The following is a 144,179-nucleotide window of genomic DNA, read 5'->3' on the forward strand; positions in this document are numbered from 1 at the left end:
TTTTGGCTGGACTTTTTCTTGGTAGCAACAGACTGAACCGATCTTCTCCTCCAAGAGAGACTGTATTTTAGGACGATGCCAGTGAGCCAAAGAGACCATGTTTCAGCTGGGAAAAAGACAGAAGTGGAGCGAACAGAGAAAAGTTAGGGAGGTTTGTGGTGGTGCCCCCTGCCTTCAGAGAAGAAGAGAAGAAGATCTCTGTTCTTGGACCCTCAGCCCCAGGGGAAAATGGGGGGGACTGTGGTCCCAAAAATGAAAAACTTTACTGTTGTTTTTTCCCCTCTTGGCAGGGCATCTTTGAAAGGAAAAATCCTAAAAGCAGTCTGTCCATACATGCATTGGTGGTGAGAGCACTGTGCATGGAAAGGAGAGGGTCACCATTGGCAAACTTTTTTCTCCGGGCGGTGCCATGTGTGACATGGAAGCACAGGATGTGGCGGGTCTGTGGCACAGGAGTGGCTCCTCTGTCCCTCAATGGACTGAGTATCAATTGTCTGGAGGGTGGAAACCTGATTGGGGTCCAGGTTGTGTCTCATTGTGGTTTGTTGGAGTTGGGTGGTGGGAGGAGGAATGCTTTGGAAGGTTTTCATTTTATTTAGTTTGGGCCTGCTTTGCTCTGTTCTTGATTGCATTTCACAGCATCCAATAGAGAGATTGCATTTTCATGGGGGCACTGGCATTGTGCCAGTGTCAAACCATGACAATAGCTTATGAGCCTATCAGGGAAAACAGGGGAGGGGAATAATACAAAGTAATGAATGGGGTGTCAAGGGCAACAAGACAGACACAGAACTCTGGAGAAAGGGGTAGGGATAGGAAGGATTGACAGCTTGGAAGGGAGGAGGTTAGGGAAGCGCTTGGGAAGATTGGCAACTGGGGAAGGGAGGGGATTCAGGAGAACAGGGATCAAACATGGATTCAAAGCAAAACACACAACAACCTGAGAAGCTGCATTTTGCAATCAAAAACTGTTTCAGAGTGAAATTTGCAATACTTGTCAGCAGCACGGAGCTAGATCCAGTCTGGGGTCAGTCCGCCATTTTTCAATGCTCAAGAGTCCATTTTCTTACTTCCTCCATCAGAACAGGCACCCAAGACAGCAGCACCAGCAGAATCCAGCAGGTGGCAGGAGGAAGCAGAGAGCAGCAACACTGACCTCACACATGTCAGCAATTCCCATCATCCACTAGAACTGCTTCATAAGCTCCTCCCTTCCCAGTTTTCTGGTTCAGGGGGAAGTTTGAATTGAGGAGGATTTGTATACCATCTCCCTTCTGTCTCCCAGCCTGTGCATTCGTCTCCAGAGGGTGCCATCTTGGGTAGGAGTTACTTTGGTATTTTTAGTTTCTCTTTCTTCCTGGGGACTTGTTGGAGGTTAGGATTTTTCCCTTTTTTTTTTTTTTTTTTTTTTTTTTTTTTTTTCCTTTTCTTTTCTTTCTCTCAGGGAATTTTGTCCCATTGGTTGCCTAAGAGATTATAATGACCGGTACTTAAGAGAGCAAAATATGTGGCTGGAGGAGGAGGAAGGGGAAGGATGAAGCTGGCTACTCTGTTAACTGCAGGGTTTTCTCTTGGGAAGGGCAGAGATATCTCAAGATAAAAGAGCCAGCAGCACCGGCGGACTTTAGGACCCTGTGATGCTGGGTGAGGTGGAGGACCCAGTCCAGGGGGCCGGGCCAAGTGTCCCAGACCCGGCCGGAGGGGTAGGGAGCCCAGGCTCTCTGCCGAGCCAAGATCCACTTGGCTTGGCCCCTCCCCTGAGCTTCTCATTGGTATCACTTGGGGCCCCTGGATCTGGGGTCCCTGGGACATCCCATGGCCACCCGCAGATAGGCGACCCATTCCAACCTTATTTTTCAGCGCCCACCCCCCCACCCCCCCCCCCCAGGCTGCCAGAGTCTCGGCAATTCCTCCGGCTTTTAGCCCTCCCCCCGCCCCACCCGGCCATGGATCCTCGAGATCCCACTCCTCCCGTTCTACGAACAGGAGCAGGACTCGCAGGGCGCGGGCAGGGGAGGTTTTCCCAGGAATATAAAATTCCACCCTGGATTTGGGGCTCTTGCCACCACTCATGCCTGCCCAGTACAAGGGGCTGCTCCTCGCTCCCAGTGTGTCTGCAGCCCCACCCCCATCCCCAGCCACGGGACCAGCAGCAGTGGCGCTGCTGCGGACCAAGCCGGTGCTCCCTCCCGGTGCCTCTGCCTCAGAGGGACAGCTCGGGGCAGTCTGGGGGAAGCGGAGGGGGTGGTGGGCTGGGTGCAGGCTCTGAAACAAGCGGAATGGATTTGTTATCCAGCACAGGGCAGTCGGTCGCTGCCGGCAGCAGATCGCAGAGCGGAGTTGGCTTCAGGCGGCGGAGCCAGAGGCACGGCGAGCGGAGCGGGGTACGCAGTCTCCTCCGCGGTGTGGCCTGTGAAAAACTGTATTGACTTGTTTGTTCATCAAAAGTATGAAATTAGGATAAAAGGGTGGGGAGGGGGTCAGGGCATGGAATTTGCAAGCTTGGGCAAGGCTGGTAACCGCAAACAAAGATTGTGAAAGATCTTGCAGGACTGGCTGGAACTGATAACCGCAGCAGAAGGAGATCCATCACCTCCACTTGTCAAACTACTGCTGGGACTGATAACCACAGTGGAAGGAAACCCATCACCCCCACTGGTGCTGGATAAAAAGGGACTGAAGAGAAGAATGGTTGTCAGCTTTTGGCAGAGCCAGGCTCCCAGCTGAACCCAGCGCTGTTTTGCTTGCTATCGCTTGCTGTAATTAATAAAATTATTAATTGATCTTAAAAGGCTGAATCAAATTATTCGCCTCAATTTATAACATGGCCCACCGCCAGTCCGAGCGACGCGGGTGTCGGCAGCAGCGCGGTGGCTTCTCTTGGCGCTGGTGGCCACGGCGGCGCTGTCGGTCTCGGGGTGGGTGGTGGCGGCAGTGGCGGCAGCGGCCAGCTCGCTCCGTCCAGAGTGGTGGGTGGAGCGAGAGGCAGTTGCGCCTGTCCCGTCGGCAAAGCCAGAGCCCCCTTGGGTGGCTAGGGGCGTGCCAGGGGATGGATCAAAGGATCCATTAGCGAAGGAGCCGGGAGGCAGCAGCCCCCACTGCGTTACGTGCCGCGGGCGGCGCCGCCCCCCCCTCCAACCTGCATTCCGGTGAGCGGTAGTGACTCCCACCAGGCTGGGGTCTCTCCGTGCAGTCCCTGCAATGTTGGGTGTGCCGAAACTAATAGTTGAGACAAAGGCACCCTGGCTGACACCTGAAAAGCGGATGATGTCACTGGCACCTCACTCAAGGCGGGGTGAGTCTGCCCGGCCGATCGTGTCGCGAGCTGCTGTGCGGCCAGTGGCCGATCAGTCGGCAAAGGGCATTTTGGCTGAACCTAGTCACGCGGATGGGGATACCTGGGCTTAACATAATTTCCTGGAAACATATAAAGTCCGCGGGGCATCCCGGTGTCTCTCACTGCCCCGTGCTGCGCCAGGGTGGGGCTGGGCACCGCCCTGCCCCCCTGTTGCCCGCTGAATCCCGAAATGTCCCAGTCTGAATGGCTGCCTCTCGGGGTCTTTCCCCGTAGGGCTGTGTAGATGCGCCCCCAGACTGTGAACAATGCGGACGCGGTTGCGTCCCCCTTATTCAACCGCTTCATGAGGTACCCACCCAAATCGCGCCAAACTCTACGATCAAAGGCGCATCTGAGATCCGCAGAAAATCCATGGTCCTGAGCCCAACCCAGGAGTCCGACGAGCTCGGCCTCAGACACTGGGACCCCCAGCTGAGGGATATAACCCTGCCAGGAAGGCAGAACCAGCTGTTCAGCTGTAGAAAGTTGGTTCCCCATTTTCAAGGAAACTCTCCCTCAGCAAACGTCCACGTCAAGAGACAGACAGTCTGCTATTTCAGGAAATAACCGTCCCACTCAGTCCTCGGCTTCTAAGAGCCGACCCACGGTCCAAACAGGACCAAGTCTCCTCCAGAAGACATGTAGTTTCAGCTTTACCTCACTCAAGAGGGCAAAGGTATCCGGCGCAGAAAGCCCCCGGGCCGCACCCTTAAAGACGTATCCCGGCTGCGCTGTGATTCCATGATGGGTCAACAGTTGTCACTGTTGAGGCAGGATGGGAATGGAAAAGACTCTACGATCAGAAGGCAAAAGAACTTTTTTAACAAGTAGCGTTCCTCTTTTATAACCAGGATCGCTAAGGTGAAATATGATTGGTCTCAAAGTGAAAACCTTTCACACGATTGCTACACTTGGACTTAGGTCAGTGTAGCAGAACATATCTATAAACAATATGAACAGAGTGAGAGATAATAATTGTTTACATTCCTTTAGGACTTTTTCCCAGGCTTAGCTTGGCAGAAGTCTCTCTCCTTTTCTCTCTGACTGAACTGAGAATATCTATATGGATATTATTGATTTCAATGCTTTTATTATAATTTTTCACTGATTTTAAAGTGTCATGCAAATACGCAAGGAGGGTCTAATTACTTAAAACTACTCTATTTTCTCTCCAGCAGTGAAGAAGAAAGCATTTTATTTTCATGAAAAACTGTGGTTTTCATAACAAATTTCAGGATAAATTTATTCTGTTGCATATAGGTGAAACCTTATAAAATAAGGGCCTTGTTACCCTTGTAAAATCATGCCTCAGGCCTGCTACTTTGGCTAAGCAGAGAAGGACTATGGGAAAGTGACTCAACTAAATTGGAGGTAGAAAACCAAGTTATATAACCATTACGTGTTCACATCATGGTTTATAGTGGTTGGTCGGATTATGTTTGTTATGTTTTAAAACTGTGTAACTGATAATGGGCTAACCGCTTAAAAAAAGGGCCTGATTTTTGCAATAAAGCAACTCTCCTTTGCACCTGCCTGAGGTCTCTGCATAGCTTTGCTTGGTACATCTGGTGCCCAAATGATGGAAGATAAAATTACAGTGAGGATGACCAGCCGACAATAAAACCCCGCAGACCCAGAACACTGGGATACCAGACTGCAATGAAGAGGACTGCAACTCAGCAAGGCAGACCCTTATGACCCTCATGACCCTCAGACTGTAAGCAGAGAGCAGAGCTTGGACCCTGCTACAACAACAGGGGACTTTCTTTACGAACCACAATCTAATGGAAAGCAAGATGCCGGCACAGCTGATAAGGTTAGGTCAATGGTGTTTGTTGGACGAAGAACCACAGGACTATCCTGGGACTAGAGAGGTGTCCCGGGAGTGTCAGTGCAGCTTAAAGATATTGCAGCACTTTCTCCACATAGTAGCAACTTTTATGTACAACACTCAAAAATTCTTCCCTTTACTTTGTGACTACTTCTACTATAATATCTAAACTTTTGTGACTTCTTGTTCTTCCTGCAAGGTTGGTAAACCATTCCATGGTTCAAATCCAAAATCACAGCTGTTTCCAGCTGCCTGCCAGGTTCTCAAATGCTTCTGACCTGGACCAGGAACATCCAAAAATGTCTGAGGGACATTTTGAGTTCTGACAAAAATAGATTAACAACACAAAAACAAGTTGTTCCTAACTAGATAGACTCATGATGCCTCAAGTCATCAGGACAAAGATACCACCTATAAGTAGACACAAAAACGAGGAGTGGATCTAACCATGAACAGTATTTCTCAATTTATTCATGACTGCAAAACATGTACTATAATAAAACAAACCAAGCGGCTAAAACTCCTCCAATATGGTAGGCAGTAGTCCAAATATAAGTATAGAAAAACCTGACAGATTAATTACATCACACTACCCCAAACACACCAAAGTAAACACTATGTACTCACAATAATAAAGACCACCACTAGATAATTAGAAACCTACCCTATACCTCATACTACAACCCATAATGCCATCCTAGGCTTTAAAAACAAACCCTTTGGAAGTGTGGTACCCCTGAAAAAAATTGAATCAAACAACAGACCTCATTTCAAAAACAACCTTATCAACACCTAGGCTAAAGAACATGGCATTGAGTGGGTGTACCATATCCCCTACCATACACCAGCTACAAACAAAGTAAAAAAAAAAATAGACTATTAAAAGCCACCTTAAAAACATTGAGTGAGAGACCTTTCAAAAATTAAGAGCAGCATCTAACAAAAACCACCTAGTTAATTAACACCCAAAGCTCTACCAACCAAGTGAACCCTACCCAATCTGAACTCCTGCATACAGTAAACAAAAACAAAATCCCAGTAGTACATATCAAAGATTTATTAGAAAAAACGATTTAAATAAATTCTACCTCGAGTACAGACAAACCCATTCATAGGGTTGTCTTTACTCAAGGATCAGGTTATACATAGTAAATAATACAAGAAGATAAAACAACACAATGTGTACCTCAGCGAAGTCTGATTATTAAGTGAAAACTATGTATAAATATCACTGTTTACTGAATTTTACTACCATTATCTATATAGCTGTATATTGTATGTATAATGTATGTATTTATAGAGTTAAAATATATATTAGTTTTAGTAGTAAACTAACAATATAAAGATAAAAAGTAAAATATCCTGAGTTAACTATATGATGCTTGTATCCCAAATTAGCTATTCTGTTTATGCTGCATAATAAGTTTTGCACCTTTAAAACTTATTCCAAAAACGAAGGGAAGAGAGAAGAAGCATGGAATTTGTTATCAGAAACTGCACTTACTGCCCTGCATCCTGTTCCTAGACTGTGTTGTCTGCAAACAGACAGCAGGACAGAACTCTCCTTTGCTTTTAGTTAGTTTTTAAATAGCTGAAGCAGAGAAGCTCCCTGGACTGTAATTTTTCTTTTTCTTTAAACCTATTTAAACCTACTCTAGACTAAACACCCAGAAAAACACCAAGAGCTCACACCTGTAGCCCACCGGGCCAGGCCTGGGCCGTGGCATTTCCAGCACCGAAGGAACTAATAAGAGACTAAGTAAACTGAGCTACAACCCACGAAGGAGACTTTTCTGAGTTTATAATCTCCTTTGGAGCAGCAAGAAGTTTTATTGTTTAATATTATTCTTTTTTTGTACTGATGAATACTTTGCCTGTTAAATAAACAGTTATTTTTTCACTTTTCTACAAAGAAATCTTTTTCCCAAACCAATTATAAAAAAAACACTTAAATTTATTTTTCTAAAAGAAATCCCTTTAAAAGCTTTTCTCCCAAAATTATCCTAAACCAGAACAACATGCAATTATGTAAACATGGTATGTTTGTCTTCAATTTCCTAGAAATACTACCTTACAAATATTTTAATTACCTGTAATTTATTATGAGAAATTAATCACTTTCCTATACCTACTGACAATAGTTTGAAACTATAAGCTACCCTGTGCTCCTCTAACAGTGAGGGGAAAGTCTGAAATAACAAGCTTTACTCTTTCCTTTGAATTCTTTTTCCTCTTTTCATGCTCTTGAGGCTTGCAAACCCTTCTAACTCCCTCTCTCTACAGTGATGTAACATTTCTATCACTCTTACCTGCCTAGGTCAATGTTACATCCTCTGAACATGTAATTTTATCAACATCTAATAGACACAAAGTCTGATCTAAAGTTTAGACATGCAAAAATATATAAATACTTAATTATGAGGTTCAGTGACCCAAAAATTAGTAAATCTGAATGCAGGTCAAGGTTTGGATTTCAAGTTTACCTTATGTTTACGGGTGATCACAACCAATAAAGTCTGTGAGAAAAACAACAAACCTTCAGGCAGACCACATAACAAAGATTTTATCCCATATACAACAAATGACTTCCTGTCTCAACTGACTGGAAAATATGTTTTAATATTATATCTTTGTATACTATGGAGATCCCTTTACTTTCAGTAAATACTGTTTATAAACATTCAAAATTTTAGAATTTTAAATCAGTAAAACTCACAAGAAATAGAAATTCTTTATACTGTAATCTCACCCAGAAAATCCACCACCAAGCACATAATTATTCCATTTCTTTTAAAACCGAGTTATCACTGCAGACAATTAATTACCAGATAACCTATTAAAAATAAAAGTAGTCAACTAGTGCCTAATACTTGTTTAGGTAAAAAAGTATAGGTAGCCAATAGCCAATGAATCCAAAAGATAGATAAGACAGGAGTTCAAGGTTAAAAAAAACTAAAGGCTGCTTGTGATGCCTACACCTGCTATGAGTGAGTGAACAGTTCTTTGGTTCAGGCATCATCAACAACTAGGCCTGACTGAAATCATCCTTGATGTGCAGACTTTGAAAATTGTGCTAGGCCATATCTTCTCAGGAACTAAGGAGTCTGTCAGGAGCTAACAACACTAGCCTGAGCTGGAACTAGACAAAACTAAAACTGCTACAACTGCACTCCTGCACATACACCAAAGGGGGGTTTGACTACAAGTCAATCACTTTATGTTATAAATATCTGTAGCCCCCTTAAATCCATTGAGCTCTCTTGTGTGGCAGCAGGCTACACAGCAGTGATCTCCTCCTTGAGCAGAGGGATGCCTCTTAAGATTATTCCTTGCAGGTGAGACCCTTTATCCAGCATCTGATATCTATAACAAAGTAAGCAACATTTTGCATTAGGCCTAAAAGTATATTGTATGCTAGCAACAGTTATATATCTAGCTAGAGCTTACTTATTAAAAGTGTAGTAAGCAGTGTTTGACTGCTATCAAAATCACTGTCTAAATTGTTAAATCATTTAAATATTTTTCAAATCACTCTCAAATTGCCATTCAATCATTGCTTAATCATAATTTGTCATTTATTTTTCATTCAGCCATCAAGAACTATAATTTAATCACCGTTTAATGATTACTAGAACCCCTTTAGTTAACCCCACAACGATGACTTCTTTTAATAATTCACTTGTGACACCACTGCACGTGCAAGTTTAAATGGAAATGTTAACTAGGAGCGGAGGCGTCTGTTATTAAGGCAAGTGGATGGGGAGAGGCTTTGTTTCCTCTTTGCGCGCAGCTCCATCCTCTTTCTGTGGACAGGGTGATGCTGCTCGAACCAGTTGTCGCTGCTCTGGACACCGCTCCTTCCGTTTCCCCATTCCCCTGGAGAACAGACGACATTCTCTGATAACGCGTGGAGTCTCTGTCCATTCCTGTATAGTCTCTAGTCTCGGGGAGGGGGAGGTTGGTGACTCCGCAGGCAAAGGCGACGGTACTGTGAGCCGCCTCACGTGTGTTTCGTGCTCTCTTTCCCCTCGTGTAGAACCGCGATGGCGTGTAGGCCTTAGCAACAGCCAGAAGGAGGCGGAGCTGACGCGAGCGGACCAGCTGGTTCAGATCTCTCCTTCATCCACCCTTCTTCCTCAATTCTTTCTCTTTCTTGCGTCTTCTTTTCGTCTTTCTCCTGTGCGCTGCGCGTCTCATTCCGTGCTGCTGCCGCAGAAGGAAAGTGGTGGTGGCACCGCCAGCTTCGTGCCCCTACACCATCTTGCCCTTCGCTCTCCCAGAAACAGTCTGAAGCTATCTGCAGCACCTCCGACATCGGCTGTGGGGTTTCTGCTCCGCCCCCTTCCAGGAGCAGGTACGCGGGCGCTGAAGGGTGGCTGCTGGAGGATTCGGACTTGATTTCTGAGAGCTGTTAGCGCGGTGGCGTTGTGCTCAGAGGAGTGCAGCGCGGGGTGCTTCGGCCTCCCCGGGGCGTTTTTGCTGCCTTCCGCGAGGCGAGGGCTGGCAGGGCGTCTATCGTTTTCCCAGGCGGACTCTTTCACTCTGATGCGGCAGGATGTCGGGGGCTAGGATGGCACAAACACTACTACTCCCTCCTTAGTTGGGGCAGACAGGGAGCGAGACAATGAGGCTTCCTCAGTCCTCGCTGGGAGAGGAGCTGGGTTTGTTTTTTTTCCTTAGACCGGTAGCCTTCACGTCTTTTGTGTTTTGGTGTCGGGGAGGGGGTGGGGCGAGGCGGGTATGTGAAGGCGATGGAGACTAAAACATACCACGCTTTGAGCACTTAGCGGTGCCGCCCTTTTTGTCTGGATTATCGAGCTGAGTTTAATTGTCATTGAGAAATGCCTGGGTTTGATTCACGTTCTTCGCATATACTTCGTCTTTTTGCTTCACCTAGATTACTGTCAGAGAGGTGTATACCTGAAATATCCTTGCTGGGGTTTTTTGTTTTGAGTTTGGTTTTTTAATGGTCCATTTTCTAGCTGAGGATATTCAGGTAAATAAGTATTTATTTAACCACCCAGTTTAGGTTTTATTATTGATTTAACATTAGTTAGTATTTGTATTCTCTTTATTATATTAAGTAATTAAGTTAATCTAGTACCTAAAGGGGGCCTACAATAAAGTAGGAGAGGGATTTTTTACAAGGGTGTGTAGTGATAAGAAAAGGGGGAATGGCTTTTAACTAAAAGAGGGTAGGATTAGATATTAGGAAGAAATTATTTGCTATAAGGGTTGTGTAACACTGGAATGGGTTGCCCAGAGAAGTTGTGGATTCCCAATCCCTGGAAGTGTTCAAATCCAGGCTGGATGGGGCCCTGAGCAACCTGATCTAATGAAAGATTGTCTGAGGCAGGGGGTTGGAACTAGATGATTTTAAGGTCCTTTCCAACCCAAACCATTCTAGGAGTCTGTGAAGTATTAGGGTAACTTGAAATGCTTCTATTATGTATTTCACATAGTTCATAAGTTGTAGTTTCTTGGAAGCGCACTTGGTGTGCACAAAAGCTTAATTATGTTTGCTACTCAAATAATCTAAATATCTGCTGTTATTAGAGTTGACTTATGCCTCAGTTTAGTTGTAATTTGTAATTAAAAGATGTCTTAGTTATGAGACTGTTAACTTTAATAATGACAAATTATTTATGTTCCCCTTTTAGTTTGTCTGGGTAAACTGTGAAGGTCAGTGGTGTAAATTACTGTTTGAGTTAACACACTGAATTAAAAAGTTCCTTTTTATTGGGAGGTCAGGGTTAAACAGGGACATCTCTTAAGTGTTAAGACTCTTTTTGGAGGTAAGAGAGATAATTATATTTTTTTGTAAAGGTTTGGTTGCAACCAGTCAACCAAACGATTGGGGAATGTAAGGTCGTGAGAGTGTAATATGTTAGGTCTCTGATCATAGCCAGTTTTTTGTTCTTGCTGTGAAATAGAGATGAAAATGTCTGAGATGACAGCCTCATGATGCATTTTCTTGATTGAAGTATCTGCACTCCCTTTTCCTCTAAAAAGAAGCTGTAGTTGTCTTAATTGAATTTCATGTTTTCCTCTTATAGTGGGTGTATGCTTGGTTGCTTCAGTTCTGTGGGGTTGTAGGAGTTGGCAGCTTTCAGAGATATAAATAGAAGCTGATTTCAGAGGCCCCTGTTGACAAGGTTTTATGTCTGAGCCTTTAGATTAGTCTGTCACACTGCAGCCTTGTGACAGGCAGAAGCTAATGTGCTCAACCATGTTGTTAAAAACGGGACCACACTCCCGGTACTAAAAAGTGATTTCAACATTTATTATAATAAAAAGAAAGGCCTAAAGCAAGGGGGCTCACAGGCCGAGCAGTAGCGTTCCCATCGAAGATGCTGCAGGCAGCCAGCACTGGCTCTTCCTGAGCAGCGATGTCCCCGATGTTCCAGGTGGAACGGCATGTTTTATCCTGTTTTTTGTCCCTTTAGATTGATTTCTTTTTGGATCCTTCATTTGCACGAAAGTTTAAGGTGCTTGATTGGCCCATTACAGTTCTGTCCAGGGTGGCTCGTTTCGCTGGGGGGGGGGGGGACGGGGACGGGGGTGGGGTGGTGCACTTTACTTAGGTGTATTATGGTACGTAGAGTACCGTATTTCTTATAACTACCCTTTTACCATAACCAAACTAACAGTACATGCTTAACAACTATCAACTATTTTACAACCATTTCTAACCTATTTTTAACAATTCCCCCCTCTAACTATTTGGTCAGGCTTCTAGCCTGCATCAACCTTTTAGTGTTCAACTTCTACTTTTCTCAGTTTCTCATACTGTTCAAGCATATCTCTGGCATTCTGATCATTCTGTTCTTTTATTAACATTACTTTTTCGCCATTTTTTCCTTCTACGTTACCTTGCAGCATGATGCTGCTTCGGACCATGCTGGTTACTATCTGGACTAGGCATGGAATTGCACATGGTAGACATATTACACTTGCTAGTGCACAGACTACAAAGAAGACAAATTTATTCCACCATTTACTGTTCCAAGTGAACAAGTTGTCCCACCAATCAGTCTCCAAGCAAGGAGGTCCATTTTTGTGCTCCAACATAGGTTAGTTTCCTATATTTTGAGTAATGTTTTTAATTACATTACTATGTCATCAATCTCTAGGCAGCATTCTGAAGTATTAAATTTCTCACGGATCCCTCCTTCCTCTGCGAGAAGGTATTCCACTGCCAATCGGATCTGGTAAATTACTGATCATGTTTGTTGTTGTTGCTGGTTTAAGAGATCAATGGTCAGAGTTGTTTGATTTGACATTATTTCAAGTAGTGCTTGTAAACGGATGATTCAATTGAGCAAATATACTGGGGTTCTGTACCCCCAGGATCCATCTTAGGCCCAGGTAGCCAGCCCATAAGTATCGATAATCTTTTTTGGGGTCCAAATTTCATTGTTCCAATTTTGGGTTCTGCCAAACAAATTCCTTTTCTTTCTGGCCAGATCACCATATACTGGGACTCCCAAGTTTGAATTCGCATCCTTAGGCAGTAAGAAAAAGGATGGTTTTATACCTCCAATTGTGCAACTCCTGATCCAACCTCCCAGTAATTTCACATATGCCGTGTTACCACAGATCCAAAATAAATTTGTAGGTGCATCCCAGAAATTAGAATCTTTATTTGTTATATGTTTACAATATTTGTATAGGGTTTCTATTTCCCAGAATGGGTTAATATAATCTCTGAAGCATTCAAACATTTTTTTATTTTTCACTGTATGCACATCTACTTTCAGTTTTTTCTATTGATAAATATGAATGGGCAGTTCTGGGATCTACCTGGCGTGTCATTTGCTGCTAGATATCCTTTACATGGAGTTTCTCCTACTTCTATAGTATATATTTTCCCTTTTCTTGATAAACAGTCTTCCCCTATTGTTGTTGATTTTAGCTTCCACTCTCCTTCCCTTATTTTGGGTACTATAATGCTTTTTTTTTTATGTAATCCATTTTAAAATGTCTAGGGGACCCAAACTGATACTGTCCCATGGCCAAATCTCACTTAAGTGTGTCTCCCTGCACACCCAACAATCAGTCAAATTAAATTATTTTGTGATCTTTTCCACCATATCGATAAAAATATTCTTGCTATATATTTGTCCCTCTCTATCCCTTTGTCTTTCCAATTGCACTTCTTTCTAATAGAATGTATCCTCTAAGTTGGTTTCACTTTCTTGTTCAAAACATACCCATCTTTCTTTCATAGGGCACTCTCCTGACATCCTATGGCTTGGGTTTGCAATATTTTTAGCTAGACAATTTATTTTATTATCTTCTTTACAGGTTGTTAACTGGGAGTGATTGATACATTTGGGATTCATGTTTGTGTGTACTCTGATTAATACACTTACTGTATCTCCTCTATACAAGGGATAGTAACACTTCTTGCAAGTGTTTCCTCCACTTCTTCCAAAGTGGATGAGTAGTAGCATTGTTACAAGTGGGAGTCTGGTACAGGCTGGCCTCCTCCTGAAGCGATACGCGGAATAAATAAATTGACTCCACAACTTAATGTAGTTATGAAGTGGGTATGTATGCCAGCGCCCGGCACAAGTGAGATAGCTCTCCAAAGTCTTGTGCCCCGAGCTGGAGTTTGTCCCACAATTTTATTCACAAAGTTGTTCCATATGCAATACATTATACAACTTTTCTATGCATATTCAACTCCTGGCCCCGCCTGTCTTCGCCTCTCATGCTAAATAGGTCCACGCCCTTCTGGGCATGCGTGGTTTTTTGTGGTGGTCTTTACAGGGGTCGCTGGTGTTCTTCTGAACCTGAAACCATAGTCTTCTGCATTGAACTTTTGAACTCTTCTCCTCTGCGCATGCGCTTTTGGCTTTCTGCTCTGTTATCTGAGTAGGTTTATCATCCTCGACAGGAGAGCCTCCTTGTCTGAATTCTTTGCATTCCTGGTCTTCTTTGGTATTTGTCTTTTTGCAAGAAGCTTTAAAGAATTTTTTTTTTTCTTTATGTCTTTTGCGCTATGGCAGAGGTTTCTTAAAATTCAACACATGATTGTACAAACATGATACATTCATTTTGATACATTCATTTTTGATACATTAATTTTGTTAGCTCAATTGATCTTTGGAAAATCTCTTATTTCACTCCCCTCTTGATCCACAAGGATTTTCTCAGTGCCCTGAGAATATTTCCTGGAGGTAGTTCCCAATCCAGTCTTGTCTCCCACCTCTGGCTTTCCCTTCTTCTGGAGACATTCTGTCATGACCCTTATTGTACCAACTCCCTTCCCTCAAATTGGTCCCAATTAGGGTTGTAAGGAGAGTGCTCTATGGAACAGTACTGGAAACTGAGATTTTATTCTGATTGTCAATTCTTAGCTAAACAAAACTTATACTATAACAAACATTATCAAACTTTAAGGATATAAGGATAACAATGTACAGCTTTCCTGTGGGGGGGTTGTGTTCAGGATTGCGCTTCTTTCAGTGTTTTCCTCAGGACCAGTTTCAAGTCTTTATCATCTCTGCTGGCTATAGTCCATTTGCTTGCCTCAGCTGAGGGTTGTACTGGACCCTTCACTCAACTTGCATGAGTCCAGCCCCATTCCTTTGTTCCTACTGCGGTGTTTGTTGTAAGCAGCACCTGGAAGGGGCCTTCAAAGTGAGAAGGTAGTGGAGGGTTTTTCCATGATTTAATCAATACCCAGTCTCTTGGGTTAATACTATGTATTTTACAGTTCAGCGGGGAAGTTTGGGGAAGGTAGCCCTTTCTCCTTAGTTCTTCTAGAGTTGTTGTTATTTGCATGATCATCCCCTCTCTAGATGTTCCCCAGTACTGTATAGGGTAAGTAAGAAAGGCAGCCCAAACAACATTTTGTAAGGAGACACCCCTAGATCTGTTCTGGGTCTCATTCTTATTCATAATAGGGCTAGTGGTAAACATTTTACACAATTCCATTTGGTTTCTAAGACCAATTTTGTTAAAATATTCTTTAAGGTTTGATTTACCCTCTCGACCCTCCCAGAACTCTGCGGGTGCCAAAGGATGTGTAACTCCCACTTTACTCCCAGGGCCCCAATGACTTGTTGCAGAGAACTGGATGTAAAGTGGGGGCCACAGTCTGAATCAATAATATTTACTAGCCTGTATCTCAGAATAATTTCTTCCAAGAGAACTTTTGTCACAATTTGAGCTGTCTCCCTTCTCGTGGGGAATGCTTCAAACCAGTGGGTTAGATGGTCAACTATGACCAATAGGTGTTTATACCCTTGGGCTGGAGTTTATTTAGTAAAATCAACCTGAATACTCTGGAAAGGTCTTATGGCTAATTTCCTCCCTCCCAGAGTGTTTTTTTGCATCACCTTTTTGTTGACTTTTTGACAGGTTAAACATTCTCCTGTGATGGATCTGGCTATTTCATATATTCCCATTCCCATGTAATATTTCAGGAAATGATCACATATTCCTTGTGTTCCCCAATGAGTTAATCGGTGTATTTCTTCCATCACTTTCCTGGTTATTATTTGGTTGAATATTTGTCACCTGTCTGGGGTCCACCACTTTCCAGGCTTTGTTTTTGCCCCATCCATTTTGTCTATTTCTTTTAGCTCCTTGTCATTGAACATGGGTACCCCCTCTTCCCTTATTTTTCCCTGGTCTTCTTTTACCCTTAGGACTATGACTGGGTTCCCCATTTCTAAGGCTGCTTCTTTGGCTGCCAGGTCTGCTAATTTGTTTCCTTGGATTTTAGGGGTGTCCCCTTTTTGGTGGCCTTTAAGATGGACTATGGCAATTTCTTTTGGTCCTCTGAGGCATCCGAGTACTTCCCTGCTGTCATGGTTTGACGCTGGTGCAATCCCAGTGCCCCCATGAAAATGCACCTTCTCAAATAAATGCTGTGAGATGCGATCTGGAACAGAGCAGAGCAAGCCCAAGCTTAATAACAAAGGGAAAAATCTTTATTAAACTACTACTACTATAAGAGACACACACACCAAATCCAGAATGAAAACCTTCCAAAACATTCCTCTTCCCCCCACCCAAACCCCAACAAACCACAGTGAGACACAACTCAGACCCTCAATCAGGTTATCACCCTTCAATATAATCAATGCTCAGTCCATCAAGGGAGAGAGGAGTCTCCCTTGCACCATAGCCCCCCCAAGAAAACACAATTGCCACTTCTTGTGTTTCCATGTCACACATGGCACCGCCCGGAGAGAATCTGCCAGTGTGGCACTCTCCTTTCCATGTCACAGTGCTCTCACCACCGAGCATGGGCAGACTGCTCATAGGGCTCCTTTAAGGATGCTTTGCCAAGGATCAAAAGGAACAACAGTCCAGTGTTTAATTTTGGGACCACAGTCTCCCCCCAATTTTCCTCCTCCCCTGGGGCCGAGGGTGAAAACAGAGATCTTCATCTTCCTGAAGACAGAGGGCATCATCACACCCTCCTCAGCTTTTCTCTGTTCACACAATTCCTGTACTGGTAGTTGCTAAAGCAGGTCTCTTGGCTCACTGTTGCATCCCCCTAAAAATGCAGTCCCTCTTGCAGGAGAAACTGGTTCAGTCTATGGCTAACAAGAAAAGTCCAGCCAAAAGCCACTCCATCATCTCTCCCCAACCTTCTTTTCTAACATCTCAGGTCCCAGACTGTCTCTCTTTTCTTTCAAATTGAGGAGTAATATTTCACAAAGCCTTCATTTCCCAGGAAAGGGTTAAAAGTCCCGGACTCCCCAGATGGCTGAAATCTCCAACTCCCATGCTGGGTACCTTCCCCCCCCCCTTCTCCTTCTCCTCTGCTGGCAAATTTCCAAGTGTCTTCAGGCTCTCTATCTCTTTCCCTCTGATGGGGGGGGGCGGGGCCAAAGACATCTCAGACTTCCTCAGGAGCTGGCTTGGTTCCAGACCCTTCACCCCCTGGCCAACCTCTCCAGGCTGCATGGCTTTCCCCCCCCCCCCCAGCCCGTGGCTGGTCTGATGACGCAACCAAAGAGAGCGAGTTCTCCTGGGAATTCTGCTTTTAACCCCTCTGTGTTCTCAGAGGCGTGTCCAGCCTCCGGTGGTCACTCCAGGTGCCAATATCCAAACGTGACCACTGATTGGTTTGACCCTCTTCTTCCTGAGAAAATTCTTTTTCCGTGTCAAAACACGACACCTGATCAGACTTTCATGTGCCAGATTTTTCCCTTTTGAGTTAAGGTATTCCCTCTCTTGCCAGATTTTCCCAAACGTATGAGCTATCCCAAAGGTGTATCAAGAATCCGTGTAGATTGTCCCTATATAGTTTACTAATAAATCTAAACCTCTCTTTAGGGCATATATCTCGCAACTTTGTGCATACCAATTCGAGGGTGATTTCCCTTTTTCTTTGATTTCCCCTGCTGCAGTAATGGCATGTCCTGATGCCCTTTTTCCCATTACAATTTGAGAGGATCCATCTATATACAGGACCCTTCCATATGTTAAAGGGTCTTCTAGGTCTTCTCTTACTTTTGTTTGTATCTTAATTAGCTCTATACAATTATGCTCTAAATTTTCCATTGGTTCCCCAGTTAAGAACTGAGCAGGATTTAAACATTTTGAGGTGACAATCTCTAGATTCTCGATATTCATCAGGGTTATTTCATACCTCAGGATTCGGCTGTCTGTTAGCCACTGAGGAGCTTTTTGTGTTAACACTGTCCTCAAGTCGTGGGGTGTGTGTACTCGAATCCTCCCATTGAATGTAAGCTTTAGAGTGTCTTCTAATAAGGTAGCTGTGGCTGCCACAGCTTGAATACAGGCAGGCCACCCTCTTGCAACTGCATCAAATAATTTTGACAGATAAGCCACTGGCTTCCTGCTTCCCCTCCAATCTTGGGTTATTACTCCATATGCTATCCCTTCATTAACATTAACAAATATATCAAATTGTTTTCTTAAATTAGGCAGACTCAAAACTGGGGCTTTCATTAATCAAGCCTTTAAGTCTTGGAACTGTTCGGTATCTGCTGAAGTCCAGGCTACAGGTTCTCTACTTATTAATTTTTCATACAAAAATTTTACAGTTTGAGTATACTGATCAATCCATAATTTACAATAGCCCATTAGACCTAATAGCTTTCTTACATCTCTTTTAGTCTTGGGTGGTGGAATTGAGAGGATCCCCACAACTCTTTCAGGACTGAGCTTTTTGTACCCTTTTCCAATTAGATGCCCCAGGTACTTTACCTCTTCTTCTACAAATTGGAGTTTTTTCTTTGATACTTTTAATCCTTTTACTCCCAGGAAATTTAGTAAGCTTATACTGGCCTGTTGGACTTGTTCTTGATCTTTGCCTAATATTAGTAGGTCATCCACATATTGTAGAATTTGTATTCCTTCCCCGGGTACAAAGGACTTTAAAAGATCCTCTAAGGCTCGCCCAAATAGGTTAGGGGACTCTGTGAATCCCTGTGGGAGGTGGGTCCACCTAAGTTGTTGTTTACGTTTGCAGTCTGGGTCTTCCCATTTGAAGGCAAACCAATTCCTGCTCCCTACCTCTAACGGACAGGCCCAGAAAGCATCTTGCAAATCTATTACTGAGAAGTATGAATGCTCTTGTGGAATTTGACTGAGAAGAGTATATGGATTTGATACTATTGGATATCTGGAAATAGTTTGTTTGTTAATTTCCCTTAAATCCTGCACCAATCAATAGGTTCCATCAGATTTTTTGACAGCTAGAATTGGTGTATTATGTGGTGACATGCATGGTTCTAGAATGCCTTCTTCCATGAGTCCCTGTATCACATGTGTTAGTCCTCTCTGGCCCTCGGGGGAGATGGGATTTTGTTTTACCTGAACAGGGGGAATTTCTGACTGCATTTCTATCTTAATTGGTGGGATATTTAACAATCCTCGCCCTCCTCCTTCTGCCCAGACTATTGGGTTGATTTCTCCCATATCCCGTTCAGTTAATAACATTATTTGGGGTACCATCCTCCCCTCCTTTGGCACTACTCCAATTCCCATCTTTACTTGGAGGTCCCACCCCAATAAGTTACAACCTAGTTTCGGGATATAAAGGAAATCAGCCCTGCATTCCTTTGAGTTGCCTTTTATAATTATGTTTTCTATAACCTGAGCTCCGAACAGTTCCCCTTTTGCTCCCCACACTTGGCAGATCTTTTTGCTTAGCTGAGCCCCTCTGGGGAGCTTCATCATGCAGGATGGATCAAAACCTGTGTCCACTAAAAACTCATATTCTTCACTCTGAGGGCCAGTTTCTAAGTTTACCAGGGGATCTATCTTGTGTCCGATCTTATCCCCCAGAGTGTAGAGCCCCTGACACCCCTAATCATAACTTCCTCTCAGAATCTCCTCCATGGTGTTCTGTTCTTTCTCAATTCCTTCATCCATTTTAATTTTTTACAGAACCACTTAACGTGCCCTTTTCTGCTGCAGTAATTGCAATACCCATCACCTGATGGTGGTTTTTTCCATTTAGCCAGCTTCCCTTTATTTTCTACCCCCCCTCTTGGCTCCCCTCTTCCCACTCCTACACTTTCTCTTGCTACTGCTACCATAATTTTTGCTTTGGTTCTGTTCTTCTCCTCATGTCTCCTTAAATAAACTTTTAGATCTTCCATTAACAGATTCTTAATTCTCCTTTCTTGCCAATCTTCTAATTTTTCTAATTTCCGTCTAATGTCAGACCAAGCTTTGGTAACAAACTGTACTCTTAGTAATACTTGGCCCTCTGGTCCATCAGGATCAATGTTGGACTGTAACTAAAAATGTCATTTTCATCAATTTAGCCATGCCCCCGGGGATTCATCCTTTTCCTGACTCCCATCAAATGCCAATTTTGTATTGCTGCTTTTGGGTACAGATTATTTTATGTCTCTTATAATTAGGGTCCTGTAGTCTTGCATATTTCTCCAGCCCTCTTCCTGGTTGGGATTCCAATTTGGATCCACTACAGGGAGGTTTTGTTCACCTGGGGGTCCCGTATGATTTTCCTTTTCCCAGATCTTTATCCCTGCTGACCTTATGAGGTGTATCTCCTCTGGGGAGAAGAGGATGTTCATAATAGAATGCAGCTCCCCCAAGGTATATATATTGGGACCTAGGAACTGATTTATTTGCTGTGCAGTGCCAAGTGGATCTTCTATTAAACCAACTAGCTCTTTCTTAAATATTCTTACTTCAGAAGCTATTAGGGGTGCATTTACAAAACCTATTCCTCCTACGCCCCCTCCTTGTGGAACTTCCCTCAGGGGAAACAGCCTGTCAGGATTTACCTCTGGCCTTACAACACTTTTTGATCTGGTATTACAGTAAGGGCCAGCATCTGAAGAGTTATTTGACTGGCTCACTAAGTCTTTTTTATCATTTTGGGAGGGTTCAGTTGTTAGTGTGAAAAACACCAATCACTTGGTTTTTAAAATTTTAAAAGTTTAATAATAATAACATGGTTATAAAAATAGTAATACAATTAGTGTAATAAAAATTTTGAGTTAGGACAATTACAAGACAATAAAAAGCAAATAATTATGGACGTCCGGATGTCCTCAGACACTAAGTCACAAAAAGCATGCCTTGTGAGCAAAGGAATCGCCCTTAAAACAATACACTGTTGCATATTCATATATACTTCATGGTTATGCATACATTCTATTTAAAACAAGAAACTCTGTCTGTTATATGTCAACTGCTTCCTTTAATCCCCACGGTGTCTTCAACTCTGAGCAAGGCCTGAAGAAATTAGCTTCTTCTGATTAAAAAAACATAAATTCCTCATCTCTGGAAGATTTAGGTGTTCTGTGATGGTTACCTCGAAGCGAGTATCTCATTCCTTAAAAAAAACCCTGCCACTACAGGACACGAGAAAACACGACACACGCCTCTGCTCTTGTGATGGTAAAAGAGAGGAAGTTTATTTCTGACTCCAACATTTATAGCATTTATAGTTTTCCAAAGGTGACAGTGGATTGGAGGGTGAAAGTGCCACCTCTCCAATGACACTGGACAAACTACCAGTCCATCAAATTTCTCCTCCTCTATGAAGGAATGCAAAACAATGAGTTATTTACAGAAAGTTGTGTGAGAAAGTTTGCTACAAAAATGTAAACTCAGAAGGCTTTAGAAAATCTTGAAAAATCAGGGCAACATCTCAACCTTCTCAGTTAAAAAAAAAAAAAAAGGAAAAGAAAAAATTAACAAGATTCAGTGTCCATTCATGGAGGAATCATCAGAGTGATCATTCACATCGTCTGCATCCGAGTCATCAGTCAACGATTCACTTGATGCCTTTCAGGTTGGTCACGGTTTCTATGTTGCCCGTTGGCTGGATTCTGTCTCTGTGGTTTAGGGCGAACACACTTTGAAGGTACCCAGTGTGCCCCAGTATCTGTGGATACACACGCATACCCATGCCCCGAAGTGATAAGGTCATAGGGACCTTCCCACTGTTTGGTGACTAAATTCCGCACCCGAACCTTTGCTCGAGGCTGATGTGCCTCATCCAGAGCCTGCAATGAGAGATCATGATTTAAAATGACAGGGTTATTTGAATTCTGCTGCACCGTAAGATGATTGATGGTGTACAATGCTTTTTCCAACGGACTGTGTGGGGTTTCACCCCACATTCCACACTTGTTTTTTTAAGAACCCGCTTCAGAGTACCATGAGCGCATTCTACAATAGCTTGGCCAGTCGGAGAATGAGGGATACCAAACTTGTGTGACACACCCCACAACTGCAGGAACTGTCGCACCTTCTGCGATGCATAAGCAGGACCATTGTTGGTTTTCACAGCAGAAGGTATGCCCAGAACGGCAAAGGCCTGCCTCCAGTGGGCAATGACATCGCGGGCCTTTTCTCCAGTGTGAGCAGAAGCCCACATTGCAGAGAAGAACATGTCCACCGTGACATGCACATACTTGAACCGGCCAAACTCGGCAATCTGGGTGACATCGGTCTGCCGAAGCTCCAAGGCCCTAAGGCCTCTGGGGTTTACCCCTGCCAGTAAAGGCAGAGCAAGCGCATGGCAGTCGTCACAGGACTCGACAATGTCATGAGCCTCAGTTGGCGTCAGCTGAAACTGCTTCTGCAAGGTATGTACATTCTGATGGAAAAAACCATGCGATGCCTTGGCCTGCATGAGTGTATCAGGCTGAGGTGCTACCCACACTGGGTTAGCCAACTTGTCAGCCCTCGCGTTACCTTCCACTTTAAAGCCTGGCACATTGGTGTGACTCCTCACATGCAGAACATAAAACGGATGAACCCGGGCCTGAATGGCACACCACAAGGTCTTCAGTAAATGAAACAAGGCAGGATTACTGACCTCCTTCAAAAGCAAATAACCCAACTGCTCTGTAATGTCGGCCACATAGGCAGAATCCATGCCCAAACTGAAAGGTTCCTGGGAAAATTTCTCAAATGCCATAACAGCAGCCCTCAATTCAACCAATTGGGCTGACCCATCCTGACAACCTTCCGGAACCTGCCACTCAGATCCATCCCTCCAAGTAACAACGGCCTTTCCTGTTTTTCCTGAACTGCCAGTGAAGACGGTGGGTCCTTGCACGGGTTCCTGACTATTTTTGGGCCGCAAAGATATTAGTGTGAATTTCGCCACCTGCAGTAGCTTGTGGCTGGGCAAATGATAAGTGTTCTGCCCTGAAAATTCTTCCAGAGCACTTTGCAGGGACACACAGTGTGCAAAGTTCCAGTCAAAGTTCTCCTGGGATACCGGGAGTGTGATCTTTGCAGGATCTGCACCCATCAATTGCAAACACCGTTGCCGGCATTTGATTATCAACCGAGCAATCAACTCAGCCAATGTCGTTGCCGTCTTCTGCAGCTGATGGGGCAGGAAAACCCATTCCAAGATGTGCAAGGGATCAGACCATTTGTCACTCCATTGGCCAATGATGCCTGTAGGATGTGAATCTGGAGTGGTAACGAACACAGTGACATCAATGGAAAGATCAATGCGATAAACCTGGCAAGCAGAAACAGCTTGCTGAACTTCCTCCAGCACCTGACATGCCTCAGGGGTCAACATGCGAGGTGATTTTAGATCAGAGTCTCAACAGATCACACAAAGGAGACAGTTGTGCGTCGGTTAGTCCCAGGTATGGACGTAACCAAGTGATGACACTTATCAGTTTTTGAGCATCATTCAGTGTCTTCACTGAATGCACAAATTGCACCTCCTGGTGACGGACTGTCCATTCCAGAATTTTGACCCCCAAATACTTCCAAGGAGGTTGTTGTTGAACCTTTTCTGGAGCCACCTGCAGCCCATGAGCATGCAAAGCATCGAGCAACCGAGGCTGAATCCTCAGCAGCTCATCCTGGGTGGATGCAGCCAACAAAATGTCGTCCATATAATGATACAGACGTGCATCAGGAAACTGCTTGCAAACTCCAGACAAGGCACGAGCCACATACCATTGGCATATGGCCAGGGAATTGCGCATCCCCTGGGGCAAAACTTTCCATTGATATCACTGTGCGGGCTTAGCATTGTTGATTGCTGGCACCGAGAAGGCAAATTTTGGTCTGTCATCGGCATGCAAAGGAATTGTAAAGAAACAATCCTTCAAATCCACAATGAAGATCAGCCAACCTGCGGGAAGCATGGTGGGTGATGGCATGCCCACCTGCAATGTTCCCATGCTTTCCATCACGGCATTGACTTTTCGGAGGTCTTGTAACAACCTCTATTTCCCAGACTTTTTCTTAATGCAGAAGACAGGAGTGTTCCAGGGACTGGTAGAAGGCTCCAGATGGCGCTGGTCCAACTGCTCCTGCACCAGATTTCAAAGGGTAATCAATTTATCTTGCGGGAGGGACCACTGGTTCTCCCAGACAGGTTTGTCCACCAGCCACCGTATAGGAGGTGTGGGACACTCTGCGCCCTTCATCGCAGTGGCCCACATCAAAAACCTGTCCCAATGCGCACCTCCCATGCAGACAGAACATTCCTCCCCCAGAGGTTAGCAGAAGTAACATGAGGCCTAATCCAGGCCGTCTGTCCCTCTTGGGTTTGTGACCAGCACAGACTGCTTGCTCACGTAACATTGCACCTTTCCCCCCAGTCCTGCGACAGGTGTCTCCACTGGATTCAGGGGCCAGTCCAGAGGCCAGGTGGCAAGGGAGAGAACTGTGACGTCAGCGCTGCTGTTGAGAAGCCCACGGAGGCAGATCTCTGACAGCGTCGCACCAGGGATGGACAGGGCACACAGCATCTCAGGATGGTCTTTGGTCAGGACAGCGGTCCAGTGAACTTGAGGTGGCCCAGTCAATCCAAAGCCGTGAGCCCCAGGCAACCGGTCAACTGTCCTGCGAACAGAAGACTTAAAAGGCACAAGTTGAGCAAGTCACATCCCCTTTGGGATCGTAACGGGGGGGTGGGTGTGGAGACCATTGCACAAATCTGCCCTGTGAAGTCTGCATCAATGAGCCCCAGGTGCACAATGATGCCCTGAAAGGTGGTACTAGGCCTCCCTATAAGGAGAGCACTCATGCCCTCACCCAAGGGACCAAAGGCATCCAGGGGAACCTTGTGTATTTGACAAGATTTGAAAACAACTGTTGCTGCTGTACAGACATCCACACCTGCTGAGCCGTGGGTGCTGGCTGCAAGCTGGCTGAACAAACCTCCATGGGCTCCGGGGTCTGAAGAGGAACTTGTGTCTGGGCGTGCCTCCCCTTCACGCGCCGCTTCCCATTTCCCAGACCTGGCAATGCTTGGCCATTAACATGAACAGTTGCCTTGCAGACATTTGTCATATGGTTTGGCTTTCTACACCAGCCACAAAAGAACATGGGAAGTTTGCCCTTCTGTGCTTTTTTCCCCTGTTTTTTGCTGGCCTGAGCATTCCCCTGCTGGTGCTGCTAGCCCTGCATCACCACCCAGACTGGCTGCGCAGCAGTAACCCAGGCAGCCATCTTTTGACCCAAGGGGCCTAGGTTTGCAGAGGCCTCTGCCATCTGCAAGACAGTAGGCTCACCAGGAAGAGCCTGTATGACTCTCTTACAGTCTGCATTACAGTTGCTCCTTGCAATGTTCGAAATCACAACCCTCCTTGTCTCAGGATCTGCCAACTGCCTCTCCACAGAGGCAGTCAGCCTCCCTGCAAATTTCATGAAAGGCTCATCAACCCCCTGCACAATGGTTGCAAACGGCTGCTTTGGAGCAGTCATTTGCAGGGTCTGAACTATTGCTGCCATGCCTAGTGTATGGCACTGGTAAAGCATGAGGGGATCGTATCCAGCTTTTCCCTGAGGATCAACATAATTGCCTGTGCCCATCAACATGTCAGTGCTAACCACATGCCTGGGATCCTACGGCCCCAGCATAGCATTCTACTGCACTGCGCTGGCCACCAAGCAAGCCCACTTGGTCTCAAAAACGTCAAACTCCACAGGGTCAAAAAGAGCATGTGCCAAAGAAAGGAAGTCAAAAGGTGTCAGCACCTCAGCAACAAGCATTCGGAGCATCTGCATAACTTCAGCAGACCCGACACCATGCCGAGCAACCGTATCACGGACTTCCTTCGCTATCTTAAATGATAAAGGCTGGTGGGTGTTGTGAGTAACACCCTTGAGAACAGGGAAAGTCTGGGGACCCCCTGGAAAGGTTGCAGCACCTACCGTGTCCCGTCCCGTGGGCTCCACGGGGACAGAGGCAGCCTCTTGACTGCGAGGTGGTGCGACATCACTTGATACCACGCCCCCCACAGCATCAGCAGAGCCAGAGGAGCCTCCCCCGCGATCCTGCAGACGCTGCGAGAAGGCAGAGTCGTACATCTCCTCGGCCTTATCTCGGACCTCCTGCCAAAACCGCCCGTGGTCCTTCGGACGCATGGTCACCTGGCAGGCGGGGAGAGTCCACAAAGCCGACGGGGAGGGTCCGCGGCCACGGGAACCCACAGGTCTCCCGCCGGCCGCGTCAGCAGTCGCGCTAAAGGTAAACACCCCAGCGCCCCGCCGCGCCGCAGACGCGACACCCGCGGGAGGCGCGGCGCAGACCGCAAACCCGGCGCGGTGCCCCCCTCCCCTGTCGCGGGGGAGGGACGGGGGCGCAGAGATAGACGTCACCGCGGGGCGACACGAGGGAGTCCGGCACGCCCCCAAGGAGCGTCGCACACGTGCTGCGCAGCCGCACAGCGGGCACCGCCCCCGCCGAGCGGGCCGGGGCGGGATTCCGGAACGGGGGAAACCGCTCCCGCCGCCCCCAGGGGGTATGTCGTAGCAACACCGCAATTCGGACACAGTGTTGTCACCGAGTCAGACTCAGTCAGAGGCGGAGGTTGATCCAAGGGCCCCCCGCCGCCCCCGAGCGGGGCGGCCGAGCTGGCTCCACTGAGCCTCCAGAAGCCTGCGGGGCTCCGTCCACCAGCTGGTCGCTCAGGGCCAGCTGGCTGGGAGCCCGATCCACACCGGAGGCGGAGCCGTCATCCGGCTCACCGTCCCGGGGAGAAGGGGAAGCAAACTCAAATTTCCTTTTGTCCACGTTCGAGACGGAAGGGTCCCCCAGGGAACTCCGAGAGCTACACAATTCAGACCCCTGCCAAACCGCGTCTAACATTTTCCACTGCATCAGCAGTGGTCCCACGTCTACAGAGCAATCATCAAACTGGGCATCCATGAGACTGCCTCCCACGAGAGACCACGTCTCCCGGGAGAGCGCCTCCGCAGGGTTGGAAAAGAACCCTTTCTGCCTGGCCCACAGGAACAACCTCTCAAAATCACTCCAGGAAACGGAAACACGTTTCCGCTCCAGAAGGTCCCTCCAAAGGTACAAAACCAGAGACTCTATCATGAAACCCATAGAGGTTTCCATCACCGGAACAGCAGGGAAAGTGCCAAACAAAGAGGGGGGAGGGGAAACAATCTCACCCGGCCTAAGCTGCAATGCGCTTCGGCGGTCACCAGATGTCACTATAGGACACGAGAAAACACGACGCACGCCTCTGCTCTTGTGATGGTAAAAGAGAGGAAGTTTATTTCTGACTCCAACATTTATAGTTTTCCAAAGGTGACAGTGGATTGGAGGGTGAAAGTGCCACCTCTCCAATGACACTGGACAAACTACCAGTCCATCAAATTTCTCCTCCTCTATGAAGGAATGCAAAACAATGAGTTATTTACAGAAAGTTGTGTGAGAAAGTTTGCTACAAGAATGTAAACTCAGAAGTCTTTAGAAAATCTTAAAAAATCAGGGCGACAAACTCCCACATACATAGTTTCTATTTTAACTACAAAAGCTCCATTGTAACTACAAAACTACATTTACCATACTATTAAAATGTTAATACACCACAACTAACCAATATAACATAATACATATAGTAACTATTTGTGTAGAGCCATATAATACGCATTTTTCACAATTCTGCCTCTTTCTTTTTTAAGTAATTTGGCTTGAGCAATTTTCATTGTTTTCTAGCCTCTATTCTCCACTTGTTTTCTTCACAAATCAATCTCACTTCTTGAAAGGGGTCTTCTATATTATTTTCTTTCTTTAATACCATAATCCTTTGCACCATTTTTGTTGTAGCCAACTTTTGACCCATGGTCACTAATTGCATGCCTTGGACTACACTGGTGATGAGACGAATGAAACAGGGGATCAAACAAGGAAGAAATATTAGACCAGCAGTGGCACATAAAAGGAAGAAGCCTAACTTTTTCCACCATTCTATTCCCAACAAGTTATCCCACCAGCTAGTATTTAGCATTGATTCCCACTTTTGAACTGGTACATGGGCTATTTTTCTAATATCATTGACTACATGCAAGACAGCATCCCCATTGTCATCTATTTTTAAACAACAATCTGATGTTTTGAATTTTCCACAAACACCCCCTTCTTCAGCTAATATAGTCCAAAGCCAACCTATTCTGATACACAGCTACTCTTGTTTGGGTTTGTTGCTTTGATATTAATTCCATTGCCCAACCAGTTTTGTTTGTTATTATCTCTACAGCAGTTTGGAGTCTTATAATATAATTTAGTATATAAATTGGGGTTTGATATCCCCAACTCCCATCTTGTGCCCAGGTGGCTGGCCCCTACGTCTCCAATATACGTTCAGGGGGCCATTCCTCATCTCCCCATTTTTTAAATCCTCCAGTCAAGTCTCTTTTGTTTCTCTTTAGATCCTCATAAACTGGTATCCCTAAGTGATCCCGTTCAGGTCCTGGTAAAAAAAAAAAAAAAAAAATCCTGGCTGCATGATTCCCAGAGTACAACTCCCTTTCCACTGAGAGGGAAGTTTTGGTTATGCTCTTTTTCCACATATCCAAAATAAGCCATCTGGAGCTTTCCAATAGTCAGATTTTTGCTGTTCTGTATTCTCCCAAAATTTGGAAATTTCTGGGATGCCAACGTAAGGATTTTTGCTTGTATCATTACATTGAAAAAGTCTGATTTTATTATTATACTTACAATTTTCTTTTTTTTTTACTTTTTCCTGGGTCCAGTACATAATAGGTTCTTCTGGGACCCACCATACAGAAGTTCCTTTACTAACCTTTTTTCTTATACAGGGAGTTTTTCCTACTTCATGAAGGAACTTCTTCCCATTGTGCCAGAGGCATTCTTCCCCTATGACCATTGAACTCAAAATCCACCCCTCTGGTTGGTTTTCTCCACTTATACTTGTTTGGTTCCACTTAAGGAGCTCAATTGGGCTTAAGATGCTGCCTTTCCATGGCCATTCTTCTGACATCAAAGCCCCTCCACAGACCCAACAACTGGTTAAGTTCCCTACTTATTCTTTCCCCCAACTCCACAAACTGATTTTTACCCATTCTTGAAATAATTATTTCTTTCTCTAATTGCTGTTCAAGTTTTGTATACAGGTCATCAAGTGAGATTGGCACAGGTTTAGGTGGTGGTGGTGCTGGCTTGACCTTTTTGTTTATCAATTGCTCTTTTACCAAATCTGGTGCTTTATTTACAATTGTGTATGTAAAACAAATCCATCTCTCCCCTTTTGGGCATTCACTTCCCATCCTGTTACCACTTATTTGTAAATTCTCCACAATCCAGTACTTTTGCCCATTGTGCATGCACTTGTCTAATTTGGATGGATTATAACAGTGACTGTTGACATGAGTGTGAGAAATAAAAAAAGAACCTCGGTGTCTTTCCATATACAGCTTTCAGTAACACTTGTGGCATGGCTTTGTCAATATCCCAAAAGAGAAAAGACAAAAAATGAGTGACAGAAACAAGAATGACAGAGGTCCAGTATGGCTTATACTCTCACCTCCCATGCCTATGGGGTTGCAACCCACAGCAGGTGCATTTGATCTTCTTGGTGGTGAACACAGAGGCCAATCTGGTCTTGCCCTCTATCCCCTTGTCACTTTCTCTTAGCTAATTTCCAGGCAAATAATTTTTGACACTCCTTAACCGTGGTTTCCCACCGTTCCTCAGGTATTTCCCATTCAACAGGCACTAATAATTCCCATCCACAAAACAAAGTTATTATTTCAGTTGCTTCGAGTTCTACCTGGATAGGAGATCTATTTGGCATTCAACACTTCCTGCAACAAGGGCGTCGATTGTGTGAACTACAATACCAATTTTTTCCACAATTCAAACATTTACATTTAACCCAAATAGCATGTCCAGTATTTGGGTGAATCAAACAGGGTATATTATGTGGCACTGATTGAGGTTGCAACTCACCCTCCTCTTTCTATAAATCACAGGCTATGGCCAAAATACAAGAGTTTTCTATCCGAAACAGTCCTGATCCTCCTGTTTAAAGCAGCAGTATTCCTCCCCAAGGAGGGTACCAAAGTCATCTTAAAGCTTGTCCAGGTGGTATTTGAAACCACTGATAAAAGCTCAGACTTATTTCCCAGTTAGGTGTGATCCTGTGTAAGTTTCTTGGATCATTTGGGTCTTCCCAGTTCATTACCACCCATTCCCCGTTTAAGAGTCAATTTTGTATCACCTGGTTCAGATGTTATTGTCCACTCCTTAGGTTCTTCCACAGGTCCTTTGATTCTGCTGGCGTGGAGCCACCCTCGTTCCCTGGTCCGGATCGCAGCCTCGGTCGTCAGCAGTACCTGAAAAGGACCTTCCCATTATGGAGTTAAAGATTGTTCTTTCCAGGTTTTTACCAACACCCATTCCCCTGGATGAATATTATGGATTTTAAAGTCTAAAGATGTGGTTTGAGAGATTATTCCTTTTAACTGCAAGTTCTCAAGAGTTTTTGCAATGGTGTTAACATATCCTTTAAGACTCCTTTCCCCTACCTCATATGTAGCATTTTCATGTCGGGTGGTCAAAAAAGGTAATGCATACATCATTTCATAAGGTACTCCAGTGGGTTTTCAGATTAATATCTTCTAATATTCTCCTAGTAAGCATTTTATTAAGTAATTGTCTTCCATCAGGAAGTTCCCATTTCCCTCATTCATCTTACTCACCTCCTATCTTGCTTAATTCTCTCTTCTCTGCTTCACTAAGCTTTGGAATCTCCAATTTTTCCTCGTTTGGCATTAATATTAACATGACTCTTTTAGCCCCATTTTCTGCTGCATGCTTAGCTTCCTGATCTGCCAGATTATTTCCTCTTATTTCTGGGGTCACTCCCTTTTGGTGACGCTTAATATGTATTACAGCTATCTCTTCAGGCAATTTTAGTGCCCCTAAAACCTCTAAAATGAGCCCCTTATGTATTAATCCTTTTCCTCTTGAATTAAGTAATCTTCTTTCTTCCCAAGTTTTTCCAAAGGTATGTACTACTTCAAAGGCATACCTTGAATCAGTATATATAGTTCCTTTCTTGTGGGCTAAATATTCCAGTGCCCTTTTTGGAGCATGTAATTCACTGGTTTGCACTGACCAGTTTGAGGGTAATTTTCCTTTTTCAATAGTTTGCATGTTTTTTCCATCAACTATTGCATACCCTGACATTCTTTTTCCTTGTAGACATCTGGAGGAACCATCCACATAGATTATTTCCCCTTCTGAAAGGGCTTGTTCTTCAAGATCTTCTCTCGAATTTTTGTTTAGTATTGAATAGTTTCTAGACAATCATGTATTAGGTTATCTGCTTGTTATCCCTATAAGAATTGAGCTGGATTTAAACTTCTGTTTACCTCTAGTGTCAGGTCACCACTGTCTATCAAGTTTGCTTCATATTTTAACATTCTATAGTCTGTCAACCATTTTTCACCTTTTTGATTTAACACATTCTGTACTGCATGAGGTGTGCACACAATTAGTTTACCTCCAAAAGTCAGCTTACGACTTTCTTCTACCAGGATTGCAGTAGCTGCTATAGCTTGAATACATACTGGCCAGCTGTGACTTACTGCATCCAATATCTTTGATAAATAAGCCACTGGTCTCTTTACTCCTTCCCACTCCTGAACCAGAACTCCATGAGCTACCCCCTTTTCTACATTCACGTACAGATGAAAGGGTTTTGCTAGTGAAGGTAAACTTAAAGCTGGTATTTGTTATAAATTGTGACACGGCAATTTGAAGTGTCTTAATTCAATAAAGTAATTTTATTTAAAATTAGCAAGCGAGTAAGGCAGGCAAAAATTCAGCGCTGGGCGGCTGGGGAGTCTCTTGCTCCACCAACGGCGCGCAAAAATGTTCTGTCCCAACCTTCCTTTTATCCCCCCTTTTCTCCTTGCAGACGTGACTCTCCAAATGTAGTCTGAGTCTGGTCGTTGTGATAGCTTCTAAGTCTCTTCTTTTGAGATACAGCAAGCAGACCAGATACACACACGCCCAGGACTTTAATCTCAACCTCCTTATCACCTTGTAAGCAAATAAGCATTTCAAAGACACACCAGTACATTCTTAGCCACTATCTTATGCAAAACAAATTAGGTTAACATACCACAGTACATTCTTATGCAAACTAAGACAAGCAAGCATATTACAGTGAACAAATTATCTTCTACTTATCTCAATTTCCCCCTTTTCTTGTTCATCTTTATTTTGTTCACTGAATCTTTGTAACTCCTGGTGACTTAGTATTAGGGTCTCATCTACATTGTGTATGGGTTCATATTTTGCCCTAATGAGCATTAAATGTGCTGCCTCTAATCGTCCCTTTACTATTTTTATTGCCTTATTGAAGATGCATGGCCCAAAGGTCAGTCCCAATATTATCAGTATCAGAGGTTCTGCAAGGGTGGATAACAAGGTAGTTAACCAAGGAGATTGATTGAACCATGATTCATACCAACTTTGCTGTGCCTCTCTTTCCCTCTTTCTCTGCTCTAATCTTTTCTTTAATTCTGCCATGGTGTCTGTAACAATTCCAGTATGATTAGCGTAGGCACAGCATTCCTCTTTTAGGGCTACACATAATCCCCCTTGTTGTAATAATAGCAAGTCTAAACTCCTTCTGTTCTGCAACACCACCTCAGATAGGGACCTTAATGATTTTACCAATCCATCGATGGCCTGCTCAATTTTACTCAGATCTTCATCTACTGAAATTCTTAATGCTTTAAATTCTTTTTGTTGATTTACTAGGGATGCCACTCCAGTTCTAGCTCTTATTCCCCCGATGGTAAGGAGAGTTGCAATAGTTAAGGCAGTGAGGGGTTCTCTTTTCATTAGATGGTGTTCTGGCACAGTTTGTTGTTCATATATGTAGTCACTTGTATGGTAGGTAATTCTGGGCATAATTGTTACCTGGATGCAGTAGTCTTGGCTTGGATTAAATAGTTTCAGTGAGATGCACGGTGTGACACCCGGAGTGTTACATACTCACTTAGTGTTAGCTGCTGGCAATAGCCAGTCAGCCGGTTTCTTTCTACCTGTTTCTATTACTCCACAAAGGTATTCTCTTTGTGTTGGGATTTTTCTTATGCATTTCCCTTTTCCTGTTACCTGAGCCAAGGTAAGCCCCGGTGTTGTCTCTTTACCCTTTTTCCAAAAACACTGATTCGGATTAGTTCCATTTACTCTCTTGGGCTTTGCAGTGACCCCTATGGCTTCATAAAATGGGGGTCTTAAATTATAGCACAGCCAACAGTCTTCTGTCAGTTTTGGGTTGGTTCTATTTAGGACACCATAACTTGCTTTCATAACCTTCCAGAGTATATTACCCTCCTGGGTTTTTTCCTGTTCGTCTCCTGGAGTGTTTTCATTTTGAATTTTATTCTGGGTCTGATCCTTTTTTTTTGTTTGGTTGGCTAAAACAACCTTCTTTTTTAATAACACTGGGTTTGGCCCTACAGGTTCAGGATCAGGGGGCACAAGTTCCTTCTTTATAAATATTAAGCTACCAAAATTGCCAAAATCAGCCGAATATAAGCGAACGCCCCAAGTTTTTCCAATTAACTATATTCTATCCTCTGGCCTTAATGCAGTAATTTGTATATTCTTGCAAATATTTTCTGGGGGTTTATGACTTGTCCAGTAGCCGGGAGGAATACAACCATCTGGCTTCCAGACTACCTTAATGTATGGATTAGGAGTGGGGGGGTCCCATGTACCAGCTATTGTTTTACAACTCCAATATGCACAGTAATATTGTCTAGGACTATTGTAATACCCTTTACCAGGATTTGAAGCAGGACACATATAAAACGATGAAACTCAATGGGAACCCCAACCAGTACCTAAGGATGCCACAGGTAACTGGAAAGTGGGAGCTCTAGCTGTAGTATTGCTCCTTATAACTCGTGAATCCTCTCATCTTCCTAAAGTCTACTTAAAAGGTTCATGAGTAGTTACTTCCGCAGTATTACAATATATACAAAGGAAAATCACAAGCAGTAAGCAAATGGCATGTGGGGTCTGGTTTCTCACACTGCAAGAATTATACCTTTGAGCCCAAAAACTATTTCTGCCTTTGTTACTCCCAGTCCCGGGGTAGTTCTGCAAATATTGCTTGCGTATTCCATCCTGAGGGCTCCTTCCTCCACAGCTGTTTACTCCTCTGCCTCGCCTGTCGACTCGGGTGCTTCGAGCCACAGGGTGTACCATCTTTTCGGCAGCAAGAGTATTCTTTAGGAGGGGATTTATGCCCTCTAGTGCCTTGCCGCATGCAATAAGAACGCCAATTCTGATCTTTTACCTCTGATGCGGTACAACTGACTCCTTTTAGGTCTTTCTTACAAAGGCCTTTTATGATCTCTGCCACAAATGGGCTCGGCTCGTTTGTATGGTAGCAGTAATTTGAGAAAATTTCCCACCACTCTTTAGATTCCAATCGGATTTTCCCTCTAGTCACTTTATAAGTCAGTACCCAAGCTGTAATCTCTCTTTGTACGATCCAACAGGAATTGCAAGTTCCTCGTGGAGGATACCCTCTGTTGCAATGTGACCACCACCGTTCCCTACACACCTTATAGATATAGCATACAAAAGGATAGCAATTATAATTTTGATTTTTACACTTTACTCTAACACTTGAATTACTAATTAGCCCACTATCTAAGTAATATAAGTCTGATGTGTATTCAATCTGATAAGAGTCCATTAGTTTCTCTGTAACTTCAATTTCAGGTTCCCGGGAGGGCTGGTTACTTGCTACACAGTGTTGTTAACTGGTCCTTTTACTCGACTGGCATGTGTCCATCCTCTTTTTGCAGTCCGGATTGCAGTTTCTGTAGTGAGTAACACAAGATAAGGACCTTCCCATTGTGGGGTTAGTGTAGATTCTTTCCAGGATTTTATTAACACATAGTCTCCTGGGTGTATTTTATGTATTTTTAAATCTAAAGGGGGTCTTTGCGTAATGATTCCTTTTTTCCAAAGTTCATTGCGGCGTTTCATTAAGGCAATAATATATGAGGTTATTTTATAGTCTTTTAACCGGGGGTGGTCTCGGGGTTCCTCTAAATCATATGGCATCCTGTATAGCATTTCAAAAGAGGAAATCCCAACATCTGCTCTGGGTCTTGTTCTTATGTACAATAGGGCTAAAGGGAGACACTTGACCCATGTCAATTTTGTTTCTATTATTTATTTGGTTAATTGCTTTTTTAGTTCCCCATTCATTCTTTCCACTCTTCCCGAACTCTGGGGATGCCATGGGGTATGGTATTCCCACTTAATTCCCAGAGCTTGTGAGATATCTTCAGTTATTTTGGACACAAAGTGAGGTCCCCTATCAGAATCTATTGTTTCTACTATCCCATATCTAGGGATTATTTCTTCTAATAATATTCTGACCACTGTCTGAGCAGTAGTCCGAGTAGTGGGGTAAGCTTCTACAAAATGGGTGAGATGATCTACTATTACTAACAAATATTTATATTTACTCACTTTAGGCAATTCAGTGAAGTCTATTTGTATTTTGGCAAAAGGCCTGTGAGCTAATTCCCTTCCTCCCATGGGTCTTTCCCTAAGATGTTTTCTGTTTACTTTTTGACAGATCAGACAATCTCCTACTACTCTTTTAGCCAAATCATAGATTCCAATACTCATATATTTAGTGGCAAATTGATCTACTAATGCCTGAGTTCCCCAATGAGTCTGGTCATGCAATCTTTGCAAAATTTCTGAGGCCTTGCTTTTAGGTAAAACAGTTCTCCCATCTGGGAGCTTCCATTGCCCTTCAGACCCCTCCTCAATTCCCATCTTTTGTAATTTTTCCTTTTCTTGAGTGGTAAAACTATATATTTGCCATTTTTCTTTGGGGAAGTCTACAGATACAGTGTCGCTCTGCCCCATGTCCCCCCGAGTTCGTAGGGCTGCTTTCTTGGCTTCTTGGTCAGCTAAATTATTTCCCCTGTTTCTAAAGTCCAATCCTCTCTGGTGTCCCCTTAAGTGGACCACAGCAATTTGAGCCGGGCCCCTTAAGGCATTTAAAACTTGGACAATTAGCTCTTGATAAATTAGATCTTTTCCCTGTGAGTTTATAAGTCCCCTTTCTTCCCAAATTTTCCAAATGTGTGCACTATCCCATATGCATATTTAGAGTCTGTGTATATTGTTCCAATTTTTTCCTTTTAATAACCTTAAAGCCCTGAGTACTGCATATAATTCACAAGCTTGTGCAGACCAGGAGTTACTTAGTGGTCCGGATTCAATTACCTTTAAATCTTTTTATGGATTTGCAACTACTGGAAACCGGGCCAAAGTCCTCTTATTTATTTCTCTTAAATCGTGCACCAATCTGTAGGACCCATCTGACTTCTTTACAGGCAGGATGGGAGTATTGAAGGGAGACATACAGGGCTCTAAAAGCCCTTTTTCCAATAACCTATCTATTTCAGGTTTTAGTCTTAATTTTTCCCTCCCTAGGGATAGGGTATTGTTTTATTCTTACGGGTTTGCCAGGATCACTCATTTCCACTGAGAAAGGCTTAATCTGCAATTTCCCCACCGTTTCTGGGGTATACCACACCTCAGGATTAATTTTCTTTTCATCCTCCACCCTTAAAGGGCAGAGCTTTATCTGTAATTCTTTATTTACAACTTCTAAATTAATACCCAATTCTATTATCAGATCTCTCCCTAATAAATTGTAATCTGCTTCAGGTACCAGTAGTAAAGAACCTATACCACATTTGGAATCAGTTTCTACCATCACATCCTTGATAACAGATACCTCAAAGGGCTCTCCTTTTGCCCCAATTACATGTACAGTGTCAGATGACTTTTTACATCCAAGCGGCAAGGCTTACACCGTGGATCTTTCAGCCCCGGTATCCACTAAAAATTCCATCTCTTGTTGTTGGGGTCCCACTTTAAGCTTTACCAAGGGCTCCTTATGATGTTTCTTCCCCAACAAATAGAGTCCTTGACACCCCTAATCTTCCTTAAAGGCCTTCTCATCCGCTATCCGTTGTCTGCATCCCCTCTTCATATGTCCCTTCTTTCCACAGTAGAAGCAGACAATTTCACGACCTCTTCCTTTTCCTTCCCTAGAAATATAACTCTGCTCCCGATTCTCCCTTTGTTCTACATTCCTTGCATGGGAATTAGGGTTAGGCCCTTCCCGCACACTTCCATACAATAATGTATCATTTTAACTTTGTCTTTCCCTTTTCTAGATGGGAAAGCATCCCAATTAATTATCATCAAACCCAAGGGGCTTGGGAATCTGGGGAAGTTTAGCATGGGTCCCCTCTCCCATGGGACCAGAGGGCTTGCTTTTCCTCTGTCCCATCTTCCGGAGTGCACTCAGTTTCTCACACACGTGCTCCCCTGGTTCGTGGCCCAGCCCCTCGCGGGGAATGGAAAACGCACTAATACAGAGTCCGCACTCACTTGGTCTCCACGAGACCTCTCACACACAGCACTCCGGGAAAACCACCCCAAACCGAGCGGGAAACCGGCCTATACTCACGCGTCCTGCGTCTTCGCTGGTTCTTCGTGCACAAAGATTACAGGGGTAACCGGTTCTCCTTTGCCCGTTACTCAATTTAGGTTCGTCGGTGGAGAGTGATCAGAAAGCCTGGGGCAGCCGGGCCGCCATAAGGGCGGGGCGCCTCCCGATCGTCCCGTAGCGACTGATCTACTTCTCCATCCGATTCATGGCACCAAATTGTTATAAATTGTGACACGGCAATTTGAAGTGTCTTAATTCAATAAAGCAATTTTATTTAAAATTAGAAAGCGAGTAAGGCAGGCAAAATCCAGCGCTGGGCGGCCGGGGAGTCTCCTGCTCCACCAACGGCGCGCAAAAATGTTCTGTCCCAACCTTCCTTTTATCCCCCCCCTTCTCCTTGCAGGCGTGACTCTCCAGATGTAGTTTGAGTCTGGTCGTTGTGATAGCTTCTAAGTCTCTTCTTTTGAGATACAGCAAGCAGACCAGATATACACACCCAGGACTTTAATCTCAACCTCCTTATCACCTTGTAAGCAAATAAGCATTTCAAAGACACACTAGTACATTCTTATGCAAACCAAGGTAAGCGAGTATATCACAGTGAACAAATTATTTTCCACTTATCTTAGTGTTCACTGGGATCCATCTTCGGACTATCCGAAAAAGCTTTAAAAAAACTATCGCGTATCCAAAGTCTGGGAAATCTCGCACGCAGCGCTCCCTGACGAAGAAAAACAGATTTCCAAGCCTCTGGGTTCAGGGAAAAGGCCAAACTCCTGAAGAAAACACGAGTGTCTGCAAATTCAAGAAACCAACAAATCATTGTCGGACACAGTGATACACGGTAATAACTCAACAACCAAGGGTTGTAAAGTAGGTACGTATTTTATTCAGCGCCGGACACAGGGGGGAAAAATCTTCCCAAATCCTGTGTACCCCGGCTTCCCAAATCACCATATTTATTCACAAAAGTCATGCATATTCTATAGCGCCTATACATATTCAATAACTATCCCCACCCATTCTCCGCATTGTTATAAATTTACGCCACAACGGATCATAATCCAATTAGAATTTTATTAATTACAGCAAGTAGGATATGAGCAAACAGCGCTGGACGGCCGGGGAGTCTCTGCTCCCTCTCTGCCGTGCCGTTTCGTTCAAACAGCCCTCCTTTTTATTCCGTTTCTTCAATGAATTCCCGAGGGGTCTCTTTTGTTTAAGCTTGCAGTTTCCTTTTGTTTACGTAAGCAGTCTGTGAGTAATGGGGGTTATCTTTATCTTGTATCGTCAGTCCCCAGGTGTAAGTGTTTGGTTTTCTTATCTTGCAAATGTTGTGTCCGCAGGCTATTTGCGTATCCTCGTTTCCTAAACAATACCTTAGTCTGTAAGCAGTCTGTATTTTCTCACCCTCCGTTTCCTATTCTTAGTCTGTGATTTCTCACAAATCCGTTTCCTAGCTTTTAGATATATATCTTAATAAACAATACCTTAGTTTGTGGTTTTCCACAAATACCCCCATTTTCTTGTTTTATCCCATTATTGTTTATTAGACGCTGCTTTCACTCTCGGCATTGCAAATAAACCTTTTTTCACAATTCTAACATTTATCATAGCACTCACAAGGTAATACTTTACAATTACAATAGGCGTAGCCCCTACGTGGCACAACACATTCACAACAATCTTCATCCTCATTAATAGATGCATTTTTATATTTTGCCCCTGACCTCATAGTTAAAATAAGTAGTTTAGCTATGTCAAATTGTTTTTTTAACATTGTGTAAAATACAGCGTAATATACAAGGCCCAAATATAAGTCCTAGAATCAATATAATCAGTGGTCCTGCTAAGGCAGATAACAAAGTGGTTAACCAAGGTGAAACATTAAACCAATTTTCATACCATGACCTGCCTGCCTCCCGATCTTTTTTCCGTTGATTTAACCTTTTCTGGAGTTCAGACATAGTATCTTGGACTACTCCTATATGGTCAGCAAAAGAACAACATTCTTCATTGAGAGCTATACATAATCTTCCTTCTTTTAGGAATAACAGATCTAATCCCCTTCTATTTTGCAGTACTACTTCTGATAAAGACTTTATTGAAGTGGCTAAATTTTGGATCGATTGTTCTATTTTCGCTAAATTTTCATCTACAGCCATCTGTAAACTTTGTAGTTCCTGACTTCTTACTAGGGAGGCTATGCCTGTACCTGTTCCAACTCCACCCGCTATTAGCAGTGTAGCTAAGGTTACCACTGTAATTTGTTCTCGTTTTTGTATATTCAGGTCTCTTTGAAGTGGCGTAACACCTCCTCAGAGGTGTGATAGATCAGACGAGGAACTATAATCACCTGTACGCAAAACTGAGATTGATCAAACACTTTTAGGGATAGGCAAGGCGTTACTCCGGTGTCTGAACAAACCCATTTAACTCCTGGTGCCGGGATAGCCCATTTGTCATTTTTCTTCTTGGGTCTTTCTATAGTTTTTGTAGTGATTATTGTTGTTTGGTTGCACAGAGGCTGATAATCTTTGGGCACTGTACCGATATATTTTCCTTGACCTGTTACTAATTGAATAGTAATTTCTTGCGTATGGTTTTTTTTTTGGTCATTCTATGTACATTTTCGTGGGTTTGAACCACTAGACTATTGAATCTTATCTGGTTTTCCAATTGCCTCAAAATATGGTGGTCTAACATTATAACATAACCAGCACTCCTTAGTTATATTTGGTTTGCTTTCATTAAGGGCATGATAAGAGGCTTGCATTAAATCCCATAAAGGGTCTTTGGATTTTGACACTCTTGAATCCCTAACTGTCACTCTGTCATTAGTTATTCGATTTGTTATTGATAGGGAGCTTGGACGAGTGGTTATAACACTTGCGGGGACAATCTTTTTTGTAGGGGAAGTGGGTAAATTCAATACTTTATTCGGCTCAACAGGGAGTAAATCATGTGGTATTTTAACTTTTCTTATGAGAAAGTGCCCTCCCAAGTCTTTAGGAATTCCTCCATAGACTCGTATTCCCCATGTTCGTCCCACTAACTACTTGTCTTCTAGGGGATGTAATACTTGAAATTTGATGTAGGTATAGACTTCCTTGTCACGAGGAGCTACATAATCGTCACGCAGACCTGTAAGATCTACACCTGTTTGTTCAGGCACACATTCGTTAGGAGTCTAGGTTGCCTTTATATATTTATCAGGAGCCTTTATCGACCAGCTCTAGGCTATTGTTTTACATCCCCAATAACCACAATAATAATGTCTGGGATAATTACAGTAAGACGGTCCAGAGGCCGGGCATATATAAAATGGAGGTCCTTTTTCACAATGTATTGGTACTAAATCACAAAGTTTTACTATGAATTCAGGTGGACTTGTGTTGCTAAAAGTGGCTATTGTTCTCGTTCCTTCCCAAGATATTAGTTCTCATTTAAATGGTTCATGAGGATTTCCCCCTTCTGCCTGGGTTATTATCAATATCAAGACTAACGGTATACCAGGAAAAAGGGTGTCTGTCAATTTTGCCAATTTAAGTATATTTTTACCAATCCTGGGGAAGTTTGGCTGTTGCTGCCTTTGCGTCCTATTGTTCTGGTTCTTTTCTCCACAGTTTGTTCCTCTTCTGCCTCGCCCGTGGACTCGGTTGCGTCGAGTCACGGGGGGTATCATCTTCTCGGCAGCAAGGGAATTCTTCAGGAGAACAGCTGTTTCGGGATTTCTGCCTTTTTATATAGGCTTCCCACTTTGCAGCTTGAACTAATGGGGCAAAGCAAGACACAGTTAATACTTCCCCTCTACACTTTATAGCCAAGATTTCAACCACAAAGGGGGACTGGTTCGTTGGAATGGTAACAATGATACAGAAGGTATCCACCTTCATAGCGTGTCTACCATTTATCCTGGCATACCTTATACTTAAAACAAGCAAATGGATAACAATTACAGTTTATATCATTACCACAAATTCGTATATTTAGAGTACATATATATTATTTACTTCAGCATACCTTCTATATTCACTATGGTGTGGCTACATATGTCTAGCAATTTCCTTCAACACACTTTGTACGCTTCCATATCTTATAGATAAAAAAGAAGTAATTATAGCATATATAAACAGCAATACACACTTTATACCAAAAGGTAATGCAGCAAAAAAATCAAATAATGTCTTTATCATTATGTTATCTTTTCAGGGTTATCTTGGTGTCACCTGGGGTACTGATTACTTTCCAGTGAGGTCTCGTTACTGGGCCTTTAAGGCGGCTGGCATGAGTCTATCCACGCTCAGCAGTCCGGACAGCTGTTTCTGTTGTCAACAAAACAAGATAAGGTCCCTCCCAATTGGGCTTTAGGGTTTCTTCTTTCCACACTTTAATCAATATCCAATCCCCAGGTTTAATGTTGTGTATTTTTAAGTCCAATGGGGGTCGTTGCACAATCAGTCCACGTTCCCAAAGCTGGTTATGATGTTTTGCTAATTGTGAAACATATTCATTAATCACACGGTCTCTAATTAAAACATCTGTTTGTGGGCTTTCAATTCTGTAGGACATTCCATACACCATTTCAAATGCTGATATTCCTACATCTGCTCAGGGTCTGGTTCTGAGAATTAATAGTGCCATGGGTAGGCATTTAATCCATGATAATTTGGTTTCTATAATTAATTTAGTCAAAATAGTTTTAATTTCTCCATTCATCTTTTCAACTTTTCCTGAACTTTGTGGATGCCATGGTGTATGGTATTCCTAGTTTATATCTAAGTTTTCTGTCAATTTTTTTTTTGTTTGTTTTAAATTTTTCTTTTTCCTACTTAACGATGGCATATCTGGACAATTGTTTTTTTCTATTATTCATGATGACCTCTCTATGAATAATACTTCTCTATATTGTAGTTCTTCTTCTTTTAAGTCTGACCTAATGCGTGTTTGTTGTTCGATTGTTTGAAAACAATTGTGTAATGGTTCATTACTTTTTCCTGAGTATAAAAATTTAGCGGGGTTAACTGCTCCAGTAGTTTTTAAAGATAATTTAGGGGATTCTATAAGTATTCTCTCATACTTTAATAATCGGCTATCTGTAAGCCATTTTTCTGCTTTTTGTTGTAACACTCCCCTGATGTTATGAGGCGCATATAAGACAACTTCTCCATTAAAAGTAATGCGATTTGTTTCCTCAAGCAATAAGGCAGCAGCAACAATGATCTGTAAACAACTCGGCCAACCCCTGCTCACAGGATCTAACAGCTTTGATAAGTATGCCACCGGTTTCTTTTGTCCGGCCCATTCCTGAGTTAATACTCCGAATGCCGTTCTTTCATGTCTGTTAACAAATAAATGGAATGGCCGTTTTAAATCCGGGAGACTTAAAAACGGTGCTTGATTTAGCTCGCTTTTGAAATTAGCAAACTGCTCTTGATCTTGAAGAGTCCACTTGGGTATTTTGTCTTTAAGCAGTTGTTCATATAGGAATTTAACTTTAAAGCTGTAGTTTTCTATCCATTGCCTACAATACCCAAATAGCCCTAATGCCTGCCGAATTTGCCTCTTAGTGACAGGCATAGGTAATTCCAGAATTCCTTTAATATGCTCTGGATCTAGTATCTTCTGGCCATTAAACAGATAATGTCCCAGATATTTTACTTTTTCCTCTGCAAATTGTAACTTTTCTTGTGATACTCGTAGTCCTTTTTGTGCAAGAAAGTTTAGGAGTCGAATGGTTTCTTTTCTTACATTCTCCCTATTATTCCCCGCTATGAGCAGATCATCTACATATTGTAACAGCACATTTCCCGTTTGTACTTGATATTCAGTTAAGAGCTCTTCTAGGGCCTGTCCAAACAGATTAGGGGATTCCGTGAACCCTTGGGGGAGCACGGTCCATCTTAATTGCTGTCTCTGGCTTGTCTCTATGTCTTCCCATTCAAAGGCAAAATAATTACGGCATTCTTCTGCCAGTGGACAGACCCAAAAGGAATCCTTTAAACCAATCACACTATACCAGGAATTATGGGGTCCTAGTTTGCTTAGCAATGTGTATGGGTTTGCTACCACAGGGAACCGAGTAATAGTTCTTTTGTTTATTTCCCTTAGATTATGTACGAGCCGATATTTCCCATTAGGTTTCTTTACAGGCAAAATAGGGGTGTTAAAAGGTGACATACAGGGCTCTAAGATTCCTTGTGCCAATAATCGATCAATTTCTGGCTTTAATCCTCTTCATCCTTCTAAGGATATGGGATATTGCCTTACCTTCACAGGTATGTGAGGTTCGGAAATTTGGATTTTAATCGGTGGCATTTCCAGTCTAATAATTGTGTCCGGAGAGTACCAGACATTGGGGTTAATTTGTTTTTGATCATCTACGGTCAAAGGATAAGCAGACACTGACAATTCTTGATTTTTTTACTTTAATTTCTAATTGCAATTTAATAATTAAGTCTCGTCTTAACAGGTTAAATTCTGCTTCAGGGACGAGCAAGAGTTCACCCATTCCAAATTTATTTTCAGTTTCGAATACCACATTTTTGATTTTGCTTACTTTAAAGGGTTCCCCTTTTGCCCCAATTACTTGTACTTTTTCAGGGGAAACTTTACATCCCTCAGGTATCTCTTTAATAGTTGATTTCTCAGCCCCAGTGTCTACTAAAAGGTGAACTCTTGTTTATGGGGACCTATTTTTAATTTTATCAAGGGGTTATGATGACTCCGGTCCCCTAAGATATAGAGCCCCTGACTCCCCTATTCTATTTTCAATGTTCCCTCATCCCTGATTCTTTCTCTGCAATTCTTCTTTATATGTCCCTTCTTTTCACACTAAAAACAACACCTTTGTTCTCTCCTCCGGGTTAAGGAGTTTTTTATTATTTACCCAGAGGTTTAACTGCTGTCTCACCCAATCTTTTTCTGACCCATAGATTGGCCAAAATATATTTTTTGAAATCTTCTTCCGTCCCCATATCTTAGTACAATATTCTATCATATTTTTGCTTCTCTTTCCCTAGGGTTCCAGGGAAATATCTCCAATTATATAAGATATATGCCAGAGGGGTATTCTTAGGTACAGTGGGTACCCTTCCCATGGGAGTCGAAGGCTTGCTGCCCTTCGCCCCCATCTTCTGGAATATCTCTACACACACACACACTCACTCCTCTTGTTCCTGGCCCAGTCCCTCGCGGGAGATGGAAAACGCAGTACTTAAGAGTCCACACTTGCTTGGTTCAGTATATCGAACCTCTCATTCGTTATATTCCAGGAAACCTAATCCCGCCTGAACGGAAAACCCATGAACAATTTCGCCGCGAACAATTTCGCTCTGCGAATAATTTCACTACTTACGTGTCCTGTGTCTTCGTCCGGACTCCTATGCACAGAATTTTTATGGGATTTTACCGGTCTCTCCTTTGCTCATTATCCTAGACTTTAGGTTCATCGGTAAGGTGGGGTAAGCTGTTGGTCACGGGGCCGCGAAATGTCGCGGGGCGCCTCCCTGGAGGACCAAAGCCCACCGTTCCTTATCCGAGTCACGGCACCAGAAATTGTTATAAATTTACGCCACAACGGATCATAATCCAATTAGAATTTTATTAATTACAGCAAGTAGGATATGAGCAAACAGCGCTGGACGGCCAGAGAGTCTCTGCTCCCTCTCTGCCGTGCCGTTTCGTTCAAACAGCCCTCCTTTTTATTCCATTTCTTCAATGAATTCCCGAGGGGTCTCTTTTGTTTAAGCTTGCAGTTTCCTTTTGTTTACGTAAGCAGTCTGTGAGTAATGGGGGTTATCTTTATCTTGTATCGTCAGTCCCCAGGTGTAAGTGTTTGGTTTCCTTATCTTGCAAATGTTGTGTCCGCAGGCTATTTGCATATCCTCGTTTCCTAAACAATACCTTAGACTGTAAGCAGTCTGTATTTTCTCACCCTCCGTTTCCTATTCTTAGTCTGTGATTTCTCACAAATCCGTTTCCTAACTTTTATATATATCTTAATAAACAATACCTTAGTTTGTGGTTTCCCACAGCATGGTATGGAAATTAGCTGCGACTGCGTAGTTCGTTCTTTTATTGAGTCAGTGGTCCCAAAAATGAGGCTGGGGTCTGGTGAGACAAAGCTGCTATAATCTTCCTCACTATTGAACTTTCAAACTTAGATGTCTTCGCACGCGCAGTCGCCTTTTTGCTTCGCATTTTCAGCAAGCTCAGCAATTTCCATCAGAAGCCCTCATCTTCTTGTCAGCTCAGCACAATTTTGATAGGTAACAGATTTTCTTCACGGGGTCCATAATGTACACCATATGTTCCTGCATCTATTGCCTAAATCAGTCTAAATTCCCTATTAACATTTAAATCCCCTGTTTCGACAGTCTCTTCATAGATCTGAGTGAAATCTTCCCAGACAGTATATATATGGTGATCCACACAATAAAAATCAGTGTCCAGGTCAGCAGACATCTCTTCCCAAAGATAAAATCCACCCCAGGTCAGGGCAGTATTATAATCAGAAAATCAGTACCTTTTCAAAGGCAGGCAGAGGCGTCCAATTATGGCAAACTGCTCAGGGCTGCACCTGGTTCTATAGAGAGGTTTCCCACAGTGTCTTACATCCTCCGATCCCTCGCAGGGATTTCTGACAAGCCTTTTCAAGAGGGTTCACCTCCTTTCTCGTGTTAAATCATGGCTGTGGACCGATCCAGGTCCTGGTTCTTCATCCAACGTTTGGGGTCACCACTTATTGTAAATGCAGGCGAACCCAATGGGGAGAAATGACGATGTCTGACTCAATTCAGAAAGCTGAATGATTTCTTTATTATAACTATGCTAAAATATATTAATATACAAAAAGGAAGATACTAAAACTAGATACTACTTTAACTCTCACACAACTTGTGACCCTCTCTCTCGAGTCCACACACAGGTGGATTGGATTGGCCATCAGGCTCAAACTATCCTCACCAGAATCCAATCAAGCACTCACTCCAGGTAAACAATTCTCCAGACACATTCCACATAGGAAAAACAAAGAGAAGAAATAGAAATTGTTTTCTCTTTCATTTCTCTCTGTGCACCTCTATGAAAAACCCTGAGAGGGAGAGAAATGTGCTTGCCACAGAGGAGGAGTGGGGAAAGTTTGTAGTATTGTTTCTAAAGCTTGTCCAAATAGGTTTGGAGATTCAGTAAACCCCTGTGGTAATTTTGTCCATCTTAATTGCTGTTTTCTCCCAGTTTGTGGATCCTCCCATTCAAAGGCAAAGATATCTCAGGTCTCCTGGGCTAATGGGCAAGCCCAAAAGGCATCTTTAAGATCCACTACACTAAACCACTGATGCTGGGGAGGGACTTTACTTAAAAAAGTATAAGGATTTGGTACCACTGGGTAGCGAGTCCAAGTTCTTTTGTTAACCTCCCTTAAATCTTGTACTAGTCTATAGCTCCCATCAGGCTTCTTTACTGGGAGAATAGGGGTGTTATGGAGAGACATACAAGGTTCCAGTGTCCCATCCTTTATTAGCCCTTCTATTACTGGCTTTAAACCTCTCATCCTTCTAAGGATATAGGACACTGATGTACACGTATGGGACAATCTTCTCTTTCAGTTGTAACCCTTAGCGGTCAATATTTAAACCTCCCCTATTTCCTTCCCCAGCCCAAACTTCCTTGTTAATTTTTTCTTCATCCTCTTGGCCTAATTTTAAAACTCTAGCTGTCATTTTCCCATCTTCTGGGATAACCCCTATTCCTAATTTCACTTGTAAATCTCGTTCCAGTAAGTTGCTACGTGCCCCTGGGACCAATAAGACATTCCCCATTCAAAATCTAGTTTCTCCCTCAATTACCACATTTTTAATGACAGGAACTGTGAAACTCTCCCCTTTTGCTCCTCTTTCTTTTACAGTATCTTTGCTTACACTATAACCTTTTGGAATGGTTAACAGACAGGTTCTTTCTGCTCCTTTGTCTACCACAAATTTCAATTCTTCTTCTTGGGGACCCACTTTTAAAGTTATCACAGGCTCCAGATTGTATTTATCCCTTAAAAAATAGAGCCTCTGACATCCCTATTTTTCCTCTGTTCTCATCTCTTTAAAAATTTTCAGATCTTTTATCCTCTTAGGACAATCTCTCTTATAATATCCTTTGCCCTTAAAGTAAAAGCAGACATTCCTGGAATGCTCCTGAGACGTGGTTTGCATTGGGGGTTTTAGTCTTTCCTGTTCTCCTGTCTCTACGACCATCATATCTAGGAGTAGTGCTTGTGTGTTTTTGAATTTTCTTGTAATTGTTTTCTCACATGGTGACTGCCATAGCATTTGCTTTCAGTTTAGCTTTTTCTTCATCTCTAGGGACATAAACCTTCTGAGCTTCCTTTAATAAATCATCTAATGATTTATCATGCCAATCTTCATTTTTTTCTAATTTTTCCTAATATCTGGCCAGGCATTCGTAACAAAGTTAATCGTTAACAAAGCTTTTCCCGCATCAATTTCAGGATCTATTCCGGAATATTGTTTTATATTTCTCCTAAGTCTGTCTAACCATTCAGTTGGATTTTCTTCTTTCCCCTGCTGTGCCTCAAAAGCCTTTTTAGCATTTTGCCCTCAAGGTGCTGCCCCTTTTATTCCCTTGATTATTAAATTATGATACTCATTCATTTGTTTTCTCTCCTCATCATCATTTTGACCCCACTCAGGAGGTGCAGTTGGCATTTTGTTCTCTCTGGGGGGCCCCTGTGGATTTTCTTTATTCTAGGCTTTTATGCCTGCAATTCTGATAATTTCCCTTTCTTCCTGAGAAAACAGTATCTTTATTATAGACTGCATTTCTTCCCAAGTATAAATGTTTGGACCTAAAAATTGGTCTAATTGTTCAGCAGTGCTTATGGGATCCTCCAAAATCCCTTTGATTTCCTTTTTAAAATTCCTGAGCTCAGTAGAAGTCAAAGGAGCATTCAGAAACCCAGTTCCACCCCCTCCCATCGGGACCTCTCTTAGTGGAAATAGACCAGTTTCTTTATCCCAGTCTTTTTCTATAGCCTTTCTCCCGTGCTGTGGGGAAGAGTCCGGAGAATATTGCCTTCTAACTGAACTTCTTGTGTTCCTATAAGGGGCGTCCTCCAGAGAGAGTTTCTTGGAGCTGGGGCTGCGGTTACCGGGAGAACGGAGCTCCGGGCAGGAAGGGGGTGAGGGGCAGGGCACACCACCGATACCTGGTCCTCCAAAGGCGGAGCACGGGCAGGGTGTGCTGCCGGAACCGCCAAAGGAGGGGGCATTTCCGGGGGATACCAAATGGGAGCGCGGTCAGCCCGCACGAGGTTAATGGCGGCTGGGTCAGCAGTTCCCAGCAGAGGCAAAGCAGCAGCGGCGATGCCCAGCGCAACTGGAACGGGCAAAGTCGCTGGGGATGGGGCAGAGAAAACAGCCGCGGGAGAAGCGGTCAAGGATGGGACGGGAGGAACAGACGGGAGCCCGTTGGGCACGACCGACGGAGCGGTCACTGACCAGCCGGGCGGGATGGGAGCGTGGGCCGGTTGGGTACCTCGAACAGCGAAACGGGGACTGGTACAGAGGTTGCAGGCGGCGAAACAGGGACCGGAAGGGCTGCAGCAGGAGGCGGGGCGGGGACCGGCAGAGCTGCCGCTGTGAGCAGCGAGCTCACACCCGGGGCAGGAACCGGGGCAGAAACAGGCGGCGAGCCAGGACCCGGGACAAGCAGCTCGGCCGCGAGTGGTGTTTTTTCTCGGAGGTTTCTGATACTTTAAAGATTTTTATTCTCCTGAAATCTCCTGTCCAACATCTGGCATATTCTCGCATATTCTCTTCTGAATTAAAAGGTTCATTTTGTTATAAATGAGAATTTATTTAGCCAGATTAAAAATAAAAATCATTTTATTAGCGGTCAAACTCTATCTAGCCAGCCACACAGAAAGGACAGAGCCGAGCCCGGGAATCGACCCTGGGTGTGCAACAAGGAGTCAGCCTCAGCAGAGGTTTTCCCCTATGCCCACACACTTCCATCTTGGCACAGGCGGTTTTTATAGGGAAAATTCCGCCTGAGGCTAAGATTTTAGCAATCAGTCCTTTCTTCTATTCGGAGTCCATATGTTAATAAGGATTTCTTTTTGGTGATGAGGAGAAAAAATTTAATGTTGAGCGTTTACGGGAAGGCTTCATTCATATGGATCTGTCTGAATATTTCCATGATATCCATCTCGGATGATCAGCACAGACGATGGCCCATCTCCCGATGGCCCATCTGTTTTCTTGTAAATCAGTTTCCAATATAAACTCAGTCTCGCCTGCAAAAAGGGGGGAGGGGGGAACTAATACAACGGGCATGATTTAACAAGCATCCAATATTACATATTTCATACAAGGAATGGCGTGAATTATATTTACTATACATAACACTTTGAATTTACAAATACATTTAGAGCCTGACAAATCCAACTTTCAACAGAGCCATATCTAGGCCAATAAACATGGTCAGATCTTATTTCCCTCGTGAGCCATTCAAGCATAAAAAATTGTATCATCTTTACTTTGTCCTTTTTTCTGATACAAGGGTTTTTTTCCCAGTTGGCTAACATAACTCCTAGAGGGCTATCTTGGGGTATTTCCGTTGGTAACTTTTTACTCCTTATTTTCTTTCATGTATTCTCCTTACTGGATTTCTGTCCCCTTTTTTTTTTTTTTTCCGGATCTTATCTAATCGTCCTCTGCCCTTGTTTCCCACTTTCTCTAACAACCTGAATACCTCCTTCTTTCAAATGCACAAAAAGTCCTTTCCCTCACAATATTATTCAACACAATACACCTCCCTCCAAGGAAATAAAGTTCACAATAAACGATCTACATTACATATACTTCCATTCATCTACATTCACTCACCTTTATTTCTCACTCACTCTTACACATTTACACCCTCAAACCTATTAATTCATACTTCTCGACTTCACAATACTGTTACATATACTTTCATTCACCCACAACACTCACTTTTATTTTTCACTCACTCTCACATGCAACAACCAGGTACCTTTTAGTTTCAAACAATGTACATTACATATCTACATATCTACATTTATCCTGAGTGCTCTTGGAATGTTAATCTGTCAACCCAGCAGGTTTAAACCTGAATGTTCTCAGGCGTTTTTGTCCCTCAATCCATCAGAATTTTAACACACCTATTACACTTTTAGGTGTTACTGGCCAGTCCCGGTGTTCTTGGATATCCCTCATCCATCTGTGTTTTTCAACCCCAGATCCCCTTGAACATTTTTATCCCTCAGTCCAGCTCTGTTGTCCAACCCCGGATTCTCTTGGGGATATCCTCAATCCGGCAACACTGAATGCTCTTAGGATGTTAATCCCTCAACCCAGCAAATTTAATCTTGAATGCTCTTGGGCACTCTTATCCCTCAACCTAGCAGAATTTTTAGGGGCCCCTCCCACGCATTTTACCTTTTATTTTTTTCCCCAACGAATTATGCCAAGAAAACCCTCTTTTTACCTTTTATTTTTCCCCAGTGAATTAGGCCAAGAAAACCCTCCTTTAACTTTTCATTCCCCCCCCCGCCAAGGGGTCCCACTCCTTCCCTGAGACCCAGTCCCAGTTTTCTCGGGGGGGATTATCTCACTCTTTTTATCACTCGCGTATCTTTACTGGCCACTTTTCTCGCGAAAAAGACAGAAACAGAGCATGGGAGACCCTGCACTCACTTGGCAGGTCTGGGATAACCAGCCCGCCTCATTCACACACATTCATCCCCCCTTATCCGCCCCATCCAAACAAATACCCATCCTTTATCCTTGGGTCTTTGTTCTTCGTGTACAGTCTTAGGGGCTAATTACCATGGTTTTAGGGAATCCTTTAACTTTTCTTTGTTTTATTGTCTCCTTTTGTCCCTGGATCGAAACCTGCATCTGTCGGTAACACCAGGGGAGCACAGTGAGTCTGCCTAATCAGGGCAGGATGCGTCTTCCTCACCCTGAGTCTCCTAAGGCACCAGCAGAGAGGTGTTAGTAACCATCCTCTGCTACCATAATTGTGAAAAACACCAGTCACTTGGTTTTTAAAATTTTAAAAGTTTAATAATAATAAAATGGTTATAAAAATAGCAATACAAGTAGAGTAATAAAAATTTTGAGTTAGGACAATTACAAGACAATAAAAAGAAAATAATTATGGACGTCCAGATGCTCTCGGACACTAAGTCACAAAAAGCATGCCTTGTGAACAAAGGAATCACCCTTAAAACAATTGTCTTGGTTTGACAAGACAGGAGTCTGTGAAGGAGGGCAAAAGCCTCCTGTGCAATGCAGAAGGTAAACACCCTCCCTCCGAATTACCAGGATTTTTAAACTAAAAGGCTCTCAGGCAAAGATATGGGAATGGGAGTAACAATTCTTTACTAGGAGAAAACTAGATAACAATTTAAAAAGGCAAATGCAATCGGTACAAACAAAACTAGTGATAAAGTCCACAACCTGAGGATTCGGGGTGTTGGTAGCAGTCCGGTTGAAATGATAGCTGCTCCTCTTGCAGTGGCTGATGAATTGCAGCTGAAGTGGTGATCTTTAGAAGGGTATAGTTTTCTCTGAAGATCTGGTGGCAGTTGGGCCGGTCTTCCTATGCGCCGGGGCCACCTCCGAGCTCCGCCGCCGCCGCCTCACCGCGCTTCGGCCGTTTCTCTGGGAATTCCTCCGAAAGGAGCTGCTTCTCTGGCAATCCCGCAAAGAGAGTGCTGCTCTGTCTCCCAAAAGGTACCCCTTTATACAATAAAAGAGTGCTTGGCTTCCCCCTCTGGGTGGAACATCTCACAATGGGATGGTGTTACTGTTACCAGCCCTGCAGTGAGTCAGTCAATGGCCCATTAACAAACCATTACCTCTTCAGAGCAAACCATTTTTCTTGGAAGAGATAACAAACCTGCCCAACCTCCAACAGATGGCAAATAGAATACAAGCTTATCTTACAAACCAGGACAACAATACACTTGCATATTCATATATACTTCATGGTTATGCATACATTCTATTTAAAACAAGAAACTCTGTCTGTTGTATGTCAACTGTTTCCTTTAATCTCCATGGCGTCTTCGAGTCTGAGCAAGGCCTGAAGAAATTAGCTTCTTCTGATAAAAAAACCCCATAAATTCCTCATCTCTGGGAGATTTAGGTGTTCTGTGATGGTTACCTCAGAGCGAGTATCTCATTCCTTAAAAAAACCCCCACATATATGGTTTCTATTTTAACTACTAAAGCTTAATTTAAACTACAAAACTACATTTACCATACTATTAAAATGTTAATACAGCACAACTAATCCATATAACATAATACATCTAGTAACTATCTGCGTAGAGCCATATAATATGCATTTTTCACAGGTTGGAGGATATATCCAGAGGTTTTTTCTCAGGGAAAGGTGTTCTATTCTGACTTACAGGTGGAGCATGCTGCAGGTTAGTGGGTGTAGGAGGCGGAGGGGGAAAAGCATCAAGGGGTGGATATATACAAGGGGGGGGGGGGGGAATGATATGGAGATTCCCTGAGGAGACAGAGGAGAGGCAGGGATCACTGGAGGAGATAAAGATTGGTTTTGAGAAGCAGGAGACTGGGTGTTAAGTGGAGGGGTGCCTTGAAAGTTTGGAGGAAGAGTTGGTGGGGTTACATAGTCAAATGGATCCCATCTTTTTTGAATAACACCCTAGTTTTCTTTTTCCTTTTCCTCTGATTTCTGACCTTTATCTTTTTTTTTGGTTTGTATACCTTAGAATCTCCTTCTAAGAATTTGACCCAGCAAGTAATATACATCTTTTGAATTAGGGTTTTCTTGATTACACACTTGCTGATATAATAAATTACATAACCACTTATCTCTACTTCCATACCAGGGCCACTTTAAGGACTTCTGTTGTAATTTCCTCTTTGGCCAATGTTCACACAATAATAAACCTTCCTCGCTTGATCTAACTTTTTAGTTGTTTCCCACTTATCTAGTCATCCAGTGTATCACCAAGGAGGCTTCCAGGAGGAATATTCTTATTCTTTTTCTTTGGTTGCCCTCCTTGTCTACTGTGGGTCTGACCTATAGTGACTTTTAGTTACTATAAGCTTTCGGGCTGGTAAAAACTGCTTACTGTTACCGGCTGTTATAAATTGTGACACGGCAATTTGAAGTGTCTTAATTCAATAAAGCAATTTTATTTAAAATTAGCAAGCGAGTAAGGCAGGCAAAATTCAGCGCTGGGCGGCCGGGGAGTCTCCTGCTCCACCAATGGCGCGCAAAAATGTTCTGTCCCAACTTTCCTTTTATCCCCCCCCCTTCTCCTTGCAGGCATGACTCTCCAAATGTAGTCTGAGTCTGGTCGTTGTGATAGCTTCTAAGTCTCTTCTTTTGAGATACAGCAAGCAGACTAGATACACACACACCCAGGACTGTAATCTCAACCTCCTTATCACCTTGTAAGCAAATAAGCATTTCAAAGACACACTAGTACATTCTTAGCCACTATCTTATGCAAAACAAATTAGGTTAACATACCACAGTATATTCTTATGCAAACTAAAGTAAGCAAGCATACTACAGTGAACAAATTATCTTTTACTTATCTCAATTTCCCCCTTTTCTTGTTCATCTTTATTTTGTTCACTGAATTTTTGTAACTCCTGGTGACTTAGTGTTAGGGTCTCATCTACATTGTGTATGGGTTCATATTTTGCCCTAATGAGCATTAAATGTGCTGCGTCTAATCGTTCTTTTACTATTTTTATTGCTTTATTGAAGATGCATGGCCCAAAGGTCAGTCCCAATATTATCAGTATCAGAGGTCCTGCAAGGGTGGATAGCAAGGTAGTTAACCAAGGAGATTGATTGAATCATGATTCATACCAATTTTGCTGTGCTTCTCTTTCCCTCTTTTTCTGCTCTAATTTTCTCCTTAATTCTGCTATGGTGTCTGTAACAATTTTAGTATGATCAGCGTATGCACAGCATTCCTCCTTCAGGGCTACACACAATCTCCCTTGTTGTAATAATAGCAAGTCTAAACCCCTTCTGTTCTGCAACACTACCTCAGATAGGGACCTTAATGATTTTACCAATCCATTGATGGCCTGCTCAATTTTACTCAGATCTTCATTTACTGAAATTCTTAATGCTTTAAATTCCTTTTGTTGATTTACTAGGGATGCCACCCTAGTTCCAGCTCCTATTCTCCTGATGGTAAGGAGAGTTGCAATAGTTAAGGTAGTGAGGGGTTCCCTTTTCATTAGATGGTGTTCTGGTACAGTTTGTTGTTCATATATGTTTTGGGGGTTTATGACCTGTCCAGTAGCCGGGAGGAATATAACCATCTGGCTTCTAGACCATCTTAATGTATGGATCAGGAGTGGGGGGGTCCCATGTACCAGCTATTGTTTTACAACTCCAATATGCACAGTAATATTGTCTAGGACTGTTGCAATACCCTTTACTAGGATTTGAAGCAGGACACATATAAAACGATGAAACTTAATGGGAACCCTAACCAGTACCTAAGGATGCCACAGGTAACTGGAAAGTGGGAGCTCCAGCTGTAGTATTGCTCCTTATAACTCGTGAATCTTCTTATCTTCTTAAAGTCTACTTGAAAGGTTCATGAGTTGTTACTTCCGCAGTATTACAATATATACAAAGGAAAATTACAAGCAGTAAGCAAATGGCATGTGGGGTCTGGTTTCTTACACTGCAACAATTATACTCTTGAGCCCAAAAACTATTTCTGCCTTTGTTACTCCCAGTCCCGGGGTAGTTCCGCAAATATTGCTTGCGTATTCCATCCTGAGGGCTCCTTCCTCCACAGCTGTTTACTCCTCTGCCTCGCCTGTCGACTCGGGTGCTTCGAGCCACAGAGTGTACTATCTTCTTGGCAGCAAGAGTATTCTTCAGGAGGGGATTTATGCCCTCTGGTGCCTTGCCGCATGCAATAAGAACGCCAATTCTGATCTTTTACCTCTGATGCGGTACAACTGACCCCTTTTAGGTTTTTCTTACAGAGGCCTTTTATGATCTCTGCTACAAATGGGCTCGGCTCGTTTGTATGGTAGCAGTAATTTGAGAAAATTTCTCACCACTCTTTAGATTCTAATCGGATTTCCCCTCTAGTCACTTTACAGGTCAGTACCCAAGCTGTAATCTCTCTTTGTACGTTCTAACAGGAATTGCAAGTTCCTCGTGGAGGATACCCTCTGTTGCAATGTGACTACCACCGTTCCCCACACACCTTACAGATATAGCATACAAAAGGATAGCAATTACAATTTTGATTTTTACATTTTAACACTTGAATTACTAATTAGTCCACTATCTAAGTAATATAAGTCTGATGTGTATTCAATCTGATAAGAGTCCATTAGTTTTTCTGTAACTTCAATTTCAGGTTCCCGGGAGGACTGGTTACTTGCCACACAGTGTTGTTAACTGGTCCTTTTACTCGACTGGCATGTGTCCATCTTCTTTCTGCAGTCCGAATTGCAGTTTCTGTAGTGTGTAACACAAGATAAGGACCTTCCCATTGTGGGGTTAGTGTAGATTTTTTCTAGGATTTTATTAACACATAGTCTCTTGGGTATATTTTATGTATTTTAAATCTAAAGGGGTTCTTTGCGTAATGATTCTTTTTTCCCAAAGTTCATTGCGGCGTTTCATTAAGGCAATAATATATGAGGTTATTTTATAGTCCTTCAACTGGGGGTGGTCTCGGGGTTCCTCCAAATCATATGGCATGTGGGGTCCCCTATCAGAATCTATTGTTTTTACTATCCCATATCTAGGGATTATTTCTTCTAATAATATTCTGACCACTGTCTGAGCAGTAGTCCGAGTAGTGGGGTAAGCCTCTACAAAATGGGTGAGATGATCTACTATTACTAACAAATATTTATATCTACCTACTTTAGGCAATTCAGTGAAGTCTATTTTTATTTTGGCAAAAGGCCTGTGAGCTAATTCCCTTCTTCCCATGGGCCTTTCCCTAAGATGTTTTCTGTTTACTTTTTGACAGATCAGACAATCTCCCACTACTCTTTTAGCCAAATCATAGATTTCAATACTCATATATTTAGTGGCAAATTGATTTACTAATGCCTGAGTTCTTCAATGAGTCTGGTCATGCAATCTTTGCAAAATTTCTGAGGCCTTGCTTTTAGGTAAAACAGTTCTCCCATCTGGGAGCTTCCATTGCTCTTCAGACCCCTCCTCAATTCCCATCTTTTGTAATTTTTCCTTTTCTTGAGTGGTAAAACTATATATTTGCCCTTTTTCTTTGGGGGAGTCCACAGATACAGTGTCGCTCTGCCCCATGTCCCCCCGAGTTCGTAGGGCTGCTTTCTTGGCTTCTTGGTCAGCTAAATTATTTCCTCTGTTTCTAAAGTCCAATCTTCTCTGGTGTCCCCTTAAGTGGACCACAGCAATTTGAGCCGGGCCCCTTAAGGCATTTAAAACTTGGACAATTAGCTCTTGATAAATTAGATCTTTTCCCTGTGAGTTTATAAGTCCCCTTTCTTCCTAAATTTTCTAAATGTGTGCACTATCCCATATGCATATTTAGAGTCTGTGTATATTGTTCTAATTTTTCTTTTTAATAACCTTAAAGCCCTGAGTACTGCATATAATTTACAAGCTTGTGCAGACCAGGAGTTACTTAGTGGTCCGGATTCAATTACTTTTAAATCTTTTTATGGATTTGCAACTACTGGAAACCGGGCTAAAGTCTTCTTATTTATTTCTCTTAAATCGTGCACTAATCTGTAGGACCCATCTGACTTCTTTACAGGCAGGATGGGAGTATTGAAGGGAGACATACAGGGCTCTAAAAGCCCTTTTTCCAATAACCTATCTATTTCAGGTTTTAGTCTTAATTTTCCCTCCCTAGGGATAGGGTATTGTTTTATTCTTACGGGTTTGCTAGAATCACTTATTTCCACTGAGAAAGGCTTAATCTGCAATTTCCCCACCGTTTCTGGGGTATACTACACCTCAGGATTAATTTTCTTTTCATCCACCACCCTTAAAGGGCAGAGCTTTATCTGTAATTCTTTATTTACAACTTCTAAATTAATACCCAATTTTATTATCAGATCTCTCCCTAATAAATTGTAATCTGCTTCAGGTACCAGTAGTAAAGAACCTATACTAAATTTGGAATCAGTTTCTACTATCACATCTTTGATAACAGATACCTCAAAGGGCTCTCCTTTTGCCCCAATTATATGTACAGTGTCAGATGACTTTTTACATCCAAGCGGCAAGGCTTGCACCGTGGATCTTTCAGCCCTGGTATCCACTAAAAATTTCATTTCTTCTTGTTGGGGTCCCACTTTTAAGCTTTACCAAGGGCTCCTTATGATGTTTCTTTACATACGTAAATAACTTACTTATTTTAAAATATCATAGCTTAAATAATAGTGTGTACACAATGATTTCAAATTACTTCCACAGAAATGCAAGGGGGAAGAATAGTTTTTGTAGTAGACATTTCATAAAATGACTGCACACTAAGCTGAATTTGTATAAGCTGAGGCAGGAATTCACTCTTCTGAGTTTAGATTGTCCTGGCATTCATTATTCCAGCTTAGGGGGAGAGGATGGAGTCCACAACATCATTGATGTGGCTGCTGTCATTTTTAAATGCACGAGGTTTCACAGCATACAGCAGGAAAGCAGAGACTGCATTTGAAGATCATACAAAGGATCAACTAGTTTCTGATTAAGAACACTCTTTTTTTTTTTTTTTTTTTTTTTTTTAGTGTCTTCCCTTAAATGCAGAAAATAAGTATCAAACGAATGAACAGCCTCACTAAGAAATTGTTACAAGCTCATTAACTGTGTTTACATCCAAAATGCATTGAAAGTAAAGGGCTTTTTGCCTTTCAGAAGCAAATGAGCTGAATTACTCAGGTCATGTTTTGCACTCCGGCTGATTTTATCAGTGCAGGCACTAAGGCTTCAACACATGCAGTTCTGACAATGTCTGCAATTACTTGTGAAAACTATTCTTGCACACATTGTTTCCCTGAATCTTAGACCTACTTAAAATAGACATAATGTTCTGGCTGATAGCAATTTCAGTATTTTGAAAGTAATAAGGAAGAACTGCTTAGAAGAAGTTATTTGTGCTGTAACTAACAGTTGTTTACAATGTCTCTAGGCACAAAACCCCATCATCTGTCATTAGCAGACAGTGATTTCCAGTGATGATATCAAAGTACTGGTTATTGAAAGGGAGCTCTTTCTATAGTACACTTCCCTGGACCATGCTCCCTGCTAGGGAGACTTACCTTAATACTTACTTCACTGTGTACCTAAGAAAACAAGTTAAGCAGAGCTCAGAATGAATTGACTAATCTAAAAACTTCAAAAAGCGGCTTCCCAACCTCAATTTCTGTTCCCCCAGACAGTAGCAGCAGCAGTGTGGGAAGTGTCCTGAAAGGGTGGAGGTAGGACCATGTTTGAACAGTAAGTTATGTGACAACTGTACAATTAAATGACAATAACAATACATTAATACTTTTGCATTTAAGAATTGAAGCTGCAGAAGCAAAAGGCTTCTTAAGGAGGGCAAGATAATGTGGTCCATTATAAAAAGCAAGTAAAAGCACTGCCAGCATCTCACCCCATACAGGCTCCACAGCATGTCCCAAAAATCTTGAAAAGGCTGAGCAGCTACACTGCAGTGTGGGTGGAAGCAGAAATTTTGGCACTGGAGAATAATGCAAGAGTGCAGCTGTCTAAACAAGGGTGGTTTACACCATAAGCTCTATCAGGTTGACATTTCCAACCCCACTGCCACCTCTGGGGCTGGCAGTGAAGGGACCTTGCTGCTTCTCTGCTGGCCTGGGGCCTCACACCCCTAATCTTCCTTAAAGGCATTCTCATCCACTATCTGTTGTTTGCATCCCCTCTTCATATGTCCCTTCTTTCCACAGTAGAAGCAGACAATTTCACGACCTCTTTCTTTTCTTTCCCTAGAAATATAACTGCTCCCGATTCTCCCTTTGTTCTACATTCTTTGTATGGGAATTAGGGTTAGGCCCTTCTCGCACACTTCCATACAATAATGTATCATTTTAACTTTGTCTTTCCCTTTTCTAGATGGGAAAGCATCCCAATTAATTATCATCAAACCCAAGGGGCTTGGGAATCTGGGGAAGTTTAGCATGGGTCCCCTCTCCCATGGGACCAGAGGGCTTGCTTTTCCTCTGTCCCATCTTCCGGAGTGCACTCAGTTTCTCACACACGTGCTCCCCTGGTTCGTGGCCCAGCCCCTCGCGGGGAATGGAAAACGCACTAATACAGAGTCCGCACTCACTTGGTCTCCACGAGACCTCTCACACACAGCACTCCGGGAAAACCACCCCAAACCGAGCAGAAAACCGGCCTATACTCACGCGTCCTACGCCTTTGCTGGTTCTTCGTGCACAAAGATTACAGGGGTAACCGGTTCTCTTTTGCCCGTTACTCAATTTAGGTTCGTCGGTGGAGAGTGATCAGAAAGCCTGGGGCAGCCGGGCCGCCATAAGGGCGGGGCGCCTCCTGATCGTCCCGTAGCGACTGATCTACTTCTCCATCCGAGTCACGGCACCAAATTGTTATAAATTGTGACACGGCAATTTGAAGTGTCTTAATTCAATAAAGCAATTTTATTTAAAATTAGCAAGCGAGTAAGGCAGGCAAAATTCAGCGCTGGGCGGCCGGGGAGTCTCCTGCTCCACCAATGGCGCGCAAAAATGTTCTGTCCCAACCTTCCTTTTATCCCCCCCCTTCTCCTTGCAGGCGTGACTCTCCAAATGTAGTCTGAGTCTGGTCGTTGTGATAGCTTCTAAGTCTCTTCTTTTGAGATACAGCAAGCAGACTAGATACACACACACCCAGGACTGTAATCTCAACCTCCTTATCACCTTGTAAGCAAATAAGCATTTCAAAGACACACCAGTACATTCTTAGCCACTATCTTATGCAAAACAAATTAGGTTAACATACCACAGTATATTCTTATGCAAACTAAAGTAAGCAAGCATACTACAGTGAACAAATTATCTTTTACTTATCTCACCGGCCACTTTAAAAAGTTCTGTTCTCCTCTTTTAACTTAACAGAGAGAAGATGTCCTCCTAATCTCTTTCTGTTTATGTAGAAAGGTCTCCTTGCAAATTTGGTGCCCCTTTTCACTCTAATCTGACGTTCTTATCTAAGGAGCGTTTAGTCTTTGTCACTCATGCAGACTCTGCAGGAGAGACTCTTATCTCACATTCATTCACACATCAGGCCTGTTCATTCATACTTCTGGACTCTAGCTGAGTTGGGTTTTTTGTTGGTTTTTTTTTTATTATTTTTGTGTTTTTTTTTTTTCTTTGTTCTTGTGCCTCGCCCACGCGGACTATGTAAGGTACCTTTTTTCAACACCCCAGAACCTCAAGTACTGATATCCCTAAGTTTCCCCACTGACTTAGGTTCAGCACCCGGAATTTGCCTTTTATTTTATTGAACAGAGGAAGGAAACATTAGAAAACCTCTTAGACTTACACAAAACCGATCTCTGTTGCCAGAGAATCACTGGTCTGTGTAGGCCCCTACCCTGACCCCTTCTGCCTCCCCCGAGGTTTGGCTATCCCTTTTCCCTAGAGATAGCTTCAGAATCAGGGGTTCAGACTTCCACACCTTGCCCAACCTGGACTTCCCACCCCCCCGTACCCAGAGGAATGGGATACACGACTACCCCTCGCAGCCACGGTGCTAAAAGGTCCTAGGATACTGTAGCCTCCCTTGCGTTGGGGTCAGCCTCTCTGGGCTTCAGTACCACCGGGCTTCTGGGAAGGGCCCTGAATCTGGTCGCCTCTGGTGTCAGTTCACCTGTGAGGCTGTCTTTGTGTCACTCAAAACCCTTTGCTCAGCTCCCCACAGGCCCAGGAAGCTGAAGCTGATTTGCAGGTGACTCACTCTCTTTCACCAAGGCTCCCCACCCACCCGGGGGACAATGGCTTGTTAGCAGGTCACTTATACCTTTCTGCCACAGCCCCCACCCTCCTGGGGAACAGTGACTTATCAGTCTTTAAAGGGGCCTGCCCGGGTGCCGGAACAAGGAGGGTTGGGGGGGGGGGGGGGGTGCCTCACTTGGTCTTCCTTCTTTCGCTTCCCTCCATTCCCAACCGGTCTCCTTGCGGAGAGGCTGGAACCGTGGTAATAGGAGGTTCTCACTCACTCACTTCAGGGCTCTGAGCCACTTGAGCTGCTGGCCCCATCTCAAACATGCTCTATATACACATATACTCGCCCCTCCCGTTTCCTTGGGCCCTCCCCCCACCCGTGGATGGGTGATACTTACCAGCTCTGCTGTGTATCATGTGTGCCTCAGGCCTTTTTCTCTGGCACAGGCCCCTCCGTGGAGGACAGGTGGGTGTCCTGTCCTCCAGTCTCGAATGAGGTCATATCCCGGTGAAGCCCCCAAGCTGTTAAAAATGGGACCACACTCCTGGTGTGATTTCAGCATTTATTATTGTTATAAATGAAAATTTATTCAGCCAAATTAAAAAATAAAAATAGCTTTATTAACGGTCAAATTCTATCTAGCCAGACACGAAAAAAACCCACAGTGCTGAGCCCGGGGATCGACCCTGGGTGTGCAACAAGGAGTCAGCCTCAGGAGAGGTTTTTCCCCTATGCCCACACACCTCCATCCTGGCACAAGCGGTTTTTATAGGGAAAATTCCGCCTGAGGCCAAGATTTCTGCAATCAGTCTTTTCTTCTTTTTAGAGTCCATATGTTAATAAGATTTTCTCTTTTGGAGATGAGGGAGAACAATTCATTGTCCCGAGTTGTTGAATCACGTGATGAAATTTACGGGAACACTGCATTCACATGTATCTGCCCGAGAATTTCCATGATATCCATCTCGGGTCGTTCAGGCGATGATCAGGACCTGGGGTCCCCCCCCCTCCCCCCACATCTCTCCAGACATGGCCCATCTCATGGTGAGCCGTACCTTCTTACTTGTAAATCAGTTTCTAATATACACCCGGTCTCGGGGGGGAGTGGGGGGGAAGAGGCTAGTACAAACAAGTATAATCTAACAAGTATTTAACATTATATGAAATGAACAGGGTCTATGCCTTTATTAAAAAGTCAGCTCGACAGGGAGGGGTGTTGTAGTTTCTTCCGGTAGCCGAAGGGTGAGAAGGCGTGCAGAGTCTGTCCCTGGAGTCTCCGTGGCACACTGGTAGCCGGAGGTGAAGAGGTGTCCAGTCTGTATCTGAAGTCCCGATCAGCAGACCGTCCTCTCTCCTTTCCTCCTGGCACACTGGTAGCCGAAGGGTGGGGGGATGTGCAGAGCCTGCTGCCAAGATCCGGCAGCAGCTATCCCTCTCCTTCTCTTCTGGTAACACCAGGTAGAGTGTCTGATTCCTTGTGCCTGCTTCCCACAGCCCAGTCCAATCTGGTCCTCTGCAGGTTATGGTGACAGGTCAAACACAGACTAGGGATGGGGTTCCCTTTTCCCCAACCAGCACACCCATCCAGCCCCCTCCACTGTGCCCCTCTTTTTCATTTTGGGGTGTTTTTCATCCCCAAAACCCCCTCCCATGATTCCACTGGATTATTTTGCATCCCAGTCCTAGTTTGGGTGGGGGTGTAGGTGATTCCCAGGAGCAATTAGGTAATTAACATTTCAATGTCAGTACTTAGTTCGAGCCAAGTGTCCCAGCCAGGCTGTTTTGTTCATAACATTATATATTCCATACAAGGAATGGCGCAAATTATGTTTATTACCCATAACAATTATAATAAAAAGGAAGGCCTAAAGCAAGGGGGCTTGCAAACCGAGCAGAAGCGTTCCTGTCAAGGATGCTGCATCACCGGTGCTGGGTCTTCCTGAGCAGTGATGTCCCCAATGTTCCTGGTGGAGCGGCATGAATTCAGTGGGTCAGATGCCCCTTTTTATCCTGTTTTTTGTCCCTTTGGATTAGTTTCTTTTTGGATCCTTCATTTGCATAGAAGTTTAAGGTGCTTGAGTTGCCCATTACAGTTCTGTCCAGGGTGGCTCGTTTCACTGGGGGGGGGGGTGGGGGGGGCGGGGGGGGTGGTGCACTTTACTTAGGTGTATTATGGTACGTAGAGTACCGTATTTCTTATAACTACCCTTTTAACCTCTTTTACCATAACCAAACTAACAGTACATGCTTAACAGTTATCAATTATTTTACAACCATTTCTAACCTATTTTTAACAATGTGATCCAAGTGTTATGATTCAATTACTAAAAATTTTTAGAGAGGTGCCTCTGCCTTAATTAAGGTGCAAACAAGAACATAGGCTGAAGTCAATATTATGGATTTTATTTAATAGTAAATGTGAGAGAGAGAGATAGAAAGAAATATAGAAAGGTGGGAGGGAGAGAGAGTGACAGATTAAGTAGAAAACTTCACTCTGGATCCCGACGGTGTCCTGTTGATCTTCTTCTTGTCTTCTCAGTGGTGAGGGTCTAGCAAAACATAGAGTTCAATGGATTAATATATGTTTTGGCCAGGTGATAATGCCTAGGTGCCTCCCCTGGGGAGGGCAAATTTGACACTGACTCTTGCAACAGACTCTGTGATCTGTTGCATCACTTTGCATCAGGTGCAGTCATCTGGTGTAAGGCCTCAGGAACCAGTCTAGGGGGCATTTCTGGGGTCTTTGATGGTTTATGACACCTTCTCCACTGCTTCTCACATGAATGCCCTGTGTGTATGTGGCCTTCCCAGGGTGGGAGGGGTTTACAACTGAGCCAGTTAGTGTAAAAGAGGATGGATGTTCACTCCCTCTGACCAGAGGTTATGCCACACACCCAAAAACTCTCCTCCTTCCCCCTTGGTTGGGGGGAGTGTGTGCAAACCTGGCCTCAGCAGATAAGCCTGTGGGATATGTCCTTCTTCCCCCCTAAAACCAGCCAGAGCTGATTTTTAGGACAGCTGTTTGGTTTGGCTTTCTTGTGGATACATTCTTCTCCCTCAGCCTTGTTTACTTCTCCCTAGACCTGAGATAATTGGACAGTAGTGTCACCTTTATCTTATCTCAGGTTCCATTAAGCAGCTTAACTCACAGTCCAAGGTTCTAGTCAGGAGGCATATTCAGGGAGGGGTGGGCTTTGGTGGTCACAGCTTCTTTATACAGTTTTGCCGTAATGGGCAAAAAGTCTTTCATAACAATGTTTAAGCTATTAACTATAACATTTCAGTCTCTCACACCAAGTTTCTGAGAAAAGTTCAGAAAAGCAGATACATAATGGTATTTGCTTGTTTTTCAGGGTAACAGAACTGCATTTGTAAAGCCTTAGGTACTTAGTGATCTTATAAAAGTTAGTAAGGAAGAATTGCAGAAATTTGTAATCTGTCTTTTCAGAAAACTTTACTTTTGCTGTTGGTTCAAAATATTAAATGGCATATTTTAGTGTTCTGATTATTAGATTAAACTCTGGAAAGTGTATTATAACCTAGTCAGGTGATATCTAGACCTTAAAGAGTGAAAAAGCAAAATTTCTTAATCATTGGATAACAACTTGATCTTTTTTTTTTTAATAAGCAGCATGTATTTCAGGTACTGAAGGACTGTGATGAAAAAGAGCTATAAAGACTCATTTGTGATATGTTAATATCATCATTAATACCTAAAGCTAAAATTAGTAAGTGCTGAAAGATTCTAATTTGAGAGTGGAGCAAGTCAAATGAGATTGATGATGATAGTGTGTGTTAGCATTTTTGATAGTGCTTTGAGTGAACCTGCATGTAATAAGGCCAGAAGTACAGTCTTTATTTGTGTTATAATAACAGAATGACAATGTCACTGTAGGACACGTGAAAGCACGACGCGAGCCACCTGCTACTTGCAAGGTAAAGAAGAAAATTTATTATCTGACTCTGTCTTTTATACCTTTTCAACGGTGACATTGGATTGGAGAGTGAATGGGCCACCTCTCCAAAGACATTGGACAAACCACCAGTACATCAAGTGTTATCCACCCCCATAAAAGAATGTAAACAATATGTTGCTTACAGAACTTATATAGGAAACTTCTCTAAAAGAATATAAACTCAGAAGGCTTTAAGAAGTCTTAAGAATCAGGGTGACATGACAATAAAGATGCAAATACTTTTTAAGGTCTTAGATTTTCTATTGTGTCCACTGATTTGATCTATGGCTGTAAAACTGCAAATTCTTAAGTGGTATATCAGAATAAGTACAAGTTTGCTTTGTAGCACTGAAACAAAGGTATAAATTGTTGAAATCTTGTGACTACCAGCAGTCAAGCAGATTGATTTTACTCTTTTCTCCTGTTGTTGAATTACTTTGATCCCAGAAGTTTAGATTAATTAGACAAATACTGCTGCCAATTGCAGTTGTCATACTGTTGAGATATATGGTTATAGCTTGTAGTATGGCTTTTTTAAGTTATGAAAAATATTCCTTTATACACTACAGTTAATTAATGTTTGGTATTTTTATAAATGAATTAGTCAATTTAATAAATAAAGGAATTTATGAAATCAAATCAAAGTAAAATTGGAAAAGTCAGAAGCAAATCAATGCCGAGCCAGGCGATCGGTGTTGGTTGAACTGGGTCCGGACTACTGCAGCACCGTACCCTGGCAGTTCACAGGGTACTGATTTTACAGGGTCTTTTTTCTACTGTTTCCAGACTTAGTGGGATTCTGGGGGGGTGTCTTAGTTTGAAAAGACAGGAGTCTGTGAAGGAAGGCAAGAGTCTCCTGTGAAATGAAAAAGGTAAATCCCCTCCCTCCAAATTACCACAATTTCAGAATTAAAAGGCGCTCAGGCAAAGATATGGGAATGGGAATAACAGTTCTTTACTAGGAAAAAAACTAAATAAAAATAATAAAAAATGTAATTAGTACAAACAAAACTACTGATAGTCAGAAACCTGACACCCTGAGGAGTCAGGGTGTTGGTAATAGTCCAGTTAAATGGTGGCTTTTCCTCCTGGAGTGGCAGATGAAATGCTGCTGAAGCGGTGATCTGTAGAAGGGTGTCGTTTTCTCTGAAGTTCTGGTGATAGAGTAGATGGGCCTGGTCTTCCTCTGGGGATCCAGTGGAGAAGAAGCTGATCCTCTGAGAATCCAGCAGGGAAGAAGATGCTCCTCTGGGAATCCAGTGAAGAGGCTGCCCTGATGTCCCAAAACTGCTGATTTTATGCAGGTAGGGATGCTTGGCTCCTCCCTCTGGGTGGAGCATCTCACAATGGGATGATGTAACTTTACCAGCCATGCAGTGAGTCATTCGATGGTCCATTAACAAAAGATATCTCCCTGGAGGGAGACACTGTTCTTGGAAGAGATAAGAAAACTGCCCAACCTCCAACAGATGGCAAATAGAATACATGCTTATTTTACAAGCCAGGACAGGGGGTCTTTCCTGTTTCCTTTTGTCCTTTTTCACATATTCATGCATGTTCTTTTCTTGTGGTGCTTCTAAATGGAGGTTTCTCCCGAAATACTCTGCTGAAATCTTGTTAGATGGTAATCCCCTCGAATATCTTGTTCTGGCGACAAATATTCATCTTTTCATTCAAGGCATATCTTCTAGACAGAATAATCCTTCAGAATAACCATATTTTGAGATAAGAATTTATCCTGTGCATATTGCTCTTTCCCATCACTTGGTTCCATTTAAAAGGATACTGTATTTTTTAGTCTTGAGTACAAATTTATTCTAAATCATATATTACAGTATGCTTGAGTTTTCATTAGCATCAGCAGACAAATATCCTGTTTTGTGGCTGCCCTTAAAGAGGAAGGCCATAATCTGGAGTTTTCTCTAAAATGTCTTGATGCTGTTGAGGCAGGATGGTACGAAAGAACTCCAGTTCAGAAGGCTAGAGAGTAAAACTCCGATTTATTTCAAATACATCACTCTTTTATAGAGAGCATCGTCCAGACCAATTCCATTGGTCCCAGAGTAAAAACATCTCAAACCATTGGTATGGAGTGAATGATGCTCAGTGGCAGAACTTATCTATAAACCATGTGAACAACAAGAGAGATAAAGAATTATTTACATTCTTTCCCAACTGTTTCCCAGGCTTCTGCCTGGTTAGAAACTTTCTGTTTTCTCTCTGACTGAACTGAGAATATGTACAATGTCTAAGTGCAATGGGCAGTACTTTCACTAAATCTAAATTTTTGGAGGACAAGTGTGTCCTCACTTTGTAGTAGATTACTTGATTATTATAGTCTTAGTTCCCAGTGGCAATAAAACTAGGATTTGGTTGCTATATCACTTTTTCTACTAGCCTTGTTTTGCAGAGGTCAACTGCCAGTGAAGCTGAAGTATTTTTATTTCTAACTTTTGCAGTTGATGGCAGAGATGAGGGTTAGAATTATCTACCTTTGAAAGATGCAGAAGTCTGTCTATATTTTAAAGACAAAAGATTTAACTGGCTCTTTGGAAATGCATGTAGTGTGCAAATGAATGTATTCAACAGTCTAAAATAGTTTAATTTTTCTTGGAAGAGCAAAATTTGGTTTAAGCATATTTCAGTAACGCTTTTGGATCATCTGTTTCCAGGGCCTACTCTATGTATGTTGTTGCTAGTTAATATTCAGTACTGGGCTTTGTATGCAATTTAAGCAAAGGTAAAGGTCTTGCTATAGAAATGTCTCCTAAAGATATAAAATACTGTTTTAAAATGACTGTTGCTGATCCTTCAGTGATTTTTGTTCTGTTTGACAAATGTATTGTGAAAGTACAAACTGCTAACAATGTTATTAGCATCAGAATTATACAAGATCACCATTACTGAAAAAGTGGAGCAGTTCTGGAGTCTGCAAAGATAAACTGTGCTAATTACCAAAACTATTTAGTAGACCGAAACTTGGTCTCACTTTTTTTACCCATCTAGCTGTGGTTTGTTTGGGTTTTTTTCTACCCTGTAAGTGCTCAGAGGTTAATACAATTTTGTTGGCCAGTTAATTAAGTTTGGTTTCTGATAACTATATTGCTTCTCAGTATTACTGTGTGTATTGGGTTTGTGTGGTAGGGTTTTGGTAGCTGGAGGCCGTGGAGTGGCTTCTGTGAGAAGCTGCCAGAAGCTTCTGCTATGTCAGATAGAGTCAATGCCAGATGGCTTTAAGATGGACCTGCTGCTGGCCAATCAGCAATGGTAATAGTACGTCTGTGATAACATATTTAAGAACGGGGGGAAAACTGCTGCACAACAGCAGCTGGAAGAGAGGAGTGAGAATGTGTGAGAGAAACAACTCTGCAGTCTCCAAGATCAGTGGAGGACGTGCTCCAGGTGATGGAGAGGGGGCTGTGACCCTGAGGGAAGCCCATGATGGAGCAGGTTTGCTGGTAGGACTTGTGACCCCATGAAGGACCCACGCTGGAGCAGTCTGTTCCTGAAGGACTGCACCTCATGGAAAGAAAAAGTGGAAGGGACCCACACTGAAGCAGTTTGTGAAGAACTGCAGCATGTGGGAAGGACCCGCATCAGAGACATTCATGGAAGACTGTTCCCTGTGGGTGGGATCTCACATTGGAGCAGGGGAAGAATGTGAGGAGGAAGGAACAGGAGAGACATGCAATGAACTGACTGCTACCCCCATTCTTTGTGATGCTGGGGGATGGAGGGGTGGGGGAATAGAAAAATTGTGAGTAAAGTTTAGCCTAGGAAGAAGGGAGGGATGGAGGGAAGGTGTTTTAAGATTTGATTTTGTTTTCTCATTATCCCACTCAGATTTAATTGGTAATAAATTAATTTTTCCCAAGTTGAATCTGTTTTGTTTGTGATGGCAATTAGTGAATGATCTCCCCTCTCCTTATATCAACTCATGAACCTTTCATTGTCTTTTTCTCCACCTGTTCAGTTATGGAGGGGGAGTGATAGGGCAGCTCTGTGCACACCTGACATCCAGCCAAGGTCAACCCACTAAACTATGATAATGTTTTTTACCTCTCTTAGATGTTCCTGACAATGTTACTTATCAATACAATTGAAGTATTGAATTATATATTAACATCCATATAGCCATCTTTAAAAATGCTGATAACACTTTTTGTGGGCAAGGTAAGCAGACCTACTTTAATTCTATAACCCTGTAATCTATTTTGGTGAAATGCTAGTTCTTAATGCAGTTCTTGGTTTTATTTACAGAATTGAAATGGCTCAGGAGACAAACCAGACCCCAGGGCCCATGTTGTGTAGTACAGGATGTGGATTTTATGGAAATCCTAGAACAAATGGCATGTGTTCTGTTTGCTACAAAGAACATCTTCAGCGACAGCAGAATAGTGGTAGAATCAGCCCAATGGGTAAAGGTTTGAGATGGTTTTTTTGTGTGTGTCTTGAAAACATAATGTATAGGTGATAAGATGTATTCAGGGGATCTTCTGATAGCTGCATATTAAAACTATGAATATCAAGGGGGATAATACTTTAAATCACAATAAAAATGCTTTTTTATGTAATGTATTCTGGCCCACCTGGTGTTGAACCCTAAGTTGGATTTTACTTACTCTCTGCTACAGTTGTGTTCTTATACAATCCTTGTGTTTTGGTCATTAAAAATATAGTCTATATTAAGAAGATGCAGCAGAATAAGGATTTGAAATGGTTCATAACTGTATTAAAATCTGCTTGACTAACTTGTATTCTATGCTTTGCTTATAATTAACTTCTCAATTTTCTGTTATATAGGGACATCTAGTGGTTCAAACAGTGCTACCTCAGACTCTCCATCTGTACAGAGAGCAGATGCTAGCTTAAGCAACTGTGAAGGTACTGCTAGTAGCACATCTGGAAAATCAAGGTAAGATTATAGAATTATTTAGGTTGGAAAAGACTCTTAAGATCATAAAGTCCAACCATTAACCTAACACTGCCCAGTCTACCACTAAATCATGTCCTTAAGTGCCACATCCACATGGCTTTTAAATACCTCCAGGGATGGGGACTCAACCACTTCCCTGGGCAGCCTCTTCCAATGCTTGACTACCCTTTCAGTGAAGAATTTTTTTCTAATATCCAATCTAAACCTCCCCTGGCACAACTTGAGGCCATTTCCTCTTGTTCTATCCCTTGTTACTTGAGAGGAGATCAACTCTCACCTTGCTACAGCCTCCTTTCAGGTAGTTGTAGAGAGCAATATAAGGTCTCCCCTGAGCCTCCTTTTCTCCAGGCCAAACATCCCCAGCCCCCTCAGCCACTCCTCATCAGACCTGCTTTCTAGACCCTTTACCAGATGAAGGTATTATTTTGAGGTTTGAATGAACTGTGAGTATATAGCAAGTAACATTGCCCTATTACAGAGAGTTTCTGCATAGGAAAAAGTGACAGTGCACTTTACAGTGCTTTATGAATCTTTATAAATTAGGACTAATTAGTGTTTGGTATTGGACTACTACATTTACAAGGACATTTCTGGTTTATCTGGGGAAATATTTGCTACATTTTGCCTAGTTTCTTCTAGATAAGAAAGATAGAAGTACAGGTCAAGAATGTGTATCAATAATAACTGATCGGGTAGTCTGATGGATTTTGATAGCTTAAGCTCTTATGTACTCTAAACTAATGTAATCACCCATTTCACTGTATGTAAACAGAAATGTGTCTGTTGCCGCTTTACCTGTAATGCAGCAAATGACAGAAATGAGCATTTCAAGAGAGAAGAAATTATCACCAAAAACAGACATCGCGCCAGGTATGTTTGCAGAGTAACACTGGATACAACTGGCTTAACAGAAGCTGACAATTTATTTATTTTCTCTTAAGTAGGCATCTCTGTGGTGATTGTCTTGAGGAACTGTTAATTATGAATGCTTCTTGAGTATTAATACTCTCAGAATCAAGAAGACTTACTAGTGCCAGAACATAGTTTTCCGACGTGTTCAATTTTAGTGCATAACTTTTGACACTTGAGGAGCATTTTGGCTATCAAACCTTCATTTTTAAAAATAAGACACTTAAATTGTATCTGGGTGCAAGATGTTCAGTTTTGAAGTCAGTGTTGATTTCTTTATAAAGCCTAGCAGTACAGTTTCTGCTGACTTGTGGCAATCAAAATGGTTTGTTGCATTTGAAGAACAGGGTTCTTAATTCTATTCTACAGAAGGAGGAGAATGGGGCAGAAGGGAATACTTGATTTAAAATAATAGCAAAGACTGCTAAAGGGTCTTGGACTAAGTGAGTAATCAGTAGATATAACTGAAATGCTGTTGTGTGGATATAGAGTACTTACAGCATTAATTGCTTATTAAGAATATTCAACTCAAAAAGCAAGTGAATTCATGTTTATTATATGACAGTTTATTCAAATGGATATATTAATGTACCTGTTTGATATCTATAGATATTGATACTTGTTATTTTTAATAGTTCTGAAAGTCTTAAAACATTGAAAGCTGATTTTTAATAGGAAAATGTATTTGCTACAACTGAGGATAAAATTGCTTCTTTTGTGTTGAAAATTCCAGAATGTACCACTCAGTACTGTATACATGCATCTTTGTCTTTGTTTAGGACTACTGTTACAGCTACTAGTTAATTGCTCGGGTTTTATACACATGTTTTTACTATTTTAGTTGTCATGTTAAGTTAAAATTGTGACATTAAATAAATTACAGTTGCTTTTACTATATTATTTTTTGGTTATGTACAGACTGAGAAATTTTCTACATGTTTCAGCTTCCTGTAACTTGTATTATCTGAAGAGACTTATTGTATGTAACTTAGAAATTTATACTTTGTTACAATATTTATAAATCCATATTGTCTTGTTATGTATTGGTACCTGAAAATGTGATAGGCAGTAAAAAAAAAACATAAATTGGTAGCAGTGGTCAAGAAATATCTTAATTTTGTCTTATTAAAACTACCAATAGGGATTTATCATTTTGCTAACTATAAAGGCTAGTCTTCTATTTGTGTTGACACAATATTCTTTTTTTTATAACAAGGCAACTAAATGGTAGTGTCACACACAGTACTCTATTGACTAGAATATGAGGAAGAAAAAATCCCTAAAAGCAACTCAAGATATTAATCTTGCAGCTTGAAACTTGGAGTTGTGTCCAAGATTTAAAAAAAAAAACAAAACAAACGTTTTCCAATTACCATCTGAGTAGGAGTTGCCTTGGGGCAGTTTTCCTTATCTGCTGTTAATGGGCCCATCAATGCTTGGCCACATGACTCAGAGATAACACTGTCCAGGAGGAGGAGGTGATTAAGGACACGCCTTGTGACTCCTAATAACCCATTGTGAGATGCTCTGCCCAAGGGGAGGAGCTAGGCATTCCCACCTGGATAAAACTGGAGATTTCTACACAGAGGGGAGCCTTTCCACAGGTTCTCTGAGAAGACACAGCAACTACATCTGCCATCCCAAGAGGACTGCAGCTACTCCAATTCGGACTGCTACCAGCACGCTGGCCAGGTTGTATTCTGACTTTGTCAGTAGCCTTTCCCTTTGTATTATTGCATGTATTTTTGTCCTTTTCCCCTTTTCCCAATAAATTGTATCTCTGACTTGGAGCCTCTCACTGGTTCTGCTTTCAAACCAGAACATATTTTTGGCGCCCAACATGGGGCAAGAAAAAACGTGGGGCAAGAAAATACTGAGAGAAGTCAGAATTACAATCTTGTATTGTAGAGGGTACCTATTCACTATGATGCTTAACATGCTTTTTTTGGTCATATACCTAGCTCTCTATATTTTCCCGAATGCGGGGAATTACCTGGCAATTGTAATGCTCATGTGTAGACCAGGTTATAGTATAAGTATTGCTTTATTGGTCTACTATGTCTATTGCATTATGACCTCTGAGGCAATGAACATGATTTGGAATATGTACTCCATTCTGTTTGCTTGTCCTAATCTAGGCTGCTACGTCTGGGGCCTCGGCAACCTCACCCAGCCCCTGGGGGGAGGGGTAAAGATTGATTCTTTCAAACCTTTCAGGCTTGACACAGCAGTTTTGGAAAATGTTAAGTTCCCTCTGGATGCCAAGGACAGCATAATGTTGTTGTTAGTTCTTCTTTGTCTTCTCTGCACAATCTGCAACATGCTTAGAAACAAAACACTACATAGTGTGATGCAGCGTCTTCTTGAGGAAGAGGAAACAAGAAGCAAAGCAGCAGTGTCCGTGCCTGTACAGAATACCACAACAGCATCCATGTCAACACAGGCTGCCATAGAGAAAGAAGGAACCAAAAGGAAAACAACAGTGCCTGTGTCTACGCAGACTGTCACGGAGGAAGAAACCAAAAGCAAAGCAAAAGTGTCTATGTCTACACAGACCGGCACAGAGGAGGAAGGAACTGAAAGCGCCATCAGCATCTCCACACAAACCATCACCAAACCAGCGCAGCCTGAACCCATAGTAGTTGCCCCCGTTCAGAAGAAGAAATCGAGGAGCAAATCAGTCCGCATAGTGACTGATGAGGGCACTGCAGGACCCTCGCACCCAGCGGAAGAGACAGAACCAGAGATCATCACTCGCTCTCTATCCCTGGGTGAGCTACGTGACCTGCAAAGAGAATTCACCTGCCAGACAAATGAGTCCATCCTGACCTGGCTTCTCCGCATCTGGGACACTGCAGCCAATGACACCATTCTGGATGGAAGTGAGGCCAGGCAAATGGGATCACTATCCCGGGATGTGGTCATTGACCAGGGGATTGGGAGAACCCAAGAAACTCTCAGCCTCTGGCAGCGACTGCTCACAAGTGTGAGGGACAGATACCTTTGTAAAGAAGACCTCCAGGTGCTCCAAGGAAAATGGAACACCATGGAACCGGGTATCCGATGCCTGAGGGAATTGGCTGTGTTGGAGATAATTTTCTCAGAAGACGACAGATTTCCTAAGTGTCCAGACTGTGTCCAGTGCACATCACAAATGTGGTTGAGATTTGCACGGCTTGGACCAGAGATGTACTCTCGTTACCTGGCAACACTGCAGTGGAGAGAAGGCGAGGACAGGGTGGGCGTCTTAGCCAATAAATTAAGAATTTATGAGGATATGGTCACCGCCCCATTTCGTACCCATGTCTCGTCCGTGGAAACAAGGTTGGCTGAGCAAGTCCAGGACTTGATTGAAGAGAGTCATGAGAAACTAAAAAAGGAACTTAAGGAAGAAGGCTACCATATTTCACCAGAACCAACAAGAATCTCTGCCATTAGGAGCCAGCGCTCCCAAGCCAAGGAGAGATGATACACTCCACGAGGAAACCTCTGGTTTTTTCTTCAGGAGCATGGAGAAGACATGAGGAAGTGGGATGGAAAACCCACCTCTTCCTTAGCATCCCGAGTACGTGAACTAAAAAGAACACCTAACACAAAAAGAGTCAATGCTGCTCCAGTCTCTCAAACACAGAGTTCCAGACAATTTAAGAATAATGATATAACTGATCCTCTTGAAGGAACCTCAAGAACCTATTTACCAGAAGAGAGCAACGTGTACCATGACCAGGAATAGAGGGGCCCTGCCTCTAGCCAGGTAGAGGACAGGGACAATCGGATCTATTGGACCGTGTGGATTTGATGGCCTGGCACATCTGAACCACAAAAATATACAGCTTTGGTTGACACCGGTGCCCAATGTACCCTGATGCCATCAAGATATGTAGAAGAATCCATTTCTATTTCTGGGGTAACAGGAGGATCCCAGCAGCTTACTGTATTAGAGGCTGAAGTGAGTTTAACTGGGAACAGGTGTCAGAAACACCCCATCGTGACTGGCCCAGAGGCCCCATGCATCCTTGGCATAGACTATCTCAGAAATGGATATTTCAAAGACCCAAAAGGACATCGCTGGGCTTTTGGGATAGCTGCTGTAGAGACAGAAGACATCCGGAAACTGAATACCTTGCCTGGTCTCTCAGATGACCCTTCTGCTGTGGGACTGCTGAGAGTTGAAGAACAGCAGGTACCAATTGCCATGACAACAGGGCACCGTCGGCAATATCGTACCAGCAGAGACTCTGTGATCCCCATCCATGAGATGATTCGTAAATTGGAGAGCCAAGGGGTGGTCAGCAAGGCCCATTCACCTTTCAACAGCCCTATATGGCCAGTGCGCAAGTCCAGTGGGGAATGGAGACTGATGGTGGACTACTGCGGCCTGAATGAGTTTACACCACCACTGAGCGCTGCTGTGCCAGACATGTTGGAGCTTCAGTACGAGCTGGAGTCCAAGGCAGAAAAGTGGTATGCGACCATCAATATTGCAAATGCCTTCTTCTCCATTCCTTTGACAGCAGAATGCAGGCCTCAGTTTGCCTTCACCTGGAAGGGAGTGCAGTACACCTGGAACCGACTGCCCCAGGGGTGGAAACACAGTCCCACCATCTCCAATGGACTGATCCAGGCTGCACTGGAAAAGAACGAGGCTCCTGAACATCTACAGCATATTGATGACATCATTGTGTGGGGGAGCCCAGCAGGGGAAGTCTTCGAAAAAGGAGAAAAAATTATCCAGATTTTACTGAGAGCTGGTTTTGTCATTAAACAAAGCAAGGTTAAGGGACCAGCTCAAGAAATTCAGTTTCTAGGAGTCAAGTGGCAAGATGGACGTCATCAGATCCCGACAGAAATAATCGACAAGATCACCGCTATGTCTCCACCTACCAACAAGAAGGAGACACAAGCTTTCCTAGGTGCCATAGGCTTTTGGAGGATGCACATTCCCGAGTACAGCCAGATTGTGAGCCCTCTCTACCTGGTCACCCGAAAAAAGAATGATTTCCACTGGGGCCCTGAGCAGCAACAAGCCTTCACTCAGATCAAGCAGGAGATCGCTCATGCTGTAGCCCTTGGCCCAGTTAGGACAGGACCAGAGGTCAAGAACGTGCTCTACTCTGCAGCCGGGAACCATGGTTTGTCCTGAAGCCTTTGGCAGAAGGTGCCTGGGGAGACTCGGGGTAGACCACTGGGATTCTGGAGCCGGAGCTACAAAGGCTCTGAAGCAAACTACACCCCCACAGAGAAGGAAATCTTGGCTGCCTATGAAGGAGTTCAAGCTGCCTCAGAAGTAATTGGCACTGAAACACAGCTGCTTCTGGCACCCCGACTACCGATGCTGGGGTGGATGTTTAAAGGAAAGGTTCCTTCTACACATCATGCCACTGATGCCACATGGAGTAAATGGATTGCCCTCATCACTCAGCGCGCCCGTATTGGAAATCCGAATCGCCCTGGGATTCTGGAAATTATAACAAACTGGCCTGAGGGGGAGACTTTTGGATTGTCTTCTGAAGAAGAGGAGCAAGTGGCACGTGCTGAGGAGGCCCCACCATATAATGAGCTACCAGAAACTGAAAGACAATATGCCCTTTTTACGGATGGTTCCTGCCGAATCATAGGAACTAGCCGGAAATGGAAAGCTGCAGTGTGGAGCCCCACACGACAAGTGGCACAAGCTACTGAGGGACAAGATGGATCAAGTCAGCTTGCAGAGCTTAAAGCCGTCCAGCTGGCTTTGGATATTGCTGAGCGAGAGAAGTGGCTGAGGCTGTATCTCTACACCGACTCATGGATGGTAGCTAATGCTCTGTGAGGATGGCTAAGTCGCTGGAAAAAGGCTAACTTGTCATGCAGAGCGAAACCCATCTGGGCTGCCGAGATCTGGCAGGACATTGCCTCCCGAGTAGAGAAGCTGACCGTGAAGATTCGACACGTGGATGCACACATACCCAAGAGTCAGACTACTGAAGGGCATCACAACAACGAACAGGTAGACCGAGCTGCCAAAGTGAAAATATCACACGTAGACCTAGATTGGCAGCATAAGGGAGAACTATTCCGAGCTCGTTGGGCCCATGACGCTTCTGGTCATCAGGGGAGAGACGCAACATACCGATGGGCACAAGACCGAGGGGTGGACCTTACTATAGACAACATCTCGCAGGTCATTCACGACTGCGAGACCTGCGCTGCAATCAAACAGGCCTAACAGATGAAGCCTCTGTGGTACGGTGGGTGATGGTCGAAATACAAGTATGGGGAAGCCTGGCAAATTGACTATATCAGGCTTCCCCAAACCCGACAAGGCAAGCACTATGTACTGTCCATGGTGGAAGCAACCACAGGATGGTTGGAAACCTACCCTGTGCCTCATGCCACTGCCCGGAACACCATCTTAGGCCTAGAAAAACAAGTCTTGTGGAGACACGGCACGCCTGAGAGTATTCAGTCAGACAATGGAACACATTTCAAGAATGGCCTCATCAACACCTGGGCCAGAGAACATGGGATTGAGTGGATATATCATATCCCCTATCATGCTCCAGCTGCCGGCAAAGTTGAACGATACAATGGACTGCTTAAGACCACCCTAAAGGCACTCGGTGGGGGAACTTTCAGGAATTGGGAACTGAACTTGGCAAAAGCTACCTGGATAGTCAACACCCAAGGGTCCATCAATTGAGCTGGTCCTGCCCAATCTGAACCCTTGCACACAGTGGATGGAGATAAAGTCCCTCTGGTACATATGAAAGATATTTTAGGAAAGACTGTTTGGATTAATCCCTCCCCAGGCAAAGACAAACCCATCCGTGGGATTGCTTTTGCTCAAGGACCCGGTTATACTTGGTGGGTAATGCAGAAGGATGGGCAAACCCGTTGTGTACCACAGGGAAATTTAGTCTTAAGTGAGAACTGTGTGTAAGGTTTCATCATGATGAAGATGGAAATAGGAAAAGGGGTGGATAATGTCCAAGATTTAAAAAAAAATAAAAAAAAACGTTTTCCAATTACCATCTGAGTAGGAGTTGCCTTGGGGCAGTTTTCCTTATCTGCTGTTAATGGGCCCATCAATGCTTGGCCATTGGCCACATGACTCAGAGATAACACTGTCCAGGAGGAGGAGGTGATTAAGGACACACCTTGTGACTCCTAATAACCCATTGTGAGATGCTCTGCCCAAGGGGAGGAGCTAGGCATTCCCACCTGGATAAAAGTGGATATTTCTAGACAGAGGACAGCCTTTTCACAGGTTCTCCGAGAAGACACAGCAACTACATCTGCCATCCCAAGAGGACTGCAGCTACTCCAATTCGGACTACTACCAGCACGCTGGCCAGGTTGTATTCTGACTTTGTCAGTAGCCTTTCCCTTTGTATTATTGCATGTATTTTTGTCCTTTTCCCCTTTTCCCAATAAATTGTATCTCTGACTTGGAGTCTCTCACTGGTTTTGCTTTCAAACCAGAACAAGTTGAAACCAGTCAAAGCTCTGTTGAAGCTTGCATAGAGATAATTGGGAAAATTACTATGGAATTTAAAAGTTTGGAAAACAAACTTCAATAACAAAATTGTCTTCCTTAGTACATATCCTTAAGTTCTTGAAACAGTCTTCAGCTGATCTAAAAGTTAAGTTGGGAGCAGATTTTAGACAGCACAGAATAGTGCCTTTGTCTGCTGTTTTTAGATGACAAGGGTTTTATAAGACATTTAAGATACAGCGTTTGCTGTATTTACTAATATATTGATCCTGCGATTAGTATATTGATCCTGTGTCTTGCAGTAAAAAAAAAAGCTGGCCTCAACTTTTTATAAATCCCTATTGTGTTTGGGTTAGTTTATTTTTTTCCTTTCTCTTTTTTTTTTTGCAGCATCCAATATGTGTTGGTCTCTCTTGAGGAGGAGCTGAAACAATAGTAAATAATTAATGTGACCTTGTAAAACAAAGCTAATACTTTCTATGAGATGTTATTCTCTAAGCTAATGCCTGTCATGATGTTGCTAATGAAAATACTTCAGTTTTATCTGTAGTCTCACCTTGGCAATTTAATTTCATAACTCTATTAGATGGTAGGTCTGGAACAAACAATGTAGCTTTCAAGCAAAGTAGGTTTGGGTTTTTCTTTTCTTAGGCATTATGAAGACTTATTCTCCAAGTCAAAGTTCTAAATAGTTAGGTCTGGACAATTGTCTGCAGGCTAAAAGAATACTCTCATGCTGTTTGGATTTTAAGCATCTGATTCCAGAGGGTTCTGAAGTTGAATAAAATTAATCTTAACAGGCTTGTATTTTCTTTTGTATTGTTCTATTCTCAGGTTGAGGTTGTAACCTGGATTCTCATTCAGAACAAATCAGGTCTGAAGGCAATGAATCATATCTTAGCATTTGAAGGAAGAAAGGCATAACAGATATAACTGGCCTAGTTGGTTATAATTTAAATGTCTAACATACTATATCTTAACTTGTAGTTTCTTAGTTCAAATTTGTTGCTTGTTGTAGTTTTGTAATTGAATTGAAGCATGTGTTCAGTTGCTTATCTGATGATCTGTGTAGGAGTCAGTGAAATATAAATACCTTTATATCAAAACTCCATAATTGGGCATTAACTATATCATGCATTTTATAGGCTTTTGATCTGCTCCTGCACTTCTTAACAAAGGATTTAATTTTTGTTCAGTCTTGACCATAGTCAGAATATACCCAAAATATTCTGGAGATATTGTTCATATTTGTGGGTTTTTTCCCCATGCTAATTAACAGTAATTAAATGCCAAAAACCCCCTTATATAACTAATTTACTTGCCTTGTGTTGATTATTGCATCAGAACAATACTATTACTAATTTGGTGAGGCATAGTAGAGGCCTCAAAGAAACCTGTTTTTTTAAAGCAGATTTTTAAGTGGCAATAAAAGATTCATACAAGAGAGCTGACTTGCATATTGAGCACTAAAAATCAACTGTTGTGAAAACAAGTATGTTTAAATAACCATAGTGCATCAAGTCATAGCCTATTTCTAGCATTTTTGTAGGTCATTGCCTTTCTGAATAAATCTCTCAGGGCTGTTAGCGTTTCCAGACCTAATTAGTCTAGTGTGCATATCAAAAACCTTATTTTTCTGGACCCAGTAATAGCTTTGTTTTACAGAGCAGTGTGGTGAGTTATCACTGAAGTCACAGCTATGCAATAGTGCTGCCTATGAAGAAGGTGAACTGGAACTTTAAATGTATATGGTCTTGTGCAAAATAAGTGTTAAAATTCTTCCACAAACACTGTTAACTTAAAGTCTTATTCCATCCATGTTGTAGGTTGCTCTTCCCATTCCTGAATGTTGTCATATAATGAAATTAATGAGATGATTGTTAGATCATTTTTCTTTTGGCTCCATACCAAGCCAATATGATAAATTATTTTAATGTTCAACACCACAGCTATCTTACATGCAAGACCCTGTTAAGGGATGCCCTCACATATGTTACAGATAAAACCAGTAGCTATGAAATTTACAGTGTGTTACAGAGAATATTCTGAGTAATATGATGAATATCTTATGAGCTATTGAATGTTCAAGATGATATATTATATTGCTTGCTTCTTGCTAATATCTGATTCTGATTTGTTTTCAAATATGGCTATAGTATTTAAATGTAGGTGATATCTGTAGACAGTTCCTTTGTGGCTGTCAATAAAATCATCAGATATGTCAACTTTGTCATGTGTTCAAAATTACCTTCCCATTTTCCATGTCCGCTGTAGCTCAAGTAGATGCCCTCAATTGAAACAATTCTGAAATGGAGCTAATAATCTCCTTGAAGTCTTGAAGCCGTCTGTCTTGAAGAATAAGTCTGGAGACTAAACAGCTGGTCCTGTGTTTATTGCGAATAACGTGCTACTGTATCTTTCTGAGACATGTGCAAAAGGCATCAAGTATTGATGGCAGCCAATCTAAACCATATTTTAGTGTGATACTTAACAGGGGTATCTGTTATATTGATGGAAGAGTAAAAATATTCAGTGTGCCTGTTGAGCATGTGAGATATTAGCTTTATGCTGCAGAATAATTTTATCCCAGTTCTTTGGCATCAAATTGAATATACAGTTTATTCTTTAACATTTTATAATGGACAGGTAGATCAGAATAGCAGTTGCAGTTTCTAAATAATAAAATATTTATTTTCAGGCTTGTGAAAGCATAATAAATACTGTCCATCTTATTGACTCAAACGTTATATACAAGTCAATTGTGTTAATGTGCAGCACACAAATTATGTAATTTGTTGTATAGTCTTCAGTTCTGGTGCTGTGGATGTTTTTCTGATGACTTTTGGGTGCTCTTTGTCTATTACTTTTGTCCCTTCTGTTTTATTTTTTCCAGCCCTTCTGTGGTAGTAGTTGGGTGTTCTGGTTTGAAAGCAAAACCAGTGAGAGACTCCAAGTCAGAGATACAATTTATTGAGAAAAGGGGAAAAGGACAAAAATACATGCAATAATACAAAGGGAAAGGCTACTGACAAAGTCAGAATACAACCTGGCCAGCGTGCTGGTAGCAGTCCAAATTGGAGTAGCTGCAGTCTTCTTGGGATGGCAGATGTAGTTGCTGTGTCTTCTTGGAGAACCTGTGAAAAGGCTGCTCCTCTGTCTAGAAATCCCCAGTTTTATCCAGGTGGGAATGCCTAGCTCCTCCCCCTGGGCAGAGCATCTCACAATGGGTCACGAAGTGTGTCCTTAGCCACCTGCTCCTGGACAGTGTTATCTCTGAGTCATGTGGCAAGGCATTGATGGGCCCATTAACAGCAGATAAGGAAAACTGCCCCAAGGCAACTCCTACTCAGATGGTAATTGGAAAATGGTTTGTTTTTTTTTTTTTTTGGTCTTCAGTCTTGGACATTATCCACCCCTTTTCCTATTTCCATCTTCATCATGATGAAACCTTACACACAGTTCTCACTTAAGACTAAGTTTTCCTGTGGTACACAATGGGTTTGCCCATCCTTCTGCATTACCCACCAAGTATAACCGGGTCCTTGAGCAAAAGCAATCCCACGGATGGGTTTGTCTTTGCCTGGGGAGGGATTAATCCAAACAGTCTTTCCTAAAATACCTTTCATATGTACCAGAGGGCCTTTATCTCCATCCACTGTGTGCAAGGGTTCAGATTGGGCAGGACCAGCTCAATTGATGGACCCTCGGGTGTTGACTATCCAGGTAGCTTTTGCCAAATTCAGTTCCCAATTCCTGAAAGTTCCCCCACCGAGTGCCTTTAGGGTGGTCGTAAGCAGTCCATTGTATCGTTCAACTTTCCCAGCAGCTGGAGCATGATAGGGGATATGATATATCCACTCAATCCCATGTTCTCTGGCCCAGGTATTGATGAGGCCATTCTTGAAATGTGTTCCATTGTCTGACTGAATACTCTCAGGCGTGCCGTGTCTCCACAAGACTTGTTTTTCTAGGCCTAAGATGGTGTTCCGGGCAGTGGCATGAGGCACAGGGTAGGTTTCCAACCATCCTGTGGTTGCTTCCACCATGGACAGTACATAGTGCTTGCCTTGTCGGGTTTGGGGAAGCCTGATATAGTCAATTTGCCAGGCTTCCCCATACTTGTATTTCAACCATCACCCACCATACCACAGAGCCTTCATCCGTTAGGCCTGTTTGATTGCAGCACAGGTCTCACAGTCGTGCATGACGTGCGAGATGTTGTCCATAGTAAGGTCCACCCCTCGGTCTCGTGCCCATCAATATGTTGCGTCTCTCCCCTGATGACCAGAAGCATGATGGGCCCAACGAGCTAGGAATAGTTCTCCCTTATGCTGCCAATCTAGGTCTACTTGTGATATTTTCACCTTGGCAGCTCAGTCTACCTGTTCGTTGTTGTGATGCTCTTCAGTAGTCTGACTCTTGGGTATGTGTGCATCCACGTGTCGAATCTTCACGGTCAGCTTCTCTACTCGGGAGGCAATGTCCTGCCAGATCTCGGCAGCCCAGATGGGTTTCCCTCTGCATGACAAGTTGGCCTTATTCCAGCAACTCAGCCATCCTCACAGAGCATTAGCTACCATCCATGAGTCGGTGTAGAGATAGAGCCTCAGCCACTTCTCTCGCTCAGCAATATCCAAAGCCAGCTGGACGGCTTTAAGCTCTGCAAGCTGACTTGATCCATCTTGTCCCTCAGTAGCTTGTGCCACTTGTCGTGTGGGGCTCCACACTGCAGCTTTCCATTTCCGGCTAGTGCCTATGATTCGGCAGGAACCATCCGGAAAAAGGGCATATTGTCTTTCAGTTTCTGGTAGCTCATTATATGGTGGGGCCTCCTCAGCACTTGCCACTTGCTCCTCTTCTTCAGAAGACAATCCAAAAGTGTCCCCCTCAGGCCAGTTTGTTATAATTTCCAGAATCCCAGGGCAACTTGGATTTCCAATATGGGCACGCTGAGTGATGAGGGCAATCCATTTACTCCATGTGGCATCAGTGGCATGATGTGTAGAAGGAACCTTTCCTTTAAACATCCACCCCAGCACTGGTAGTCGGGGTGCCAGAAGAGCTGTGTTTCAGTGCCAATTACTTCCGAAGCAGCTTGAACTCCTTCATAGGCAGCCAAGATTTCCTTCTCTGTGGGGGTGTAGTTTGCTTCAGAACCTTTGTAGCTCCGGCTCCAGAATCTCAGTGGTCTACCCCGAGTTTCCCCAGGCACCTTCTGCCAAAGGCTCCAGGACAAACCATGGTTCCCGGCTGCAGAGTAGAGCACGTTCTTGACCTCTGGTCCTGTCCTAACTGGGCCAAGGGCTACAGCATGAGCGATCTCCTGCTTGATCTGAGTGAAGGCTTGTTGCTGCTCAGGGCCCCAGTGGAAATCATTCTTTTTTCGGGTGACCAGGTAGAGAGGGCTCACAATCTGGCTGTACTCGGGAATGTGCATCCTCCAAAAGCCTATGGCACCTAGGAAAGCTTGTGTCTCCTTCTTGTTGGTAGGTGGAGACATAGCGGTGATCTTGTCGATTATTTCTGTCGGGATCTGATGACGTCCATCTTGCCACTTGACTCCTAGAAACTGAATTTCTTGAGCTGGTCCCTTAACCTTGCTTTGTTTAATGACAAAACCAGCTCTCAGTAAAATCTGGATAATTTTTTCTCCTTTTTCGAAGACTTCCCCTGCTGTGCTCCCCCACACAATGATGTCATCGATATGCTGTAGATGTTCAGGAGCCTCGTTCTTTTCCAGTGCAGCCTGGATCAGTCCATTGGAGATGGTGGGACTGTGTTTCCACCCCTGGGGCAGTCGGTTCCAGGTGTACTGCACTCCCTTCCAGGTGAAGGCAAACTGAGGCCTGCATTCTGCTGTCAAAGGAATGGAGAAGAAGGCATTTGCAATATTGATGGTCGCATACCACTTTGCTGCCTTGGACTCCAGCTCGTACTGAAGCTCCAACATGTCTGGCACAGCAGCGCTCAGTGGTGGTGTAACCTCATTCAGGCCGCGGTAGTCCACCGTCAGTCTCCATTCCCCACTGGACTTGCGCACTGGCCATATAGGGCTGTTGAAAGGTGAATGGGCCTTGCTGACCACCCCTTGGCTCTCCAATTTACGAATCATCTCATGGATGGGGATCACAGAGTCTCTGCTGGTACGATATTGCCGACGGTGCCCTGTTGTCATGGCAATTGGTACCTGCTGTTCTTCAACTCTCAGCAGTCCCACAGCAGAAGGGTCATCTGAGAGACCAGGCAAGGTATTCAGTTTCCGGATGTCTTCTGTCTCTACAGCAGCTATCCCAAAAGCCCAGCGATGTCCTTTTGGGTCTTTGAAATATCCATTTCTGAGATAGTCTATGCCAAGGATGCATGGGGCCTCTGGGCCAGTCACGATGGGGTGTTTCTGACACCTGTTCCCAGTTAAACTCACTTCAGCCTCTAATACAGTAAGCTGCTGGGATCCTCCTGTTACCCCAGAAATAGAAATGGATTCTTCTACATATCTTGATGGCATCAGGGTACATTGGGCACCGGTGTCAACCAAAGCTGTATATTTTTGTGGTTCAGATGTGCCAGGCCATCAAATCCACACGGTCCAATAGATCCGATTGTCCCTGTCCTCTACCTGGCTAGAGGCAGGGCCCCTCTATTCCTGGTCATGGTACACGTTGCTCTCTTCTGGTAAATAGGTTCTTGAGGTTCCTTCAAGAGGATCAGTTATATCATTATTCTTAAATTGTCTGGAACTCTGTGTTTGAGAGACTGGAGCAGCATTGACTCTTTTTGTGTTAGGTGTTCTTTTTAGTTCACGTACTCGGGCTGCTAAGGAAGAGGTGGGTTTTCCATCCCACTTCCTCATGTCTTCTCCATGCTCCTGAAGAAAAAACCAGAGGTTTCCTCGTGGAGTGTATCCTCTCTCCTTGGCTTGGGAGCGCTGGCTCCTAATGGCAGAGATTCTTGTTGGTTCTGGTGAAATATGGTAGCCTTCTTCCTTAAGTTCCTTTTTTAGTTTCTCATGACTCTCTTCAATCAAGTCCCGGACTTGCTCAGCCAACCTTGTTTCCACGGACGAGACATGGGTACGAAATGGGGCGGTGACCGTATCCTCGTAAATTCTTAATTTATTGGCTAAGACGCCCACCCTGTCCTCGCCTTCTCTCCACTGCAGTGTTGCCAGGTAACGAGAGTACATCTCTGGTCCAAGCCGTGCAAATCTCAACCACATTTGTGATGTGCACTGGACACAGTCTGGACACTTAGGAAATCTGTCGTCTTCTGAGAAAATTATCTCCAACACAGCCAATTCCCTCAGGCATCGGATACCCGGTTCCATGGTGTTCCATTTTCCTTGGAGCACCTGGAGGTCTTCTTTACAAAGGTATCTGTCCCTCACACTTGTGAGCAGTCGCTGCCAGAGGCTGAGTTTCTTGGGTTCTCCCAATCCCCTTGTCAATGACCACATCCCGGGATAGTGATCCCATTTGCCCAGCCTCACTTCCATCCAGAATGGTGTCATTGGCTGCAGCGTCCCAGATGCGGAGAAGCCAGGTCAGGATGGACTCATTTGTCTGGCAGGTGAATTCTGTCCACAGGTCACGTAGATCATCCAGGGATAGAGAGCGAGTGACGATCTCTGGTTCTCTCTTCCACTGGGTGCGAGGGTCCTGCAGTGTCCTTGTCAGTTACTATGCGAACTGATTTGCTCCTCGATTTCTTCTTCTGAACAGGGGCAACTACTATGGGTTCAGGCTGCTCTGGTTTGGTGATGGTTTGTGTGGAGATGCTGATGGCACTTTCAGTTCCTTCCTCCTCTGTGCCGGTCTGTGTAGACATAGACACTTTTGCTTTGCTTTTGGTTTCTTCCTCCGTGACAGTCTGCGTAGACACAGGCACTGTTGTTTTCCTTTTGGTTCCTTCTTTCTCTATGGCAGCCTGTGTTGACATGGATGCTGTTGTGGTATTCTGTACAGGCACGGACACTGCTGCTTTGCTTCTTGTTTCCTCTTCCTCAAGAAGACGCTGCATCACACTATGTAGTGTTTTGTTTCTAAGCATGTTGCAGATTGTGCAGAGAAGACAAAGAAGAACTAACAACAACATTATGCTGTCCTTGGCATCCAGAGGGAACTTAACATTTTCCAAAACTGCTGTGTCAAGCCTGAAAGGTTTGAAAGAATCAATCTTTACCCCTCCCCCCAGGGGCTGGGTGAGGTTGCCGAGGCCCCAGACGTAGCAGCCTAGATTAGGACAAGCAAACAGAATGGAGTACATATTCCAAATCATGTTCATTGCCTCAGAGGTTATAATGCGATAGACATAGTAGACAAATAAAGCAATTCTCATACCATACCCTGGTCTACACATGAGCATTACAATTGCCAGGTAATTCCCCGCATTTGGGAAAATATAGAGAGCTAGGTATAAGACCAAAAAAAGCATGTTAAGCATCATAGTGAATAGGTACCCTCTACAATACAAAATTGTACTTCTGACTTCTCTCAGTACTTTCTTGCCCCACGTTGGGCGCCAAAAATATGTACTGGTTTGAAAGCAAAACCAGTGAGAGATTCCAAGTCAGAGATACAATTTATTGGGAAAAGGGGAAAAGGACAAAAATACATGCAATAATACAAAGGGAAATACTACTGACAAAGTCAGAATACAACCTGGCCAGTGTGCTGGTAGCAGTCCAAATTGGAGTAGCTGCAGTCTTCTTGGGATGGCAGATGTAGATGCTGTGTCTTCTCGGAGAACCTGTGAAAAGGCTGTCCTCTGTCTAGAAATCTCCACTTTTATCCAGGTGGTAATGCCTAGCTCCTCCCCCTGGGCAGAGCATCTCACAATGGGTCACGAGGTGTGTCCTTAGTCACCTGCTCCTGGACAGTGTTATCTCTGAGTCATGTGGCAAGGCATTGATGGGGCTATTAACAAGCAGATAAGGAAAACTGCCCCAAGGCAACTCCTACTCAGATGGTAATAGGAAAACTTTTTTTTTTTTTTTAATGTTTTCAGGCATTTCACTCTTCACTGGCTTGCTTACTGTTTCCTATTACTGTGGAAGTCAATGCATTTTTTTTAAACTGATAAGGTACTATTTTGGATAATTTGTTTGAGTATACAGGAAGCTTTTAAAACCTTGCTTTTACTTTAGTAGTCCTTTCTGGATTAATTTAATTTATTGCCAGATAAAAAAATAGAGCATGGTAGTAATAAACAAATAAATCTAAAAATGCCATCCCTTCACCCCTTTCTTCCTAGACCCATCTTTACTTCCAGACTCTTCTACCTCCTCTCCCTATATTCTGAGTAATGCAGGAAGAATTGGTTGCAGTCAGTTCATAACTGTTCTCTGCTGTTCCTTCCTTCTTGCACATTTTACCTGCTCCACCATGGGTCCCTCGCACAGGATACAGTCCTTTATGAACTGCTCCAGTTGTATTGGTTTGTGTAAGGAAAACCACTGTCAGTTCTGACAGTCTAGTTACAGAACCACAGAATGGGTCAGGTTGGAAGGGACCAGCGGGCTATCTGGTCTGACCTCTCTCTTCAGTCAGGGTCATCCTGGAGCACATGGCATAGGATTGTGTCAAGGCAGTTCCTGAATATCTCTAGTGAGGGAGACTCTACATTCTCTCTGGGCAAACTGTCCCTGTGCTCAGTCACCTGCACAGTAAAGTTCTTCATGTTCAGGTGGATCTTCCTGTGTTCCAGTTTCTGCCCAATGCCTCTTGTCCTATTGTTGGCACCACCAAGAAGAGCCTGACTCCATCCTCTTGACACCTTCCCTTCAGATACTTATAGACATTGATGAGGTCCCCTCTCAGTCATTCCTTCTCGAGGCCAAACAGGCCCAGCTCCCTCAGTTTTTCCTCATAAGAGAGGAGCTCCATGTCTCTTGTACTGAGGAGCCCAGAATTAGACACTACTCCAGATGTGGCCTCACCAGGGCTGAGTAGAAGAGCAGGATCACCTCCCTCAACCTGCTGGCAATGTTCTTCCTAATGCATCCCAGGATTCTGTTTGTCTTCTTGGCCACAAGTGCACTGCAGGCTCATGGACCCAGTCCTCCCTGACTAAGAGAAAGTCTTCCTTCTAACATAGTTTTACCATGGTCTCCTAGGTGAGGGATCCCTGAGCACTGATTTTGTCAGTGCAGACTGATGCAAAGAAGGCATTCAGTAACTCTGCCTTCTCCGAGTCCTCTATCACTGGGGTCTCCCCTCCATTTAGAAATGGTCGCACATTATCCTTAGTTTTCCTTTTATCATTGATGTATTTGAAGAAGTCCTTCTTGTTATCCTTTACATCCTTGACCAGGTTTAATTCTTGATGGGCCTTGGTCTTCCTTATCTCATTTCTACTTACTCTGTCAACCTCTTTATATTAATTCCAAGTGACCTGACCCTGCTTCCAACTCCTGTGTGTTTCCTGCTTGTGTTTGAGTAATTACAGGAATTTTTTATTCATCCATGCAGGTTTCTTGTCCCCTTTGCCTGATTCCTTGCTCATTGGGATGCATTGTTCTTGAGCCTGTTAGTACCATGATTATTGCTTTTTCAGAAGTCTCAGAGTCACTGTGGGTTTAATACTTTGGGGTCAGAGTAGCATTAGTCTTCCTATTTGCAGGACCTTTATTTGTGTTGGTTGAACAGCTGTCATGCTGTGGCTTGTGGTTTACTTCTAATCATATGTAACCTTGCTGTTCTCCCTCTGTCTGCTTTGAAGATGCATCTTACTTTCCAACTGAATGACGTAAATGTTCCCAAATATATAGTGCAACAGTTGTATTTGTGAGGATTTTGTCTTTTTGTTTTTCAGGTACTTTTTGTACTAGAATTAGGTTGGTTCCTTATCCTAGCAGATTTATGATAATAGAATTGTAGAATTGTTTGGATTGAAAGGGACCTTAAAGATCGTATAGTTCCAACCCCCCTGCCATGGGCAGGGAACCTTCCACTATCCCAGGTTGTTCAAAGCCCCATTCAACCTTGCCTTGGACACTTCCAGGGATAGGGCAGCCACAACTTCTCTGGGCACCCTGTGCCACGACCTCCCCAGCCTCACAGTAAAGAATTTCTTCTTAATATCTAATCTACATCTACCCTCTTTCAATTTAAAGACATTCCCCCTTGTTTTATGACTACATGCCCTTGTAAAAAGTCCTGCTCCAGCCTACCTCTAGGCCCTCTAGGTACTGGAAAGCTGCTCTAAGGTCTTTCCTAAGCCTTCTCTTCTTCAAGCTAAACAGCTCCAACTCTTTCAGCCTGTCTTAATGGGAGAAGTGCTCCAGCCCTCCTTCCTGAAGCCTTTCAGTGGCCCTTCTCTGGACTTGTATGAACAGGTCCATGCCAGTGTGCACTGGTCACCGCTTGGACATTGAGTTGTTGACCACAACTCTTTGAGTGCAACCATCCAGCCAATTTCCTATCTACCAAGTGGTCTATATGTCCACTTTGCATATCTCCACTTTAAGGACAAGTATGTAGTGTGGGGCAATACCAAATGCTTTGCATGAGCCCAGGAAGATTTTTTTTTGGTCACTCTTCCCATATTTGCCAATCCTGTAGCCCTTTCATAAAGACTTCCATGATTTGCCCTTAGTGAAGCCATGTTGGTAGTCACCAATCCCTTCCTTATTTCCTATATACCTTAGCATAGTCTCCAGGAGGATCTGCTCCATGATTTTGCCAGGCACTGAGGTGAGACAGACTGGCCTGTAGTTTCCTGGGTCTTCCTTATTTCTGTTTATAAAAATGGGGGTTATGTTTCCCCTTTTCCAGTCAATGGGAACTTCACTGGACTGCCATGACATCTCAATATGATGGATAGTGACTTAGCCACTTCATCCACTAGTTCTCTCAGAACCTGCAGATGTATCTCATCAGGTTCCATGGACTTGTGCACCTGCAGGTTCCTTAGATGCTTTCAAACCTGATCTTCTACAGTGAGTGCTTGTTTTCCCAGTCCATGCCTTTGCCATCCAGATCTTCACTCACCAGTAACCCTAAGTCCTCTTATACAGGGATTATCTAAATCCCTGCATCCCCCAGCCTGTATTGATATTGGGGGTTGTCCTGACCCAAATGCAGGACTTTGCACTTTGCCTTGTCGAACCTCAGGAGATTCACATGGACCTACTTCTTGAGCTTGTCCTGGTCCCTCTGAATAGCATCCCCTGTGCCTGTTTTGTTGTTCCTGATGGCACTGCATTTTACACTGCCTGTGGTTAACTTATTGTTGTATTACTTAATAACATTTAAAAATCATGTCCATTTCTAGAAAATTCTTTTTGCTCCCAAGTTCTTCAACCTTGTAGCAGGAGATCTGGTCTCCTAAAATTGAAGTGAAACAAACCTCATCTGGTAATCTGAGCTGGTAGTTGGCAAGAGAAATAACCATGGTGGTGAAGAGAGCTACATGCCAACAGGACCTCTGTTATGGCAATAGAACATGTTCTGGTGATAAAAGGCTTTGCTCCATATGAATAGGGTTATTGGTACTGAGGAGGCAGATCTGCAGGTGACAGTTACAACCATTTTCCTACCATCGTTTCAGCTTTTGTCTAGTGATTTATTCCACTGCAGTCACTTTGAGTACTTTGCCTGGTTAACACAGTATGATTTCTGGCGTAAAATTTGTTTAATGTATACTAGAGGGAGCTTTTTGTGACAAGCAGTTGTCAGGATAGTATCTGATGAATGTGTGTACTAATGTCATGTCAGAAGAACTAAAACTTATATTTCATTTGAGATACAGTTTGATGAAAAAATGGAGGGGTGTTTTTATGTGTGAGCTTTAGTTAAAAGTTGTTGTCCCTGTTCTAGCTGTTATGCAAAGCTACTTTGAGGACTTCATTATTAAAACCCATTATTAGATTTAACTCTGCTGGCATAAAAGTGGGTGGATGCCTACTTTTTGCAGGTGTTATCTGTGTCAAGTAATAAATTGAACAATTCTGATTTAGGGGAACCTGTTAAATCTCCTTGTGTTGGGACCTTTTAGTTGCCCATTTCTGCATGTTACCTGCTTTTTGTTTTTGGAAAATGTTTTAGTTGTGGAGGAAGGATCCTGTTTGGCACCTCTTTTTGGAAATGGGCCTTTGCACTTTGGATTATCATCATTGCTTCCTAGTTCCCAGGTTGCTGGTTGTAGCAGTGAACACCTGTCATTTTCACAGAGTTCACAGAATATTATGAGTTGGAAGGGACCCACAAGGATTTCAAGTTCAGCTCTTAGGTGACTGGCCCACAGAGGGATCAAACCTGTCACCTTGGTGTTACTAGCACCATGCTCTTAACAACTAAGCTAATCTCGGGGTCAGTATATTTATGTAGAGGAGGAAGTAAGTATATTTGTAGTAGTTGGTAACATTTTCCCTTAGATGGATTTGTTTTTAATCTTTGTATTGTGACACAATATTATCTAATACAATATGTCTTGATGGATCAGTGAGCTCAAATCTGGTCACTGCTGCACTTGCACTGCGTCTTATGAGGTTTTTCCTCCATTGTTTCAAGTGGTTCCTGCTTGGGTATGAGCACTGAAAGTTCCTTGTTGCCTCTAAAATTTGTCACTACTGAATCTTGTTTACAATCTGAAATATGAACTGACTGGAGGCTCTCTTTGTTCACTTCTGCAGTGAATTGTGAAATGGGGCTTGGATCTGTGAGGTTTTGTGTTAGTAGTAATAGGCATATGAACATAATACAAATAAAATCTTATAAGAGCAAGTATTAATAGTAAGGATAATAAAATGTAACCTATAAAGGGGTTCATGATGTTTAAAAAATCCACTTTCAGAATGCAATGCTTACTGATCTAAAAGGATCTCAACTAAGAGATAATATTTGTGGGTATAAAGTTGGTTACAAGTGAATCCTTTAAACCTATATTCTCAATCATTAATTTTGGAGTGTATTTTATAGTTTGCTCATTATTTTTAAAAACAATACATGTAATCATACAATGGAGTGTCCAGGAAAACTGAACATGGACAGACTCTCTGGGTTGTATGCATTAAAGTTTGTATACAAACACATCTCCCTTGTGTTTCCTCTGCAATAATTTGGGTATTTAAAGGATTTTTAAAACAACTGACAAAAAATTTAATTTTTCAAAGAAAACTAACAGAACCACAGAAGTTCACAGAAGGACCCATTTTTATCCTGCATAGAACTTGGATAAAAAGTGAGAAATGTAACCAAAAGAGTTCATGACAAAGGCAATTGAAAAATAAGCCACTTTGACTCAAACTGCTTGATCATTAAGGTTGAATGTAGTACAAGGATCCTGATATCCAATGTAAACATGTACTTTTTTCTTTAAATTGCTGAAGAAAAGTGTCTGAATTAAGGGCTTTTTTAAGCTGTGGGGCTTGTAGTAGTATACTTAGTGTATCACAAAATCAATGGTTTGAAGCTCAAGAATGTTAGGTAGTGTACTGTTTGAGGTTTTAGATCATCTGACTTTGCAAGTATAATGGAAGAGTAACTTGGTACTATGACAAAAAAGCATTACTGTAAATGTCATTAGTTTCTAAAATATGGTCCTATTGACTATTTTCCACAAGTATCCCCTCTGTTCAACAACTTTTAAAGTGTTGTTATTGTTTTAGATTAATTTAAACTGGATCATATTACTTTTAATATTGTGTGTACAGGACCTATATGGGTGTATACAGGTGATAACACTAGGTATGCTGTATTTTCTAGATGATGGAACAGTGGGGAAAACTTCATAATTTTCTGTAGAGATAAAAGGGAAGTTAATAGAATACCTATTCTACTTACCACTTCAGACAATAAACTTCAGGGTCTTAGTAGAGGGGATTTCACTGTTAATAAATACAAATGTGCTAGTGAAGTCAAGAAAGGGAAGAAAATAACCTTTATTTCTTTTCCTTGCTTTAACAGTTGTTACTCAACCAAGCCCATCAGTTTCTCAACCTAGTACTTCACAGAGTGAAGAGAAAGCTTCTGAACTGCTTAAACCAAAGAAGAACAGATGTTTCACATGCAAAAAGAAGGTTGGCCTTACGGGTATGATAGTACTTTGTTAATATTGAATAGATTTATATTATTAGTTGCCTCTTACTAGATTGTCTTGGTTTGAAAAGACAGGTGTCTGCTAAGGAAGGCAGAAGCCTCCCCTGAAATGGAAAATGTAAACCCCCTCCCTCCCAATTATTATAATTTTGAAATTAAAAGGTTCGGAGGCAAATATATGGGAATAGGAATAACAGTTCTTTACTAGGAAAACTAAAAATACAAATGTAATAGAACAAACAAACAAAAAAAAACACCTACTGACAGAATCAGAATATGACCTGACATCCTGTGGGTCACGGTGTTGGTAGCAGTCCAATGGAAATGGTGGCTGCAGTCCTCCTGGAGTGACAGGTGTGGTTCTATTGAAGCAATAATCTTCTAGAAGGGTATAGTTTTCCTCTGAAGGTGCAGTAGTGGTGTAGATGGGCCTAGTCTTCCTCTGGGAATCCAGTGGAGAAGACAGCTGCTCCTCTGGGAATCCGGTAGGAAAAGGCTGCTCTGGTATCCCAAAATCTCTGATTATATCCAGGTAGGAATGCTTGGCTCCTCCCCCTGGGCAGAGCATCTCACAATGGGTTGATGTAATTTTATCAGTCATGCAGTGAGACTCAATGGCCCATTAACAGAAGATATTTCCCAGAGGGAGGATTGGTTTGTGGAAAAGATAAAGAAAACTGCCCAATTAACAAAAGATAACTGCCCTACCTCTAACAGATGGCAAATAGAATACACACATTATCTTTCAATCCAGGACATAGATTAAATTTGTTGAAATCTGTAGGCATTAAACTTTTGCTTGCTGTTACAAAATCCATAATGTTAGATCCCTTAATAAAGTTAATATTTGAAAATATTAATTCCACTTAATCTATTTGATACAGAAGATGCACATACCCCCTTTGAACTGGCTAAGCCCTTAATTTACAGCTTTCTTAAGTCTGAAACTTCCTAGTAATGTTGTTTTTCATTTTCTTTATACAGGGTTTGGTTGCCGATGTGGAAACTTATTTTGTGGACTTCACCGTTATTCTGACAAGCATAACTGTCCATATGATTACAAAGCAGAAGCTGCAGCAAAAATCAGGAAAGAGAATCCAGTTGTGGTGGCTGAAAAAATCCAGAGAATATAAACTAGTCTATTTGTGAAAAGACTGACTTTTGTTTTATTTTAATATGCCCTATGAAAGCATTAAAGAGCAGATGCATGGTCATTTTCCTTTGTTCTCCAAAGTTTTAATTTTAGCCTTGTCTGTCTTAATGTTTTTTCATAATGTTTGGGTGTTTGTTACAGGCAGAATTGGATAGATACAGTCCTTGAAAATGTATATGCTCTCCTCAGAATATGATTGGATGGCTAGAACCTGCATGGGAATACACATGTACAGAAGACAGGCTCTAGTTCACATGTGCCAAACAGATGTTTACTTAATGTTTGGCGCAGATCTGCCTTTTGAGATGTTCAAGGTGTTTATGACTAGCCAAAGACTGTGCCTGTTTGGGAGAAGGATATGTCAGAAAGGCCAATGGTCTACTTCTATCCATTTGAAATCTTATTTTATTTTCAGTTTCCATGCTTCATTATATTCCAGCAGAATATAAGACATGTAGAGGGCTCTACCATCCAGTAAGATGAGTGTTAGTGCCATATTTAATAAAAAGTAATTTAGCAATTGCAATGAGAAAAATGGAAAAAAATCAGATATATATGAGAAGAAAATTATTTTAGAGCAGATAACAACTTTAGAATAATGAAAATTATAGTAATTTCCCAAAGGAAATGTCCTGTTAGAAATTTAAGAACTGTCCTGCAACAGTTGTCTGCCTTTCCTTGCATAGCTAATAATGTTGTGTAGCACAATATTGTGCTAAGATTGACTTAGAAAACAAAAGCTATCGGTGGGATTTTTAGACATACCACAGCAACTCTGTCAAGTGACGCATGCATCTGTGTAAGTTGCAGAAGTATTTCAGCAGTTTATTATTCATGTGCTTCTTAAATTCAGCACATTCTGGGTTCAAAACCTATTAGGAGCTTTTTTCAGTAAAAAAAAAAAAGTTTTAAATGTAACAATTGTTGTGTATGGGAATCATACCCAACATGACTCCTGTAGACTTAAGTGGGAGCTGGAACCACTCTTGGAAGGCTGCTTTATCATTTTTAATTGTATTTTGGTGTAGGACTGCAGTGTTCTTGGGTATATTGCATGGGCTCCATTATCTACAGCTTTGTATAATAACTAGGAAGGACAGTATAGTTCACTGATGCTTGTCTGATAAAATCTTTTCTGTGTTATAATGGAAGGGGGTTTTGTGATGTATGAAACTTGTGGTGGTTTTTGATATAATTGAGTATAGTGTGGACTAGTGTTGTAATGCCTCTTCATATATATGTACACAAGATGCTACTTATGATTTTTATTGCAGTGTTCAATCTTAGTTTTTCAGTTCACTTTAAAAATCAAGCTTTTGCTTGAAATTTGTTCTTTCAATTTAGTTATCAGATATGCAAGCATGTACAGATAGTTCATACTTAGGTATGGCACATAATGACTCTATTCAGCATCTATGCTCTGCTGCATTATGCAAATAATAAAAATCATGTACAGAAATAAATACTTTTTGTGGTAGTTCATTTGCTTTAGTTATTGCTGTAACTTAAAAGTGGCCCTGTGGCAGTTGGGATACAAAACTGTCGTGGTTTGACATGGAAATTAGTTTTCTCAGGAAGGTGGGGTCAAACCAATCAGTGGTCAGGTTTGGATATTGACACTTGGAGTGACCACTGTAGGCATTGGGCACGCCTCTGAGAACACAGGGAGTTAAAAGCAGAGAACTCCCAGGGGAACTTTCTCTTCTGTTCCAGTCAGGGTCAGCGAAGAGTGCAGACCCTCCCCTGCCCAGCCACGGGCTGGGCGAGGGAGGGGAAGCCATGCGGCCTGTGGCTGAGGTAGGCCACAGCCCCAGAAAGTGAGGGGGGGATGAAGGGAATGGAACCAGGCCAGCCCCCCACAGGTCAGAAGGGTGGAGAAACACTGAGATGTCCCAGGCAGACCCCCAGAGAGAGAGAGAGAAAGAGAGAGCCCATTCCACCTGGAAATTTTATAACATATGCCGGCAGTATGCCGCAGAGAAGACAAAGGTGGGGGGAGGAAGGTGCCCAGCTGTGGGAGTTTGGCAGCCTGCTGTAAGATCTCAGCAGTCCTGGGAGCCCAAGACTTTTAACCCTTTCCTGGGAAAAGAAAGCTTTGCAAAACACTACTCCTGCTTGATCTGAAAGAGAAGAAAGACAGCCTGGGACACAGATCCTGGGATCTCTGGATCTTTATGCTAGCACTGGGACTTTCCTCAAGGAGACCACAGATCCCCAGTCCAGCCTGGGACACAGGTAAGAACCCCACCTGTTAATAAGGCATTCTTTCTAGGAACCCTGCCCACATGAGATGTGCAGACTTTCCAGCACTATGGGTGGGTTATTTGGTATTCCAGAATTTGGTATTTGATTTTGTTATTATTGAGTTAAAAGATATTTTATTAATGTATGATTATGTTGTTGTGGTTTGTTGTTTAGATGTCCTCTGTTCTCCCCATAGTCTCCTTCTCCCCCCCCCCCCTCATATTGTTGCCACCAGACAGCCTGGGTTGTCCCAGGACATGTAGAGGGAAGGCATGTACATGTGTCCCTTGCATGGGGCAGTTGAGAATGGGGAAAGTTTGTTGCTAGGAGGGCACGGCATGACAACCCCTGACTTCCAATCAAGTTGCAAGAAAGTAGTCTCCACCAATGGATGGCAAAGAAGAGTTGACTGACAGACTTTTGGAGGGGCCAGGGTTGCCTGATGCAACCCCACAGGTATAAAAGGCGGAGCAGTCATTTTGTAGACGAGCTTGTAGCAGCCAGTCACAGACTCAGTGTGCTGTCCTTTTTCCTTATTCAGTCCTTTGTTGTATTTGTTAAGGTTTAATAAACCTTTAAAATTTTAAAGTGAGTGGTTGTTTCTCACAAATGGGGACTTGATCCAGGATGAAAACCTCATCTCCATGGCCCTAGGAGATTTTCAACAGGAAGTGCGCCCCACTGAATTCGGTGGCCCGATTGATTTCTCCTGGGATCATCGATAATTTGCAGGTTGACACCCTGGCTACAACAAAGGACCAAATAATGAAATAGAAGAGGGGGAAGAAAAGGTTCCCTGAAAAAAACCTGCAGATGGAAAGATCTGGAGGATTGTGAGTATTGTGCATGGGGGAAATGGAGTCCGTGAGTGTTCCTGGGTGTGAGTGAAACGGAGTCCGGGAGTGTGCTTGAGGTGCAAATGAGACTTGGGAGAATTGATTTTAAAAGGCACCATCCTTATAATTAGTTTGGCCAGATTAATCACCCTTAATCCAAGAGCATAAACCCCAGCTCCAGGCAGTAGTGCACTTGTGCACAGGATCTGTACCTGGTCTGTCGGAGCTTAAGGGCAGATATAGGGCGGGACATGGAGTGAGAGGGAAGCGGTAGAACCGCAAATGGCAGGGTGTGAGTGAAAGAGTGGTACTGGATTTAGGGGGTGTTTGGTGGGGGCTGGGATCACCGGGTACCAGTAGCGGCAGGGACTGTGGGAGTCCACGCGAGTGGTGACCGGATGTGCTAGGCACAGTAACACCCCAGCGATGCAGGCTCGCCTGTGCAGGGCTGCCAGTGGTGACTTAGAGGTGCCAAGCATAGTAGTGCCTGGCAGGGCTAACCCAGTAGTGGGGTTTCCAGGCAAGGGACTGCAGGGGCACCACATGGGTGACGGCAACTGGAAGGGCGCTGTAAAAACCAGTGCTGCCAGTGGTCAGGGACCAGCCCAGTTGTGTAGGGGTGTCCTAGGTTATAATATTGGGGTGTATTCCATTACCACCTCAAGCTGCAATTCCTTTTTTTTTTTTCCCTTATCTTGTGACTCAGAGATAAGTCCCTCCAGGAAGACCAGTTCTTTTAGCCACATGACTGATAAGATCACAGCATTCTATTGTCAGATGCTCTGCCCAAAGGGAGAAGCCAAATGATGCCATCAAGGATATAAACAGGGTTATGTAGACAGCAAGTAGATCCCCTCTTCCAAGAGGAACAGCTGAGACCTTCTCTACACTGGACCTCCAGAGGGAAACTACATCAGTATACAGGACCACTGCATGGACAGAACCATATCTGCTACCACTGCCCTAGACAGCAAGTGTCAGGTTGTATCTCTAACTCTGTCAGTAGTTCTTCTTTTGTGCTATTGTATATATTTGGTTATTTGTTCCCTTCCCCTAATAAATTGTATTTCTGACTTAGAGCCTCTCACTGGTTTTGCTTTCCAAACCAGGACAAGGGGTTTCCAGATCACAAGTGGGAGTGGGTCCATGTGAATGGCAGTAACCAGGGGCACTGGGCACAGTGAAGTCTGGTGCTGCCAATAGTTAGGGGTTATCCTGGTTGTGCAGGGGACTCAAGAACCGCGGTACGGGGGCTATTCCACATGGATAGTGGCAAGCAGGGGCTCAGCACAGTAACTTCCAGTGCTAGCCGACCCAGCTGAGGCGGCGGCGGTGCTGAATGTAGTTGCGTGCAGCATTGCTTATGGTCCGGGGTCTAGCCCGGTTATATGGGTGTCTCTGGACCGCAGGCAGGTTGTTTGTCTGCTTTTGTTTTTTTCTTGAAGGGAGGCAAGGTTCTTTTTCCTTTCTTTCTTTCTTTTCTTTTTCTTTCTCTTCTGGTGTCGTGGTTTGACAGTGAAAGAGAATTTTTTCCAGAAGGAAGAGGTCAATTTGGATATTGACCAATTGAAAGTAGACACGCCTCTGAGAACACAGAGGGGTTAAAAGCAGAATTCCCAGGGGAACTCGCTCTTTTTGGTTCCGGTCAGCGTGCAGTGCAGCCTCTCCCCTGCCCAGCCACGAGCTGGGTGGGGGAGGGGAAGCCCCATGGCCTGAAAGGTAGGCCCCAAGGGTGGTGGAAGGACTGGAACCGGGCTGGCCCCTTGTCTAGGTTCGAGACAGGAATCTGCGAAGGAGGGCTAAAGCCTCCTGTGCAATGGAGAAGGTAAACCCCCTCCCTCTGAATTACTAGGAGTTTTAAATCAAAAGGCTCTCAGGCAAAGATATGGGAATGGGAGTAACAATTCTTTACTAGGAGAAAACTAGACAACAATTTAAAAAAGGCAAATGCAATCGGTACAAACAAAACCAGTGAAAAAGTCCAGAACCTGAGAATTCGGGGTGCCAGTAGCAGTCCTGCTGGGAGATTGCTCCCCTTGCAGTAGTTGATGAATTGCAGCTGCAGTGGTGATCTTTAAAAGGGTATAGTTTTCCCCTGAAGATCTGGTGGCAGTGGGGCCGGTCTTCCTCTGCGCTGGGGTTGCCTCCGAGCTCCGCTGCCGTCGCCTCAGCGCGCTCCGGCTGCTTCGCTGCGAGTGCCGCCGAAGAGAGCTGCTTCCCTGGGAATCCCGCAAAGAGAGAGAGCCAGCTGCCTCTCTCCCCAAACAGCTACCCCTTTATACAATAATAGAGTGCTTGGCTTCCCCCTCTGGGTGGGACCCCTCACAATAGGATGGTGTTACATTTACCAGCCTGGCAGTGAGTCAGTCAATAGTGTATAAACAAACCATTGCTTCTACGGGGCAAAACATTGTCTTTGAGAGAGATAACAAAACCTGCCCAACAGGTTTGCCTTCAACAGATGGCAAATAGAATACAAGCTTATCTTACAACCCAGGACATTATCCACCCCTTATTCTATTTCCATCTGCACACCATGAAATCTTATACCCAGTTCTCTCTTAAGACTAAGTTTCCCTGTGGTACACAGCAGGACTCCCCATCTTTCTGCATTACCCACCAAGTGTAACCAGGTCCTTGAGCAAAGACAATCCCACGAATGGGTTGGTCTTTGCCTGAGGTGGGATTAATCCAAACAGTTTTCCCTAAAATACCTTTCATATGTACTACAGGGACCTTATCTCCATCTACTGCGTGTAAGGGTTCTGACTGGGCAGGGCCAGCTCGATTGACAGACCCTCGGGTGTTGACCATCCAGGTTGCTTTTGCCAGGTTAATTTCCCAGTTTCTAAATGTTCCCCCACCAAGTGCCTTTAGGGTAGTCTTAAGGAGTCCGTTGCACCGTTCAACTTTGCCGGCAGCTGGAGCATGATAGGGAATATGATATATCCATTCGATACCATGTTCTCTGGCCCAGGTGTTGATAAGGCTGTTCTTGAAATGGGTGCCGTTGTCAGACTCAATTCTCTCAGGGGTGCCGTGTCTCCACAGGACTTGCTTTTCCAAGCCTAAGATGGTGTTCCGGGCAGTGGCATGAGGTACAGGGAAAGTCTCCAGCCATCCAGTGGTGGCTTCCACCATGGTCAGCACATAGCGCTTGCCTTGGTGTGTCTGGGGCAGTGTGATGTAGTCAATCTGCCAGGCCTCCCCATACTTGTACTTGGACCACCGCCCACCATACCATAGGGGCTTCACTCTCTTGGCCTGTTTGATGGCAGCACACGTCTCACAGTCATGGATAACCTGGGAAACACTGTCCATGGTTAGATCCACCCCTCAGTCTCGTGCCCACTTGTAGGTGGCATCTCTGCCCTGATGACCTGAGGCATCATGAGCCCATCGAGCCAGGAACAACTCCCCCTTATGGTGCCAATCTAAGTCTATCTTTGACACCTCTATTTTTGCTGCCTGATCTACCTGCTCGTTGTTTCGGTGCTCCTCATTAGCCCGACTTTTGGGGACATGGGCATCTACATGACGGACTTTCACCGTCAGCTTTTCCACCCGAGAGGCAATGTCTTTCCATATATCAGCAGCCCAGATTGGCTTTCCTCTACGTTGCCAGTTGGCCTTCCTCCACCTTCCCAGCCAGCCCCACAGAGCATTGGCTACCATCCACGAATCAGTATAAAGGTAGAGCTTTGGCCACTTCTCCCTTTCAGCAATGTCCAGAGCCAGCTGAACAGCCTTGAGTTCGGCGAGTTGGCTCGATCCACCTTCTCCTTCGGTAGCTTGTGCAACTTGGCGTGTGGGGCTCCATACGGTTGCTTTCCACTTCCGGTTCATCCCTACAATGCGACAGGAACCGTCAGTGAAAAGAGCGTAGCAGGTCTCCTCTGCTGGTAGTTGGTTGTATGGTGGAGCTTCTTCAGCCCTTGCCAATTGTACCTGCTCCTCATCATCAGTGAGACCAAAGTTTTCACCTTCTGGCCAGTTCGTAATTATCTCCAAAATCCCAGGGCGATTCAGGTTTCCAATACGGGCGCGTTGAGTGATGAGGGCAATCCATTTGCTCCATGTGGCGTCAGTGGCATGGTGGGTAGTAGGAACCTTTCCTTTAAACATCCACCCCAGCACCGGTAGTCGGGGTGCCAGGAGGAGTTGTGTTTCTGTGCCAATTACCTCTGAGGCGGCTTGAACTCCTTCAAAGGCAGCCAAGATTTCCTTCTCTGTGGGAGTGTAGTTGGCTTCAGACCCTCTGTAACTTCGGCTCCAGAATCCCAGTGGTCGGCCTCGAGTCTCCCCAGGCACTTTCTGCCAAAGGCTCCAGGACAACCCATGGTTCCCGGCTGCAGAGTAGAGCACATTCTTGACCTCTGGTCCCGTTCTGACTGGGCCAAGGGCTACAGCATGAGCGATCTCCTGCTTGATCTGGGTGAAGGCTTGTTGCTGCTCAGGGCCCCAGTGGAAATCATTCTTCTTTCGGGTAACCAGATAAAGAGGGCTCACAATCTGGCTATACTCAGGAATGTGCATTCTCCAGAAACCTATGGCACCCAGGAAAGCTTGTGTTTCCTTTTTGCTGGTTGGTGGGGACATAGCTGTGATCTTGTTGATGACCTCAGTGGGAATCTGGCACCGTCCATCTTGCCATTTCACTCCCAGGAACTGGATTTCTCGGGCAGGTCCCTTGACTTTGCTCTTCTTGATGGCGAAGCCAGCTTATAGTAGTATCTGGATGATCCTCTCGCCTTTCTCAAACACTTCTGACTCTGTGCTCCCCCACACAATGATGTCATCAATGTATTGCAGGTGTTCTGGAGCCTCACCCATTTCTAGTGCAGTCTGGATCAGTCCATGGCAGATGGTGGGGCTGTGTTTCCACCCCTGGCGCAGTCGGTTCCAGGTGTACTGCACGCCCCTCCAGGTGAAAGCAAACTGAGGCCTGCATTCTGCTGCCAGAGGAATGGAGAAAAACGCATTAGCAATATCAATGGTGGCATACCACTTTGCTGCCTTGGACTCCAGCTCGTACTGGAGTTCCAGCATATCCGGTACAGCAGCGCTCAGTGGCGGAGTCACTTCATTTAAGCCATGATAGTCCACAGTCAATCTCCATTCTTTGTCAGATTTGTGCACAGGCCAGATGGGGCTGTTGAAGGGTGAGTGGGTTTTGCTGACCACCCCTTGGCTCTCCAGCTCCCGAATCATTTTGTGGATGGGGATCACGGCATCTCGATCCGTCCGATACTGCCGGCGGTGCACTGTCGAGGTCGCAATTGGCACGCGTTGTTCTTCCACCCTTAGGAGTCCTACTGCAGAGGGGTTTTCTGACAGTCCAGGCAAGGCGTTCAATTGCTTAATGTCTTCTGCCTCTACAGCGGCTATTCCAAAAGCCCACCTGAGTACCTTTGGGTCTTTGTAATAGCCGTTCCGGAGGAAGTCTATGCCTAGGATACACGGAGCATCTGAGCCAGTCACTATAGGATGTTTCTTCCACTCCTTCCCAGTCAGGCTCACCTCGGCTTCCACCAGAGTCAATTGTTGTGATCCCCCTGTCACACCAGCAATGGAAACAGGCTCTGCCCCCACATGTCCCGATGGTATCAGAGTACACTGTGCACCAGTATCAACTAAAGCAACATATTTTTGTGGCTCTGATGTGCCAGGCCATCAGATCCACACTGTCCAGAAGATCCGGTTTTCCCGTGCCTCTCCCTGGCTAGAGACAGGGCCCCTCTAACACTGGTTATCATTCCTTTCCTGGGCATACATACTAGAGGTCCCTTCAAGGGGGTCTGACAGATCGTACCCACAAGCTTGGCCACAGGAGGTTGAGGCTACCTTCACTTTGGTGGAACTCCCCCGGTTAGAGTTTCCCTCTAGTTGACGGACCCGTGCTGCCAGGACAGAAGTGGGTTTCCCATCCCACCTCCCCATGTCTTCCCCATGGTCACGCAGGAAGAACCACAGATTAGCCCTTGGGGTGTACCCTCTCTCTCTAGCTGGGGATTGTTGGGCGCTGATTCTGGGGCCTGTGACTCTCACGGGTGCTGTATTAACCTTCCTTATCTCCTCCCTCATCTCCTCTTTAAACTCCTTAATCACAGCTGAGATATGAGCCTGCATTGGGCCATTAATCATACTCTCATAATTCCTAAGTTTGTTGGCAACAGAACCCACTGTCTCTCGGTGGGCGTCAGCATTGATTGTTGCAATGAAGGTGGTGTATTGAGATGGCCCAAGATTTTCCAGACTCCACAGCATTTGTCCTGTACACCTGACCTTGTCGGGGTCATTATTGTGTCGTCCCATCCCTCCCAAAGAGTACCTCCAATACTGCCACTTCTCTCAGCTTTCGGATCCCTTCCTCGAGGGTCTTCCAGTGCATTCTATGATGGTGCTCTTGCATTCTCTCTCTGTGGACAAACCTCTCCCTGACACTCATTAAGAGCCGCTCCCAGAGAGAAAGGGACCCTGGTTCCCTTACAAAAACCTGATTTATACCCGAGTCCTGGGTCAAGGGTCCCAAGTTCCTTGCCTCACCACCGTCCAGCTGCACGCCTGTACCCATAAGATCCCAAACCCGGAGTAGCCAGGTAGCATAAGCCTCACGCCCTCGTCGCACAATGTCTTTATGCAGATTACGAAGACTTTCGTACGTCAGGGACTCGGTGATGATAGCAATTTCTGGCTCCCCTGTGGGTTGTGAGGTTCCTCCATTCCTGTCCCTATCTGCAGGGTGCTCTGCTTTCACCTTAGACTTCCTTGTTTCTACCGTGGCCACTGCTGCTGACCGTGACTGCCTTTGTGGTTCAGCTGGAACCTGGACAGTTGTAACATCTGTGGGTTCCACAGCTGTACTATTAGACTGTCCCTCCTCAAGGCAAAGGGCCAGTTTCTCACCAGCTGGGGAAATGCACTCCTTCAGCATCTCTCATATCTCCTTAACCAGAACCCTCACCCAATCTGGGCGGTTCATTTCTGAGGTGGGCTGTGGGGCAGGGTCAGGCTCTGGAGCAGCAGCATCTCGAGTCTGTGGTGTAGGTGTGAGGGTAGTTATCCAGGTTAATCTTCCCTTATCTCTGAATGCTAAATATAACAGGACTATCAGCAACACCACCCATTGTATGGTATCATTAGCACTTAGAAAGGATCTTAACCCTTTGAGAACTGGTGGAGCAGACCCAAAAAGATGGTTAAAAGTTTGGGAGAAAGTTTGCCCAGGCGCTATTTCCTCGCAGTAGGTACCGTTATTAAAGTAACCCCAAAAACATACAGTTAGTGTGTGATAGCTATGAATCCATGTACCTGCCTTCCAGAGGAAATTAAAGATCCATGAATTCCTCACCCAATTAACCCAGAATCCAAACTTGACAATAGACACCGTAGCCTTAGTTATAGGACCCATTTTTAGATAAGGGTCTGCAAATGGGAAAAGTATAGCTACGATCATATGCCACCCAAACCAAGGTAAACTAGACCACATGGTGATGCTGAAGATGTTTTTACACGCAACAAAAAAACAAATTACTTAAGAACTGTTAATCCTTTTTCCCTCTCGATGCCCTCGAGCCCCACGTTGATGCGCCAAAATCTGTCTTGGTTCGACAAGACAGGAATCTGCGAAGGAGGGCTAAAGCCTCCTGTGCAATGGAGAAGGTAAACCCCCTCCCTCTGAATTACTAGGAGTTTTAAATCAAAAGGCTCTCAGGCAAAGATATGGGAATGGGAGTAACAATTCTTTACTAGGAGACAACTAGACAACAATTTAAAAAGGCAAATGCAATCGGTACAAACAAAACCAGTGAAAAAGTCCAGAACCTGAGGATTTGGGGTGCCAGTAGCAGTCCTGCTGGGAGATTGCTCCCCTTGCAGTAGTTGATGAATTGCAGCTGTAGTGGTTATCTTTAGGAGGGTATAGTTTTCCTCTGAAGATCTGGTGGCAGTGGGGCCGGTCTTCCTCTGCGCCGGGGTTGCCTCCGAGCTCCGCCGCCGTCGCCTCACCACGCTCCGGCTGCTTCGCTGCGAGTGCCGCCGAAAAGAGCTGCTTCTCTGGCAATCCCCCAAAGTAAAGAGCTGCCCTGTCCCCAAAAGGGTACCCCCTTATATCCAATAAAAGAGTGCTTGGCTTCCCCCTCTGGGTGGAACATCTCACAATAGGATGGTGTTATGTTACCAGCCCTGCATTGAATCAGTCAATGGCCCACTAACTAAACATTACCTCTTAGGAGCAAAACCGGATCTTGGAAAAGATAACAAAACCTGTCCAACAGGTTTGCCTTCAACAGATGGCAAATAGAATACAAGCTTATCTTACAACCCAGGACAACCTCTCACCATATCACCATATCCCCCAAGCCACAGGAGTCCGGAAAGATGGGGGGGGGGGGGGGGGGCAATGGAACAGTGACAATTCCTGGCATAAATGACCATGGGATATCCCCAGCACCATGAGCTACCCCTGAACACACTCGTCTTGACCCAGATAGTTAAAAATTGTTTGCTTTTGAGTGCGAAGAAGGCACAACTGACATGGATTGTGCTACCCCAGGGCTTAAAAATAGCCCCACTATATTTTGCAATCAGTTGGCAAAAGAAATTGAGAAGTTGGAAAAATAAAATCTGGACAGAACTTTACTACAATGTGGAGATTACATTCTGCCAGCAACCAAGACTGAAAGGAAGTGCCTTGATGCTACTGTAAGTCTGTTCATTTTCTTGGGATAATCTGGATACATGGTGTCAAAGAAAATGGCAAAAATAGGCAAAAAAACTGTAATATATATTGGGTTTGAGATCTTGCAGGGAAAATGAAGCTTGGGAAGCAAGAAAAAAAAAAAAAGCCATTTGCCAGGCTCCAGAGCAAGGACTACAAGCCTTCTTAGGTATAGCCAGATGGTGGCAGTTCTGGATTGCCAGCTATGGGGTGCTGGCAGAACACTTGTATGGTCCTTTGTGGGAATGATTATGCTCCTCTGCACGGTGGGGGTGTAGGGAGGCAGAGATCTCTGAAGCTTGCTCTTGGGGAGAGAGGTTTATTCAAAGATTCATGAATGCCCGAGCCTCGTGCTCCCAGGCATAGCACGTGGCTGGGCTTAGGAGGATGGGGGAGGGGAGAGAGAAACGGAGGGTTTAGGTGGGGAGGAAGTCCAAGAGAGGAGGAGAGGGCCAAGAGAGGGAGGAAGTCCAAGAGGGGAGGAGAGGGCCAAGAGAGGGAGGAAGTCCAAGAGGCCGCATGGCCGCTCAGAGCCCCCTTTTCAGGGGCTCCTAGGTGGGCTGGGACAAGGCATGGGCCAATGGGGTTACAGACTCCGATGCTTCAGGGGCAGGTACAGGGGTGCGGGATGAGCCACAATCTTTTGCGGGGTGGGATGGAACAGTCCATTTCACTCCAGGATTCATCCAAGGGCAGAAGTGACATTCGGCTAGCTAAGATAACAATCATATCTATCTACCCTCTGCAACAGTCCTTCATCAAAAAATATGTGGTATGGACTCCTGAGAGTCAGAGGGCCCTTAAGCCCTAAAAAGAGTCTTAATGCCAACCCCTACACTGGGAATTACACACTTAAAAAAAGTATTTATTTGTGCATGGAAGAATGCACATGGCACTAGGGGTGTTGGCACATCATTTGGGGTCATGAAAGCACTGTGAGGTACAAGTAAAGGATGACCCGGATGCTTGAGAGTGGTATGTTATGAAAGGAGTGAGAACTTAGAAAATTCCTGCCTGTAACACAGATTTCTGGCAGTAGCTCTGTTTCAGAGAGCCTGCACCCCAAATGTCTCTCGTTCACAAGTTCTTAATAATGGCCAATAAAGTCTATTATAAAATGAATTATTTATTAAATAGACACAAGATTAACAGACAGAAGACTTTAAACATACTTACTTAGTACACAGGATAGCACAAAAAGAACTAGTAGATAAAAATACAGAACTAGTAGATAAAAATACAGTGCACAATAAAAGGTACTGATGCCTTGAAAGGCTACATAGAAAAAAAGGCTAGACAGTGTTAAAGGAATAAAGTAGGTATTTATTTAAAAGGCCTTCAAAGGATACACCCTGAGCAGTAAAAGAGCCTGGCCAAGGCTACACCTAAGATGGGTGACGGATCACATGTTTTCACACTTTTATAAGTTTTGGTCCATTTACATATTGGGGTTAATTATCCAAATACAGCTTCAGGTTATGAAGTCCCATCCTCCCAGATTGCTCTCCTCAATTCTTTGTTTATACTTTTTGGGGGTTTGCTTAAGTTAGTGTCTTGGTTTGAAAAGACAGGAGTCTGTGAAGGAAGGCAAGAGCCTCCTGTGAAATGGAAAAGGTAAACCCCCTCCCTCCGAATTACCACAATTTCAAAATTAAAAGACTCTCAGGCAAAGATATGGGAATGGGAATAACAGTTCTTTACTAGGGAAAAGAAAAAACTAAATTTAAAAAAATGTAATTAGTACAAACAAAACTACTGATAGAGTCAGAAACCTGACACCCTGAGGAGTCAGGGTGTTGGTAATAGTCCAGTTAAATGGTGGCTGCTCCTCCTGGAGTGGCAGATGAAATGCTGCTGAAGCGATCTGTAGAAGGGTGTAGTTTTCTCTGAAGGTCTGGTGATGGAGTAGATGGGCCTGGTCTTCCTCTGGGGATCCAGCAGGGAAGAAGCTGCTCCTCTTGGAATCCAGTGGGGAAGAGGCTGCTCCTCTGGGAATCCAGCAAAAGGGCTGCTCTGATGTCCCAAAAAGTGCTGATTTTATGCAGGTAAGAATGCTTGGCTCCTCCCTTCTGGGTGGAGCATCTCACAACGGGATGATGTAACTTTACCAGCCGTGCAGTGAGTCATTCAATGGTCCATTAACAGAAGATATCTCCCCGGAGGGAGACATTGTTCTTGGAAGAGATAAGAAAACTGCCCAACCTCCAACAGATGGCAAATAGAATACATGCTTATCTTACAAGCCAGGACAGTTAGCTGTTGCAGATGATAAATAGATATGATTGTTCATAAATAATACAGCTAGGATGAGAACAGTTCTCCCAGCTAGCTGGATGTCACTCCTGCCCTCGGATGAGTCCTGGAGTGAAATGGACTGTTCCATCCCACCCCCCAAAAGATGTATGGCTCATCCCACACCTCTGTACCTTCCCCTAAAACATGAGTGTCTGTAACCCCATTGGCCCATGCCTTATCCCAACCCACCTAGGAGCCCCTGATAAGGGGGCTCCGAGGGGCCATGCGCCCTCTTGGAACTTCCTCCCCTCTTGGAACCCCGCTCCCCCCTCCTGGAACTTCCTCCCCTCCTGGGGCTTCCCCTCTCCTAAACCCTCCTTTTGTCTCTCCCCTCCCTCACCCTCTCAGGCCCAGCCATGTGCTATGCCTGGGAGCACGAGGCACGGCCCTCCTTCACCCCCAATAAACCTCTTTCCCCAAGAGTAAACTTCAGAGATCTCTACCTCCCTCCACCCACACCGTGCTGGAGCGTGGTATTCCCACAGTTAGCAACATAAATCAAGCATTTAAATTTTAGCTTGTAGAATTGTATGTTGAATTTTAACCTTTTACTTTAGAAACCTCTGCCACGGTACAAAGGGCATAGGAAAATGCAAATTTCTAAAGCTTCTTGCGATAAAGAACAATACTGGGAGAAGACCAAGGAATGCAAGAACCCTAGATAAAGGAACTCCTCTGTCTCCAAGCTGATCAAAATCGACAGACATACTCAGATAAGCACCAAGGGACCAAAGTGCATGCACAAAGGAGAAAAGGAGAAAAATTCAAACGTTCAATCATGAAGAAAACCATGGCCTTCAGCCTCAGAGACCACCGAAAGACCCCTGTACAACCACCACTGTGAACAACGCATGCTCAGAAGGGTGTGGACCTAATTACCATGCGAAGCGAGGACAGGCAGGGCAAGGGGTTGAATATGCATGGAAAGGTTGTGCAATGTAATGTATATGTGCCTGGCACTGACAATACATACCCACTTCATAACTACACCAGGTTGTGGAGTCTATTTATTCTGCGTATCTCTTCAGTCCCAGACCACGCGGGAGGAGGGACGCCTGGCCTGGTCGGCAGGGTGGCCGTGGGCCAGGAGGCCGGGACCGGGGCAGAGAAACTCACTGGTGACACCAGAGCTGGGGTGTGGGTGGGGACCAAGGGGGCTGCTGCAAGCAGTGAGACCAGACTTGGGACAGGGGGCCAGTACCAGCAGAGATGACATGAGCGGCAAGCCGGGACTTGGGACAGGGACTGGTACCTGCAGCTCAGCCGCAAACGGCGGGGGGCTGAGCGGGAGTGGGGGAGGCAATACTTGCGAAGGATCCCACTCTTTTTCCTTTTTTCCCCTCTTGTTGCCCGCCCTTTTCTTTCCCATTTTTCTTTTTTGGCTTTGTCTCAGGGGTTTCTGATACTTAAAAGATTTTTATTCTCCTAAAATCTCCCATCCAGCATGTGGCATATTCTCTTTCTTCTGGATTAAATGGTTCTTTTGAATTTACAAATACATTTAGAGCCTGACAAATTCAATTTTCAAGAGACCTGTATCTAGGCCAATAAACATGGTCAGATCTTATTTCCTTTGCAGTCCATTCTAGCATACAGAATTGTATCATCTTCACCTTGTCCTTTTTTCCTGTACAAGTGTTTTTATCTCAGTTAGCTAAAATAATTCCCAGAGGTCTATCTTGTGGTATTTCCATTGGTATGTTTTTGCACCATTTTTCTTTCCTGTATCCAACTTACTGGATTTCTGTCCCTTTTTTTTTTTTTTTCAAAATCTTATCTATTCATCCCCTGCCTATGTTTTTCACTTTAGCAACCTAAATACCACCTTCTTCTGACTACACACACTTTTATTTCTCATTCACTTTCACATATTCTTTCACACTCTCAGGGCACGAAGCCTGTCGCAAGAGAATTGCAGGTCCCTGTCGCTCACCCCCCCCCCCCCCCCCCCCCCCGCCTTGGGGTTGGTCTCCAGGTTTCAGTATCACCAGGCCTCCAGGCAGGGCCCTGACTCTGGTTGCCTCTGGTGACAGTTCACCTGTGAGGCTGATTTGTGTGTCACTCACACTCTTTAACCACAGCCCCCTCCACACACCTGGGGGAAAAATAGCTTGTTTACTGGTCATATACACCTTCTGCCACAGCCCCCCACCTGCCCAGGAAGCTGAGACTGATTTTGTGTGTGACTCACTCTCACACACAACAAGACAACAATAAGGCACCTTTTACTATCAAATCACCTGTTACAATTTCAGATGATACTGGCCAGCCCCGGTGCTCTTGGATATCCCTCAATCCAGCTGTGCTGTCCAACCCCAGATTCTCTTGGACATTTTCCCTCAATCTGTCGCTGCTGAGGCAGGATGGGAATGGATATGACTCCAAGATCAGAAGGCAAGAAAGAACTTTATTAACAAGAAGCGTTCCTCTTTTATAACCAGGATCACTAAGATGAAATATGATTGGTCTCAAAGTGAAAACCTTTCACACCATTGGTGCACTATGAATAGCACATGGTGGCAGAACATATCTATAAACAATATGAACAGAAAGAGAGATAATAAATTGTTTACATTCCTCTCTGACTTTTTCCCAGGCTTAGCCTGGCAGAATGTCTCTCTCTCTGACTGAAGTGAGAATATCCATATCAATCCAGCAGAATTTTGCTCAACCCTGGATGCTCTTGGGAATATAAATCACTCAACCCAGCAGGTTTAATCCTGGATGCTCTCGGACATCCTCATCCCTAATCCCATCAGAATTTTTAGGGGCCCTTTCTACACTTGTTGCTTTATTTTATTCCACTTTCCCAGAGGATAATGCCAAGAAAACCCTCAGCTCCCTCTCCCCAAGGGGTCCCACCTCTTCCCTGAGACCCAGTCCCCGTTTTCCCAGGGGGGATTCTCTCACTCTTTTTATCACTCGCTTCATCTCTTTACTGGCCACTTTTCTTGCGAAAATATGAAAACGCAGCGTGGGAGACCCTGCACTCACTTGGCAGGTCTGGGATAACCAGCCCGCCTCTCATTCACACATATTCATCCCCCCTTATCTGCCCTGTGAAAAATGCCAATCACTTGTTTTTAGAATTTTTAAAAGTTTAATAATAATAAAATGGTTATAAAAATAGTAATACAATTAGAATAATAAAAATTTTGAGTTAGGACAATTACAAGACAATAGAAAGCAAAGAATTACAGATGTCCAGATGTTTTGGGGCACTAAGCTGCCAAAAACATGTTTTGTGAATAAAGGAATAACCCTTAAAAACCATACACGGCTGCATATTCATACATACTTAATGGTTATGCATACATTCTATTTAAAATAAGAAATTCTGTCTGGTATGTCAGCTGCTTCTTTTAATCCCCACGATGTCTTCGAGTCTGAGCAAGGCCTGAAGAAATTAGCTTCTTCTGATAAGAAAGCCATAAATTCCTCATCTCTGGAAGATTTAGGTATTCTGTGACTGTTAGCTCAAAGTGAGTATCTTATTCCTTTAAAAAAAACCCCACATACACAGTTTCTATTTTAACTACTAAAGTGTGAGAACCTCGGCCTTGCTCTGGGGTCTCATATGGTGGTGAAATTCCTCCTCCAACCCCTGCTTCCAAAGAAAAACTCCGCAGGCTTTAGCTGTTCGGTCTCAAGGCAGTTTATTGCTAGTTATCTAACAGATTATGTTCTTGGACTGCGGCTATTTGATCAGCGGCCTGGGTAGAGGCACACACACACACTGACATCCTCTCTATCTGCTGTCTTCTTCTTCTCTCTCTCCGCCCAGGGCTGCTGCTATCTTTTATAAGATATATTACGTATAACATGTTTACAATTATTCCCCAATACCTACTACCTACTTTGCCAAGTGTTTTTCTACTCTAAACCAATATGTGAGTGCCAACATCACCAAGAACATGGAGGTAAGGAAAAAGAAGGAGGAAGAACAGGATCAGCCCACTTTCCTCCATCTTAGAACTCCTGACCCCCATGTACAAAGTAAAAACCCCCCTGTACAAGTGTTAAACCCCCCCTGTACAATACTAAAAAAAATTCCCCTCTACTTTGTAACTACTTTTACTATACTATCTAACCTTTTGTGACTGCTTGTTTCACCTCCAAAGTTGGTAACTCATTCCATGGCTCAAACTCAAAATCACAGCTGTTTTTCAGCTGTCTGCCAGGGTCTAGAATGCCTCTGACCAAGGCCTGGAACCTCTAAAAATGTCTGAGAGACATTTTGAGTTCCCACACTAAAGCTTCATTTTAACTACAAAACTACATTTACCATACTATTAAAATGTTAATACAGCACAACTAACCAATATAACATAATACATATAGTAAATATGTGCGTAGAGCCATATAATATGCATTTTTCACAATTCTCCCTCTTTGTTTTTATAATTAATTTGGCTCGAGCAATATTCATTGTTTTCTAGCCTTCATTTTTCACTCATTTTCTTCACAAATCAATCTCACTTCTTGAAAGGGGTCTTCTATATGATTTTATTTCTTTAATACCATAATCCTTTGCACCATTTTAGTTGTAGACAACTTTTGACCCATGGTCACTAATTGCATGCCTTGGACTACACTGCTGATGAGCTGAAGGAAATGGGATCAAACAAGGAAGAAATATTAAACCAGCAGTAGTGCATAAAAGGAAGAAGCCTAACTTTTTCCACCATTCTATCCCAACAAGTTATCCCACCAGCTAGTATTTAACATTGATTCCCACTTTTGAACTGGTACATGGGCTATTTTTTTAATATCATTGACTATATCCAAGACAGCATCCCCATTGTAATCTATTTTTAAACAACAATCTGATGTTTTGAATTTTCCACAAACACCCCCTTCTTCAGCTAATATAGTCCAAAGCCAACCTATTCTGATACACAGCTACTCTTGTTTGGGTTTGTTGCTTTGATATTAATTCCATTGCCCAACCAGTTGTTTGTTATTATCTCTGCAGCAGCTTGAAATCATATAATTTGATTTAGCATATAAATTGTGGTTCGATATCCCCAACTCCCATCTTGTGCCCAGGTGGTTGGCCCATATGTTTCCAATATACGTTCAGGGGGCCATTCCTCATTTCCCCATTTTTGAAATCCTCCAATAGTTTCTTTTGTTTCCCTTTTTAGATCCTTGTAAATTGGTATCCCTAAGAGATCCCCCTCAGGTCCTGGTAAAAGAAAAAATCCTGGCTGCATGATTCCCAGAGTACAACTCCCTTTCCACTGAGAGGGAAGTTTTGGATATGCTCTTTTTCCACATATCCAAAATAAGCCATCTGGAGGTTTCCAATAGTCAGATTTATGCTGATCTATATTCTCCCAAAATTTGGAAAGTTATGGGATGCCAACGTAAGGATTTTTGCCTGTATCATTACATTGAAAAAGTCTGATTTTATTATTATACTTACAATTTCCTTTCTTTACTTTTTCCTGTGTCCAGTACATGGTAGGTTCTTCTCGTATCCACCATACAGAAGTTCCTTTACTAACCTTATATCATTTTCAGGGAGTTTTTCCTACTTCATGAAGGAACTTCTTCCCATTGCGCCAGAGGCATTCTTCCCCTATGACTATTGAACTCAAAATCCACCCCTCTGGTTGGTTTTCTCCACTTATACTTGTCTGGTTCCACTTAAGGAGCTCAATTTCGCCTAAGATGCTGCCTTTCCATGGCCATTCTTGTGACATCAAAGCCCCTCCACAGACCCAACAACTGGTTATGTTAAGTTCCCTACTTATTTTTTCCACCAACTTCACAAACTGATTTTTACCCCTTCTTGAAATATCTATTTATTTCTCTAATTGCTGTTCAAGTTTTGTATACAGATCATCAAGTGAGATTGGCACAGGTTTAGGTGGTGATGCTGGCTTAGCCTTTTTGTTTATCAATTGATCTTTTACCAAATCTGGTGCTTTATTCCCAATCGCGTATGTGAAACAATTCCATCTCTCCCCTTTTGGGCATTCATTTCCCATCCTGTTACCACTTTTTCCTGAGTTCTCCGCAATCCAGTACCTTTTCCCATTGTGCAGGTAATTGCCTAATTTGGATAGGTTATACCTGTGACTGTCGACATGAGTGTGAGAAATAAAAAAGGAACCTCAGTGTCTTTCCATATACAGCTTTCGGTAACACCTGTAGCATGGCTTTATTGTTATCCCAAAAGAGAAAAGACAAAAAATGAGTGACAGAAACAAGAATGACAGAGGTCCAGTATGGCTTATACTCTCACCTCCCATGCCTATGGGGTTGCAACCCACAGCAGGTGCATTTGATCTTCTTGGTGGTGAACACAGAGGCCAATCTGGTCTTGCCCTCTATCGCTTTGTCACTTTCTCTTAGCTAATTTCCAGGCAAATAGTTTTCGACACTCCTTAACCATGGTTTCCCACCGTTCCTCAGGTATCTCCCATTCAACAGGCACTAATAATTCACATCCACAAAACAAAGTTATTATTTCAGTTGCTTCGAGTTCTACCTGGATAGGAGATCTATTTGGCATTCAACACTTCCTGTAACAAGGGCGTCAATTGTGTGAACTACAATACCAATTTTTTCCATAATTCAAACATTTACATTTAACCCAAATAGTATGTCCAGTATTTGGATATACTACGTGGCACTGATTGAGGTTGTAACTCACCCTCCTCTTTCTATAAATCACAGGCTATGGCCAAAATACAAGAGTTTTCTATCCGAAACAGTCCTGATCCTCCTGTTTAAAGCAGCAGTATTCCTCCCCAAGGAGGGTACCAAAGTAATCTTAAAGCTTGTCCAGGTGGTATTTGAAACCACTGATAAAAGCTCAGACTTATTTCCCAGTTAGGTGTGATCCTGTGTATGTTTCTTGGATCATTTGGATCCTCCCAGTACATTACCACCCATTCCCCGTTTAAGAGTCAATTTTGTATCACCCGGTTCAGATGTTATTGTCCACTCCTTAGGTTCTTCCACAGGTCCTTTGATTCTACTGGTGTGGAGCCACCCTCGTTCCCTGGTCCAGATCGCAGCCTCAGTCATCAGCAGTACCTGAAAAGGACCTTCCCATTGTGGAGTTCAAGATTGTTCTTTCCAAGGTTTTTACCAACACCTATTCCCCAGGGTGAATATTATGGATTTTAAAGTCTAAAGGTGTGGTTTGAGGGATTATTCCTTTTAACTGCAAGTTTTCAAGAGTTTTTGCAATTCTGTTGATATATCCTTTAACGTTCCTTTCCCCTACCTCATATGTAGCATTTTCATGATGGGTGGTCAAAAAAGGTAATGCATACATCATTTCATAAGGTGACACTCCCAGGTCTGACCTGGGTTGTCTTTGGATCCTCAATAACGCTAAAGGTAGGCATGGTACCCATGATATTCAGGTTTAGACTATTAATTTAGTCAAAGCTCTCTTTAAAGTCTGGCTCATCTTCTCTACATGACCAGAACTTTGTGGATGCCACGGGGTGTGTAACTCCCACTTTATCCCCAAGGTCTGAATTATTTGTTGTAAGTTTTTACGTAAAATGCGTTCCTCTGTCTGAATATATCCTATTAACCATTCCATATTTGGGAATAATCTGTTCCAAAAGGGTTTTACTTACCACGTTGGCTGTGGCCTTGGCAGTGGGACTTGCTTCCACCCAATGAGTTAGATGGATGGTTATTACTAATAAATATTTCCATCTTTGAACTTGAAGAAGTTCAGTAAAATCTACTTGTCTCGGAATCTGTGGTATTGATGATTCCGAGATTGTAGAAAGTCTCTGTCTTTCTGCCGCGTTGCCAAAGAAGAAGTCATAATTCGTCTGTGCTGTTTTTCAAGGTTGTTTATTCTTGCTTATCTATAACATGTTCTGCTGCCTTGCTGCAGGTCTGTCCTGCAGGACAGCGTATGGGGCTCTGCCCCTAAGTGGGATGTTACAAACATTATATACCAGAAACTACGTGTGCTATATTTACAATAATGTGCCAATATCTATCATCTATGTTGAACAGTGTGTCCCCAGCCTAAACCAATAGAAAAATGCCAACACTACAGTGAAACATGAAGGGCATGAAGAAGGAGAAAAAGGACAAGGCACACCCAATTTCCTCCATCTTTTCCCCTTTGAACCCCTAATCTAGAATCGTAAAATCTTATTTTTGAACTCGTGCCACACTTAATTATTACTTTTATCAAACACTCAGAGCTTGTAATTCATCCTGTAAGATTGAAAACTCTTTTCCATGGACAGAGATCAGAGACAGTGTCTCTCTGGGCTCTGTACAGGGGGGTTCCTGACCCCCTTCCAGGGTCCCAGGCCTTCCAGAGCAGCCAGAGGGAAGCCCTGGATTCCCACATACTTGGATACTTTGAAATCGTCAAAGAGCTAGCTCACGACCTCCCAATGTTGTTTTCCTCATTACCTTTTTATTTAACCTTTGTCAAGTTACAAATTTTTCAGTTACTTGCTTTGCTACTCCAAAAATCCCAATACACTCATAGTTCCTTAAAAAATGATAACACAAAGCCTGAGTACCCCAGTGGTTTTCCTGATGCATGTCTTCTCATATTCTCCTAGTAAGCATTTTATTAAGTAATTGTCTTCAATCAGGAAGTTTCCATTTCCCTGATTCATCTTACTCTCCTCCTATCTTGCTTAATTCATATTTTCTCTGCTTCACTAAACTCTGGAATCTCCAATTTTTCCTCATTTGGAGTTATTATTAACATAACTCTTTCAGTTCCATTTTCATCTGCATCCTTAGCTTCCTGATCTGCCAGATTATTTCCTCTTATTTCTGGGGTCACTCCCTTTTGGTGACTCTTAATATGTACTATAACTATCTCTTCAGGCAATTTTAGTGCCTCTAAAACCTCTAAAATGAGCCCCTTATGTATTAATCCTTTTCCTCTTGAATTAAGTAATCTTCTTTCTTCCCAAATTTTTCCAAAGGCATGTACATTTGAAAAGACATAACTCGAATCAGTATATATAGTTACCTTCTTGTGTGCTGAATATTCCAGTGCCCTTTTTAGAGCATATAATTGTCCAAGATTGAGAGGCAAGATGTTTTCTATTGCCATCTGTGTAGCAGTTGCCTCTGGGCATTTTTCCTTATCTCCTCTTAATGCGCTCATCAGTGTCTTGCCACATGACTCAGAGATAACTCCCTCCAAAAGCCATTTTCTGTTTAACATGCAATCAAGGACCCACCGCCTGACTCAGAATGACATCAGCCCACCTAGATATACCCTGGGATTTTTAGACAAAGAGGCAGCCTTCCCACATGTTTCCAAGAGGACACAGATGGGGTTTTCCACTAGACCGACTACACCTTTTCTACAGGACCACTGCTCAAACAGAAACCACATCTGCCACTCCAAGAAGACTGCAGCAACTCCAATTTAGACTGCTACCAACACACTGGCCAAAGGGGTGTCAGGTTGTAATCTGACTTTTTCAGTGGTCTTCCTTTTGTATTATTGCATGTATTTTGTCTCTTTTCCCTTTTCCCAATAAATTGTATTTCTGACTTGCAGTCTCCCACTGGTTTTGCTTTCAAACCAGAACAAACAGTTAACTTCATTTTTCAACCAGATAGTTAAGGAAATACAAATACCTAGATCACTTCCAATGACAGATTGGACAGAAGTCCAGAAAAAGGCCTTGAGTGAGAAGGATTTCCACATGACTCATATAAGGGACATTGCTATACCTGTGAATTATGATGCACAGGGACAAAATCCAAGATGGGAATAACTGGAACATGAGGTTGTCAAAGACCGGATCAAAGTAATAAGAGATAATGGTCTTGGATCTTCATATTTCAAACAATGCTAAAAAGTACTTTTAATATATATGATATGACACCATATGATATCATATCCCTTGTTTCGATGATTCTCACTGATACACAAACTATCGTGTGGGACACAAAATGGAGAAGAGCTCTTGGTGAGCTGAGAACAAGATACCAGGGTGGACCAAATGCAGCTCTCACTGTGGCACAATTGGCAGATGATCCTCCAGATGATAATCCAGCTCAACAAGCAGCACGACTTCCATGAGAGGTGCTGAGCGACATCAAAGAGGCTGCAAGAAGACAAATCATACAGATTGCACTAGCAGGAATTCAGGATTCCATTTATACAGACATTAAGCAAGGTCCTTCTGAACCTTTTTCCTCATTCACTGACTGCCTCATACAAGCAGTGGACAGACAAGTGACTAAGGAGGCAGTGAAACCACACTTGCTCTGAAACCTTGCATTTTCAAACAACCCAGAGTGCAGACGAGTCCTCAACTCAATGCCAGGCCAACCCTCTCTGGTAGAGATGGTGGAAGCATGCAACAAGGTGGGAACACCTCAACATGTTGCGTCCATTGTCGGAGAAGAGATGAGGAAAATCATCCAGGCACAAAATGTGAACTTCAAAGAGGTTCTCTCAACACTTCAAAAGAAAAGCAAATCAGAGGGACAGTGCTACAAGTGTGGAGCCCATGGAAATTTCAAGAGAAATGGCCCAAAATTTGCAAAGACTGGGCAGTGAACAGACATTTGTCAAAGATGCAAAAGAGGAAAGCACCTTGTGAGTGAATGCTATTCCCAAACAGACATAGATGGAAGACCTTTACCTCATCCAGGAAACTCAAAGAAGAGCACGAATCGTCAGCGTGCAATGACACAAGTTATGGCAATGGCTCAGACTCAGATTCCACAAACAGGACAACTATTGCAGAGCATCAAGCAGACTCCCTCAGCAGAACAATCAGCAGGATACCCAGTGATCCAGAATTATTGCCACCAGGAGCACAGTGTGTCCTGGCAGCTTCCAAAATGACATGCTCCATGAATGAAAATCATGCAGTGATACACACAGGTGTCATTGGAACAGCATCAAAAAAACATGATTTTTTAATAATAGGCAAAGATAGAAGCAGCATCCTTGGACTCATCATTTATCCTTCGATAATCTCAGCAAAGTGCAATGAAGAGCTGACAGTTTTATCTAAGCCTCTCTGACCACCATTGATTGTTCCAGAAAATACCCCAATAGCTAAAGCTATTGCTTTACCACCTCATGCAGTGGAAGAAGTTATACCAGTGTTTGATTATCAGGACTTTCCTTCTGGCAAACATGTGGAAGTTCATGCTTCCTGGGTGAAGCACATAGGTCAAGATTGACCCATCGTTGCCGGTCAATTGACCTATGGTGAAAAATCAATCATTATCCAAGGAATGCTTGACACAGGGGCCGATGTTACAGTGATATCATATATCTTTTGGCCCCAGGAATGGAAGCTAATTGCACCCTTGGGTTCTCTCTCAGGCATAGGAGGAAGCTCCGTATGTCTGCAGAGTGCAAATGCAATTGTCATCTCAGGACCAGGAGGGAAAACAGCAATCATTCATCCTTTTGTTGTGGAAAAGCCCATCACAGTTTGGGGAAGAGACCTCTTGGCACAATGGGGCATGAAACTAGAAGTGGATTTTTAGTTGGGGTCACTGTGGTACTCACCACTCTGAAACTGACCTGGAAGACAGACAGTCCTGTCTAGGTGGATCAGTGGCCCCTTGAGCGAAAGAAATTGAGTGCTCTGAAAAACTTGGTCAAAGAACAACTTGAAAAGGGACACATCAAGCCAATGTACAGTCCCTGTAACTCTCCAGTGTTCGTCATTGACAAAAAGGTTTCAGGCTCATGGAGATTGCTTCATGACCTCAGGAAAATCAACAAAGTCCTTGAGGACATGGAACCACTTCAGCTGGGACTTCCCCCTCTCTCAATGATTCCGAGAGATTGGCCGCTTGTGGTCATTGATCTCAAAGATTGTTTTTCAGCATTCCACTCCATCCAGATGATGCTCCTTGACTCGCATTTTCCATCCCAAGCATCAACAGAAAGGAGCCTTTGCAAAGATACCATTGGACCGTTCTTCCACAAGGCCTCAAAAACTCGCCAAGCATTTGCCAATGGTACATGGCTCTAGCTTTGTCTCCAGCACAAGAAAAATATCCAGGAACAAAAATCATTTATTATATGGATGATTTGCTCATTGCAGCACCAATGCAACAAGAACTATGAAAGGTTTGTGACTGTATGGTTACAGAAGTGCAAAAGGCAGGACTGGAAATTAGCACTTCAAAAATTCAGGAAATTGCACCATGGAAATACTTGGGATGGAAGATGATGGAGCAGACCATCAGACCTCAAAAAATAGGAATCAATTTAGAGATCAACAACCTACAAGATTTGCAACAACTTCTAGGAGAGATCAACTGGATGAGGCCAATTTTGGGAATCACAAATAACGATCTTGAATCACTGTTCAAACTTTTGAGAGAAGACAACAATATTAAATCTCCCAGAACTCTCACACCAGAAGCACAGAAAACCCTTAAAAGGATTGAAGACATCATTCAACAAAAACAAACATCGTTTTGTGACCTCACTGCCTTTTTATCTAGCAGTGTTGGGGGGAAAATACAGTTGTATGGCTTGATTTTTCAGTGGGACTCTTCTCAAAGAGACCCTCTCTTGATCATAGAGTGGATTTTTTTTATCTTACAGATCACCAAAGACAATTCTCACAGACCTGGAGAAGACAGCTCAAATTATCATAAAAACAAGGACATGGTTGCTGACAATGGCAGGCAAAGACGCCTCAACAATCTATCTACCCTTGAAAAAACAATATTTTGATTGGGCATGGCAGAAATCAAAAGATTTACAAATTGCATGATTAGAATACCCAGGTGTTTGTTCAATTCCCCTTCCAAAACATAGATTACTGAATGCAAAAATAAGTTTTATGGAAAAGCCAAAAATAAGTGAGGAACCATTGGATTCAATAACTGTGTTTACCGATGGTTCAGGAAAAACTCACAAATCAGTTATCACGTGGTAAAACTCAAATACAGGGGAATGGGAATCAAACAAAAATTGTGCAGGGCTCACCACAAATTGTAGAATTGGCAGCAGTGACCAGAGCTTTTGAAATATTTCAGCAACCCTTAAATTTGATCACAGATTCAGCTTATGTTGCGAATGTGGTCAAAAGACTGTGGAAGGTTCACTTTTGAGAGAGACAAACAATGAAATTTTATATTCATATTTACTATTCGTGAAAACATTACTAGACAACAGAAAACATAAATACTTTGTGGCCCACATCAGAGCAAATTCCTCTCTTCCAGGGTTTTTGGCAGAAGGAAATGCTCATGCAGACAAATTAACTATGCCCATTTCACAGACTTTGCCAGACATTTTTGAGCAAGCAAAATTGAGCCAAGCTTTTATCATCAGAATGCATGAGCACTGATGGAATCCTTTCGCATTTCCAAAAACCAAGCAAGAGAAATCATTAGTGCTTGTCCAGACTGTCAGTTTGTGCAACCACCTGCATCTACAGGAGTTGTCAACCCAAGAGGATTGCAAAACCTCCAGTTGTGGCAAACTGATTTGTCCTAGTTTAGGGCAAATTTAGGAGAAAAACCTCTGGAAGGAGCCCTCAGAAAACAAATCCCCATGTCCCCTCCCCACCCACCTGGTTCGGGAAAAATTTTCTCTGAGAGAAGTGGAAAATAACCTGTTTATTTAACAAACAAAACATGCCCCAGCACAAAAAAAAAAAAAAAAAAAAAAAAAAACCCCAGATGACAACAAAACTCTTTCACCACTCTGAAGAGATGAACAAATCCAGAAAGTCTTTCCTGGGAGTGGTCGCCCAGATCTGGATGCTGGGGATTGCTCTCCAACACTGGGTATGACTGCTGCAGATGACAAAGTGCAGGCTCTCGGTGTTCCTCAGTTTTTCCCAGGTCCCAGTCCGGAGCAGGTTGGAATGGTATACAGGAAAAGGAAAGGGGAAAAAAAACAGTCCAGGGAAAGAATTGGACTGCTTAGCTAAACTAACTAAAAAGCAAAGGCAAAAGCAGAAGCAAGCGAAGCAAAGCAAGCAAAAGCCAGCAAGCAAAGCAAAAGCAAGCCAGCCAGCACTGGCCTCTCCTAGACAAAAGACCATGGGGGGAGGTGAACCAGCTGATAACACGACAAAACAAACCTTCACTTTCAGTTCTGAAAGCACAGAACATAATATCAAATATAAACAGAACACACAATTGGGGATACCAGCATCATAACATCACCCCATTACACTGATGTCACAAAATACCCATCTTTTGGGAAGCTCAAAAATGTTCACGTCTCAGTTGACACTTTTTCGGGAGCAATTTTTGCATTGTTGCACCCAGGAGAAACTGCACAATATGCCTGTCGACATTTTTTACAAGCATTTGCATCATTGGGAGTGCCTCAAGAAATAAAAACAGACAATGGTCCAACTTATATAGGTGTTGCCTTCAGGGGAAGGCAAGGTGACCTGGTTGCAAGGAACAGCACGGCAGCCTGGCTTCGCCCGGGCTACTCGGGTGAACAACACACGCTAACACCAATGTGGTGGACGGTCGAAAGGCCTTTATTATCTTATCTCATGGGTTTAAACAGTCTTGGGGGACTTTGCTACTTCAGGGGGGGTTGGTAGGGTCTCTAGAGTTAGTACGGAGTGGAAAACTACTGGGTTAGGTGTGGTTACATGCTCTGGGGGTAATAGATAACGTGCTGCAGGGTGAGGGGGTAGGGGTCTTTCTTTCCGTCACATCCCGAGATCTTCCATTCTCCTGTCCCTATCTACTACATATAGGGAAGGTGCTTGACAAGTTTTTGAAAAAATGGGGAGTCAGACACACTTTTGGTATTCCCCACTCTCCCACAGGTCAAGCAATCATTGAAAGAACACATCACACCCTGAAATCCCTTTTGGATAAACAGAAAAGTGGGGACGCAGAGGCAACACCTCACATGCGGTTGAACAAAGGCTTTGTATGTGCTGAATTTTCTAAACGGCTCCTTTTCAGAGCCCACTTCACCAATTTTCAGGCATTTTTCAAACAGTAAACAGGCAAAACTAAGGGAAAATTGTTTAGTTTTGATCAAAAATCCAGAATCGGGGCAAATTGAAGGGCCTTTCAAATTAATAACTTGGGGAAAGGGTTTTGCTTGTGTCTCCACAGGGCGAGGACCAAAGTGGGTTTTGGCGAGATACGTGAAACCCTATCGGACTCAGACACAATCAGACACTGAATCTGAAAGCAAAGAGGCAAGCATGCAGATGTGAGCAGACATCCATGAACATCTCTTCAATCAAGAATTTCGGGACTTGGGTGTCATTGCATTGCAAAGTCAAAATGTTGTTTTTGTGTTTCATTCTGTTGTCAATTGCCTTAGGCAATTCCATTGCCTTGGGCAATTTGGCAGACTTGCCCATGTTTCAACAAAAATAAAGTGTTTGGGAAACTTTGGCCAATGCAGCAGGTTTGGACACCATCTGCTTGACATATTCAAGACCAAAAAAACCATTTTCAACATGTCTGGTGTGCTTGCCAGTGAGTGAAGGGCCAATTCCAAAGAACATCCCTCCAAAGGTTTTGCAGTTAATTTCGAATCCTGTGGCTGGATGGGAGGTTTGGACAATTTCTCCTGGTGGCTCCTTTTGAACCTGAGGAATTGGAAATTCTTGGTTCGGTGAAAATGAATTTTTGTATAGAATTTGGCATTTCAGGAATGACTCAAACAAAGAACAAAATGATAGATGTCACCCCAAACTATTTCATTTATAGAAATGCATCTTCTTCGTGTAATTACACCAAGGTGTCAAACAGACCATCCCACCAAGTTCCAGCGCAATTGCTACAAGGAATCTTTTTCATTTGTGGGGACAGGATTTGGCCTGCTATCCCTGTGAATGTCACAGGCGGTCCATGCAGCATTGGAAAACTTTCATTGCTAAAACCTGATTTGACAATCTTGAGAGACAAAAAAACATAGGGGGAAAAGAAATATTTAAAAATATGATCCAAAGTGTGATGATAGTGTTCATACATGGAACAAGGCTCAAAGAATTGTGGCTGCAATATTCTTGTCACAAACAGCATCAGGGGTAGCCTCGACTCAATTGGACTGAAGGGGGTGTTGGTTGAGCAAACATGTTCGTGCCGTCTCTCTTGCACTGAGTGACATGCTAATGGATGTCAACAGCATAAGGTGACTCTTCAAAACAGAGCAGCAATCGATTATTAATTACTGACACGTGGGCATGGGTGTGAAGAATTTGAAGGGATGTGCTTCATGAACTTGTCAGATCATTCAAAATCAATCTATGAAACATAAAGCAGTTGCAAGAAGGTATAGACAAACTTGGAGAAGTTACTGGGTCTTGGTTGATGTCCAGGGTTGTAAGATAAGCTTGTATTCTATTTGCCATCTGTTGAAAGTTGGGCAAGTTTGTTATCTTTTCCAAGAACTGGTTTTGCCCCTAAGAGGTAATGGTTTGCTAATGGGCCATTGACTGATTCAATGCAGGGTTGGTAACGTAACACCATCCTATTGTGAGATGTTCCACCCAGAGGGGGAAGCCAAGCACTCTTTTATTGGATATAAGGGGGTACCCTTTTAAGGACAGGGCAGCTCTTTACTTTGGGGGATTGCCAGAGAAGCAGCTCTTTTCGGCGGCACTCGCAGCGAAGCAGCCGGAGCATGGTGAGGCGACGGCGGCGGAGTACGGAGGCAACCCCGGCGCAAAGGAAGACCGGCCCCACTGCCACCAGATCTTCAGAGGAAAACTATACCCTCCTAAAGATAACCACTACAGCTGCAGTTCATCATCCACTGCAAGGGAGCAATCGTCCCAGCAGGACTGCTATTGGCACCCCGAATCCTCAGGTTCTGGACTTTTTCACTGGTTTTGTTTGTACCGATTGCATTTGCCTTTTTTAAATTGTTGTCCAGTTGTCTCCTAGTAAAGAATTGTTACTCCCATTCCCATATCTTTGCCTGAGAGCCTTTTAATTTAAAACTCCTAGTAATTCAGAGGGAGGGGGTTTACCTTCTCCATTGCACAGGAGGCTTTAGCCCTCCTTCACAGACTCCTGTCTTGTCGAACCAAGACAGATTTTGGCGCATCAACGTGGGGCTCGAGGGCATCGAGAGGGAAAAAGGATTAACAGTTCTTAAGTAATTTGGTTTTTTGTTGCGTGTAAAAACATCTTCAGCATCACCATGTGGTCTAGTTTACCTTGGTTTGGGTGGCATGTGATCGTAGCTATACTTTTCCCATTTGCAGACCCTTATCTAAAAATGGGTCCTATAACTAAGGCTACGGTGTCTGTTATCAAGTTTGGCTTCTGGGTTAATTGGGTGAGGAATTCATGGATCTTTAATTTCCTCTGGAAGGCAGGTACATGGATTCATAGCTATCACACATTAACTGTATGTTTTTGGGGTTACTTTAATAACGGTACCTACTGCGAGGAAATAGCGCCTGGGCAAACTTTCTCCGAAACTTTTAACCATCTTTTTGGGTCTGCTCCACCAGTTCTCAAAGGGTTAAGATCCTTTCTAAGTGCTAATGATACCATACAATGGGTGGTGTTGCTGATAGTCCTGTTACATTTAGCATTCAGAGATAAGGGAAGATTAACCTGGATAACTACCCTCACACCTACACCACAGACTCGAGATGCTGCTGCTCCAGAGCCTGACCCTGCCCCACAGCTCACCTCAGAAATGAACCGCCCAGATTGGGTGAGGGTTCTGGTTAAGGAGATATGAGAGATGCTGAAGGAGTGCATTTCCCCAGCTGGTGAGAAACTGGCCCTTTGCCTTGAGGAGGGACAGTCTAATAGTACAGCTGTGGAACCCACAGATGTTACAACTGTCCAGGTTCCAGCTGAACCACAAAGGCAGTCACGGTCAGCAGCAGTGGCCACGGTAGAAACAAGGAAGTCTAAGGTGAAAGCAGAGCACCCTGCAGATAGGGACAGGAATGGAGGAACCTCACAACCCACAGGGGAGCCAGAAATTGCTATCATCACCGAGTCCCTGACGTACGAAAGTCTTCGTAATCTGCATAAAGACATTGTGCGACGAGGGCGTGAGGCTTATGCTACCTGGCTACTCCGGGTTTGGGATCTTATGGGTACAGGCGTGCAGCTGGACGGTGGTGAGGCAAGGAACTTGGGACCCTTGACCCAGGACTCGGGTATAAATCAGGTTTTTGTAAGGGAACCAGGGTCCCTTTCTCTCTGGGAGCGGCTCTTAATGAGTGTCAGGGAGAGGTTTGTCCACAGAGAGAGAATGCAAGAGCACCATCATAGAATGCGCTGGAAGACCCTCGAGGAAGGGATCCAACAGCTGAGGGAAGTGGCAGTATTGGAGGTACTCTTTGGGAGGGATGGACGACACAATAATGACCCCGACAAGGTCAGGTGTACAGGACAAATGCTGTGGAGTCTAGCAAATCTTGAGCCATCTCAATACACCACCTTCATTGCAACAATCAATGCTGACGCTCACCGAGAGACAGTGGGTTCTGTTGCCAACAAACTTAGGAATTATGAGAGTATGATTAATGGCCCAATGCAGGCTCATATCTCAGCTGTGATTAAGGAGTTTAAAGAGGAGATGAGGGAGGAGATAAGGAAGGTTAATACAGCACCCGTGAGAGTCACAGGCCCCAGAATCAGCGCCCAACAATCCCCAGCTAGAGAGAGAGGGTACACCCCAAGGGCTAATCTGTGGTTCTTCCTGCGTGACCATGGGGAAGACATGGGGAGGTGGGATGGGAAACCCACTTCTGTCCTGGCAGCACGGGTCCGTCAACTAGAGGGAAACTCTAACCGGGGGAGTTCCACCAAAGTGAAGGTAGCCTCAACCTCCTGTGGCCAAGCTTGTGGGTACGATCTGTCAGACCCCCTTGAAGGGACCTCTAGTATGTATGCCCAGGAAAGGAATGATAACCAGTGTTAGAGGGGCCCTGTCTCTAGCCAGGGAGAGGCACGGGAAAACCGGATCTTCTGGACAGTGTGGATCTGATGGCCTGGCACATCAGAGCCACAAAAATATGTTGCTTTAGTTGATACTGGTGCACAGTGTACTCTGATACCATCGGGACATGTGGGGGCAGAGCCTGTTTCCATTGCTGGTGTGACAGGGGGATCACAACAATTGACTCTGGTGGAAGCCGAGGTGAGCCTGACTGGGAAGGAGTGGAAGAAACATCCTATAGTGACTGGCCCAGATGCTCCGTGTATCCTAGGCATAGACTTCCTCCGGAACGGCTATTACAAAGACCCAAAGGGACTCAGGTGGGCTTTTGGAATAGCCGCTGTAGAGGCAGAAGACATTAAGCAATTGAACGCCTTGCCTGGACTGTCAGAAAACCCCTCTGCAGTAGGACTCCTAAGGGTGGAAGAACAACGCGTGCCAATTGCGACCTCGACAGTGCACCGCCGGCAGTATCGGACGGATCGAGATGCCGTGATCCCCATCCACAAAATGATTCGGGAGCTGGAGAGCCAAGGGGTGGTCAGCAAAACCCACTCACCCTTCAACAGCCCCATCTGGCCTGTGCGCAAATCTGACAAAGAATGGAGATTGACTGTGGACTATCGTGGCTTAAATGAAGTGACTCCACCGCTGAGCGCTGCTGTGCCGGACATGCTGGAACTCCAGTACGAGCTGGAGTCCGAGGCAGCAAAGTGGTATGCCACCATTGATATTGCTAATGCATTTTTCTCCATTCCTCTGGCAGCAGAATGCAGGCCTCAGTTTGCTTTCACCTGGAGGGGCGTGCAGTACACCTGGAACCGACTGCCCCAGGGGTGGAAACACAGCCCCACCATCTCCAATGGACTGATCCAGACTGCACTAGAAAAGGGTGAGGCTCCAGAACACCTGAAATACATTGATGACATCATTGTGTGGGGGAGCACAGCGGCAGAAGTGTTTGAGAAAGGTGAGAGGATCATCCAGATACTACTAGAAGCTGGATTCACCATCAAGAAGAGCAAAGTCAAGGGACCTGCCCGAGAGATCCAGTTCCTGGGAGTGAAATGGCAGGACGGACAGCGCCAGATTCCCACTGAGGTCATCAACAAGATCACAGCTATGTCCCCACCCACCAGCAAAAAGGAAACACAAGCTTTCCTAGGTGCCATAGGTTTCTGGAGAATGCACATTCCCGAGTATAGCCAGATTGTGAGCCCTCTTTATCTGGTTACCCGAAAGAAGAATGATTTCCACTGGGGCCCTGAGCAGCAACAAGCCTTCACCCAGATCAAGCAGGAGATCGCTCATGCTGTAGCCCTTGGCCCAGTCAGAACGGGACCAGAGGTCAAGAATGTGCTCTACTCTGCAGCCGGGAACCATGGGTTGTCCTGGAGCCTTTGGCAGAAAGTGCCTGGGGAGACTCGAGGCCGACCACTGGGATTCTGGAGCCGAAGTTACAGAGGGTCTGAAGCCAACTACACTCCCACAGAGAAGGAAATCTTGGCTGCCTTTGAAGGAGTTCAAGCCGCCTCGGAGGTAATTGGCACAGAAGCACAACTCCTCCTGGCACCCCGACTACCGGTGCTGGGGTGGATGTTTAAAGGAAAGGTTCCTACTACCCACCATGCCACTGATGCCACATGGAGCAAATGGATTGCCCTCATCACTCAGCGCACCCGTATTGGAAACGTGAATCACCCTGGGATTTTGGAGATAATTACGAACTGGCCAGAAGGTGAAAACTTTGGTCTCACCGATGATGAGGAGCAGGTACAAGTGACAAGGGCTGAAGAAGCTCCACCATACAACCAACTAGCAGCAGAGGAGACCTGCTACGCTCTTTTCACTGACGGTTCCTGTCTCATTGTAGGGATGAACCGGAAGTGGAAAGCAGCCGTATGGAGCCCCACACGCCAAGTTGCACAAGCTACCGAAGGAGAAGGTGGATCGAGCCAACTTGCTGTACTCAAGGCCGTTCAGCTGGCTCTGGACATTGCTGAAAGGGAGAAGTGGCCAAAGCTCTACCTTTATACTGATTCGTGGATGGTAGCCAATGCTCTGTGGGGCTGGCTGGGAAGGTGGAGGAAGGCCAACTGGCAACGTAGAGGAAAGCCAATCTGGGCTGCTGATATATGGAAAGACATTGCCTCTCGGGTGGAAAAGCTGACGGTGAAAGTCCGTCATGTAGATGCCCATGTCCCCAAAAGTCGGGCTAATGAGGAGCACCGAAACAACGAGCAGGTAGATCAGGCAGCAAAAATAGAGGTGTCAAAGATAGACTTAGATTGGCACCATAAGGGGGAGTTGTTCCTGGCTCGATGGGCTCATGATGCCTCAGGTCATCAGGGCAGAGATGCCACCTACAAGTGGGCACGAGACTGAGGGGTGGATCTAACCATGGACAGTGTTTCCCAGGTTATCCATGACTGTGAGACGTGTGCTGCCATCAAACAGGCCAAGAGAGTGAAGCCCCTATGGTATGGTGGGCGGTGGTCCAAGTACAAGTATGGGGAGGCCTGGCAGATTGACTATATCACACTGCCCCAGACACGCCAAGGCAAGCGCTATGTGCTGACCATGGTGGAAGCCACCACTGGATGGCTGGAGACTTTCCCTGTACCTCATGCCACTGCCCGGAACACCATCTTAGGCTTGGAAAAGCAAGTCCTGTGGAGACACGGCACCCCTGAGAGAATTGAGTCTGACAACGGCACCCATTTCAAGAACAGCCTTATCAACACCTGGGCCAGAGAACATGGTATCGAATGGATATATCATATTCCCTATCATGCTCCAGCTGCCGGCAAAGTTGAACGGTGCAACGGACTCCTTAAGACTACCCTAAAGGCACTTGGTGGGGGAACATTTAGAAACTGGGAAATTAACCTGGCAAAAGCAACCTGGATGGTCAACACCCGAGGGTCTGTCAATCGAGCTGGCCCTGCCCAGTCAGAACCCTTACACGCAGTAGATGGAGATAAGGTCCCTGTAGTACATATGAAAGGTATTTTAGGGAAAACTGTTTGGATTAATCCCACCTCAGGCAAAGACCAACCCATTCGTGGGATTGTCTTTGCTCAAGGACCTGGTTACACTTGGTGGGTAATGCAGAAAGATGGGGAGACCCGCTGTGTACCACAGGGAAACTTGGTCTTAAGTGAGAAGTGGGTGTAAGATTTCATGGTGTGCAGATGGAAATAGAATAAGGGGTGGATAATGTCCTGGGTTGTAAGATAAGCTTGTATTCTATTTGCCATCTGTTGAAAGTTGGGCAAGTTTGTTATCTTTTCCAAGAACCGGTTTTGCTCCTAAGAGGTAATGGTTTGCTAATGGGCCATTGGCTGATTCAATGCAGGGCTGGTAACGTAACACCATCCTATTGTGAGATGTTCCACCCAGAGGGGGAAGCCAAGCACTCTTTTATTGGATATAAGGGGGTACCCTTTTGGGGACAGGGCAGCTCTTTACTTTGGGGGATTGCCAGAGAAGCAGCTCTTTTCGGCGGCACTCGCAGCGAAGCAGCCGGAGCATGGTGAGGCGACGGCGGCGGAGTACGGAGGCAACCCCGGCGCAAAGGAAGACCGGCCCCACTGCCACCAGATCTTCAGAGGAAAACTATACCCTCCTAAAGATAACCACTACAGCTGCAGTTCATCATCCACTGCAAGGGAGCAATCGTCCCAGCAGGACTGCTATTGGCACCCCGAATCCTCAGGTTCTGGACTTTTTCACTGGTTTTGTTTGTACCGATTGCATTTGCCTTTTTTAAATTGTTGTCCAGTTGTCTCCTAGTAAAGAATTGTTACTCCCATTCCCATATCTTTGCCTGAGAGCCTTTTAATTTAAAACTCCTAGTAATTCAGAGGGAGGGGGTTTACCTTCTCCATTGCACAGGAGGCTTTAGCCCTCCTTCACAGACTCCTGTCTTGTCGAACCAAGACAGATTTTGGCGCATCAACGTGGGGCTCGAGGGCATCGAGAGGGAAAAAGGATTAACAGTTCTTAAGTAATTTGGTTTTTTGTTGCGTGTAAAAACATCTTCAGCATCACCATGTGGTCTAGTTTACCTTGGTTTGGGTGGCATGTGATCGTAGCTATACTTTTCCCATTTGCAGACCCTTATCTAAAAATGGGTCCTATAACTAAGGCTACGGTGTCTGTTATCAAGTTTGGCTTCTGGGTTAATTGGGTGAGGAATTCATGGATCTTTAATTTCCTCTGGAAGGCAGGTACATGGATTCATAGCTATCACACATTAACTGTATGTTTTTGGGGTTACTTTAATAACGGTACCTACTGCGAGGAAATAGCGCCTGGGCAAACTTTCTCCGAAACTTTTAACCATCTTTTTGGGTCTGCTCCACCAGTTCTCAAAGGGTTAAGATCCTTTCTAAGTGCTAATGATACCATACAATGGGTGGTGTTGCTGATAGTCCTGTTACATTTAGCATTCAGAGATAAGGGAAGATTAACCTGGATAACTACCCTCACACCTACACCACAGACTCGAGATGCTGCTGCTCCAGAGCCTGACCCTGCCCCACAGCTCACCTCAGAAATGAACCGCCCAGATTGGGTGAGGGTTCTGGTTAAGGAGATATGAGAGATGCTGAAGGAGTGCATTTCCCCAGCTGGTGAGAAACTGGCCCTTTGCCTTGAGGAGGGACAGTCTAATAGTACAGCTGTGGAACCCACAGATGTTACAACTGTCCAGGTTCCAGCTGAACCACAAAGGCAGTCACGGTCAGCAGCAGTGGCCACGGTAGAAACAAGGAAGTCTAAGGTGAAAGCAGAGCACCCTGCAGATAGGGACAGGAATGGAGGAACCTCACAACCCACAGGGGAGCCAGAAATTGCTATCATCACCGAGTCCCTGACGTACGAAAGTCTTCGTAATCTGCATAAAGACATTGTGCGACGAGGGCGTGAGGCTTATGCTACCTGGCTACTCCGGGTTTGGGATCTTATGGGTACAGGCGTGCAGCTGGACGGTGGTGAGGCAAGGAACTTGGGACCCTTGACCCAGGACTCGGGTATAAATCAGGTTTTTGTAAGGGAACCAGGGTCCCTTTCTCTCTGGGAGCGGCTCTTAATGAGTGTCAGGGAGAGGTTTGTCCACAGAGAGAGAATGCAAGAGCACCATCATAGAATGCGCTGGAAGACCCTCGAGGAAGGGATCCAACAGCTGAGGGAAGTGGCAGTATTGGAGGTACTCTTTGGGAGGGATGGACGACACAATAATGACCCCGACAAGGTCAGGTGTACAGGACAAATGCTGTGGAGTCTAGCAAATCTTGAGCCATCTCAATACACCACCTTCATTGCAACAATCAATGCTGACGCTCACCGAGAGACAGTGGGTTCTGTTGCCAACAAACTTAGGAATTATGAGAGTATGATTAATGGCCCAATGCAGGCTCATATCTCAGCTGTGATTAAGGAGTTTAAAGAGGAGATGAGGGAGGAGATAAGGAAGGTTAATACAGCACCCGTGAGAGTCACAGGCCCCAGAATCAGCGCCCAACAATCCCCAGCTAGAGAGAGAGGGTACACCCCAAGGGCTAATCTGTGGTTCTTCCTGCGTGACCATGGGGAAGACATGGGGAGGTGGGATGGGAAACCCACTTCTGTCCTGGCAGCACGGGTCCGTCAACTAGAGGGAAACTCTAACCGGGGGAGTTCCACCAAAGTGAAGGTAGCCTCAACCTCCTGTGGCCAAGCTTGTGGGTACGATCTGTCAGACCCCCTTGAAGGGACCTCTAGTATGTATGCCCAGGAAAGGAATGATAACCAGTGTTAGAGGGGCCCTGTCTCTAGCCAGGGAGAGGCACGGGAAAACCGGATCTTCTGGACAGTGTGGATCTGATGGCCTGGCACATCAGAGCCACAAAAATATGTTGCTTTAGTTGATACTGGTGCACAGTGTACTCTGATACCATCGGGACATGTGGGGGCAGAGCCTGTTTCCATTGCTGGTGTGACAGGGGGATCACAACAATTGACTCTGGTGGAAGCCGAGGTGAGCCTGACTGGGAAGGAGTGGAAGAAACATCCTATAGTGACTGGCCCAGATGCTCCGTGTATCCTAGGCATAGACTTCCTCCGGAACGGCTATTACAAAGACCCAAAGGGACTCAGGTGGGCTTTTGGAATAGCCGCTGTAGAGGCAGAAGACATTAAGCAATTGAACGCCTTGCCTGGACTGTCAGAAAACCCCTCTGCAGTAGGACTCCTAAGGGTGGAAGAACAACGCGTGCCAATTGCGACCTCGACAGTGCACCGCCGGCAGTATCGGACGGATCGAGATGCCGTGATCCCCATCCACAAAATGATTCGGGAGCTGGAGAGCCAAGGGGTGGTCAGCAAAACCCACTCACCCTTCAACAGCCCCATCTGGCCTGTGCGCAAATCTGACAAAGAATGGAGATTGACTGTGGACTATCGTGGCTTAAATGAAGTGACTCCACCGCTGAGCGCTGCTGTGCCGGACATGCTGGAACTCCAGTACGAGCTGGAGTCCGAGGCAGCAAAGTGGTATGCCACCATTGATATTGCTAATGCATTTTTCTCCATTCCTCTGGCAGCAGAATGCAGGCCTCAGTTTGCTTTCACCTGGAGGGGCGTGCAGTACACCTGGAACCGACTGCCCCAGGGGTGGAAACACAGCCCCACCATCTCCAATGGACTGATCCAGACTGCACTAGAAAAGGGTGAGGCTCCAGAACACCTGAAATACATTGATGACATCATTGTGTGGGGGAGCACAGCGGCAGAAGTGTTTGAGAAAGGTGAGAGGATCATCCAGATACTACTAGAAGCTGGATTCACCATCAAGAAGAGCAAAGTCAAGGGACCTGCCCGAGAGATCCAGTTCCTGGGAGTGAAATGGCAGGACGGACAGCGCCAGATTCCCACTGAGGTCATCAACAAGATCACAGCTATGTCCCCACCCACCAGCAAAAAGGAAACACAAGCTTTCCTAGGTGCCATAGGTTTCTGGAGAATGCACATTCCCGAGTATAGCCAGATTGTGAGCCCTCTTTATCTGGTTACCCGAAAGAAGAATGATTTCCACTGGGGCCCTGAGCAGCAACAAGCCTTCACCCAGATCAAGCAGGAGATCGCTCATGCTGTAGCCCTTGGCCCAGTCAGAACGGGACCAGAGGTCAAGAATGTGCTCTACTCTGCAGCCGGGAACCATGGGTTGTCCTGGAGCCTTTGGCAGAAAGTGCCTGGGGAGACTCGAGGCCGACCACTGGGATTCTGGAGCCGAAGTTACAGAGGGTCTGAAGCCAACTACACTCCCACAGAGAAGGAAATCTTGGCTGCCTTTGAAGGAGTTCAAGCCGCCTCGGAGGTAATTGGCACAGAAGCACAACTCCTCCTGGCACCCCGACTACCGGTGCTGGGGTGGATGTTTAAAGGAAAGGTTCCTACTACCCACCATGCCACTGATGCCACATGGAGCAAATGGATTGCCCTCATCACTCAGCGCACCCGTATTGGAAACGTGAATCACCCTGGGATTTTGGAGATAATTACGAACTGGCCAGAAGGTGAAAACTTTGGTCTCACCGATGATGAGGAGCAGGTACAAGTGACAAGGGCTGAAGAAGCTCCACCATACAACCAACTAGCAGCAGAGGAGACCTGCTACGCTCTTTTCACTGACGGTTCCTGTCTCATTGTAGGGATGAACCGGAAGTGGAAAGCAGCCGTATGGAGCCCCACACGCCAAGTTGCACAAGCTACCGAAGGAGAAGGTGGATCGAGCCAACTTGCTGTACTCAAGGCCGTTCAGCTGGCTCTGGACATTGCTGAAAGGGAGAAGTGGCCAAAGCTCTACCTTTATACTGATTCGTGGATGGTAGCCAATGCTCTGTGGGGCTGGCTGGGAAGGTGGAGGAAGGCCAACTGGCAACGTAGAGGAAAGCCAATCTGGGCTGCTGATATATGGAAAGACATTGCCTCTCGGGTGGAAAAGCTGACGGTGAAAGTCCGTCATGTAGATGCCCATGTCCCCAAAAGTCGGGCTAATGAGGAGCACCGAAACAACGAGCAGGTAGATCAGGCAGCAAAAATAGAGGTGTCAAAGATAGACTTAGATTGGCACCATAAGGGGGAGTTGTTCCTGGCTCGATGGGCTCATGATGCCTCAGGTCATCAGGGCAGAGATGCCACCTACAAGTGGGCACGAGACTGAGGGGTGGATCTAACCATGGACAGTGTTTCCCAGGTTATCCATGACTGTGAGACGTGTGCTGCCATCAAACAGGCCAAGAGAGTGAAGCCCCTATGGTATGGTGGGCGGTGGTCCAAGTACAAGTATGGGGAGGCCTGGCAGATTGACTATATCACACTGCCCCAGACACGCCAAGGCAAGCGCTATGTGCTGACCATGGTGGAAGCCACCACTGGATGGCTGGAGACTTTCCCTGTACCTCATGCCACTGCCCGGAACACCATCTTAGGCTTGGAAAAGCAAGTCCTGTGGAGACACGGCACCCCTGAGAGAATTGAGTCTGACAACGGCACCCATTTCAAGAACAGCCTTATCAACACCTGGGCCAGAGAACATGGTATCGAATGGATATATCATATTCCCTATCATGCTCCAGCTGCCGGCAAAGTTGAACGGTGCAACGGACTCCTTAAGACTACCCTAAAGGCACTTGGTGGGGGAACATTTAGAAACTGGGAAATTAACCTGGCAAAAGCAACCTGGATGGTCAACACCCGAGGGTCTGTCAATCGAGCTGGCCCTGCCCAGTCAGAACCCTTACACGCAGTAGATGGAGATAAGGTCCCTGTAGTACATATGAAAGGTATTTTAGGGAAAACTGTTTGGATTAATCCCACCTCAGGCAAAGACCAACCCATTCGTGGGATTGTCTTTGCTCAAGGACCTGGTTACACTTGGTGGGTAATGCAGAAAGATGGGGAGACCCGCTGTGTACCACAGGGAAACTTGGTCTTAAGTGAGAAGTGGGTGTAAGATTTCATGGTGTGCAGATGGAAATAGAATAAGGGGTGGATAATGTCCTGGGTTGTAAGATAAGCTTGTATTCTATTTGCCATCTGTTGAAAGTTGGGCAAGTTTGTTATCTTTTCCAAGAACCGGTTTTGCTCCTAAGAGGTAATGGTTTGCTAATGGGCCATTGGCTGATTCAATGCAGGGCTGGTAACGTAACACCATCCTATTGTGAGATGTTCCACCCAGAGGGGGAAGCCAAGCACTCTTTTATTGGATATAAGGGGGTACCCTTTTGGGGACAGGGCAGCTCTTTACTTTGGGGGATTGCCAGAGAAGCAGCTCTTTTCGGCGGCACTCGCAGCGAAGCAGCCGGAGCGTGGTGAGGCGACGGCGGCGGAGCTCGGAGGCAACCCCGGCGCAGAGGAAGACCGGCCCCACTGCCACCAGATCTTCAGAGGAAAACTATACCCTCCTAAAGATCACCACTACAGCTGCAGTTCATCATCCACTGCAAGGGAGCAATCGTCCCAGCAGGACTGATACTGGCACCCCGAATCCTCAGGTTCTGGACTTTTTCACTGGTTTTGTTTGTACCGATTGCATTTGCCTTTTTTAAATTGTTGTCTAGTTGTCTCCTAGTAAAGAATTGTTACTCCCATTCCCATATCTTTGCCTGAGAGCCTTTTAATTTAAAAATCCTAGTAATTCGGAGGGAGGGGGTTTACCTTCTCCATTGCACAGGAGGCTTTAGCCCTCCTTCACAGACTCCTGTCTTGTCGAACCAAGACAGTTGAATTATTTGTTTTATTTTTTTGACCTCTCACCATTGTGGAGGAAACTTTTGAAAATGGATTTTTATGTTTTATTGGGCTTGTAGTTCTGCTCATTTTGCCATGTCTTTTTCAATGCATGCAGTGGGCCATGAACAGAGCTGCCAGAGAGGTGTTTTTGGTGCAACAAGAAAGGGGAGATGTTGGAGTCCAGAGCATCCCTTTGGCTGCACCGGATGCCTTGAGACCCTGGCAAGGGGCTCAGGGACCTTGTTAGCAAGTCAAAAACAATTGTGGCTTTGATTTTCGCCCATGGGAGAGGCCGCCAACCTTATACGAGGAATTACAAGCCAAAAGGGTTTGAGTAGTGTAATAGGGGAATTAGCACAGGGTAGAAAAGTAGCATTTTGGGGGTTTTTAGAATGTAATTCAGGGGTACAAGATGGAGGAATCTGGGAATGCCCTAGCCTTTTCTTCCTTCTTCTTGTCCTCCATGTCTTGGTGTGATAGTGACACTTTTCTATTGGTCTAGGATAGGGACACACTGTCCAACATAGATTTTAGGTATTGGTATGGGAACTGTAAACATGGTGCATGTAATTTTGAGTATATAATGTGGGAGATGCCTGGGGCTTGGAGGAGACAGCTATGGCTTCTGTGCTAGCTGGACCTCGGCAGGTCAGAGAGAAGCTATTATAGATAAGAAAAAATAAACAGCCTTGAAAACTCGGCTTCACGCATTCCAGACCTTTTCTTCTTCGGCCACCGGGCTAGGGAAAAAAGGACTTTCACACTGTTGGGGTCTTGCCAGTTGACCCTGACAATTACAGACATCCACAAATAACTGGAAGGGTCTCCTAACGTCTGGGAGACTCAACACAGTAGCTGCTATAAGGGTTTCTTTTAATTCCTTGAAACGCTCCTCATCCTGTTTTGTCCACTTGAGCCTTTCTGTGGTAAGCTTTTAATAAAGGAATCTTGCCTTCTTGCTGTAACCCTCGATCCATTGTCTACAGTACCCCAGGAGTCCCAACAGCTGCCTGACTTCCCTTTTTGCCTGTGGAGAGGGCAGAGTGATGATCCCCGCCACTCTGTCCGGGTCCAATTTCTTCTTGCCCTTGGTTAGCCAGTGTCCCAGGTACTTTACCTCAGTCTCCGTAAACTGTAATTTGGACTTTGAGACTTTCAGCCCCTTATCTCCTAGAAAATTTAACAAGGCTATAGTGCCAGCTCTCAAGTCCTCTTCCTTGGGACCAGTGACCAGTAGGCCATCCACATATTGTAGTAATTTGGTCCCTTGTACTGGCACGAGTTCACTTAATAGTTTCTCAAGGGCCTGGCCAAAGAGATTCCGTGAATCCATGAGCCCCTGAGGCAGAGAGGTACACCTTAGCTGCTGTTTTCTCTTTGTCTCCGGATCCTCCCACTGGAAGGCAAAATAATTCAGGCTTTCCTTGGCTAGAGGACAAGTCCAAAAAGCATCTTTTAAATCTATTACACTATACCAAGTGTCCTCTGCAGATATGTTATTCAATAAGGTATAGGGGTTTGAGACCGTAGGAAACAAAGTTTAAGTTCTCTGATTTACAGCTCTTAAATCTTGGACCAATCGGTAACTTCCATCAGATTTTTGTACTGCCAGGATAGGTGTGTTGTGCCTTGACATACAAGGCTCCAATGTGCCTTTCTTTATTAAATCCTCTATTGTGGGAGGGGGTCCTGGGGATAGTCTACCTGGGATGCCCTGGGAGACCACTTCTGTGCAATTTTCCTGCCTCCCCCGATGCCAATCATTTATCCCTGTTCATGTCCATCATCGTTTGAGCTATCCCTTTGTTCTAGAATGTTCCTTGTTTTTTATGCCTTTATTGGTTCCCTATTGTTAGCCACCCCTTCCCCCCTGTCCCCATCGGTTCTCACCCTGTCGGTCATCCCTACTCCTCCCCTGTATCTGTCCATTATTGGCTGATTTGTACCCCGACCCTCCGATCCCATTGCTGTTATATACCTTACCCCACCCTCTGGACCGCACGCTCAGAGCACACTCCCTTCCTGAGAGGGTGTCTCCCTGCACCTCCGACTTTGCTTTTCCCTCAATAAAACCCTCTGGAAAATACAGCAGCCTGAGCGTCATCCTGCCTCGGTGGAAGCTTCTCTATAGCTATCTGGCTCCGGCAGACCGTACCTTCTGTGGCATTCCCGGTGGGACACAGGTCCTGGACACCACAACTGGCACCCAAACACGCTGACTCCTCGTCTGCGTCAGTGAAAGAGCAACTCCTCGGCGTGTTCGGCTCCATGAGCCGCTCGTCCGAGGACATAAAGCGCCGTTTGGGACCAGTTCCACAAGCACTTGCGCTTCTATTCAGAAGACTCCTGCCTCGTGGGCTGCGAACAGCTTGTAGCATCTGAACCACAGCTTCGAGGAAGCTTTGGATTCCACGAGATCCGCAGCGCCTTCCACCACCCCTCTGAGGTTTTTTCTGTTCGACTGTGGTCCCGTTGGTGAGTTTGGTGCTTTCTCCTGCACACGACCCAGTCTCTTTTCCTTTCTTTCTCTATTTGCCTCTCTGGGGATTTCTTGTTTTCGCAGTGAGAATGGGCAATCGCTTTTCTCCTGCCAGGCGGGATTCTTATTCCCTTGTTAAATCTTCCCTCGTTCTGGGCAACGTTTCTTTTAAAAAGGGTCATTTAAAATATTTTATTAACCTTATTTTTGATCATTTCCTGGATACCTGCCGGGATGATTTCTCTTCTGTTATTTTCTGGGGAAAAGTTGGGAGACTGTTATATGATCTGCAAGTGAAAGGGAATTTTCGGGCTGAATGTTTCTTTCTGCTTTTTCACTTTATTTTTACTTTATTTAAGGAAAAGGGGGAGAGTTGGGTCCCCAGTTCACCTACCCCTCATTCCACCCCCCCCATTCCTAATCCCGTTTTCCCTAAGGGTGGGTCGGGAGGCAGACACTGCTATAACCAGACACAGGGTTGCTGCCGTCTCCCTGCTGCCTCCCGTCCCACTCTGTCCCTCTCTTGCTCTGGGGCTGGCCACCCCAGTGTGAGCCATTCTGTTTCCCACATCCCGCAACCCCAGATTCCTAGTTTAAAATTCTGTTGTGCTGTCCCCGATGTATGTGGTCGCAATAAGGACTCAAAAAATGGCGCCACTGACCACATGGCCGAGTTGCCTTCCACGGACTTACAAAATGGTGCCTGCTCTCCTCCTTCTACCCCTCAGGTTCCCACCAATTCCCCTCCTGCTCCACCCCCCACTGAGTGTCGCCCCCACGTCGGGTCCCGCCCTTCCCACAACGTCGAATGTTACGTCGTTGGGACCCGCCCCCTCCATCCCCATGGCCACACCCCTAGGTGGGTTCCCCAGGGGAGAAACCGGTGCACAGGAAAGCCACGCCCCTGTGGGTGGGAACCCCCTGCCGGAAGGCAGTGCCCCGGTGGGTGGGTCTGGCCATGCCTCCCCCCCTCCAGCCACTTCCAGTTCCCACGCTACCCGAACCGAAAGTCGGCCTGGCTGGAAGCAGGCCATCTTGGCTTGCCAGGTTTCACAACACCGAAGACCATCGGCCAGGGAGAGGATCAGTGCCCTAGCCCATCCTGCTTCATCCTTGGAAGAGGATGAGGACAGTGACAGCCCCCGGCCCACACCTAGGTCGGAAGGTGGTTGGGCCCGGATCAGGGAGGAGGCCATCAAGAATGGGGACCTTGAGCTGGCCAAAGACCTAGGGCCATTTGTGGCACCTGTAATTTTGAGGAGGGGAGGGCAACCCAGGTGGGAGCAACTTCCCTATGTGGAAGTGAAGGAGTTGAGGAAGGTGGCCAAAGACTATGGAAGGGGGTCTCCATTTTTTAAGAATGTCTTAGATCTGACATTCTTGGGACACACTCTGGTCCAGCACGAACTATTACTCTGGGAGATTCACTGGAAAAAATTGTTGAAGCCTCTTCTCAAAAAACATAATCTAACACAGGCGCTCAGTGAGGGGGAGGAAGGACTGGAAGCTTTGGTGAATTCAGCCGCCCAGAGGACCAAATACTGCTCCCTGTGGCCCTCCTGGACGACATCAGGGAGGCCAGCCGGGTCGCACTTTTAAAAATACTGGATGGTAAAACCCCCCTCCAGAGCTTCTCATCCATAGTCCAAGGGCCAGAGGAAACATTTATCAAGTTTGTGGGCAGGCTCAAAGAAGCCATTGATGGGCAAATAGACAACCCAGCAGCACAGGAGGAGCTTCTCCAAAAGATAGCCATGACAAATGTGACATCTGAGACCAAGAAGATCTTGTGAGCTCTACCTCAGAACCCCGAGCCCACCATCGCTCAGATGGTGGAGGCCTGCACCAAAGCCACCTCAACAGAAGCCACTGTCGCCATGGCCATGAGTAAGGGGATCGGGGACGCCATGCTTAACATGAACACTGTTCACTGCTTCGGGTGTGGCCAGATGGAGCACATAAAAGCATTGGCCGCCGGAGTGGCGGTACCATCCGTATGTTCCCCCCCCCGAGGCCGTACTCTAGGAACCCACAGAAGCAACACCAGCCGGTGGGAAACGAGCCACGGAGCACGAGGAGGGGACGTGCAATGACACCAAGTGGCCCCTCACCATGCCTGAGCCTCCCTACCATCTGGGAGGACCAGTGTCCCAGCGGTCAATTTCGGAGGATTGGCGGAGCTATGAGGACAGACTCCGCCTCTTCCGAAGAACTGCAAATCTAGACCCAGACAACCCCCAGGTCCTCACGAGCGCTATTACGATCGCATTTCCAGATGAGGACCTGGTGAGGGTTCCCGCGGGGTTCCTGGAGCCCCCTTACTGCGACCACAACACCACTGTACTGATATTAGGCAACAGCAGGCACACACCAAACGAGATCACCATCATTCCAGAGGTGGTTTGCTTCCAGCCGGGGTCCAAGGTAACGGTCTCCATCATATGTCATGAGCTGCCTTTCACACTGGACAAGGGGTTCCCCTTTGCATTGTTATACTTGCTGGACATCAGAGACTATATCAGAGAGGACGTTGAGGAAGACAAATACGTCTTCCTCACCCAAAATGTATGCTGCCAAAGACCGATGATTAAGACTGTGCTTTCTTTGCAAGGAAAATCAATTTCCATCAATCTAATGGCAGACACAGGCACAGATGTGACCATCGTTCCCCGGTCAAAGTGGCCCTGTGACTGGGAGTTGGTGCCCCCTTGTGGCACAATCTCTGAAGTGGGAGGAGCTGTCAATTCCCTTTGAAGTAAACATCTGGTAAGTGCGGAGGGCCCTGAGGGACAAATTGCCACCATTCGGCCTTTTGTTGTTCCATCTAATATTATGCTATTAGTCAGGGACGTTTTGTCCCAATGGGGTGCCCGAGTCGACATCCCTAGCCCTGCGTGGGATTTTTAGTGTGGGCCACTGCGGAGCGCACCTCCCCGCCGTTGAATTGGAAAACTGACACTCCGGTGTGGGTGGACCAGTGGCTCTTGGCAGAGGAAAAATTGAACGCGCTCACCAAATTAATGGAGGAACAGGTGCGCCTGGGGCATTTAATACCCTCCACCAGACCCTGGAACACACCTGTCTTTGTCATCAAAAAACCTGGCAAAGACAAGTGGCTCCTGCTCCAAGACCTACGCAAGGTTAATGATGTTATTGAAGACATGGGCCCCCTGAAGCCAGGCCTTCCCTCACCCTCCATGCTTCCCCAGGATTGGCAGCTCGCAGTCATCGATATCAAAGACTGCTTTTTCAATATCCCACTGTATCCCGGAGATGCTCCCAGATTCGCATTCTCCGTCCCCCTCCATTAACCGGGAGGAGTCATATAAATGCTATCAGTGAACCACTTTGCCCCAGGGAATGAAAAATTCCCCGGTGCTCTGCCAAACACACGTGGCTCAAGTATTATCGCCTGTTCGAAAACTCTTCCCTGAGGCAGTGATCCTCCATTACATGGAAGATGTTTTGATATGCGCTGCAACGACTACCTACCTCAACGCAGCATTGGCAAAGGCAGTCAAGGCCATCAAGTCTGCAGGATTCCAGATTGCTGAAGAAAAACCCAGCTTTCCGTGCCGTGGAAGTATTTGGGCTTCATCATCATGGGAAGGACTGTCGTGCCCCAGTCACTTACCATCAAGGACAACCCACAGACCCTGCGGGATCTTCAGCAGATCTGCGGCACCATCACATGGATCCGACCTCTCCTGGGACTCACCACAGAGGAGCTGGCGCCGCTCTTCAACCTACTGCGAGGAGATGGTGACCTGGCTTCTCCACGTGAGCTTGCACCCACCGGGAAGGGAGCCCTGGAGAGAGTCGCTGAGGTCATCAGATCCCGTCAGGCGCACCATGTGGACTGGTCCCTTCCCATCACCCTTGCCATCCTGGTTAAGTGCCCAATCTTCCATGGCCTGTTATTCCAGTGGGACGCTGGGCAGAAGGACCCACTCCTCATCATCAAATGGCTGTTCCTTCCGCACCAGCCGGCAAAAACTGTGTCTACCCCCGCAGAATTGATGGCCAAACTTATCATAAAAGCATGACAACACCTCTGGACCCTCGCAGGGTGTGATCCAGCGTGCAT

The 144,179-nt window shown here is 44.4% G+C and overlaps 2 protein-coding genes across 7 annotated transcripts; one reads left to right on the top strand and one right to left on the bottom strand.

Moving 5' to 3' along the window:
* Positions 1-9,128: 9,128 nt before the first annotated feature.
* LOC146762977 (AN1-type zinc finger protein 5-like) lies at positions 9,129-96,331 on the top strand. 5 transcript variants are annotated; one of them, XM_085571087.1, is made up of 7 exons: positions 9,140-9,522; positions 69,427-69,531; positions 69,619-69,776; positions 70,162-70,273; positions 71,067-71,164; positions 93,584-93,709; positions 94,700-96,331. In XM_085571087.1, the coding sequence occupies exons 3-7, from the start codon at positions 69,626-69,628 to the stop codon at positions 94,846-94,848; spliced, it is 636 nt and encodes a 211-aa protein (XP_085427213.1). In that variant the 5' UTR covers positions 9,140-9,522; positions 69,427-69,531; positions 69,619-69,625; the 3' UTR covers positions 94,849-96,331. The 5 variants fall into 5 exon arrangements, with proteins under 5 accessions (XP_085427214.1, XP_085427213.1, XP_085427212.1 ...); XM_085571085.1 differs by having other exon boundaries at positions 9,238-9,522; positions 69,619-69,782; XM_085571088.1 differs by lacking the exon at positions 69,427-69,531 and having other exon boundaries at positions 9,129-9,522.
* LOC146762978 (uncharacterized) lies at positions 20,556-28,341 on the bottom strand. Of its 2 annotated transcripts, none has more exons than XM_085571120.1 (2): positions 25,791-26,192; positions 20,556-24,490 (listed from the first exon to the last, which is right to left on the bottom strand). In XM_085571120.1, exons 1-2 carry the CDS (start codon positions 26,001-26,003, stop codon positions 24,152-24,154), a joined length of 552 nt encoding a protein of 183 aa, XP_085427246.1. In that variant the 5' UTR covers positions 26,004-26,192; the 3' UTR covers positions 20,556-24,151. The 2 variants fall into 2 exon arrangements, 1 of the variants encoding a protein (XP_085427246.1); XR_014952572.1 differs by lacking the exon at positions 25,791-26,192 and adding an exon at positions 27,039-28,341 and having other exon boundaries at positions 21,032-24,490.
* Positions 96,332-144,179: the final 47,848 nt, after the last annotated feature.

The sequence above is a fragment of the Lonchura striata genome, chromosome W (assembly GCF_050655825.1).
Source record: "Lonchura striata isolate lonStrDom1 chromosome W, ASM5065582v1, whole genome shotgun sequence".
Lineage (NCBI taxonomy): Eukaryota > Metazoa > Chordata > Aves > Passeriformes > Estrildidae > Lonchura > Lonchura striata.

Coding starts and splice junctions, on each gene's coding strand:
- LOC146762978 (XM_085571120.1), bottom strand. CDS start 26,003: ATGCGTCCGAAGGACCACGGGCGGTTTTGGCAGGAGGTCCGAGATAAG. Junction 24,491..25,790: donor AGCCCACGGGACGGGACACG/GTAGGTGCTGCA, acceptor GTGCCTTTTAAG/TCTTCTGTTCGCAGGACAGT.
- LOC146762977 (XM_085571084.1), top strand. CDS start 69,581: ATGCTAGTTCTTAATGCAGTTCTTGGTTTTATTTACAGAATTGAAATG. Junction 71,165..93,583: donor AAAAACAGACATCGCGCCAG/GTATGTTTGCAG, acceptor TTGCTTTAACAG/TTGTTACTCAACCAAGCCCA. Junction 93,710..94,699: donor AAAGAAGGTTGGCCTTACGG/GTATGATAGTAC, acceptor TTCTTTATACAG/GGTTTGGTTGCCGATGTGGA.